General features: G+C 44.4%; 1 protein-coding gene across 2 annotated transcripts; it reads right to left on the reverse strand.

The window, feature by feature from the left end:
• Positions 1 to 4,305: 4,305 nt before the first annotated feature.
• FOXP4 (forkhead box P4) lies at positions 4,306 to 100,773 on the reverse strand. 2 transcript variants are annotated; one of them, XM_073542471.1, is made up of 18 exons: positions 100,467 to 100,773; positions 55,503 to 55,688; positions 54,795 to 54,884; positions 54,587 to 54,709; positions 38,574 to 38,660; positions 36,218 to 36,368; positions 35,689 to 35,881; positions 35,447 to 35,554; positions 32,381 to 32,468; positions 32,171 to 32,254; positions 31,883 to 32,084; positions 30,935 to 31,012; positions 26,854 to 26,930; positions 26,650 to 26,751; positions 24,642 to 24,763; positions 11,091 to 11,157; positions 7,167 to 7,321; positions 4,306 to 7,055 (listed from the first exon to the last, which is right to left on the reverse strand). In XM_073542471.1, exons 2-18 carry the CDS (start codon positions 55,671 to 55,673, stop codon positions 6,920 to 6,922), a joined length of 2,034 nt encoding a protein of 677 aa, XP_073398572.1. In that variant the 5' UTR covers positions 55,674 to 55,688; positions 100,467 to 100,773; the 3' UTR covers positions 4,306 to 6,919. The 2 variants fall into 2 exon arrangements, with proteins under 2 accessions (XP_073398572.1, XP_073398573.1); XM_073542472.1 differs by lacking the exon at positions 30,935 to 31,012 and having other exon boundaries at positions 100,467 to 100,772.
• Positions 100,774 to 144,179: the final 43,406 nt, after the last annotated feature.

Consider the following 144,179-nt stretch of genomic DNA (forward strand, 5'->3'; position numbering starts at 1 on the left):
TAGTGACCCCGTGCCATTGGAAGCCATGCATGCACATGCTATCACACTGCCTCCACCATGTTTATCATAGGATGTGGTGTGCTTTTATGACCCGCTCCAAGCCTTCTCCTTATGTTCTTCTTCCTATCATTCAGGTACAGGTTTATCTAAATAATAATCTCTTTTTTTATATAGTGCTAACATATTCTGCTTTACAGGTTTTGTACACATTATCATTTCTGTACCCGATGGGGCTCACAATCTAAATTCACTTTTTTTGGAATGTGGGAGGAAACCGGAGTACCCACACGCAAACACGGGGAAAACATACAAACTCCTTGTAGATGTTGTCCTTGATGGGATTTGAACCCACGACTCCAGCGCTGCAAGACTGCAGTGCTAACCACTGAGCCACCGTACAGTAGTTTTCTCCCACATATGGGGTATCGGTGTACTCAGGACAAATTGGACAACTTTCGGGGTCCGTTTTCTCCTGGTACCCTTGGGAAAATAAAAAAATTGGGGACTAAATGATCATATTTGTGGTAAAAAAAGATTTTTTTATTTTCATGCCTGGGCGTTATAAACTTCTGTGAAGCACTGGGGGGTTCAAAGTGCTCACCACACATCTAGATAAGTTCACTAGGGGGTCTAGTTTCCAAAATGGGGTCACTTGTGGGGGGATTCCACTGTTTAGGTACATCAGGGGCTTTCCAAACGCAACATGGTGTCCGATCTCAATTCCACCCAAAAATGTCAAATGGCGCTGCTTCCCTTCCGAGCCCTGCCATGCGCCCAAATAGTCATTTACATCCACATATGGGGTATCAGCGTACTCGGGACAAATTACACAATAACTTTTAGGTCCTGTTACCCTTGGAAAAGTATGAATTGAGGGTGAAAATATCATTTTTGTGGAAAAAATATTTTTTAATTGAACGGCTGTTCGTTATAAACTTCTGTTAAGCCCTTGGGGGTTCAAAGTTCTCACCACACATCTAGATAAGTTCCTTGAGGGGTCTAGTTTCCAAAATGGTGTCATTTGTGGGGGGTTTCCACTGTTTTGGTAAATCAGGGGCTTTCCAAAAGCGACATGGTGTCCGATCTCAATTCCAGCCAAAAAAGTCAAATGGCGCTGCTTCCCTTCCGAGCTCTGCCATGCGCCCAAATAGTTATTTACACCCACATATGGGGTATCAGCGTACTCAAGACAAATTGCACAATAACTTTTAGGGTCCTGTTACCCTTGGGAAAATAAAAATTGGGGGGTGAAAAGATCATTTTTGTAGAAAAAATGATTTTTTAATTGTACCGCTGTACGTTATTAACTTCTGTGAAGCCCTTGTGGGTTCAAAGTTCTCACCACATATCTAGATAAGTTCCATGGAGGGTCTAGTTTCCCAAATGCGGTCACTTGTGGGGGGTTTCCACTGTTTAGGTACATCGGGGCTCTCCATACGTGACATGGCATCCGATCTGAATTCCAGCCAATTTTGCATTGGAAAAGTCAAACGGTGCTCTTCCCTTCTGAGCTCTGCCGTGCGCCGAAACAGTGGTTCCCTCCCACATATCAGGTATCACCGTACTCAGGACAAATTGCACAATAACTTTTCCAGTCCAATTTCTCCTTTTATACTTGGCAAAATAAAAAAAATTGAACCTGAAGTATTTTTTTTGTGAGAAAGTTAAATGTTCATTTTTTTTTAAATATTCAAAAAATTCCTGTGAAGCACCTGAAGGGTTAATAAACTTCTTGAATGTGGTTTTGAGCACCTTAAGGGGTGCAGTTTTTAGACTGGTGTCACTTTTGGGTATTTTCTATCATATAGACCCCTCATAGTGTGATGTGGTCCGTAAAAATAAAATGGTGTTGCAAAAATGAGAAATCGCTGGTCAACTTTTAACCCTTATAACTTCCTAATAAAAAAAAATTTTGGTTCCAAAATTGTGCTGATGTAAATATGTGGGAAATGTTACTTATTAAGTTTTTGTGTGCCGTATCTCTGTGATTTAAGGGCATAAAAATTCAAAGTTGGAAAATTGCGAAATTTTAAAAATTTTCGCCAAATTTCTGTTTTTTTCACAAATAAACGCAAGTTATTTGAATGAAATTTTACCACTACCATGAAGTACAATATGTCACGAGAAAACAATGTCAGAATCACTGGGATCCATGGAAGCGTTTCAGAGTTATTACCTCATAAAGGGACAGTGGTCAGAATTGTAAAAATTGGCCTGGTCAAGAACGTGCAAACCACCCTTGGGGGTTAAAGAGCTTTTGAGATAATAGTCTAATTAGTTTTGGTACCTTTAAAAAGAGGCAGCTAAAATTAAAACTAAAGCCCCCGTTACACACTGCGATATCGCTAGCAATATCGCTGTAAAGTCACCGATTTTGTGACGTAGCAGCGATATTGCTAACGAGATCGCTACATGTGATACTTACCTCCGACCGGCTCCCCCGCTGGTTATCGCTGGTCGCGCAAGAAGGTCCTGGACCATTTCTCGTCGTCAGCTTCCTGCTGTGACGAGCGACGCGTGGACGCGGGCGGGAGGACGTCAGGATCGCCGCGTCTGACAGGTAAGTAGCGACCCCCGACCCCTGCGATGTCACTGGTGAGATCTGCCTGTGTGGCAGCTCACTAGCGACCACTTAGCGATGCACCAGCGATCCATATCGTTGTCGGGATCGCTGGTGCATCGCTATGTGTAACGGTACCCTAAGAGTCGGCACTTGATAACCGTATATAGATGTATACTGAATATGTGTTGGTGAACGGCTAAAATGCCAAAACTTGTGTCACTGTACAACTATATCTGGACCTAACTGTATACACCTGAAGAAGCAGTTTTGAAACTCGGCAATGGTTTTTACTTTCATGCATCTTATTTTTACCCAATGAAAACCTGTTGCAACCATTGAAGTTATTCTTGCTTCTTATTTCATAGCAGGTACAGACAAATATCCATATCCGCATTGCCCTCAAAGCAGTTTTTTTTATTGAGGGTATTGATAGAGCCAGAAAAGGGCGGAAATAGAAACAGATAAGTGGGAACGTTCACTTTAAAGAGTTATATGGACTTTCTGCCATGACAGTCTTAGGCTGATAGGAGGATTGCATAAAACTATAAAAACAACAAAAAGGAAGTGTGAACAGGTGCAAGCTGCCATGACTGTGTAATATACCAGCAATAGATAAATATATTCTGTATAGCAGTAATGAAGCTCAAATCTATTCAATGTTTGCCTACATCTTAGCACTAACATAGCTGTATTCACCTGTTAGTGTTATGCAGTCATGGTAGCTTATTCCTGTTCACACTTGCTTTCTTCTGTTTGGAGGTGGTGAGCTTTTTTTGTATTCTACTATTGGAGGTTGTGACTGACTTCTTTTCTAACTGTGCACTCCTACCATCAGCCTAAGGCTGATGCTATGCTAATGAATGCTGTGTCCTACTAAGCTACTCCGTTCCTATGGATAGGAGATAACTTTATTTTCTAGGAATTAAACCTCAGAAACGTGGTTAATAATGGAGCAACAAATTTGACTATGTAAACTTGGCTTTGCAGTATTAAACTGGGAGTGCAACTGGGGAACAAAGAACGCACCAGGATACACTATTGGAAAAGGGCAAGCTTAGAGGCAGTGTGATGCTCTGGATAATGTTCTCCTAAGAAACATTGGCTGCTAGCATCCTCGTAGAGGTTACAGCGACACGTATCGCCTTCACATTGTTGCAAACCAAGAACACACCTATATGGCAATGGCATTACTCCTTCAGCAGACTATTGCACTCAGCCAAACGGCAAAAACTGTTTAGCAGTATCTGGAGGAACTGGACAGACTGGTTAAAAGTGTTGACTTGAACTTTAAATTCCCAAGATCATATTCCAACTGAGTATTTGTGAGTGTGAGATGTGATGAAAAATGTCTAATCCATGGAGGCCCAACCTTGTAACATTTATAAATCAAAATGATCTACTACTATAGTCTCGATACTATTAAGACACCTCAAACGATCTATGCCGCAATCGGTCACAAGGCAACTGGTTTTATGTGATGGCTAACTGGTGAATAAACAATGAAATAATAACCTGAAAATGTCAAATAGCTAGATTTCCAAAATATACTCGGCTATAAAAACAAATCTGAGTGATTGTCATTTCCCATGTGGTCATCTAAATTTGGATATGGTGACTTGAGTGACTGTGGATTTGCATGTACCCTTGTTTATTCATGGACTGTGGAAAGCCTTTGCCACATTGAGAAACTTCAAGAGGATTTGAAATGTGTCATGTTTCTTTGCTCACTCAAGTAACAGATCTGTGACAGAATTATATTTATTGCATTTTATATGCCAATGTCCATACATATTTGTTTCATGCACCTAGAACCTATTGTACACGAGGATTCTGTACCAGGCGCACACGTGATGCCGGCACAGTGTTGGATCCTTTATACAGAGACCTCTGCACTGTTGAGGTAACAATTCCTGCCTTTTCTCTCCTCTTCCTCCTCCCACCGCCAGCAGCATAGTGACACAATATATGGGCACTTCCATGGGGAAGGACACAAGGAATGGACTGTAGTGTGTAGACATCCTCTCACCCATGGCGGGGGACACACAATGCCAATTACATCTTTAAACACTGAACAGAAATACTTTTTCAATGTAAAAAAAAAAAATGCATTCAACAACTTGCACACATAGTGTATCTGGGCACAACATTATCAGTGTGTAACACACATTCCAGCTACAATATGACTTCTATAGGATTAAAATTAGTACTTCTTCTAGTCTGTCTACAAACATACACAATCAACAAATGTTACCACAATCAACAAATGTCTGCACAAAGTGCAGGATAGCCGCAACTAATGCGACACCAGGCCTCACAATGTGTGAATGCAGGTCGATGACATAAAGCGCAAGGTGAGCTTGGGCTCCAACATTGGGTGTGTGGGGGCTCGATGAAGAGTCAGTCTCGTTATCGGTTATTGATACACAAGTACCTTTGGCTTAGGGTAACCTCCATACTTGTACCAGGACCATAAAAGCCAAAGTAAGAGGTGGTTTTGGTTTATTTGGCATGAAGAGGTATCTTTGGTCAGGGAGGCAAAGGAGGATGCAGCACACATGAGGAAGGGTCCAACTAGCCCTTCGCTTATATCGGAGCTGTGGGAAATTTTGCCACATGCACATAAAAGGAAGAAATTTTTTTTCAGAAGTCGACAGGGATGAAAAATATCAGGGATTTCATATGTACATGTACTGCATGTGTGAGTCAACAGAAAAAAATAATGAATAGTAGAGTTGGGTTCACCATACGCAACAGAATTGGTCCCAAATAAAGTAAACTTCTTTGTATGAAGATAGATCATCTGATGTTCCTAAATGTATCATGACAATTATATTCATTTAAAAGGGAATCGGTTACCAGATTATGGCACCTTATCTGAGAGCAGCATAATGTAGATGCAGGGACCCCGATTTCAGCAATGTGTCATTTACGGGGCTACTTGCTGTAATTTGGATAAAATCACTGTTTTATCAACAGGAGCTTATCACTAGAGGACTAGAAAACATGCTGCCATGTAGTCCTCCACATTCCTAAACACTGTGTGACCGCACCCCACCACTGATTGGCAGCTTTCTGCCCATGTACACAGAAAGCTGCCAATCAGTGGTGTGGGCGGGGTTATACAGAGCTCAGCATTCAGCGAACAGGTATATCTGCATCTGAGAACAGTGATTTTATCAAAACAGCAGCAAGCAGCCCAGATGGGCACATCGTTGGGATCAGAGTCTCTTTCCTATATTATGCTGCTCTCAAATTTGGGGCAAAAACCTGGTGACAAATTCCCTTTAAGAATTCTGTACTATGTAGGCCAATCCAAACTGTATGAGGCTAGATACCTTTGTGCCATAAATGTCACCAATGCCATTTTTCTAGTCAGCTAACAAAGAAACCATCGGTATACAAAAGTAACTAGCACCATACTCCACTTATCACAGACAGCGATGTAGACCTTTAAGTGCTGCGGGTGCTGCCTATGAATGGAGACCATGGGTTGTATTGTTAAAGAGGATTATCAGCTGTTTTCCAGCAGAAGTGATGTAATCACCTTTATGACTTTTTGCACCAATCTTGGAGAATTATGTTTAAGTAGTATAAAAAAATATTTGAAATGGTTTTGAAGAGATGGCAAGTCCAGGAATTCATGAGTTATTTTGTAGACAGAAGAAACATTTATCTTACTTTATGGTGCACATGTTCCTTTAAAGGCACAAGCAGCACTGCCTCTGACAGTCCTCCACATGTGCATTTGTCTACAAGTGAATTCGATATGCATACTGTTGGTATTTTGGATGCGTCTGGACTTATTTTAGTGTACGTACCATATGCTCACATGTTTGTGTGAAGAATGCCAGGAGTAACATTGATCCAAAAGAAGCACAGAAAATAAATAACAAAGTCTGGGTTTTTGGTACCTTTAGAAGTGACCAGACAAAAGCGCTAGAAAGGGAAATTGGATTAAGGACACCCAGTCCTAAATGCTCAGTGGGACGGAGAAAGAAGTCCAAGCATGCTCCTCAGAGACATTTTTAAAAGGTGTCCAAACTTCCCATAATGTGCAGAAGAGATAAGAAAACAGGAGTGTCCCTTGGTTATAATATCTGGCCAATCTGGCCATCTAGTGTCAGTGCCCATTCCATGTCTGCTTGATGAGAAAAGGATTGTGGGATATCCCTCTTCTGTCCATAAGTCACTGAAGTGCTGCCAGACTGAGGAAGACCCTGGGGGTTTGAAATAGTCAAGTTCAAGTCTCATTCAGTTTTAACTGAAAAATTTTTTTGGGGAAAAAGGGTCAACTTGGTCTCTGATGGAAGTGCTGGACTTTGGGGCAAGGGAGGTAACACATGGGCACTAAAGCTATTAGGACAAATCTTCCATAGCTGTCTCTGGTTCCAAGTCATGGTCTTCTGGTAGCACTGTGTTCTGGTTAGTAGCAGAGAGAGAGGCCGGTCTGACATCCTCTTCAGTCGGCTCTTCTTTGACGTGAACAGACTGACTACAATGGCAAAAGGTAAACATTTAGTAAGACATAAATTGTGATGCACCACTATTACAATTTCCTAAAATTCCAAGGTGATGGGGAATACCACAGCCTGAGCGGAATTACCTGTACTGAGGAGAAAGGCGCGGGCTACTCCCATTACTGTTCCCAGGTTCCCCGGTGCTGGTGACGTCATCATGTCCACCATGGATTCCACTGCCTGAACTGTTGTGCAGTGGGGGGCTGTTCAGCAGAGGGAAACTACTTTCTGCTAGGGCAGCCTGGGTTGGAACAAAGACAGATATGTGTACGGGTAGAAATGTAACAGCGCTTACAATAACTGACTTTTTACACTATTTGTTCACATCCATATTCAGTATTGAAGTAGAGAGTACTGGAAGTCTTGTGTTTGTGTAGCCATGCTGTTAGGGTTTATGCTATATTACTGACCAGCATTGTATGGGACTCAGACTGTTATGAGCCCATATTGTACCTCTAATGTTATTCACCATTTGGCGGGTTTTTACTGATATATACTCCAGTGTCCTCACACTGAACTGTCAGATTTACTGGTCTTTTTATCTGAGATGTAATAGTGCTTGAAAACATAGGTTTTAAGTAGAGATAGGCGAACCCGAACAGTAAAGTTTGTGGTCAGTATCAAACATGGGCTTTTCCATGAAGTTTCTGTTATTGTTTGGGTTCAGCAGCCCGAACATTGGGTGTTTCCCCGGTGTTCAGTTCATTAGGCATAATAGATGCACCTTTTCTGGGGTGGCTGCGGGCTGCTATTTTTAGGCTGGGAGGGGTGGGCAATTTCCATAGCCCATTACCAGTCTGAAAATACCAGCGCACAGCTGTTTGCTTTAGCTTGGCTTGCTGTTAAAAATGGGGGACTCCACGCTTGTTTTTAGAAATTAGTTATTTAAATAATTTTTAAAAATGGCACGGGACCCCTCTATTCTTGATGACCAACCATGTTAAAACCTGACAGCTGAGGATTGCAGCCCAAAGTTGTCAACTTTGCCTGCACTGGTTACAGAAAAACAGAGAAGACCCCAAGTCATTTTTTTTTTTATATATTTATAACAAAAGCGCCAGCTGATGAATACTTCCATCAGCGGTGCCTGCTCTCGCTATTATCAGTGTCTGCAGGCGTAGGCTTATGGGAATAGTACTCTGTCATCAGCCGACACCTCTGTGACTGGAGGTAACCTTTCTGCCACTGGTCTCAGCTACTGGCTCACACTGTCATCTGACAGCATGGGAACCGCAGCTGGCTGTAATGATCTTACTGCCGTTCAGAGCCCGTGTCATGTAGATGACAGCATGGCAAACAGCGGATGTGCGAGCGCCTCATATATCTGAATGGTGTCTGGGATTGGTTCATGTACTAGACGGGTACCCAAACTTTTTTTTTTTAGATGTTCAGCAGAACCCACATGACCCGAACATCCACGGGTTCGCTCATCACTTGTTTTAGCAAATCAAATTCAAAGAAAATAAACTTGTATTCCCTGTAATTAAAATGTAAAAAAATACCACAATATTACAAGATACAGAAAGAAATTGAATGAAGCGAGCGAGTGTTAACCCCTTCGCGCTGGAGCCCATTTTCGTTTTTGCGCTTCTGTTTTTCGCTCCTTTTCTTCCCAGAGCCATAACTTTTTTATTTTTTGGTCAATATGGCCATGTGTGGGCTTGCTTTTTTGTGGGACAAGTTGTACTTTTGAATTGGTTTTACCACATCATGTACTCAAAAATGGGAAAAAAATTCCAAGTGCAATGAAATTGCAAAAAAGTGAAATCACACACTGGATTTTTTTTTCACCATGTTCACTAAATGCTAAAACTGACCTGCCATACGGTTTTAATGATACTATTTTGGTGCAGATACAATCATTTAATATCCCGTTATTGCATTTTAATGCAATGTCACGGCGACTAAAAAAACGTAATTCTGGCGCTTTGACTTTTTTTCTCGCTACGCCGTTCAGCGATCGGGTTAATTCTTTTTTTATTGATAGATCGGGCGATTCTAAACACGGCGATAATAAATATATATCTAGGCTTCATTTTTTTTCCTTGATTTATTTTGAATGGGGCGAAGGGGGGTGATTTGAAGTTTTGTGTTTTTTAAATATTTTTAAAAACTTTTTTTTTTTTACTTTTGGTATGCTTCAATAGATTCCATGGGAGACTAGAAGCTCCTATAACCTGATCCGTTCTGCTACATCTAGGTGATGATCAGATCGCCTATATGTAGCTGAATTACTCACTTGCTATGAGCGCTGACCACCAGGCGGCGCTCACAGCGAGCCGGCAGTGACAACCATAGAGATCTTCAGGAGACCTCCAGTTGTCATGCCAACCCACCAGTGACCTGCAATCACGTGACGGGGGTCAATGGTGGGCGAATTTCTGGCCCGATGGCCGGAAGCGCATGTTAAATGCCGCTGTCAAGAGTTTGACAGTGGCATTTAAAGGGTTAATAGCTGCAGGTGGATCGCGATTCCACCCGCGGCTATTCTTGCACATGTCGGCTGTTCAAAACAGCTGACATGTCTCGAGAAAGATGTGAGCTCACCGACGGAGCCCATATCAATGGGAGAAAAGTGACATGCGCCGTACTAGTAACTGATGGTAGCTTAAAATTAATATGCGGCTGACCACTGATATTTACTGACAAGGTGATTGGCCGTAATGGATTTTTAGCATTTGCCTGTGTTTCGTGATGGTGGATGATCATATCCAATCAGTTGTCACTTTTTTCTCTTTTTTAATAATTTTAGAAGCTAAAAAAGTCTGTGAACGCTTGATGTATCAAAATCTAAATTTAATGAATCTGTAAGAAATAAGCACCGTAAAGAGAAAAAAAAATCTAAACACCAGAGAGATGGTTTTTTGGTTGCTATACCTCCCTAAAAAATGCAATTATAAGCAATTAAACCATTGTATGTACCATAAAATGGTATCACCAATAATGTCAGATACCACACAAAAAAACAAGCCCTCGTAAAGCTCCTTGAAAAGAAAAATGAAATGACGGGTTTTAGGAAATGGTGACACAAACAAGTTTTTAAAATAATGTTTTTAATAAATTTCTCATTACTTTTTTTTACCACGATGTGAATAAAAAAAAAACATACACAACTGTGGCATCATAGTAATGGTGCTGACCTGAAGATTCATATCAGTTTTTTCCACCATTTCGCTGAAATTAATTTATTCCTTGCATTTCAGAACATTATATTGTAAAGTGAAGGTTATCACTTGAACCTACGACTCATCCAACAAACCCTCATACGGTCATGTCAATGGAATAATAAGGGTATCTTAGGCGTTCAAAGGCGGGCTACTAAAATGATAAATGGAGTTGGTTCACTACAATACCCAGAAAGGTTATCAAAATTAGGTCTATTTACTCTAGAAAAGAGAAGACTTAGGGGAGACCTAATATATATGTATAAGTATATCAGAGGGCAATACAGAGATCTCTCCAATGAACTGTTTGTACCAAGGACTGTGACAAGAACAAGGGGGCATTCTCTTCGTTTGGAGGAAAGACAATTTCTGCACCAGCATAGAAGAGGGTTCTTCACGGTAAGAGCAGTGAGGCTCTGGAATTCTCTTCCTGAGGAAGTGGTGATGGCCAACTCACTGAATGAATCTAAGAAAGGAATGGATGCTTTTCTTGTGAGTAACAGTATAGAAGGTTACGAATAACCTAATATTATAGGCAGATGGTTGACCCAGCTTAGGGGAAGGAATTTTTTTCCCTATGGAGAAAATTGGCTTCTACTCTGTGGGTTTTTTGCCTTCCCCAGGATCAACAATGCAGAACAGCTGCACTAAAAATAGGCTGAACTAGATGGACATAAGGTCTTCCTTCAGCCTTCAAAACTATGTTACTATGTAGAATAAGCGTAGGAAAAAAAGCACAAAAACGAAAATTAGCAGTGGCAGGGAAGGGGTAAAATCACTGCTTCGATCACTGCAAAATCAACAGGATCAGAAAGCTGGAACTTCATCACAAAGGTTTCATCTCACCTGGTAGCTTGCATTGAGGGCTCCATAGCCAAGGCCTGAAATCATATTCTTTACAAGGGTTGGGCTCCTGCAATTATTCAAAATAGGAAAAGCAAAATGAGTATTTGAGAAACAATGCTTGTTGTAAAAACTAAGACAATCAGTATAAACTATATAGATTAGAATCCAGGGTATAGTGATACAGTAGCGACTTTCCCAAGCCTAGTACTTTGTGCAAGTTTGAAAAAGTTATGCATCTCTACTGCCATCTGCTGGGAATGGCTGGTGCTACACCTTAACGCTGATTTCCTCTGAAGTATTTGTTTTAGTAAATTAAATGGAAGTATTCCCCAAATTAGGACCACACACAGCTGGCATCGATACATCATTAAAACCGATTTTCGACTGATTCTTTTTTGTTTTGTTAATGACTATAGATTTTTGTGAGTAAACCTGCGAAACAACATAGCAATCACTTAAAACACACTTATTGAAGCACTTTCTGTATGAACTCTGAGGCAGGTAGTTAATAAAAGATTATTTAAAAAAAAAAAAATGGCGTGGGCTCACGCGCAATTTTCGTAATCAGCAGAGGGTAAGCTGACGGCTGGGGGCAGATGTTTATAGTGTAGGAAGGGGGTAAAGATGTTTATAGTGTAGGAAGGGGGTAATACCCATGGAGCATCCCAGGCTATTAATATCAGCTCACAGCTGTACACTTAGCCTTTACTGGCTACTAAATGGAGGATCCCAAAAAAAATGGCTATGCAGACAGCTGCAGGTTAATATTAATATAATATAAAAACCTCAGTGGCGCTCAAGTATATATAGGGACTCCAGCAGCAAAAGTAGAAAGACACCAGTCACCATAGATGTCAAAGGGAAAGTCTGTATAGATAAATGAAATACTACTGCGCTTAGAGTCACTGGTATCTATTGTCTTACTCAAATGGATTTGAAGAGAAAAAAAAAAAAAAATCAAAGTCCAGAGCACATCCAAAGGGATATATATGACTTTTTTAGTGTTACTTATTGTTGTTTTCTGTCCAAACCTGGTTCTTTTATTGTGCTCTGGACTTTGATTTTTTTTTTTTTCTCTTCAAATCCATTTGAGTAAGACAATAGATACCAGTGACTCTAAAGGGCATGTCACACTAAGAGATATCGCTAGCAATATCGCTATAACTAGTGACGTTATAGCGATATTGCTAGCGATATCGCTGTGTCTGATACTTACCTACGACCGGCTCCCCCGCTGGTTATCGCTGATCGCGCGAGAACGTTCAGGACTGTTTCTCGTCGTCAGCTTCCTGTGGCGCTTCCTGCTGTGAGGACGAGCGACGCGTGGAGCCGGGCGGGAGGACGCAGGATCGCCTAGTGTGACAGGTAAGTAGCGATCCCCGTCCCCAGCGATGTCGCTAGTGAGATCTGCCTATGTGGCAGCTCACTAGCGACCACTTAGCGATGTACCAGCGATCCTGACCGCATCATATCGCTGGTCGGGATCGCTGGTACATCGCTAAGTGTGACAGTACCTTAAGCGCAGTAGTAATTCATTTATCTATACAGGTTGATATTAATAGCCTAGGAAGGTGCCATGGATACTGGCTCCCCCCCCCCGGTTAAAACATCAGCTCTCAGCCGCCCCAGAAAAGGCGCATCTCTAAGATTAATACATCAGTCTGACTGTCCTTATCAATCTTCATACATGTTTTGTATACTGCTAGAATAGTATATAAAAGTTGGAAGTGTCAGGCAAAGCGCCAGAAAGACTCATTGCCAGAAAACTGGCAATGAGTCTTTTACAAAGCTCTGGAGGAATTTTGGCCCACTCATCTTTGCAGAATTGTTGTAATTCAGTCACATTGGAGGGTTTCTAAGTAGGAACCGCCATTTTAAGGACATGCCACAGCATCTCAATCAGAGGATCTTGACTAAGCCACTCCAAAGTTTAATTTTGTTTTTCTGAAGCCATTCAGAGGTGGACTTGCTGATGTGTTTTGGATCATTTTCCTACTGACCCAAGTGGGCTTCAGCTTGAGATCATGAGCACATGGCCAGACATTCTTCTTCAGAATTTTTGATAGACAGCAGAATTCATGGTTCCATTTACCTCAGCAATTGTTCCAGGTCATGACGCAGCAATACAGCCCCAGACCATCACACTACCACCACATTTTACTGTTGGTATGATGATCCTTTTCTGATATGCTGTAACTTCTATGACAGATGTAATGGGGAAAACACCTTCCAAAACATTCAACCTTTGTCTCATCAGTCCACAGAGTATTCTTCCAAAAGTCTTAGGGATCATCAAGATGTTTGCTGGCAAAACTGAAAGGAGCCTTTATGCTCTTATTGCTCAGCAGTGGTTTTCGTTTTGGAAGTCTGCCATTCAGGCCATTTTTGCCCAGTCTCTTTCTTATGGTGGCGTCATTAACAAAGACAAACTGTTGCAAGTGAGGCCTACAATTCTTTGGATATTGCTGTGGCGTCTTTTGTAACCTCTTGGATGAGTCGTCACCACACTCTTGGTGTAATTTTGGTTGCCTGCCACTCCTAGGAAGATTCACCACTGTTCCATGTTTTCGCTATTTGTGGATAATGACTCTCAATGTGGTTCGTTGGAGTCCTAAAGCTTGAGAAACGACTTTATAACATTTTCCAGACTGATAGATCTCAATTACTTTGTTTCTCACTTATTCCAGAATTTCTTTGGATTGTGGCATGATGTATAGCGTTTGCGGATCTTTTGGTCTACTTCACTTTGTCAGACAGGTCCTATTTAAGTGATTTCTTAACTGAGAACAGGTGTGGTAGTAATCAGGCCTGTGTGTAGCTAGGGAATTTGAACTCAGCTTCCCAAAGATATGATAAACCACAGTTCATTTATGCTTTAAAGGGTGCGGTGGCAATCACTTTTCCACACAGGAGCCTATAGCTTTGGAAATCTTTTACCCTTAATAATAAAGACTGCATTTAAAAACTGCAAACTGCCTGCCTTCCCTCAGCTGGGTATTAAAAATAAGGGTGAACCCACACCATTTTTTTCATGTCTTTGTTTATTATATAAATACATGTATACTGTGAATTTACAGTACTTGAGTGATGAAATGTCAGATTTTCTATGAGATGCGCTCGTCAGAGCAGCCAGATTCACTCGCTACTGTAAGCGTGATCCGGCAACTGTGCTGAGTGGTCACATTACTGAATTCACTGCTCAGCATTGCATCCAGATGTAGCAGAACTGGGGATAGTTGTGTGACATGGTGTCACGCCGCTGCAATGCAGGTAAATGCAAGCTCCACTAGATAGCAATAGAGTGGAGGGAGGACTGCACACAGCAAGACCAGACCTGCAATGCAGCGGCGAGGCCACAGCCAGGTGGCAGAATAGTCAAAACAAGCCAGGTCGATATAAGACTGTAGCGCAGTACAAAAGGAATAAGCAAACAGAGTCAACAACAAGCCAAATGGGTCAGTACCGGTCAGGAACAGATATGCCAAACACAAGAGACAAAACAACAGGTCAGGGTCCAAGCCAAGCCAAAACCAGAGATTCAATACACGAAAAGGGAACACAGAGTCAGGAAGGGAAGAGGGGATAAACAGACACAAGTTCAGTAAGCAAGCAGCAGGACAAATCAGGGCAAACCGAGTCAGCTACACACGCCGTAGACAGAAATGGTCTGCAGGACACAGCGGAGATAAATAGAAAACCTGAGACCAAACTGAGGCTGAGAAAGTTAACCCCTGGCATGATCAGACCGAAAAAAGGGGAAGACAGGACTCAAAACCCGGTCTGGATCACGATGCGTGGGATTGATTTACGGCAGACCCCTTTGGATTATTTAATTGTTTAAAGGTAACAAATAGAGTTCTTTTTGCAATTAAAGGACGTTTCTCTGTGTATTTATTGCTATTAACTACGGGGTTAGTAATGGGGGTGTCCGATACACTTCTCCATTATTAACCCCTGGGCTTGATGTTTCTGGACACAACACAGCTGACATCAACCCCAAAACTATTGCCCCACTTGCCAACAAGTTAGGGCAAGCGGGAAGAACTGAAACTAAGCGCCGAATTAGTGCATCTAATGGATACGCCATTTCTGGGGCAGATGAGGGCTGGTGTTATAAGTCTGGGAGTCAATATCCATGGCAGCTTCCTACTCTATTAATATCAGCCCACATCTGTCTGCTTAGCCTTTGCTGGGTCTTAAAAAATAGGGGGGACCCACGTCATTTTTAATTTGGGTCCCCGCTTTTTAATAGCCTGTAAAGGCTACGCAGACAACTGTGAGCTGATATAGATAGCATGCGAGGCCATATCATCACTTCCAGGACTCCTTGTTCTATACACTGAAGGTAGTTCTTAATGAGATTGGCTGTATGTTTTGCAGTTATGTTGAATACATGTGTAGCCAATCAAGAGGCCTCCCTAATGGTATTGCATGATGGATATGTATCTCTCTGCATTTCTCAGCATTGAAGACACTTTTAAACCTGACCAATCCCCAACTCTATTTGCTGAAATGCAGCCTGGAACACTTATTATTGTACCAATCTCCAACACTTCAGCGAACAAGCTGTCTTCTGTTCCAGACCAATATTTCACATTCTGTCTCCTCAGTTCAGAGCACCTGCTGACATTCTTTTACACATTCTTCTGTTCCTTTGTTTTTGTGCATAGTTGTGTCACTTGGCCTTGTTTCCATGTTGAAGGTATGGCTTTTTGGCAGCAGTCCTTCCATGAAGACCACTCTAGCCAGACTTCTCCAAATAGCAGATGCTTGTAGTTGGGCTCTACCAGTTCTTGCCATTTCATAGCTGATGACATTACTAGACATCTTCTGATTTAGAAGGGAAGTAACCATGTTGTTTCTTTCATCTGCAGCCCAATGTTTTCTTGGCCAACCACTACTTCTACAATCCTCAATGTTGTCCATTTATTTGTGCTTATTCAACAGCTTGAACACGCCATCTTGAAACCCAAGTCTGCTTTGAAATCTTTGATTGGGAAAGACCTTGCTTAAGCAGTGTAAAAACCTTGTGTCTTGTTGATGTGCTCAGTCTTATCATGGTGTATCAACCTGTCCTCCACAACCTCTCCTTTGTAGCAGAGATTGTATGTTCCTCCCCCAATGTTAAGCCTTCTACACAACAGTTTCTGTTTCAGTTAATGACAGTGTTTCAACCTACATATCAAAATAATGATCATTATCACCTATTTGATATAAATACTACTACTTATAAACCTGACTATAATTCTACCAAATCCCAGACTTTGTGTGCATGTGAACCATGAAGAACTGATGCTGTTCTAAACACAAACGATAGTCGTATCAAATATAGGTTTGATTTAGATTTTTCTTTTGTTCATTCACTTTGCATTTTGTTAATTGATATACGGTAAATTAACTACACTTCTATTTTTCTAACCATTCGAACTTAGCAGAATTTATATGTGCCTGATTAAAACAATTCCACAGTTCTGTGGATCTTATCCACTCTTTTCTGTATTATCTATAATATTCTCTTCCATCTACAATATATGAACTACTTTTTTCACACTAAAAGTTTAAAAAAGTAATCACTATTCAACAAATTTTTTATATGCTAAAGGCGCTGCCATGTGCTTCTGATCAGTGGGAGGTCCGAGTCCTGAGATACCAACCAAATTAATCAAAACACTTCCCTGAAAAGGGCAGCTACAAGTACAGAATGTTGAATGGTTGCAATAGTAATTCCATGGCCACGGTCACACGTTCAGTATTTGGTCAGTATTTTACATCAGTATTTGTAAGCCAAAACCAGGAGTGGGACAATTAGAAGAAAAGTATAATAGAAACACGTCACCATTTCTGAATTTATCAGCCACTCCTGGTTTTGGCTTACACATACTGATTTCAAATACTCACCAAATACTGATTGTGTGAATGTGGCCTATGGGTCCATATACCTCTCTCAAAACAAAGCTCTGTCTGGACCCATAGACTTACTATTGAACTCATACACTGCTCTGTGCACCAGCAAGGATCTGTACCCTTCATTGCAGTGTTGTGACTGATTGGTGCAGGTCTCAGGACCCGGATCAGCAGCATATTGAAATCCCAAGAACATTTTAAAAAAATTACTTAAAGGGATTTTCCTACGAACAAAAGTTAATTTTCATCAATAGATTTTGGAATAATAAGTTCCACAATTGGAGGTGTTTAACCCCTTCCTGACATCAGACGTACTATCCCGTCCATGGGACCCAGGCCCCTATGCCCATGGACGGGATAGTACGTCTCAGAGATAAGCGGCGCCCATGTGGTGAGCGCCGCTGATCGCGGCCGGGTGTCAGCTAATTATCACAGCTGACACCAGGCACAATGTGTCAGGGTCGGTCACGGACCGCCCCCGACACGTTAACCCCTTGCACACCGCGATCATGTTTGATCGCGGTGTACCGGGGGTTAAAGGGAAGCATCGGCAGGGAGGGGGCTCCCTCCGTGCTTCCCTGAGCCCCCCACGGCAGCGCAATGTGTAGCGCTGCTGCAGGGGGCTCCTTCCCTGCAGGCCCCCGAATCCAAGATGGTGACGGGGGCCTTCGGGGGCCTGCAGGGAGCCGGCTTCCTCAGTGCCTGCAAAGCGCAGGCATGAGGAAGTCTGCAGCAGTGCCTGTGACAGATCGCTGATCTGTCACAGTGATCTGTGATGTGACAGATCAGCGATCTGTCACAGGACAGTGATGTCCCACCTGGTACTATGTAATAAAGTAAAGAAAAAAAAAAAAAGTGTTAAAATAATTTAAAAAAAATAAATCGCCAAATAAATTAAAAAAAAAAAAAAAAAATATTCCCCCAATAAATCCATTTTTTGGAAATAAAAAACCCAAAACAATAAAAGTACACATATTAGGTATCGCCGCATCTGTAACGACCTGCCCTATAAAACTGTCCCATTAATTAACCTCTTTAGAGAACCCCTTAAAAAATAAAAAATGAAGCAAAAAATAATGTGCAATAACGCGCGATCAAAAAGACGCATATAAATATCCATGGTACCGCTGAAAACGTCATCTTGTTCCGCAAAAAACGAGCCGCCACACAGCATCATCAGAGAAAAAATAAAAAAGTTATAGCTCGCAGAATAAAGCGATGCAAAAATAATTATTTTTTATATAAAATAGTTTTCATTGCATAAAAGCGCCAAAACATAAAAAAAAGACCTAAATGAGGTATCGCTGTAACCGTACTGACCCGAAGAATAAAACCGCTTTATCAATTTTACCGCACGCAGAACGGTGTAAACGCACCCCGCCCAAAAGAAATTCATGAAACGCTGGTTTTTGTTCATTATGTGTCCCAAAAATCAGAATAAAAAGCGATCAAAAAATGTCACATGCCCGAAAATGGTACCAATAAAAATGTCAACTCGTCCCGCAAAAAATAAGACCTCACATGAATCGGTGGGTCAAAATACGGAAAAATTATAGCTCTCAATATGTGGTGATGCAAAAACTATTTTTACAATAAAAAGCGTCTTTTAGCGTATGACAGCTGCCAAATATAAAAACTGCCATAAATAGTAAATCAAACCCCCTGTTATCACCCCCTTAGGGGTGTGTTGGCGTTAGGGTTGGAGTCAGAATTGGGGGTTTCCACTGTTTGGGCACATCAGGTGCTCTCCAAATGCATCATGGCGTCTGATCTCAATTACAGCCAATTATGAGTTGAAAAAGAAAAATGGTGCTCCTTCCCTTCCAAGCTCTGCCATGCGCCCAAACAGTGTTTTACCCCCACATGTAGGGTATCAGCCTACTCAGGACAAATTGCAAAACAACTTTTGGGGTCCAATTTCTCCTTTTACCGCTAGGAAAATAAAAAATTGGGGGCAAAAATATTTTTGTGGAAAAAAAATGATTTTTTTAATTTTCATGCTTGGGCGTTATAAACTTCTGTGAAGCACTTGGGGGTTCAAAGTGCTCACCACACATCTAGATAAGTTCCGTAGGGGGTCTAGTGTCCAAAATGGGGTCACTTGTGGGGAGTTTCAATTGTTTAGGTACATCAGGGGCTCTCCAAACGCACATGACACCCGCAGACCATTCCATCAAAGTCTGCATTCCAAAACGTCACTACTTCCCTTCCGAGCCCCAACGTGTGCCCATACAGTAGTTTTCTCCCACATATGGGGGGTATCAGCGTGCTCAGGACAAATTGGACAACAACTTTTGGGGTCCAATTTCTCCTGGTACCCTTGGGAAAATAACAAAATTGGTGACTAAAAGATCATGTTTGTGGAAAAAATAAGAATTTTTTATTTTCACGCCCGGGCGTTATAAACTTCTGTGAAGCACTGGAGGGGTCAAAGTGCCCACCACACATCTAGATAAGTTCCTTGGGGGGGTCTAGTCTCCAAAATGGTGTCATTTGTGGGGGTTTCCACTGTTTTGGCACATCAGGGGCTTTCCAAACGCGACATGGTTTCAAATCTCAATTCCAGCCAAAAACCTTAAATAGGGCTGCGTCCCTTCCGAGCTCTGCCATGTGCCCAAATAGTGGTTTACCCCCACATATAGGGTATCAGCGTACTCAGGACAAATTGCACAATAACTTTTAGGGTCCTGTTACCCTTGGGAAAATAAAAATTGGGGGTGAAAAGATCATTTTTTTTGACAAAATATGATTTTTTAATTGTACCGCTGTACGTTATAAACTTCTGTGAAGCCCTTGTGGGTTCAAAGTTCTCACCACATATCTAGATAAGTTCCTTGGGGGGTCTAGTTTCCAAAATGGGGTCACTTGTGGGGGGTTTCCACTGTTTAGGTACATCAGGGGCTCTCCAAACGTGACATGGCGTCCGATTTGAATTCCAGCCAATTTTGCATTGAAAAAGTCAAACGGTGCTCCTTCCCTTCTGAGCTCTGCCATGCGCCGAAACAGTGGTTCCCCCCCACATATCCTGATCACCGTAACTCAGGACAAATTGCACAATAACCTTTGCAGTCCAATTTCTCCTGTTACCCTTGGTAAAATAAAAAAAATTGAAACTGAAGTATTTTTTTTGTGAAAATAAGTTAGATGTTCATTTTTTTTTTAAATATTCAAAAAATTCCTATGACGCACCTAAAGGGTTAATAAACTTCTTGAATGTGGTTTTAAGCACCTTAAGGGGTGCAGTTTTTAGAATGGTGTCACTTTCGGGTATTTTCTATCATATAGACCCCTCAAAGTGGCTTCAAATGTGATGTGGTCCGTAAAAATAAAATGGTGCTGCAAAAATGAGAAATCGCTGGTCAATTTTTAACCCTTATAACTTCCTAACAAAAAAAAATTTTGGTTCCAACATTGTGCTTATGTAAAGTAAACATGTGGGAAATGTTACTTATCAAGTTTTTTGTGTGCCGTATCTCTGTGATTTAAGGGCATAAAAATTCAAAGTTGTAAAATTGCGAAATTTTTAAAATTTTCGCCAAATTTCCGTTTTTTTCACAAATAAACGCAAGTTATTTGAATGAAATTTTACCACTAACATGAAGTACAATATGTCACGAGAAAACAATGTCAGAATCACCGTGATCCATGGAAGCGTTTCAGAGTTATTACCTCATAAAGGGACAGTGGTCAGAATAGTAAAAATTGGCCCGGTCATGAACGTGCAAACCATCCTTGGGGGTGAAGGGGTTAAAGTAAATGTTCCTGTGCTGAGATAATCTTATAAATGTGCCCCTGCTGTGTACTGTGTAATGGACGCGTTTCACCGTACAGGAACATAGTCTGATCATACCGCAGCTCCTGGGCAGAGGAGGAAGCAAAAGAGAGTATATAGACATTACAGCACGGGATCACAGCCGATTCTTTTTGTGAGATAAAACATTTCCATGCCTGTTTTTAAACAATATTTTTCTTCAAAGAAAGAATCATTAGCGATCCTGTGCTGTAATATCTGTATACTTTTCCCCCCTCACCTTACCAGGAACTGTGGCATGATCAGACGATGTCCCTGCACTGTCAGACACAGCCATTACACAGTACACAGCAGGGGCACATATATAAGATTATCTCAGCACAGGAACATTTTATTTAAACACATCCAATTGTGGAAGTTATTATTATTCCAAGATCTACTGATTAAAATGAACTGTTCTTTGTGGGAAAAGATAATTTACTCTTTAGACTGGATACAGATGTAGCATTTAGGTGTGTCTTCCTGAAGTAGCAGACAAGGAAATATGCAATGAATACAACTGGGTATTGTTAGGCGTCAGGTTTCTGCGTCTGCTCTGCTGGAATCCAGACCCTTACATTTTGCGGTCTCTTGCTGTTAATCTACCGCAGAGGAGATTGCCTTGCAGCAAATCTCTCCAGGGGCTAAGTCTCTCTGTCCTCCTACTGAGCATGCTCATGAGACGATTTCCCATTGGAGATTGGGAGTCATGTGCTCAGGTCCTGCTCCAGATCTCATTGGTCCATCTCGGAGATCTGGAAGCTTCCGGAAGGTCCCGGCTGCTATAAAAAGCACGCATGGCCGTTCCGCCATGTGCTAGTATAGTCTCTAGTTGCTACTGTGTGAATGATGATGGATGTAGGATTCTGGTGAATGACTCATTTGAAACCCCTTCCCTCTGATATTATGTATGTGGACAGGGACTAAGCTTAGAGTCAGCGCCAGCGCACCACTACTACATCATCCACAGTTGCTAGCGTCCGACATTGCGCTTGCGTACTAGCTTTGTCGTCTAGCGGCAGTGTCCTACGCCGCGCTGCAGTTGCAGCTCTCCTTGGCGTCCGCAGTTGCGACATCGCACGCACGGCAGATCTAGACGGACGCAGTTCCGCTGTCTTTGGCTCTGCTCCTGTGACCAGATACAGTGTGTGCATTTACTCTGAGTACTGTGACTCCAACAGGCTCAGCCTTATTGTATTTGTCTTTGTTGGCATCTCTGTGACTTAACAGAGATTGCTCTGCGCACCAGGGTGACGTTTAACCCACATGCGCATTTCCGCCATATTGCTTGCCTGCCACCACTTAGCAGCAGTCATATCATCTACTGCACGGTGGACCCCGAGCGCGAACGCACTTTATTATTATTTTTATTTAGTGCATTCCGCCGTTCCTAACATTATACTAGCGCCAGGGTCTGGCTAGTGATGGCAGAAGAGCAGCAACTCTTACAGTATATTCGGCAGCTGGAGGGTCGGTTGGCTACTCTTAAGAGTGCTATCTCAGCTGCGAAATCCACTGAAGCTGCTGTACAGGCAATCACATACACGGTTTCACGTATGTCCACGTCCTCCCACGCGCTGACAGTTACCCGCCTCCCTTTGCCAGATAAATTTTCTGGCGATGGCGCCTCCTGTAGGGGTTTCGTCAGTCAGTGCTCTATCCAGTTGGAGTTACTGGCTGCGCGATTCCCTACGGAACGGGCCAAGGTGGGGTTTATTGTTTCCCTTCTGTCGGGCAAGGAGTTGGAGTGGCCTACGCCACTATGGGAGTGTGGTGACCCAGAGGTTCGGACCGCTGCTCAGTTTTTAACAGCTATTAAGCAGGTCTTCCTGGGACCACGGGTCACGCATGATACCTCTCTTCAGCTACTTGCTTTGACTCAGGGATCCCTCTCAGTTAGTCAGTATGCCGTTCGTTTTCGGACACTGGCTTCCGAGCTGGAGTGGTCTGACAAAGCCCTCATCCCTGTGTTTTGGTGAGGTTTGGCGGAGCATGTTAAGGATTATCTCTCTACCAGAGAGGTTCCTGCAAGTTTGGAAGAGCTGATTGCCATTTCCACCCGCACTGATCTCCGTTTTTCGTAGCACGGCCTGGAGCGTGCTCAATCCAAATGGAAGGTTCCCTCGGCTCCCTACTTTTTTGAGCCTCTGGAACCACCCGAGCCAGAGACTCCATTCCCAGAGCCCATGGAGGTGTCTCGCGCCGTTCTCGAGGCGCGTCCGGCACAAAACTCCATTTGCGGTTACCATTGTCAACACGCTATTTCTCAGGACAACAGTGCCCCGCAATGGCCAAACTCTGTGCCGCCGGGCAAGACCTTTGTCCCTCCCCGCCTTTGGCCGAGGGATCTTGCGTGGGCACACGCCTCCAGGAGGGGTGGTCACTGTGGCTACATGCAGATCACAAAACTCCTGGTGGGGTCGTATTGGTGGCCGCACAGGGCTCGGGACATTAAAAAGTATATTCGGGCCTACGACTTTTGTGCTCGGAATAGCTTCCTTAAACAGAGAGTGGAAACGCCAGCCAACACACTGCGGCGTTCCACTTTAGCTTCTGCTCCTGGCAATTTTGCGCCCCCGGTGTCTCCCATGCGTCCCTTCTCAAACCTGGCGACCTTGCCGCCTTTGATGCCTTCCACGTGTCCCGGTTTTCCTTGTCACCTACCGGGACATCAGACTCGCATTCGCACGGGTCTGAGGCCAATGCCCCTGATGGGCACAAGGTGGTGGATCGGGAGGCTCAGGGAGGAGGGGTCCCTAGGAGGGGGGGTAATGTTAGGCGTCAGGTTTCTGCGTCTGCTCTGCAGGAATCCAGACCCTTACATTCTGCGGTCTCTTGCTGTTATCTACCGCAGAGGAGATTGCCTTGCAGCAAATCTCTCCAGGGGCTAAGTCCCTCTGTCCTCCTACTGAGCATGCTCATGAGACGATTTCCCATTGGAGATCGGGAGTCATGTGCTCAGGTCCTGCTCCAGATCTCATTGGTCCATCTCAGAGATCTGTAAGCTTCCGAAAGGTCCAGGCTGCTATGAAAAGCGCGCATGGCCGTTCCACCATGCGCCAGTATAGTCTCTAGTTGCTACTGTGTGAATGATGATGAATGTATGATTCTGGTGAATGACTCATTTGAAACCCCTTCCCTCTGATATTACGTATGTGGACAGGGACTAAGCTTAGAGTCAGCGCCAGCGCACCACTACATCATCCACAGTTGCTAGCGTCCGACATTGCGCTTGCGTACTAGCTTTGTCATTTAGCGGCAGTGTCCTACGCCGCGCTGCAGCCCTCCTTTTCATCCGCAGTTGCTACATCGCACGCACGGTAGGTCTAGACGGACGCAGTTCCGCTGTCTTTGGCTCTGCTCCTGTGACCAGATACCGTGTGTGCATTTACTCTGAGTACTGTGACTCCAACAGGCTCAGCCTTATTGTATTTGTCTTTGTTGGCATCTCTGTGACTTAACAGAGATTGCTCTGCGCACCTGGGTGACGTTTAACCCACGTGCGCATTTCCGCCATATTGCTTGCCTGCCACCACTTAGCACGGTGGACTTCGAGCGGCGAACGCACTTTATTATTATTTTTATTTAGTGCTTCCGCCGTTCCTAACAGGGTATTATTTGTTGTGAGCACCATGGCTAAGACAACCATCACATTCACAGAAAATAATTTACAATATGTGTCAGAAAGAAGGTGTAATGCAAAGGTAAGATCAAAGCAAAACCACATAACTCCCTTCACCCAGAGGTCGCCCTCCTTAGATGGCTGCAATGCCACACAGGCCATCGGCAAGCTCTAGTCTTGTAGTAGAACCTTTTATGTCATATTTACCAACTTGTATTGCTTTTCAATAACTTACCCTGTCATCTTTGGTGGTCTCCTCTTTTGGTATTCCAGCTCATCTACGGTCCACACGGCCCCTTTCACGTTCTCCACACGCACAAAGCACTTATGCAAGCTGAGGTTGTGTCGAACGGCATTCTGCAGAAACGTGAAACAATGTGACAAATGTAGCATCTACTTGTCATTTATACACAAGATATACAACCATGTGATTCTAATATTGCTATATTGGTATGTGACTTAATGGGGCTCCAAAATAATTACTATTTTTCAAACACAAAAAGACATACAAAAAATATCCTAGAAATCCTATCTGCATGTGCCTGAAGTTCGGCAAAAATGTATTGTGTGCTGTTCAAAAAGTCAAAACCTTAGACATGATTGTACAGCTCGGCAGCCATGGGTTAATGGAGCAAGTGGCAGATATGAAAGATTCTGCTTTCTTTTTGCTCAAACTAATTTGCTTCTAATCAACACAGTCCATTTTTAAGAGTTTCATAAGCTGCCATTACTGATTACCAAGGAGTTAATAGCAGGGCAAAGATGGCAACACGTGCATATCACCACCCTTTCCTGACACTCCCACACTCAAATGATATGACCCCAATTTCAAAGCAGCGCCCCTTCTCTCATTCTAAGCCCTGGCTGGAGATGAGAGACTAATTCGTTAGGCTAAAACATTAACAGCAATTTGAGAGGTCAGAAAGGGGTCAGGCAACCAGAGCGCAGACAGACGGGAGGGAGTGGGCTATAGGAAGAATGAGAACCAGGAGGAAAGAGAAGGGAGGAACATGAAGACACGGCAGAGATAAGGACAATAGAAGAAATCTAGTGCTAGAAAATAGAACACTGCTACAAAAGAGTCACTAACACGTATACACCCAGGCCCGGACTGGCCCACCGGAGAAGAGGTGAACTCCCAGGTGGCCCACTGTGCACAAGTTGGCTTCTCAGCCCTCTATATGAACAGTAGAAGGCAAAATATATTTGAGGGCAGCATCTTCTTATGGATTCCACTAGTCAGCTTAATATTAGATAGAAGTGAATGAGGGTAATTTATAATTTGCAGGGGCGGACACAGACACAACAAGGCCCCTGTGCAAGAACAGTATACTTTTCAGTCCAATAATGTCTGTGTAACAGAAGTTGCTTGCTGCTTTGAGTTAGAAGAGGATCCCCTTACCTTTTGGGCCCCTGTGCAGCTGTACCAATGCTATATTTGAATATCTGCATGTAGATGAACATTGGGCCATCAGAGTCTATGTTACTGGTGGGCCCTTGGCACCTCAGACCGACACTGTATAAAACTATGACAAGCCTCAGCCACTTCTGAGCTGTAGAAACTAAAGGCCCCGTCACACATAACGATTCACCAGCGATCCCGACAACGATATCAACGCGTCAGGATCGCTGGTGAGTCGCTACATGATCGCTGGTGAGCTGTCAAACAGACAGCTTCACCAGCGATCAGCACAGCGGCGTCGAGCGCGCGGCGTCGCTGTGTTCGTTAGTTACCAGCTCCCTGCATCAGCGCGCTGGTAACTAACGTACACATCGGGTTTCTAAGGGACGCACGTCCCTTGGATACCCGATGTGTACGTTAGTTACCAGCTCATCGCTGGTCTCCCGCCTGTCACACACAGCGATGCGTGCTGGCCAGCGGGAGACCAGCGACCAAAGAAAAGTCCAGGGCTTTCCTACAGCGATCAGCGATACCGGCAGGGGGGCCGGTCGCTGATCGCTGTCACACACAGTGATCTCGCTGGTGAGATCGCTGTTGTGTCACAAAACTTTTGGTTGCTTCCACATCAGGGTATAATTACAAGGCAGACCTCTTGTACGTTGTAGAAAAATACTGAGGTTGCATCAATAATGCGATTTCACTACAATTCACAAACTACAAGCAAAGAATTTATTAGCAGCAGTTATTAAAAAGGGGCAAACAATTGTTTAATATACAAAAATGTACATAAATTATACATAAACTTCATGCATACACATATAAGCTTGACTTTCTCAATTACCTTCCACGTGGCTGTGTTTCTTCTGAAATAGGCAAACATGCGAGTGAACCAATTATAGATCTCATTCAAAGTCAGCTGCCGGTCCGGTGTATCTAGAATAGCCTGTTAAAAAGCGTGAAAGAAGAGATAAGTATTTCAAGTATGCTTACAGGCGTTAGCGTCCAAATCCCCCGTTAGCTGCACTAACGTTTTCCATGTTCTTACCTGTCGGATAAGAGAGGCATATGTGAAGGGTGGCCGAACTTCAGCATTTTTATAAAACTCATGATTCTGAGCAAGCTCTAAAAAGAAAAAGGAAAACACCTTTGTAACTGTCGATACTGAAAGCATTCCTAATGAATAATAGGAGTAGGATACGTACAACAAAGGATCTCTACCGGATATCATTTTCTTATTAGCACATTTTCAGTCAACCTTAAAGGGGTTATCGAGCACCTCTCAGTCCACATGAGATGAGAGGCGCTGCTGACATGGTGTCCCGAGGATCACTTACCAGGTCTCATACACGCACACCCCATATTCTAATTAATAAGAGAGGTGCGTGATACCTGTTGGGTGTGTATGAGACATGGCCGTCACGATGTGACCGAAGCGGTGTGACACGACCCCACAATTGGTCGGTCACCAGATGGCACAACACACCAGGGAACACCAGGGAAATTTTAACAACGGTGGGCCCTGTTGATAGGGGATGGGGGAATGGACGCCTCCTACACTCACCTGAGGAAGTGCCCTGATCTCACTAGCGTCTCTATATGGGTTCTTTCACCTTGTCGCCGAGCAGGATACCTAGTCCCTCACTTGCCCTGCTCCTATCCCTAAGTAGGGAACTGGCAGGTGAGAGAACTGGTCCCACTGCTGCACTAATCCAACAAAAGGTAAGGACAGACAGACACCAAAAGGGACAGGGTAAACAAAAAAGCAATACTTTGCTGTGCTGTGCTTTGCAGCAGAAGGAGCTGAGTAAGGCACCTGACAAGCGAACTCAGCAAAGCACACCAGCACCCAGAGAGCTCCTTCCTGCAGCTTGCTCGCTGTAGAATGAACTAACACCGACAGTTACCTGATGCATCAGGTGACTTTTTAAGATGTGGAAGTGGTCACCACCCACATCAGCTGACCCAGCAGGCCAGAGGGGGGAAAAACTGACATTAACCCCCAATGGCCTGAAAGGAAAAAAGTTTTAAACTGAGAGGAACCAGAGCTGCCACAAATCTAAACATGGATCGTACCCCCCTTTCAATGAGGGGCCTCTGGACCCTCAACACTGGACCTCACCAGAAAATGACATATGGTGAGGACACCTCGATTCACCAGAGTTCTCCACTGCAGTCACCTGACCCTCAGGTTTACGGCAAACACAGCACGATGGAGATGACAATAACATAGGCTCCGAAGGCGCCACAAATCTCCAGAGCGCCGACCTCTGGAATGAGTTGTGTACGGGCATTACTGGGGGTAACTCCAGCTGAAGAGTCCCCAGGCCAGAAAGGCCGACACCCGATACTGCCCGATCACCCGAGAACTCCAGGTCCCAGAACCACACTTCCACCTGATGTTTTTGGCAGACACCCATACATACTCGTTCACACACAGGTCCGTTCCTGAACGTTTATTGCCACGCACACGTTTGCCACGAGATGGTGAACTCTTTGAGGCGTCCCCCAGTGTCGCCACACTCACACCCCCACAATGCTCCGAGGGAACCACCGCCACCCTCCCCTGACCCCTCCTCCTAAGAGGACTCCGACACTCAGGGTTAGCTTGTGGTGGGGTTTGAGACTTGCCCCTACTCCCTGGCAGCACCACTGCTTCCCCCCACCAAAGAAGAAAGGGACGGTTGTAGAAAGACGGCAGAGACAGTAGCTCCCGGGCAGCAGCCCTCACACGATTGATCCCAGCTGACTACTTCTCTGGACCGCCAATCTATGACCCGGTTGTGACTTTTCAATCAAGGGAGGCCTAAACGATGGATGTTGGCATTCCCCCCAAGACGTAGCACGACAGGGACTCTTCATGATGAGTCCCTATACGCAGGTGTATATCATATACGACTTGAGTCATCTTCCCCTGGCTGAGTGGGACAGAGTCAATGGCCTGGACGCTTAGTGGTCCTACACTTCAGGCCATGGGCCTGGACGAAGTGAGCACCCACCAGATTGACACCTGCTCCACTATCCACAAGCACCGGTATACTCTCCGTTACCCCGCCAACCATCACTTCAGCAGACAAGGTACAATGAGTGGAAAATATGGAGGAAATATACACTACCTGGTTGCCTCCCTCCACACGACCAGGGGGATGCGGCTTCTTAGCTGGTACTGGTATTTTGGCGTGAGCTGGGCAGACACCGATGAAATGACCAGTCTGCCCACAGAATAAACATGTCCCCACACCACGGCGAACCGCAGGCAACCCCGTTTGGGAACCAACTCCTCCCACCTGCATGGGTTCGTCCGCCTGCTCAGGTGTGTCGTCCTTCCTAGCAACGACAACAAGGGGCACATTTGGTGTATACCTCTACCTCAAGCGTCTATCCACCTGGATGGCAAAGGATATGGCAGCCTCCAACGGCCTGGGGGTGGCATACTGCACAAGAGTATCCAGCAACCTTGGAAACAGACGCTGCATAAAATGGCTCCTAAGGGCAGGGTCATTCCACTCCTGAACTCCGAGCAGTACTCCTTAGCTGGCTGGCCCCCCTGCTTGATTTTACGGAGTCGGGATTCCGCCAGGGAGACGCCATCAGGATCACCATACACCAGCGCCAGAGCCGCAAAAAACTCGCCCAATGACCGTAGAGATGGAGAACCGGTCGGAAGGGAGAAGGCCCAGGACTGGGGATCACCCTTAAGAAGGGAAACGATGATTCCCACCCGTTGTTCCTCACTCCCTGAAGAATGAAGGCGGAGCCTGAAGTATTGCTTGCAGGCCTACTGAAAAAACAAAAATGTATCTCTCCCTCCAGAGAACCTGTCAGGGAGAGATATCTTGGGTTCAGGTTGAGCCTGCACCTGAGCTGAGGCCCAGAACCCCAACAACTGCTGGAGCTGCTGCACCACCTCACCACATAGCTCTTTAAGCTCATTGGTAAGAGTCTGGAGCAGTTGGGCAAAGACCTGCATTTGGGCCATGGCTCACCAGAAAAAATGTGACAGTCGGTGTTAATGTCACGATGTGACCGAAGCTGTGTGACACAACCCCACAATTGGTTGGTCACCAGACGGCACAACACACCTGGAAACACCAGGGAAACTTTAACAACGGTGGTCCCTGTTGATAGGGAACAGGGAAATGGACACCTCCTGCACTCACCCGAGGAAGTGCCCTGACCTTACTACTAGCGTCCCTATACAGGTTCTTTCATCCCGTCGCCGGGTAGGATACCTAATCCCTCACTTGCCCCGCTCCTATCCCTAAGGCTTCTTTTATACTTACCGGGTTTTTTGTGGCCCGTTTTTGCGGGCCGTATTGCCGTGATTTGTGCGGTCTCCTGCAAAAAAAGGGCCGCAAAAAACCTTCTTAAATTGCTGTTTTTCCCTGTTGTAACAAATTGGTGGGGAAAAATACGGCGATCCGCAAATACGGTGTACCGCAAAAACAAGATACCGTTGATTTTGCGGTACCATTGAAATATATTGCGGCCGTGTCCGTAAGCCGTGAAAAATATCGGGCAAGCTCAATATTTTTTCACGGCCGTATATATGGCCCTCACGGCCATACGGCGCTCCAATGATTTTTTCGGGCCGTTTTTGCGGCCCCATAGAAATCTATTGGGGTCGCAAAAACATGGCGAGTGTAAAAGAACCCTAAGTAGGGAACTGGCAGGTGAGAGCACTGGTCCCATCGCTGCACTAATCCAACAAAAGGTAAGGACAGACAGACACCAAAAGGGACAGGGTAAACAAAAAATGCAACACTTAGCTCCTTCTCCTGCAAAGCACCGCACAGCAGAGTAGGGCACCTGACAAGCGAACTCAGCAAAGCACCACTGCACCCAGAGAGCTCCTTCCTGCAGCTTGGTCGCTGTAGAATGAACTAACACCGATAGTCAACTGATACATCAGGTGACCTTTTAAAGGATGTGGGAGTCACCACCCACATCAGCTGACCCAGCATGAATGCAATTACACCAGCAGGCCAGCGGGGGCAAGCGATCCTCGGTCGCCACGTCAGCAGCGCCTCTCATCTCCCAATGTGGAAGTGGACGGTGCTTTATAACCTCTTTAAAATTCCAGTACAACTGTAGTCAATGTTCATATCCCACACCCATGTCATACTTACCGGGGTCCAGAATGCTGTGGAATGTGGAGATGTATGCGGGGGTCCTCACACTGTACAGCTGTTTCTGTGCCTGCAGAACTGACATGGATGGAACAAGCTAGTCCCAGTGAATTTTATTTCTATCAAAATGCTGACTCTGATGTTGGAGCTCTAAGAATAAAAGCTAATGGTAGCAGTCTATTTCTAACTACACAGCCCTGCAGAGTCACTTATAGTCAGGGAAATAAATTCACTGGTGACTACTATTTCCCTCCATGTAACAGGGAGGCTCAAATACAGACAAAGCAGCCCTTACATGCAAATACCCTTCATACAACAGCTCAGATTTCAGCTTCTGAGGGGTCTCAATACTCATTAAACTAACGTTGGCCATTCCAACCATATTAGCAGGCTCGGCCAACAGTCTAATGTGCGTGGGGTCATCTTGACTCTCCCCCCGACAGAGAGAGAAGGATTTCGCATGCCTAATTCTGAACTTCAAATCCTTTTGTTCTCGGTGAGATAAGCCGCTGCCCGAGGAGTCAAGTAGCGTCTGTCTCATAAAGAACACTGGAGCAGAGTGAGCGCTCTGTCTATGGAGGAGTCAGGACAGATAGATGTCCGCTGAAGGTGGTATTGGAGGTGTAAGAGATTGGGGTCAGCTACAATTGAAACTGAAATCTTAGCTTTTGTGGTTGGAAGTGTGCTTTAAGTATTATTATGAAACCTTCCATCTTCTATTTGCAGATTCAGAAGGCTGTTTTGTGGGGGTTCATAGAGTTCACACATCAAAGCAAACATAAATGAGTCTATGAGTATGATATACTAATTATAAGGAAGACATAAACAAGCTTTCTGAATGCTCGACAAACAGCAGACAATATACAACTTAGAGCATGCAGAGCAAAAAAAAGGAATGTGAATGCTAAAAAACTGTGACAGTGAAGGCATCAAGTAAGCGGCATTCACCTGAAGATATTGGCGTACAGAACTTATCCACTATCCTTCTCCGTACAGGACCCATGCTAGGTAGACTTGACGAGCTGATCACCGAAGTACCTGCTCTCATGGGAGTGATGGGGGCGGTTGCAGAGGTTGGAGGTTGAGGTAAGCCATCTGGGTAGTTGTCTGGAGACATTTTGGTGTGTGTTGCACTGGAGACCAAATTGAGCTAGAAAAAAAACATCGGAAATTTAAAGACGTGAGCACCTTGCGAGAAGAGGAGAGGGAATGGGACAATGGTTCAGACTGACTTACTGGTTGATTGAAGGGCTTTGGTTCTGATGGTCTCATGTGCAGATGTGTCATCATGGCTTGTAATCGTTCACTCTCTTTTGCCAACTAACATAAAAGCGATATATAATCGTAAAAAATGTGACAATAAGGCTACAGAGAAAATGACTGTTAAACATTCTTGGAGCAAAAAACTGATACACTAGAGGACACTGGGATTTCTCTGCCATTTACCTGTATCTCCAGCTGCTGGACCACCTGCATCTGTACCCGGCACTGGGCTGTGCTGCGATCATCCAGCGCATGTTCTGTGTTAAGATGCCTTTATACAACACAAAAGATGATATCATAAGAGATGCCAATTAGAAGTGGTGCACTTCAATGTAAAGTTTTACACTTCAGAATGCAGTTTACAATTGCCAAAGATTAAAACTACACACCTGTACTCTGTGTACACGTTTTGTGGCCTGAACTTACAGCATCATATAATTCTATGATACAGATAGTTTGGGTAATGAAACCCATGTTTGCGACAGGACTTGGAGCCGTAATATGGATGAGAAAACATGACCGATGTTCTTAGATTTCACAATGTAGCTTCATGTTCCCAAGACTTCCCAAATGAGAATCTACTTCTCTCATTTGCTCCTTAGCAACAGAATTCAAGCTGCAACATGCTTAGTTATAGTCCATGGTGACAACATGTTTGTAGTCTGTTGCTAAGGAGCAAATTACAGAATTTTCATTACACATAGAAAAATGCCATGTCGATGTGTATCTGAAAGAAAGCTTTTATCTTATATAGTGTACATGTTGCAAAGGAGATCAGCCACCAGAGCCTGGCTGCGTATGGGCAGTAGCTGCATTCCAGGCTGAGGAGATACATGATGAGATCCCAGTCATTTCTCTCCAGTGCATCGATTTTTCATCTCCTGACCTGTTATCAGTCCTGCAAAACCAAAATCACAATGCACACCCCTTCTGCAGTTTTCACTTGAATTCCGCACTTGTTCACCTGTTGCCTCTCTATGCAAATACAGTGATAACAGTCTAGTATTCAGAAGACGTAAAACAAAACACCGTGAGCACAACTAGAGGGTGGTGCTAAAGTTAGGTTCCCAAATCGTATGGATAATAGATACAGTGGGGCAAAAAAGTATTTAGTCAGTCAGCAATAGTGCAAGTTCCACCACTTAAAAAGATGAGAGGCGTCTGTAATTTACATCATAGGTAGACCTCAACTATGGGAGACAAACTGAGAAAAAAAAATCCAGAAAATCACATTGTCTGTTTTTTTTTCATTTTATTTGCATATTATGGTGGAAAATAAGTATTTGGTCAGAAACAAGCAATCAAGATTTCTGGCTCTCACAGACCTGTAACTTCTTCTTTAAGAGTCTCCTCTTTCCTCCACTCATTACCTGTAGTAATGGCACCTGTTTAAACTTGTTATCAGTATAAAAAGACACCTGTGCACACCCTCAAACAGTCTGACTCCAAACTCCACTATGGTGAAGACCAAAGAGCTGTCAAAGGACACCAGAAACAAAATTGTAGCCCTGCACCAGGCTGGGAAGACTGAATCTGCAATAGCCAACCAGCTTGGAGTGAAGAAATCAACTGTGGGAGCAATAATTAGAAAATGGAAGACATACAAGACCACTGATAATCTCCTTCGATCTGGTGCTCCACGCAAAATCCCACCCCGTGGGGTCAGAATGATCACAAGAACGGTGAGCAAAAATCCCAGAACCACGCGGGGGGACCTAGTGAATGAACTGCAGAGAGCTGGGACCAATGTAACAAGGCCTACCATAAGTAACACACTACGCCACCATGGACTCAGATCCTGCAGTGCCAGACGTGTCCCACTGCTTAAGCCTGTACATGTCCGGGCCCGTCTGAAGTTTGCTAGAGAGCATTTGGATGATCCAGAGGAGTTTTGGGAGAATGTCCTATGGTCTGATGAAACCAAACTGGAACTGTTTGGTAGAAACACAACTTGTCGTGTTTGGAGGAAAAAGAATACTGAGTTGCATCCATCAAACACCATACCTACTGTAAAGCATGGTGGTGGAAACATCATGCTTTGGGGCTGTTTCTCTGCAAAGGGGCCAGGACGACTGATCCGGGTACATGAAAGAATGAATGGGGCCATGTATCGTGAGATTTTGAGTGCAAACCTCCTTCCATCAGCAAGGGCATTGATGAAGAAACGTGGCTGGGTCTTTCATCATGACAATGATCCAAAGCACACCGCCAGGGCAACGAAGGAGTGGCTTCGTAAGAAGCATTTCAAGGTCCTGGAGTGGCCTAGCCAGTCTCCAGATCTCAACCCTATAGAAAACCTTTGGAGGGAGTTGAAAGTCCGTGTTGCCAAGCGAAAAGCCAAAAACATCACTGCTCTAGAGGAGATCTGCATGGAGGAATGGGCCAACATACCAACAACAGTGTGTGGCAACCTTGTGAAGACTTACAGAAAACGTTTGACCTCTGTCATTGCCAACAAAGGATATATCACAAAGTATTGAGATGAAATTTTGTTTCTGACCAAATACTTATTTTCCACCATAATATGCAAATAAAATGAAAAAAAAACAGACAATGTGATTTTCTGGATTTTTTTTTCTCAGTTTGTCTCCCATAGTTGAGGTCTACCTATGATGTAAATTACAGACGCCTCTCATCTTTTTAAGTGGTGGAACTTGCACTATTGCTGACTGACTAAATACTTTTTTGCCCCACTGTATAAACCTACTGCTGAGCTTATGCTAATGTGACATACAAATAGTCTGTCTGTGCTTCTTCTGAATTCTAATAATAAATATAAACCTAGCACACAACTTAAGTCTAATCAGAAGGAGATTTATAGTAGTACAAAGGCAAAACGTTTCAGTCAATTGATGACCTTCTTCAGTTACGTGTTTGTACTAGATTTCTTGCAATAGGATGTGCACCTATTGAAAACCTACGGTGGATCCCGCGTCTGGAGGCATGTATGCCCCATCATACTCTATATTAAGCTCACCAGCCATACTTGAGGACAGTGTATCCCAATCCTGAGCACATCCAGCTTTTCAATAGGTGCACATCCTATTGCAAGAAATCTAGGCCAAAGCTACGGCACCAAACCAGACCTGTCACTCAAAAGAAGAGTGTCCTTCACCCCAGCAACAAGGAATTTAGGAGACTGGAAAGCTGTGTGCTGCTCAAGACACAACTTGAGAATAACCCTTTAACAATATAATCAAGCATGAATGTTAGGAAATCCTCATTAAATAAGTAACTTGTCATACTAACTTGATAAACTGTCCCATATCTTCACATAAGGCCTCACAGCCGGGCCACCGACATTCACCATGTCCATATAGTGGGTGTGAACTGGGAGGCACCTCATATTGTGAAGAGCTGTGGGTACGAATAAGATATACAATAATAATTATACATAAACATAACGTATGAAAATTTACAAAGACATATCAGAAAACAGTGGCCATAGACATACTGCTTTAGCTGCTATTTAATTGGCAGGTTGCAATTACCTGTCCCGCCGTGGATTCTGCATGGCACTTTGACCATTAGGTAGAGAAGGATGAATTATGGGAGGAGACATCTTGTTGCTTGAGAATGAGGTAGAGATTGTGCTGCTCAGTTCGGCAGGATCTTGTTTGTTGGAATCCTCTTGGTTGTTACTCATCTCCTTCAACAGCTGCTGGAGATCTGACGGAGACACCGCTGGTGGAGATTCCAAAATCATGTGTTAGGAAACACTCAAGGCCAAGGCTTCCTATCTTTGGGTCGCTTTCATATGGTAGCATTTTGTGCTTGTATGTGAAGACTAAAAACAGGATTTGAACTTATGGAAAGATTCACACTTCTGTGTTTTGGATCCACTCTTAATTTTGCTTAGAAATATCGATGCCAACATACTGACCAAGTGCTATGTGAATGATGTTACACATACTCCTTTCCTGCTATGGATATTGTAGGCGTTTGTGTTCACAAGAGTGTAAAAATATACTGCCAAATACAATAGCCATTTTTTCTATTCATCCAGGTATTACTACTAACCTTGTGGCAGGCCTGACAATGTCACTTGTCCTTGGCCTGGCTGCAGTCCTACCAGACTCTGTCTCTGTAGATTTAACAAGTGCTGCTGTTGTAGCTGCTGCATCTGTAATAGCTGTTGCTGGAATGCTAGCTGTTTATTCCCCAGTGGTGCCTGGAAATCAGATATCTCATGAAGAATTACATGAGCAATAACAAGGGTTTATACAGTACAATGCTATGCCAACACATGGGAAACAGGCAAGGATTCAGAGAGCTGTGCACAGAGCAGGCAGTCCTTCGTACAGTGAGAAATACGTGAGATTCATGGCTTCCTTTGAGTTAAACGTAGTACATTCAGAGAAGACGATCAGAAGAATGATCTATAGAACAATGACTCAAAATCTACATAGAAGGTCAGTGCACATAGTCTGACATATGGACATGGTGTTTGGGAAACGCAAAGCACTTTGCTTTCCATATGATATACTGTAGCTAAAAGGATTGAACGGATGCTGCAAAAATATGAACACTACCTCTGCTTTATACTAAGCGTCAGTAGCTCACCATTGCCTCCATACATCAGAATATGTGGTAGAACATTAATACAGAGCACCTATCACTGTGAACACTTTTGCTCCTTAGAACATAACAGAATAAAGGGTTAATTGCAAATAAATGACAGGTGGCTAACCAGACTGATAGCCAAAGCATTCCTGGAGTGTTCAACTCAGTACATCTGTTTAACCAGTTCAAGAACAAGCCATTTAACCCCGTAAATTAGCTCACCGTCATATTTTTTTGGTGGCGTAATACAGGGTGAATCACTTATTTTTCATGACACTGGACCACTAAAATACATTTGAAAATGTACTTACATATACAGTATTTTTATATATTGGACTTTTTTTTGCAGATCTGTCTGGGTCCCCTATGACCCTGCAGCTCTTGCTCCCTCCCTATACACAGCGATCACATGACAGCTGTGTATGGAGGAGGACGCACCGTCAGCGCTTCCCGTTACTGAATATACAGCGCTTGTTTGGCATGGTGTATACAGCTAAAGAAAGGGCAGAGACGGTAATAAACTAACTCTGCCTTCTCGGTAGGAATTCTGTCTCTGACAGCCAAAACCCAACTTCCCATAGCTAAATGATCATGTATAGTTGCGATCTTATGCAGTGACATTTTAGAATGTCACTAAAGAGTGCTGCCCGGATGATTAAAGTCTATGGATAGTCCAGAATAGGTTAAAAAAGCAGTAATCCACTAGCAGTCTTTTTACCCAAATGCATCCATAGTGTATACCTCATCTCTGAGGAAGGGCAATAGTCACGATTTGTCTTCTCACCGTCACCCTGGGTGATACTATGTTGCTTGAGACACTTTTGTAAGCTTGTGCTTATAAGGAGTCGTTACACAGAATGGTGAAGATCAGATTATTAACTGGCTTTCTTTGAGGAATTGACCTTGAGTTTACTGAAGCAACAGTCAGTAAAGACACCTTATATTATTCTACATTCAGCAGGAAAAGAGTTAATGCTGATAGGTAATATTGACCATCAAACGGTCTAATGTATAGAGGGGATAGTGAGCCATGGCTGTATTATTGGCCTATAGGAACGCTGTGGTGCTAATATGTTTATATTTGGAAGAAATAATGGATGTTGTTAACTGCCAGCAGCCCCAAAACAATTGTTTAGAAAAAAGTTGTTTTCCAGGAATGATGGAAAAACAGGTGAGAGAGAGAGGCTGCGACCACTAGACGAGTTCTGCCCGGAAGTATGCATATCTTATACTTGACCTCTATTTCCGGGGCGAACAATGGGGAATCCTTCGCTTAGAGTATTCACAAATCTGCAGCCACACAGAGTGACTGCAAACTTTTCAGTTTAGACTGGACATGCCCTTTAAGGATATGCGCATACACCTCCCAAAGTGGAGACGGCACAGGGGTAAATTCCTAGTTGCAAAATGGTGTGACTATTAAACTGCACATTTTAGTGTCTGGATTGCATTAAAAGGGATGTCCATGACTTGGACAATCACATCTTAAATGCCCATGAAAAAAATAAAATAAATAAAACAGATACCTCCGACACTTTTACAGTGATCACTGCGTTGGGTCTCCAGCGCTAAAGGGACTTCGCTATGCGGCTGATAATGGGCTGCAGCACGTACACCTTCCCCAGATGTGCAACTTTCCTCCGAGGAAAGAGTGACTGGGAGAGGTTTGAGCACTGTAATCCATCAGCAGCAGTTGATTGGCTACAGCTATTGTCATCTGTACTTGGGGAAAAATAAGTCATTCGGAATAACAGACAGATCAGGATTGTCATCTCAGAGAATTAGGAACACAAAGGACTTGGCTGCTGCTCACCTCTTTAGGCTGCTGTTTCCCTGCCTGTTGCTGGGAAATTAACTGGAGGTGTAGCTGTTCTTGCTGCTTCTTGTAATATTCCTGAAGCTGCCAAAAGAAAAAGAAAGCAGAATAACTACTAGGAAGCAGTGACTGGAAACTTCTTATCCCCACGCTAAGTATTAAAATGTATTTGGCAATCAAATCATAACCCACTGATGTTACTTCTAGTTGTCCATTTAACCCCTCACCACCAAATCCAGATCTACAACTTCGCACTGATGAGGAGTAAACACCCCGAAACACATGTCAGCAACAGAGTGTCTGGTTTAAATGGTCATGTTTCAATTCTTGTTAAGGGGTCGACATTAACTTTTAGGGTTGCTATATGTGGCAGTAGACTTCCTGTCCTCTTCATCTTTGAAGAATCTATTTACATATTTAATTTCCCAGAGTAGCATTGTATGGCCTATAAGTCTGTATATGCCAGCTTGTCACTCTTCCCAATTTGAGGCATTCCACTCTCGAATACTTCTCTCAATCCCAGGGATTCACAGATTTTTTTGGTAAATTTAGGTCAATAGGATTCACATTTATTCATGAAAATATCATAAAATTTGGCAAAAAAAATTGAAAAAAAATATTATTTTCAATCTTGTAATTAAAAAAATCCCTATACTTACTTCTCCAGCCCCCTTCCTTCGCTACTCACCGCCACCCGCCTGGTCCTCTTCTGATCCCCCGCTGATGGAAATCTTCCAGCTTTCCTGAAGCTCAGAAGGGTTCTGTGCAAGCACATGAAAGATCACGGTGTCATACATTCTGCACCGTCACATTCTGTGCGCACAGGGATTCCAATGTGAACAGCGGGGGATCAGAAGATGCAACGAGGCCTGGATACGTGACAGTAAAGAGTCAGGACAGTGAAGTGAGTATAAAGATTTTATGTTGATAGATTGGACTTTTCTGAACATAAGTTTTCAGACCCTTTGCTCAGACACTGATATTTAAGTCACATGCTGTCCATTTCCTTGTGATCCTCCTTGAGATGGTTCAACTCCTTCACTGGAGTCCAGCTGTGTTTAATTAAACAGATAGGGCTTGATTTATAAAGGCACACACCTGTCAATATAAGACCTCATAGCTCACAGTGCATGTCAGACGAAATGAGAATCATGAGGTCAAAGGAACTGGCCAAGGAGCTCAGAGACAGAATTGTGGCAAAGCACACATTTGGCCAAGGTTACAAAAGAATTTCTGCTGTACTCAAGGTTCCCAAGAGCACAGTGGCCTCCATAATCCTTAAATGGAAGAAGTAGGGACCACCAGAAGTCTTCCTAGACCTGGCCATCCAGCCAAACTGAGCAATCGTGGGAGAGGAGCCTTGGTGAGAGGTGTAAAGAAGAACCCCAAGATCACTGTGGTCAAGCTCCACAGATGCAGTAGGGAAATTGGAGAAAATTCCAAAAAGTTAACTATCACTGCAGCCCTCAACCAGTCAGGCTTTTATGACAGAGTGGCCCGACTGAAGCCTCTCCTCAGTGCCAGACATATGAAAGCCCGCATAGAGTTTGCTAAAAAACACATGAAGGACTCCCAGACAATGAGAAATAAGATTCTCTGGTCTGATGAGACTCAGATAGAACTTTTTGGTGATAATTCTAAGCGTATGTGTGGAGAAAACCAGGCACTGTTCATCACCTGCCCAATACAATCCCAACAGTGAAACATGGTGGTGGCAGCATCATGCTATGAGGGTGTCTTTCAGCTGCAGAGACAGGACGACTGGATGCAATTGAAGGAAACATGAATGCGGCCAAGTACAGAGATATCCTGGATGAAAACCTCTTCCAGAGTGCTCTGGACCTCAGACTTGGCCATAGGTTCACCTTCCAACAAGACAATGACCCTGAGAACACAGCTAAAATAACAAAGTAACAAAGGAGTGGCTTCAGAACAACTCTGACCTAAACCCAATTGAGCTTCTCCGAGAGACCTGAAAATGGCTGTCCACCAACGTTCACATCTAACCTGACGAAACTGGAGAGGATCTGCAAGGAAGAATGGCAGAGGATCCCCAAATCCAGGTGTGAAAAACTTGTTGCATCATTCCCAAGAAGGTTCATGGATGTACTAGCTCATGGCTGTACTTATGACCATGTGATATTTCAGTTTTTCTTTTTTAATAAATTTGCAAAAATTTCTACATTTCTGTTTTTTTTCAGTCAAGATGGGGTGCAGAGTGTACATTAATGAGAATTTTTTTTTAACTTTTGTGAATTTACCAAATGGCTGCAATGAAACAGAGTGAAAAATTTAAATGGGTCTGAATACTTTCCAAACCAACGGCATGTATAATTTTATTATCTTTATATTTAATGGGGGGGAAAGGTGGGTATTTTGAACTTATTTTAGGCTATGCTCACATGTTTTTGATGTGTTTTTTTTCCTAAGACTAAACCTATTTACTCGGCAGCAAGAAATTTTCTGCAAAAAAGCAGGTTTTGCTTCATTTTTGTTGCAAGAAAAACTAAGCAAAACTTGCTTTTTTGTTGCGCTATTGGTGCGTTTTTTGCAGAGTTTTTTTCATAATACATTTGTCTCTTGTGCATGATGATGAAGTTAGTACAAAAATAAATTATTCTACTTCATCAAATTTTGGCCAAAAAACCTCATACCTGCTTTTTTGAAGCTCTTTGCACCACCCAAGAAGTAACATGCTCAATTCTGCAAAACCCAAGGTTTTTCACAAAATACTGAGGACAAAAAAGCAAGCAGTCTGTGTGTATGAAATTTCTAAAATCTCATAGACTTTGCTGGTACTGTAAAATGCAGCTAAAATTTGCATAAAAAAGCATGAAAAACACAGAAAAACACAGTGTATGAATACAGCCTTAAGGTACTGTCACACTTAGCGATGTACCAGCGATCCCGACCAGCGATATGAACCGGTCAGGATCGCTGGTACATCGCTAAGTAGTCGCTAGTGAGCTGCCACACAGGCAGATCTCACCAGCGACATCGCTGGGGATGGGGGTCGCTACTTACCTGTCAGACGGGGCGATCCTGCGTCCTCCCGCCCGGCTCCACGCTCGTCGCTCGTCTCTCCACAGGAAGCGCTGCAGGAAGCTGACGACGAGAAACAGTCCGGGACGTTCTCGCGCGATCAGCGATAACCAGCGGGGGAGCGGGTTGTAGGTAAGTATCAGACACAGTGATATCGCTAGCAATATCGCTATAACGCTTTGAGTGACAGGCCCATTACACTTACAGCAAAGTACATGGAATTTATAGAAATCTAAAGCACGCTGTTCTTTTATTAAATGTATTTTATTTTATTTTTTACATGCAGAGTAAAATAACAGGCAGTGTGAATTTATCGAATATGCTTAATTTGAGGATTTTCACATAGAATTGCATGTGTTTTAGTGTGTTTCCACTGCGGAAACTGCATGCAGTCTGCACATGAATGTATCAATAAGTTATATCAAAGCTACTGTAAATACCTGGACGTATCAAAAACAAAGAAGCTTTATTTAAAACATGACATACCAAAAAGAGACAAAAACTGCAATGTCAAAAACTATATAAAACTACTTGTAAAAATCTGCACTCAAACATCAAAACCTCACCAAATACTGTGCTCATCATGGGAACATAGCCTTAGGTGTTGCAGGGTCAACAAAAACCAGCAATTCGTGAATTGTTGTTTTTTGTGCCTTTCCCCATGCAGTAAAAGTGATGACTGCTTTAGGGTATGTGCACACGTTGCAGATTCGTCTATGGATCCGCAGCAGTTTTCCATGGGATGTACAGTACCATGCTATCCTATGGAAAACAAAAACCGCTGTGCACATGCTGCAGAAAAATCCACGCAGAAACGCAGCGTTTTTTTTCCCCCGCAGCATGTCAATTCTTTATGCGGATTCCACAGCATTTTTACACCTATTCCATTATAGGAATCCGCAGGTGTAAAAACACAGGCGAAATCCGCTAGAAATCTGCAGGTAAAACGCATCCATTTTGACCTGTGGATTCTGCAGATTCCGCACAGAAAAATCTGCAGCCAAATCCGCAACGTGGGCACATACCCTTATTTTTCGGATCAGTACAATTACAGTGATAACTCATTTATGTAGATTTTTTTAAGTTTTGCTACTATTATTTTGATTATAAGAGACATTTTTTCTTTAGAAAAAAAGATGTTTTTTTGCCATATTCTGAACTTTTTTATGGTTTGCTGACAGAGCCATATAAGGAAACAAAAACCTAAAGAGATGAACTGGAATATTAAGTAGACGCATGTTCACACTGGCCACTAAACAGACAAAACCTAAGATAAAAACAAAGTGAGCAAATACCCTGCAGTAAATAAATAAATAAATAGCAATTGTGCATGAAAATTATATAGGGTGCTTTGTTAATGTAATTTTGAGCAAAAACGTAAAAGCCATCCTACCACGTCACGGTGACCCTATTTGGGACGGTTCTAACCTCTAGTAATAAAAACTTACCAAATGTCAGGTTACGAAGATGTGAATAAGGGCTGAATATATATATATATATATATATATATACACACACATATATATATAGCTGAGCGTGCATGTGTGTTGGGAAGCTACATGCTGTAGAGAAACACTAATAGATCTGTAGCCTCCCCATTCTACCCTAGTGCATTAGAATTAGTGGTACTGACCCCTCCAGTTCTTTACACTGCCAGGGATGTTTTAAGTAGTAGGAAATAGGATTTTACCATTTTCTGCTGTCTAAACTTGGTGTGTATCCTATAGTCCAAAAAATGTGTATATAGTAAAGTATTGCAGGGTATTAGTCCTGTCAGTTTTAAGCCTTAGGCCGGGGTCACACTAGCGATTAAATTGGACGAATGCAATGCGATAAGAAATCGCACTGCATTCGTCCCAATGTTATTCTATGGGGCAGCTCCCATCATCCGATTTTGATCGGATCCGATCCTCGGACCGAGACAATCGCAGCATGCTGCGATTGTCACCAATTTTCGGATCGGATTCGACAATGCAAGTCTATGGGGGCGAGAAAAAATGGGATTACAAACGGACCCGATGTGTGAGTTGCGATAAAATCGCACCCGGTGTCCTTTAGCAAAAGCCGGCAATTCTTCCAATACAGTAAAATCACACTGACCGGTTAAATAAAGAAAGAATGATTAGATCTAGACAAATATATATACACTGTTCCAAATTATTATGCAAATGATATTTTTCTCTGATTTTCCTAAATAGTCGGTACAAATGACAGTCAGTCTAATAAAAGTCATCACTCGTTAGAGTATACATCGAATTTTATTGAAGAAACCTCCCAATGATAACAGTATAATCTCCAAAATGAATAAAAACTCAAATTGCACTGTTCCAAATTATTAGGCACAGTAGAATTTCTAAACATTTGATATGTTTTAAAGAACTGAAAATGCTCATTTGTGGAATTTGCAGCATTAGGAGGTCAGATTCACTGAACAAAAAAGCTATTTAACTCCAAAACATCCTAACAGGCCCAGTTACATGTTAACACCTTCTTTGATGTCACCTTCACAATTCTTGCATTCATTGAACTTGTGAGTTTTTGGAGAGTTTCTGCTTGTATTTCTTTGCATGAAGTCAGAATAGCCTCCCAGAGCTGCTGTTTGGATGTGAACTGCCTCCCACCCTCATAGATCTTTTGCTTGATGATACTCCAAAGGTTCTCTATAGGGTTGAGGTCAGGGGAAGATGGTGGCCACACCATGAGTTTATCTCCTTTTATGCCCATAGCAGTCAATGACTCAGAGGTATTCTTTGCAGCATGAGATGATGCATTGTCATGCATGTAGAGGATTTTGCTCCTGAAGGCACATTTCTGCTTTTTATACCATGGAAGACAGCTGTCAGTCAGAAACTCTATATACTTTGCAGAGATCATTTTCACACCTTCGGGAATCTTAAAGAGCCTTACCAGCTGTTTCCCCATGATTCCGGCCCAAAACATGACTCCTCCACCTGCTTGCAGACGTCGCAGCCTTGTTGGGACATAGTGGCCATCCACCAACCATCCACTACTCCAGCCATCTGGACCATCCAGGGTTGCTCGACACTCATCAGTAAACAAGACTGTTTGAAAATTAGTCTTCATGTGTGTCTGGGCCCACTGCAACCATTTCTGCTTGTGAACACTGTTTAGGGGTGGCCAAATAGTAGGTTTATGCACCACTGCAGCCTTTGCAGGATCCTAGACCTTGAGGTTCGAGGAACTCCAGAGGCACCAGCAGCTTTAAATATCTGTTTGCTGGTTTGTAATGGCTTTTTAGCAGCTGCTCTCTTAATCCAATGAACTTGCCTGGCAGAAACCTTCCTCATTCTGCCTTTATCAGCACAAACATGTCTGTGCTCAGAATCAGCCACAAATCTCTTAACAGTACGATGATCACATTTAAGTTTTTGGGAAATATCTAATGTTTTCATGTCTTGACCGAGGTATTGCACTATTTGATGCTTTTCAGCAGCAGAGAGATCCTTTATCTTTCCTAAATTCCTTGAAACCTGTGACCTGCTTAATAATGTGGAACATCATTCTTAAGTAGTTTTCCTTTAATTGGGCTCACCTGGTAAACTAATTATCACAGGTGTTTGAGATTGATTTTAGTGATCCAAAGAGAACTGATACACAATACCTTCTATGAGTTTATTTGAAAAACAAAAAAATTACATCTTTATGACACTTAAATCCAATTTGCATAATAATTTGGAACGCAGTGTATATATATATATATATATTTTATACATGTCATAGAGACACATTTATATATATATATTTCAAATTCATACAGTTCATCATAGCAGAATAGCCGCAGAAACATTTGTCGGCTTTTGTATAATTATTCTCCTGCCCGACATGAAATGACACATGGTTTACATATAGTATATATGGTATATGGTATACATTTTATTTCATGTTTTTTTTGTTATGTCTATCACTATTAATTAGATGAGGGCTTGTGGGTAAAATTTTGGACTTGTAGGGGTTAATTCGTTGTATTAAATTACGGGGACTCCCTGCAGCCTCAGTGACGTCAGCAGGAGTCCCCGCTTTTGCAGTGTCAAATAGAAGTGTCTTAGGCCACATGCACACACTGAGCACTTTGGTGAGTATTTGTAAGTTAACCCCTTTACCCCCAAGGGTGGTTTGCACGTTCATGACCGGGCCAATTTTTACAATTCTGACCACTGTCCCTTTATGAGGTCATAACTCTGAAACGCTTCCATGGATCCCGATGATTCTGACATTGTTTTCTCGTGACATATTGTACTTCATGTTAGTGGTAAAATTTCATTCAAATAACTTGCATTTATTTGTGAAAAGAACGGAAATTTGGCAAAAATTTCGCAATTTTCCAACTTTGAATTTTTATGCTTTTAAATCACAGAGATACGGCACACAAAAAACTTAATAAATAACATTTTCCACATGTTTACTTTACATCAGCACAATTTTGGAACCAAAATTTTTTTTTGTTAGGAAGTTATAAGGGTTAAATTTGACCAGCGATTTCTCATTTTTGCAACACCATTTTATTTTTACGGACCACATCACATTTGAAGTCACTTTTGGGTATTTTCTATTATATAGACCCCTCAAAGTGACACCATTCTAACAAATGCACCCCTCAAGGTGCTCAAAACCACATTCAAGAAGTTTATTAACCCTTCAGGTGCTTCACAGGAATTTTTTGAATGCTTAGCCTATGTGCACACGGTGCGCTTCTACTGCATATACGCAGCAGATTTGGCCCTGCGTATACGCAGCAGAACTGCATGTGATGTACAGCATTATAGGCTATGTAAAACAAAATCCGCTGTGCACATGTCACTTCTTTTGCGCGCTTTTGGTGCAGTTTTCCACCTGCTCCATTCTAGAAATCCGCAGGTGGAAAACCGCAGGGGAAAACTGCACAAAACATGCAGTGAAACCACGCAAATAAAGCACTAAATACGCAGGAGATATGCAGGTCATTTGACCTGCAGATTTAGTGAAACCTGCACAGAAAATTCCAAAGCAGAATACGCACCGTGTGCACATACCCTTAAAAAAAAAAATGAACATTTAACTTTTTTTTCACAAAAAAAATTACTTCAGGTCCAATTTTTTTTATTTTACCAAGGGTAACAGGAGAAATTGGACTGCAAAAGTTATTGTGCAATTTGTCCTGAGTACGCTGATACCTGATATGTGGGGGGAACCACTGTCGCCATGTCGCGTTTGGAAAGCCCCTGATGTGCCAAAACAGTGGAAACCCCCCAAAAATGACACCACGTTCGAAACTAGACCCCCCAAGGAACTTATCTAGATGTGTGGTGAGAACTTTTAACCCCCAAGGGCTTCACAAAAAATCATATTTTTTACACAAAAATTATCTTTTCACCCTCAATTTTTATTTTTCCAAGGGTAACATGACCCCAAAAGTTATTGTGCAATTTGTTCGGAGTACGCTGATACCCCATATGTGGGAGAAAACTACTGTTTGGGCACACGTCGGGGCTCGGAAGGGAAGTAGTGACGTTTTGGAATGCAGACTTTGATGGAATGGTCTGCGGGTGTCATGTTGCCTTTGGAGAGCCCCTGATGTACCTAAACTGTGGAAACCCCCCACAAGTGACCCCATTTTGGAAACTAGACCCCCAAGGAACTTATCTAGATTTGTGGTGAGCACTTTGAACCCCCCCAGCGCTTCACAGAAGTTTATAACTCCCGGGCGTGAAAATAAAAAAATCATTTTTTCCACAAACATGATCTTTTAGTCCCCAATTTTTTTTATTTTGCCAAGGGTAACGGGAAAAATTGGACCCCAAAAGTTGTTTTGAAATTTGTCTTGAGTAGGCCGATACCCCATATGTAGGGGTAAAACACTGTTTGTGCGCATGGCAGAGCTTGGAAGGGAAGGAGCACCATTTGACTTTTTCAACGCAGAATTCGCTGGAATTGAGATCAGACGCCATGTCGTGTTTGGAGAGCACCTGATGTGCCTAAACAGTGGAAACCCCCCCAATTCTAACTCCAACCCTAACCCCAACACACCCTTAACCCTAATCTCAGCCCTAGCCCTAATGGGAAAATGGAAACAAATACATTTTTTAAATTTTTTTATTATTTTTGCCTAACTAAGGGGGTGATAAAGGAGGGTTTGATTTACTATATATGGCGGGTTTTTATATTTGGCAGCTGTCATACGCTAAAAGACGCTTTTTATTGTAAAAATAGTTTTTGCATCACCACATTTTGAGAGCTATAATTTTTCCATATTTTGACCCACCGAGTCATGTGAGGTCTTATTTTTTGCGGGACGAGTTGATGTTTTTATTGGTACCATTTTCGGGTACGTGACATTTTTTGATTGCTTTTTATTCCGATTTTTGGGACGCAGAATGAACAAAAACCAGTGTTTCATGAATTTCTTTTGGGGGGTGCGTTTACACCGTTCCGCGTATGGTAAAATTGATAAAGCGGTTTTATTCTTCGGGTCAGTATGATTACAGCGATACCTCATTTATGTTTTTTTATGTTTTGGCGGTTTTATGCAATGAAAACAATTTTATATAAAAAATAATTTTTGCATCACTTTATTCTGCGAGTTATAACTTTTTTGTTTTTTCGTTAATGATGCTGTGTGGCGGCTTGTTTTTTGCGGGACAAGATGACGTTTTCAGCGGTACCATGGTTAGTTATATCTATCTTTTTGATCGTGCGTTATTGCACTTTTTGTTCGGCGGTATGATAATAAAGGTTTGATTTTTGCTTTGTTTTTTATTTTTACTTTTTAAGGGGTTCGCTAAAGGGGTTAACTAATGGAACAGTTTTATAGGGCGGGCCGTTACAGACGCGGCGATACTAAATATGTGTACTTTTATTGTTTTTTTATTTCCAAAAAATGAATTTATTTGGGAATATTTTTTTTTTATTTAGCGATTTTTTTATAAATTATTTTTACCCTTTTTTTTTTTTTTTTAACTTTATTACATTGTCCCAGGGCGGGACATCACTGTAATATGTCAGATCGCTGATCTGACAGGTTGCACAGCACTCTGTCAGATCAGCGATGTGACAGGCGCTGCTGCAGGCTTTCTCAGAGCTTGCTCTCAGCAGGCACTGAGAAAGAAGCCTCCCTGCAGGCCCCCGCCGACATATTGGATCCGGGGACCTGCAGGGAAGGAGGCCCCCGCAGCAGCGCTGCACATCGCGCTGCTGCGGGGGTCTCAGGGAAGCACGGAGGGAGACCCCTCCCTGCCGATGCTTCCCTAAACCCACGGTACACTGCGATCGTGTTTGATTGCAGTGTGCCAGGGGTTAACGTGCCGGGGGCGGTCCGTGACCGCCCCTGACACATAGTGGCGGGTGTTAGCTGTGATAATCTTGCAGTGAAGGTCCCAGCAGCGAACCACTGTATTATTGTGGGGTCTGGCGGTGATCCCCTCCACCCCAACGCACGTTTCGTATAATGTTCCTCAGGGGGCGTGTATAAAGAAGGGGGAAGCTGGGTCGTTTATATATATATATATATTCATATTAATAAAATACTGGATTTTTTTCATGGACATTTTTGTTTAAGGCCTCTTTCACACTTCAGTCTTTTGACATCAGTCAAAGTTCGTTGAAGTGTGAAAAAAAGGATCCGTCACAGATTGCAAACAACTGATGCACCAGATGAGAGAGAGAAGAGAGAAAAAGCGAAATCCGTCACTGGATTCCGTCATGTGGCGGACGGCGACGGATCCGCCGCCCATAGACGTCCATTCTAGCAGAGGACGGACGGCAACGGTTCCGTCACCGTCCGCCTTTTCAACACAGACAAAAAACGTTCCAAGGTCCGTTGTATCAAGACAACGGACACCACAATTCTGACGGATCCGTCAAAAGGAGGATACAACGGACGACCGTCCGTCGCAAACCGCCACTAATGCAAGTCTATGGGAAAAAACGGATTCCGCAAAAAAAGGTGGATCCGTTTTTTTCTCAAAAGGGCGGATTTTGACTGAGGCCAAAAGACTGACGTGTGAAAGAGGCCTAAGTGGTTATCTTTATGTGATCCAGACAGTGAAATATTTGTGGGTCACAATGTTGGATTTTCACCTAAAAACATGCAAGATTTCTGGCTCTCACAGACCTGTAACTTCTTCTTTAAGAGGCTCCTCTGTCATCCGCTCATTACCTGTAGTAATGGCACCTGTTTGAACTTCTTATCAGTATAAAAGTCCACAACCTCAGTCACAATCCAAACCCCACTATGGTGAAGACCAAAGAGCAGTCGAAGGACACCAGAAACAAAATTGTAGCCTTGCACCAGGCAGGGAAGACTGAATCTGCAATAGGCAAGCAGCTTGGTGTGATGAAATCAACTATGGGAGCAATAATAAGAAAATGGAAGACATACAAGACCACAGATAATCTCCCTCGATCTGAGGCTCCACGCAAAAGCCCCAGATCGAGGGATGACCTGCAAAGAGCTGGGACCACCGTAACAAAGGCTACAATCAGTAACACACTATGCCGCCAGGGACTCAGATCCTTAAGTGTCAGACATGTCCCACTGCTTAAGCCAGTACATGTCAAGGGCCGTCTGAAGTTTGCTAGAGAGCATTTGGATTATCCAGAAGAGTATTGGGAGAATGTCATATGGTCTGATGAAACCAAAGTAGAACTGTTTGGTAGAAACAAAACTTGACATGTTTGGAGGAGACAATGCTGAGTTGCATCCAAAGAACACCATACCTATTGTGAAGCATGGGGGTGGCAACATCATGCTTTGGGGCGGTTTCTCTGCAAAGGGACCAGGACAACTCATCCATGTACATGAAAGAATGAATGGAGCCATGTATCGTGAGATTCTGAGTGCAAACCTCCTTACATCAGCAAGGGTATTGAAGATGAAACGTGGATGGGTCTTTCAGCATGATAATGATCCCAAGCACATCTTCAGGGCAACGATGGAGTGGCTTAGTAAATAGCATATGAAGGTCATGGAGTGGCCTAGCCAGTCTCCAGATATCAACCCCATAGAAAACCTTTGGAGGGATTTGAAAGTCTGTGTTGTCCAGCGACAGGCCCAAAACCTCACTGCTCTAGAGAAGATCTGCATGGAGGAATGGGCCAACATACCACCAACAGTGTGTGTCAACCTTGTGAAGACTTACAGAAAACGTTTCACCTGTCATTGCCAACAAAGGATATACAGTATACATGTGTGTTTTGAAGAATATTTCCTGTGAAAACGATGTGTAAATGACAGAGAATTTCTCTATGTAAAAGCTCATGTTAAAATTGCATTGCAGTAGGATAGCAATCACACTGCATTCTGATGTAAATTGGATACTAGGTGTGAAAAATCGGATTATACTCGCATGTAAAACGCATGACACTTGCATTACACTCGTCTGACTTTGCAAGAACAAAATTTTAAAATCGCCAGTGTGACTCCAGCCATATACTTTTCCTCTGACTGTTCCACTCCTGGTTTTGGCTTACATATACTGATATATAATACTGACGTGTGCATGTGGCCTTACAATTCTAGCAAAATGGATGGGATTTACAGAAATCTCATGCCCACTGTGCTGACCTGCCATATATATTTCAAATCCACAACATGCCAATTTCTTTTGCCATAAACTTGCACTAAATGAGGAAAACCCGCAGGTAAAAAACGCATTTGTGTTTTTAGTGTGTTTCTGTGGTGGAGACGCATCAAAATAGCATGAAACAGCACCTAAGTATGTGGCCAGAGACACACTAGCGTTTTAAAAAAATCGGTCCGATGTGGATCCAGAAAAGTTGGATGCGAGTACAATTCTCACCTAGAATCCGTCTGACATGCGTACGCAATCTGTATGTAATGCAATTTTAACATGAGCTTTTAGATTGAGAATTACTGTATTGCTGTATGTATTTTCAAAGTAAATACTCTTCAATAGATAGAAATATGTGAGTGACATATATAATTAGTACAGTGAATTGAGTAGCTTACTGTACATGTTTTTAATTAATAAATCAATAAATTAAAAGAAAATAAATGTGTGTAGTCCCCCGAAATTTTACTAACCAGCAAAGGCAAAGCGGACAGCTGGGGGCTGATGTTTATAGCCTAGGAAGGAGATAATACATGTGGCGCTTCCCAGGTTATTAATATCAGCTGTATACTTAGCCTTTACTAGTCATTAAAATGGGGGACCCTAAAAAAAATAAAAAAATAACGTAAGGTCCCCCTATAATAACCAGTAAAGGTTATTCAGTCAACTGCGGGCTGATATTAACAGGCAAGGAAGAGGCCATGGATATTGGCCCCCTCACAGACTAAAATAATAAGTTCTCAGCCATCCCAGAAATGGTGCATCCATCAGATGCACCAATTCTAGAGCTTAGCCTCCACTCTCCCCACTTGCCTGGTGCGATGGCAAGTGGGATATGAGATTGGGGTTATTGGCAGCTTTGTATTGGCAGCTGATATCAAGCCCAGGGGTTAGTAATGAAGAGGCATTTATAAGACGCCCCCATTACTATCCCTACAGTCATATTGTAAATAAAAACATCCTGAATAAAGTCCTTTAACTGAAATAAATACACTGACACCTTTATTTTAATGAAAAATAAAAGTCACAGAGCAGCATTGGGGTCTCGCGATGACGTGAATGTGAGCGGAGTTCTTAGCCGATGAACTTTGTTCACCTTTCTAACGTCACAGCTAGGGTGTGAGAACGTTGATGTGTACGGAGTTCATTGGCTAAGAACTCCCCTCACCTTTCTCATGACACTGCGAGGCACTGATGTTGCACTAGCACGTTCAGCTCAGTTTCTCTTGTGGCTGCCAAGCTGAATGCTCGCATCATGCCAGAGTTCAGCCTGGCAACTACGGTAGATGTAGCAGAGCAAGACTCGTCAAGGGTCAAATTAAATACCCTCTCGTTGGACAGGTGAGGAACATGGTTGTTTATTATTTTAATTCTTTTACAGGGGGCATCACAGGATTATCTTCACATTGGACAGATGATGGATATGGTTGTTTATTATTCTTATTCTTTTACAGGGGATATTTTTATTCAGTGGATAAAGGGGTGTATAAATTTGCTATTTTTTTTCCATTAAAATAAAGGTATCAGGGTCTTTATTTCAATTAAAGGAAATCTTTCACCCTCTGGGATGTACATACAGTACAGACCAAAAGTCACCAGTCACCAGACCTGAACCCAATTGAGATGGTTTGGGGTGAGCTGGACCGCAGAGTGAAGGCAAAAGGGCCAACAAGTGCTAAGCATCTCTGGGAACTCCTTCAAGACTGTTGGAAGCCCATTTCCGGTGACTACCTCTTGAAGCTCATCAAGAGAATGCCAAGAGAGTGCAAAGCAAAAGTGGCTACTTTGAAGAACCTAGAATATAAGACATACAGTATTTTCAGTTGTGTCACACTTTTTTGTTAATTATATAATTACACACGTGTTAATTCATTGTTTTGATGCCTTCAAAGTGAATCTACAATTTTCATAGTCATGAAAATAAAGAAAACTCTTTGAATGAGAAGGTGTGTCCAAACTTTTGGTCTGTACTGTATATAACCTATTAATATGGGCATACAGGTGGTAGAAATGTTAAACTAGCCCTACCTGAAATTGTATTTTATCTCTGTATGCTAATGATTTCTTCCAGGCTCCAGGGCATGCTATGCCTGGAAGAAATCTTTGCCTCCACTGTCATACTACCCCCCTCCCATCAGCATCACAGATCCCTGTGATGCCTAATGGTGGCCCTGGAATCCTGTGCCTAGAATAGCAATTCTAAGGCTGGGTTCATATTGCGTTATGGCGCTGCGTCTAACGCATCCGTTACATATGGGCATTAACGCTATATAACGGATGCGTTAACGCACCCATAGGCTGCCATAATGTATCGCATTGCTAACGCATGTCATAATTGGCATGCGTTAGCGATGTGCAGTCATTCTGTGACGGACCCTCAGACGCGGTCTGTAGCGTTTCGAGGGTCTGTCACCGCTAGCGCAGATGGAGCAACTGCACTAGCGCAATCGCATAATGCAATCAAAAATAAGGAGTTGCTTTAGCGCAGTCCATTTAACGCATGCGTTGAGCGGACTGCTCTAACGCAATATGAACCCAGCCTAAGGGAATTGGCTTCAGTGTTCATTTTTTTAGGGTCCCCCATTTTAATAACCAGTAAAAGCTAATTGTGCAGCTGTGAGCTGATATTAATAGCTTTGGGAACTCCATATTTATTGTCCACTTCCCAGGGCAGCACAGTGGCTCAGTGATCCAAACTCGATTAGAGCTGAAAAAAAATTGCAGATGAGCAGGCAGGGTCATTCCATGGTAACTTACGTTACAACACAATTAGTAACTTGCATTACAATAAGTTTACTTCTCATATGAAGTAATGGTATTGTAACATAAGTTACCAAGTAATAACACTGTATTTTGCATTTAATTTGTATTCTCGAAAAATCAAACTGTGTTGAAATCTATTGAGAATAGTGTAATGTACAATATACGTTCACTCATTTTTGTGCCTGTCTTCAAAGAACAGTCTGTAGCCATTATTAGCTCAGTTTTTGTCTTGTAAATGGAATGACCCCACACAGAATCATTGAATGATATTGGTCCGAATGCAATCCAATTTTTAAGTGTGAGTGAGCCCTATCAGTTAAGTTTTGTCAAAGCCAAATACCATGAAGTATCCAAAACAAAGCAGCTTTATTTGAAGCTTGTCACACCAACAAGAGACAAAAAAACCGCAAAGTTATGAATGCAGTACAAATGCATAATAGGTGCAGAAAATCAGCAAGGTGGGAACGTAGCCTTACGAAAGTGAAAAGTAAGATCAAGCATTTGTAGTGTTCCCACCATGATCATTACACTGGCTTTTATGTGCATACATGTTATTATTTATATATTCTGCCTGTTAACAAGATGCCTCTGATGTAAAAATAAGGCAGATCAAGCTATAATTCCTACTTCCTACCTTACCTGCTGTAACATAAGAGCTTGCTGCTGTTGCATGACAGCCTGAAGTTGGGCCGGAGACAATATCTGCTGCATCTGTTGCTGTGTGATCATCTGCGGAGACATCATAGCGACTGAAACTGGGACCTGTGGTAGCGAAACACAAAAGAGAAGATCGTTCTACCCTTATCAAAAGACACTGCTTCTCCACGCACCTGTGCTATGGTCTCACCTGCACTGAAGGTTGCTTGTTCTCTGTACTGCTAGGAGTGCTCAGTCCCGTCGCCTGCTGGAGCAAAAGCTGCCGCGCCATCTGTAGAGCCTAGAGGAAGAACGATAGACAGAAGAACATAGAAGACAAGTATTCGGAAAACATGCAGTTTAGCCTCGGTTCACAAAGGGCTTCTGCTCCTCCCAAAGTGGGCACTCAAGGAGAAGTCCCAACTTATACATGAAATATATTCCATTAGGTTTCATTGCCAAGTGGAGTATTTGATCGGTATATATCATTTCTCCAAGTACCTCCTTTTCAAAAGGTCATTCAAAAATGTAACATAAAGAATTGCTCACTTATTCGAACGCTTGGACTCATGGATCCTCCAGCAATTAAGTCACATCCATCATTTATGTGACTACTGCATCTAGTCATTGTCCGCAGCAGTCTAGTTGGCGTTTATGGCCCGTGACTACGGAGTCCTATGATTGGCTGCAGTGGTCACGTGAATTAATGATGTGACTTAATCACTACAGGAGCAGCACTGAAATTGGGAGGATTTGAGTATTTAAAGGGACCCTGTCAGCACTGGATCGGTGCCTCCACCTGCTTGTTTTCCATCTATCTCCACCCCAGTTATGTAAGTCAGTTTTCCCCATGCAAAAAAGAAACAAAACACAAAATTATCCATTTTTTTTTTTTAAAAATTGTCTTATTTAAATTTACCTGTTGCTGCTGGAAATGCAAGAGCTCTGCTGTGCTCAACTCTCCATTAGTCTCCCCACTGGCGCTGCCTTCCCTTGCTCCACCTCCATCTGACTGGTTAGGAATACTGCCAACTCCGTTTTGACTGGTTGGAGTTGATCGAATCGATTCAGACGCAGATTCCACCATCATGACGTTTTCCACAGCCTGTGTATGACAGCGAGATATAAGCCATGTGTACAGTATACGAATATTAACTGTTTTCTGCAAATATTTACATGACAAGGGAGGACATAAAACGCTACTTTAATACTGAGATTTACTCTCGATTGAATAACTAGTCTTTATTAATACCAAAATGATCCAATTTTAATCTGCTAGGAATGAGAAATGCAAGTGAGTGGAAAAACGTGATTATTCATTTTCCAAGCCGTCTTTTTCACATGTGATTTTTCAACCCTTTTGCTGCAGTTTTCTTTATACAATAGCAGTTTGCCACATTAAAGGTCTGTTCTCACAGGCGGATTTGTTCTAGAACTTTCTATGCATAAATATATGTTCCACACATGTGAATGATATTGTTTTGGGAGAAATTGACCAACTTAACTAAATAGGATATTTTGTTAAACAAATCTATTGTATGTGTGAACATACCCCAACACTAACAACTGTGATTCTCAAAGAGTGTTTCATAACTTTATATGTGGTTACTAGTGATGAGCGAACATGCTGGGATAAGGTGTCATCTGAGCATGCTCGTGTTCTAATCAAGAGTCTTCAGTGTGCTCGAAAAATATGTTTGAGTCGCTGTGGTGGCATGTCTCTCGGCTGTTAGGTAATCCTGGCATGTCTCTCGTATGTTAGGTAATACCTGCATGTCTCTCGGCTGTTAGGTAATACCGGCATGTCTCTCGGCTGTTAGGTAATACCGGCATGTCTCTCGGCTGTTAGGTAATACCGGCATGTCTCTCGGCTGTTAGGTAATACCGGCATGTCTCTTGGCTGTTAGGTAATACCGGCATGTCTCTTGGCTGTTAGGTTATCCCGGCATGTCTCTCGGCTGTTAGGTAATACCGGCATGTCTCTTGGCTGTTAGGTAATACCGGCATGTCTCTCGGCTGTTAGGTAATACCGGCATGTCTCTCGGCTGTTAGGTAATACCGGCATGTCTCTCGGCTGTTAGGTAATACCGGCATGTCTCTCGGCTGTTAGGTAATACCAGCATGTCTCTTGGCTGTTAGGTTATCCCGGCATGTCTCTTGGCTGTTAGGTTATCCCGGCATGTCTCTCGGCTGTTAGGTAATACCGGCATGTCTCTTGGCTGTTAGGTAATACCGGAATGTCTCTTGGCTGTTAGGTAATACCGGCATGTCTCTTGGCTGTTAGGTAATACCGGCATGTCTCTCGGCTGTTAGGTAATTCCTGCATGTGCTGGGGTTGTCGAACAGCCGAGAGACCTGCAGGCGCGGGGACTCAAATACATTTTTTCAGCACGCCGAAGACAATCGGTTAGCACATGACCATGCTCGGATAACACCTTATCCCAGCACGTTCGCCCATCACTAGTAGCTACAACAAACCACACTTTTTACATTTCATGCAATAAATGGGGCATTTGCTCACCCAAGAATTTTAAAAACAAAACATTTTTTCAGGGCCTTAAAACACATGAAAAAAATATTACAAGACTGTTTTACAAGTATTTTCAGTCCCTTATTTATTTTGCAACGTTTGGTACAGCACATATATTGTTTTAGTGTTTTTCAAGTCCTATAGCTAATAAGATGGGAATACTCCATACTTCAAGCATTCTGCATTTTGGAGAAAAAAAAACATAGCAGTGTGCACAAAGAATATTTTTGCAACGTTTTCAGAGCAGAAATGTCCAAGTTTTTGAGGAGTTTTGAGATTTGAAGAATTTCTTGGCCAGTGGTAGTTTTCGCTGCCTCTTTACATGTTACTTTTTCTAAAAATACAGAAGTGGTGACGGGTTTCTATTATACTTTTCCTCTGATTGTCCCTCTCCTGGTTTTGGCTTATAAACAATGATGTAAAAAACTCAATTTTTTTTAACATCTACAATTTTATTAGTTTTTCTTAAAAACTGATACTTTTTTTTAATGACATGGGGTAGAATCTCAGATCACGTGACTTGTTTTCTGGGAAAAAAAAAAGTAACACATGAAATAAAGGAAGAACAAGCAAATGTATGACAATATATTTGCATCCATCTTCCATAGACTGCAATGTTATAAAGATGGATCAGTTTTTCCATAGGATGATAAAGTATAGTACACTGTGTTATTTGCATCCTGTAAAAAAAAAAAAGGACAGAAATGGTGATGTGTAAATTTGGATACCAACGCGACATACGTTCTTTTTCCCATTATACTCTATGAAAATAGAAATGTATCCATATACATACTACTATTTTTTATAATAGAAATGATACATCAAGAACATCACAAAAAATGTGATGCAAGTAGAGGGTCGGACTAGGGTGCCAAGGGCCCACCAGTAACCATCTCCAGGGCCCCACTTTTCAGCTACATGTGATATTATCCTCAATCACAAATGTATATAAAAATGAACTGGTAGATTGGTAAATGAACAAGATGCCGCCTTTATCTGTACGTAGTGATTCTAGTGTATTGTGCCAAGTACTGCTCATATAAGAGGGTGGTGGCCCACCGGAGCATTCTCCTGTTCTCCTGCGGGCCAGTCCAAGCCCGAGTGTTCTGAAGCAGATCTAAGCTTTCTGAATAGTCGTATGTAAATCATAGTTTATATAGCGCCTCTGCTGCGGAGTACAGCTCTGTACAGATGTTTATAGATTGTATTATTAATACGCCGCTCTCATCTATTATTACACAACTAGCATTGACTCACATCTGTCTATTAAAAACTGTAATGATATATTCCTCACAATTATGGGCTTCTATTCATCTACATAGTATCAGAGATTCTACTGCCCGGCACTGTAATAATCTGAGCAGTCCGTGCTTAGGAACATATTGGCAAATGTATTGTGTAAAGCTGCCATAAAACCTCTGCAAGCCACATGTAGGCCATTACCGAGGCAGCCAGACGTGCTGCAATAGTCAAGACGATTTTACAAGATCCCATTCACACCTTATGCTGATTTTAGAGTTTTTCCAACCACTGCCTGACTTATCTGGGAAATCACTTGCCCTTACTAGGGTTTACAGATGGAGGAACATTTTCGAGAAAAACAACAGCATTGCCGATGCATTATAACCTCTGCAACCTCAAATGTGAATTAGGCCGGGACCACACATGTGAGAAACACGCCAGAGCCTCACGTTAATACCGGGCACTGCCACAGGCACTCGGGAGCGGAGCGTGCGGCTGCATGTATTGCTATGCGGCCGCACGCTCCAATCCGAGTGCCGGGTATTCACACGCGAGTCTCGGCCGTGTTTCTCGCATGTGTGATCCCGGCCTTAGGCCTAAAGAAGAAAGGCTGTTATGCAAGTAGCCTTATTGGACAGGTCAATACAAAGAGTTAAACTTCTTCCAGAATTAAATGATAATTCTTGAGAATTGGCACAACTTGTAATACTAAGTTACTCACACGTGGAGAGCAAACCCTGGAATCGTAAGCAAACAGCAGGTCCGAAATAAGGAATCCATGTCAGCTCATTGCTCAGGTAGGCACCGGTGGAACTGGTGGGGACAGCTCACGGGATCAGTGCCCCTCGGAGCAAGTAAACATTACAGGGCGTTAGTTTACAGCCGACACTCAAAAGTGGCCAATCCACATTCTGCCGCACAGGTCGGACTCTGCAGGGAGGGGATGTTTGTGATGATAAGAAAAGGACAAGGAGGAGGCGCACTTATTGTTTTACCTGTATACCTCACAAAAGTAGCCGGGCGAAGGGTCTTGGACTCTGCCCTCCCACACCCCGCTCAGATAGGAAAAACTTGCTCAACCCATAACTTGTGTTAACAACCTCACAACACCTTACAAGCAAAGACTACGGAAAACAAAAAACATGTACACGTATATACACACGCTAGGCATGTATGTGTATATAAGGCTTGCGAAAGGCTCGGCTGCATAAGCTAATTACTACGTTTTTTTATCATCTGACTTCATATTTTGGAGATATATAATATGCGTAATAAGTTTAATGTGTGAGGCCAAAGCAGGGCTAATAGAGCCTGCGGTATATTTGTAGAAATGTTTCCCCGGTGGGAAGTCCGTATCACTTGACAAGCTGCTGCTTATTTGTCTATGCTGACTACAGTGTAGAATCCTATTAGTCTTTGATATATGTAGTCTGTATACAGTAAAGAGAGCCCGACCCAATATATTTACATGACCACAGAGCAGGAATCAATAGAAATGAGGCATTACATGCCGTGTCTTGAAAAAACATTCATACCTTGTGAACTTTGCCACGTCTTTTCGCGTTACACTTGCAAACTTATGTATTTTTGGGGAATTTTATGTGGTATACAAACACATACAGTAGTAAGTATTTGTGAAGTGTAAGGCTGGTTTCACATTAGCGCTTTTTAAGCGCACGCACGGCCAGGGGTAGCTCCGCCCCCGAGCCGGCTCTCTGCCCGGCGTGCCCGCCCCTTGCTTGTAGCGCCGCCTCCTAGCGCACCGGCGCACCCTATCTTTAGCATAGGGTGCGCAGATTGTGCGCAGGCCGTGCGCTAGTTGCGCTTTGACCTGCGCTGCGCACTATTGACGGTGCGCCGTGCGCGCCAAAATCAAACTTTTCGGATTTCGGCGTGCTCGGCGCACCGTCAAAAGTGCGCAGCGCAGGTCAAAGCGCAACTAGCGCACGGCCTGCGCACGATCTGCGCACCCTATGCTAAAGATAGGGTGCGCCGATCGCAGGCGCCGCTGTGCGCTAGGAGGCGGCGCTACAAGCAAGGGGCGGGCACGCCGGGCAGAGAGCCGGCTCGGGGGCGGAGCTACCCCCGGCCGTGCGTGCGCTTAAAAAGCGCTAATGTGAAACCAGCCTAAAGGAAATTATACATGATTTTCTAATTATTAAAAAAATATATAAATGAAAATCGGGACGTGCATTTGTATTCAGCCCCCACGAGTCAATACTTTATAGGACCACCTTTTGCTGCAAGTCTTTTGGCACATCTAGAAGCTGCAGTTTTTGCCCATTCTGCTTTACAAACTAACTAGCTCAGTGAGATTGGATGTTGGGCGTCTGTGAGCCGCAATTTTCAAGTCTTGTCACAGATTCTGAATGGGAAGGTGAACCTACACCTCAGGTGCAAGTCTTTTTCAGCCTCTAAGGCTACATTCCCAGCTTTTGGTGGGTTTTTGATGTTGCAGAATTTCTACACCTATTATTTAAATTGGGTAACTTGCATCTAATGTAAATGTATGGAGAAAATCTGCACAAAAAACTCGGTGTACCCGCAAGAGAAATTGACATGCTGCAGATCTGGAAAAAAAGCATCACAGTTGAGTTTATGTAGCACAAATAAGAAGCCCAGAGGGTATGAGATTCCTAGAAATCCCATCCACTTCGGTGGGACTGGAACTGTGTTTTTGATGCAGAGAAAACAGGCGGCATTAAAAACATGATAAAAGCTCATCTTGGAGACTTAGCCTAACAGGCTTTCCTCCAGGATTGCCATGTATTTAGCTCTATCCATCTTACCATCAACTATGACCGGTTTGCCTGTCCCTGCTGCAGAAAAGCATCCCCAGAGCATGATACTGCCACCACCATGTATGACAGTGCACATGGTGTTTTCAGGGTAATGGTGAAGTGTTAGTTTTCCGCCACACATAGGGCTTTGCATTTAGCTCATATGCTAGCTGTGTAGCTTGCATGTTTTTTTCTTTTTGCAAACATGGCTTCTTATTGCTTGCTTTCAAAAATGGCTTTCTTCTTGCCACTCTTACATAAAGTCAGTTTAGGTAGACGAACATGTCTTGGTAGGTTTACAGTTGTGCCATGCTCTTCCATTTTCGGATGATGAACAGTGCTCCATCAGATGATCAGAACTTGGGTTATTATTTTTTTTTTTTTTATAACCGAACCCAGGTTTACTCTTCTCCACAACTTTACAACTTTATTCTTGACCTGTCTGGTGTGTTCCTTGGTTTCCATGATGCTGCTTGATCCCTAATGTTCTCAAACATATCTCTGAGGCCTTCACAGAACAGCTGCATTTATACTGAGAAAAAATTACACACAGGTGGACTCAAGTTACTAACTATGTGACTTCTGAAGGCAATTGGTCAATCAGGATTTTATTTAGGTGTATCAGGGGGTTGATCACAAATGCATGTGACAATTTTCAGATTTATATGTTAAAAAATGTTTTATATTTTTAAAATAATTACAAACTATGCATCATTTCCTTTACATGTCACAACTACAAACAGTCATGGCCGAAAGTGTTGGCACCCTTGAAATTGTTCCAGAAAATTAAATATTTGTTCCAGAAAATTATTGGAATTACACATGTTTTGTTATAAACATGTTTATTTTCTTTGTTTGTATTTTAATGTGTGTATTGGAGAAACACAAAAAAGCAAAGAAAAAAAAGGCAAACAGAGCATACTGTAATTTCACAGAAACCCCCAAAAATGGGCCGGACAAAATTGTTGGCACCTTTTCAAAATTGTTGATAAACAACTTTGTTTCAAGCATGTGATGCTCATTCAAACTCACCTGTGGCAAGTAACAGGTGTGGGCAATATGAAAATCACACTTGAAACCAAATAGGTGAGAAGTTGACTCAATCTTTACATTGTGTATCTGTGTGTGTGTGCCACACTAAGCATGAAAAACAGAAAGGGAAATACTGCCTGAGGACTTAAGAGACAAAATTGTTAAAAAAATATCAACAATATCAAGGTTACAAGTCCATCTCCAGAGATCTTGATGTTCCTTTGTCCACGATGCACAAAATAATCAAGAAGTTTACAACCCATGGCACTGTAGCTAATCTCCCTGAATGTGGATGGCAGAGAGAAATTGATGAAAGGTTGCAACGCAGGATGTCTGGATGGTGGATAAACAAAATTCATTAAGTGCCCAAAAATTCAAGCTGTCATGCAGGCTCAGAGTGCATCAGTGTCAGAGTGAACTACCACCGACATTTGAATGAAATTAAACGCTATGTCAGAAGACCATGGAAGACCCGACTGCTAACACAGATATAAAAAAGCTAGACGGCAGTTTGTAAAAATCCTTCTGGGAAACCATCTTTTTGGTAAAGCACATCATTATACTGTTTCCTGAAAACAGAGAAAACAAAAAGCAAAAAACACAAATATTTGCAGTTTATTTTTTAATTTAGGATATTTGTGTTTTTTGCTTTTTGTGTTCTCTGGTTAATGGTCATGTGTTAATATGCACTTACATTGTGCATACACATTAACTTACTTTCTCAGTTCAGACTCTCAGTTTTTAATTTGTTTCCTGAAAACAGAATCAGGCCTACACAGAAAGTAACACAGTACCTACAGTCAAATATAATGGAGATTTAAATATGTTTTGGGGGTAGTTTTGCTGCCTCTGGCACTGGGTGCCCTGCCTTGACAGCAGGACAATGACCCCAAACATGCTTCAAGAATCACCCAGAAATGGATGAAAACAAAATGCTGGAGAGTTCTGAAGTGGTCAGCAATGTGTCCGGATCGAAATCCCCTTGAACCTGTGGAGCGATCTTAAAATTGCTGTTAGGGAGAAGGTAGCCTTCAAATATGAGAGACCTGGACCAGTTTGCAAAAGAAGAGTGGACCAAAATTCCAGTTGAAAGGTGTAGGAAACTCCTTGATGGTTATAAGAAGCGAAAGATTAGTTATTTATTCCAAAGGGGGTGCAACCAAATATTAAGGTAAGGGTGCCAAAAATTTTCTCTGGCCCATTTTTGGGGTTTTGTGTGAAATTGTGTACAATTTGCCTTTTTTCTATGTTTTTTTGTGTTGTTCCAATACACACAAAAGAAAGAAATGTGTATAATGTTCTCGAAGAAATACTTAAATACCTCATGTTCTAGAACAATATCAAGGGTGCCAACACGTTGGGCCAAGATATATATATATACACACACACACACACATTGACGGTGTCTTGAAAAACTAGTCATGAACTTTTCTGCGTCCGATTACGTGAAACCCACAAATATTGCAATGGCGCTGTCCTTTGGTACAGGAAGGAATTCACCGATGCAAATTATGTCATACGGGTGTACAATCCGGACATACAGGTGTACAAAAAGAACACATAAATAGCATACAAAAGTAAAATGGGCAATTTTGCATATGCTCACCTCAACCTGGCTTAGGTTATCTACTACATTATAAAGCTGGGGGCAGATAACATAGAATAGCACCACTGACAAAAGGTAGTAGACACAACTCAGCTCATCATTCCTCTGTGCACATCTCACAACACTTTAAAACAAAAATTAAAATGAGTTTTCCTACAACCAGGTGCCGGCCGTGAAGCAACTCTGCAGCTGCTATTGCACTTTGACTTCTATCAGACAAATGGCCATCATCGTACTGTACTGTGCCAATAGTGTGTACAAAAGACGTGAAAGAAATCAGAGTACATGAAAGAGCTGTAAATGCTTTAACAATCATCTTGCAGTCAAAAAAAATGGGAAAACGGTGGGAAAAAAAATCAGGAGCAATAAAAAGTAAAAAGCATAATCATAGCTTTTAGCGGATCTGATAGAAACTTCTTTAAAAAAAAAGTCTGCGAGTCAAAGTACAACCAAAGTAGTAGAGATATAAATTTAAGGTGTTTGTTCAGTCTTGGTGAGATTTGCCACGTGCCATTATAAATTGGGTCAGTTGCTCCTTTTAGCAGCCATCTATAATTTGTATGTTTTATGTAGTAAAGAACAATGAAAAATGTTTTCTATTTGGGAGCAACTGACAGAATTTAAAGAGAACCTGTCGTCAGGATCATCCACGTTAAACTAAAGGTATGGGCAGAATGGCGCTGTCATACTGACTTAATACATACCTTTAGTGTAAAAATCTGCAGCTTGGTTTTCGATAAATCATCATGATAAGTTTCTTCGTGCTTTGGGGTGGGACGAGTCTTCTGCTCAGACACGGCCCATCCACTATCTCTGTTGTATTCATCATCATGCATTCATTTAAATTTGGGGCCGTCTTAGCTATAGGCGATGCTGTCGCTGGTGGCGGTCTTCATGAAAATGGGGCTGGCGCATGCGCAGATCGACCTCCGGCGACCTTCATGAAAATGAGGTGACACATGAGCAGAATGAGATATCTGCTTTTCATTGAGCCACAAGTCCCACCCCGAAGCATCGAGGAACCCGAAATTTATCATTAACGAAAACCAGGCTGCTGATATTGATACTAAAGGTATGGAATAAATCAGTATGACAGCGCCATTCTGCCCATACCTTTAGTTTAACATGAATGATCCTGATGACAGGTTCTCTTTAAGATGGTGTGCCATAGGGGGCTTGATTATAGGTGTGAATAATAGTCCAGCCTTCATTTTTTAAGGCACATTCAATTGGTGCTTATAGAATGCCACAGTTTGCCACTTTAGGTGTACTTCACCTAAAAACAATGACCAGCATTCTTTTGACAAGTGGGTTTAAAGCAGGGCTGTGGAGTCGGAGTCGTGGAGTCGGAGTTAGTTTTGGTTGGAGTCGGAGTTGGTAGAAATGTACCGACTCCGACTCCAGCTTTAAAAAAAATGTATTAATATTTCATAATTGAACTTTCATATGAATTTTATAAATGTTACTCAAATATATATGTTCTATCAAACTATGAACAACAGTGATAAGCAGTTCTGCTGGAGATAGAGACATTTCTTACTTCTTGTGTGTCACTGTTCTCCACTGCCCTTATCTAATCTTATACTTGGTTAACCTCATGCTGCCCCAACCCCCCTACTTACAATGTATGAAACTGAAAGTGAAAATGTGTTGCAAATTCTTAGTAGTAAAGCTCCTCCTCTAGACTAGATCATACTAAGTGTGCGTCTTCCAAGCATCTCACAGCTGCCTGCTACTCAGAAGAGGAAGACTGTAAGAAGTATTATCCTTTCAACAAACTTTGCATCAGTTAACTGTGAGTACATGAGGAATAATAACAGTATTACTGACCACTATATCAGTTGTACGACCTGGCAATAATTTTGTACAATTGTTTTTAGGAAAAACAATTGTCATTTGGATTGTGAATGCAGAATTAAAAACCTGAGAATGTCAAAGAAGCATCACATTAAATCAGCTGTATTTGAACATTTCACCATCACTCAAGATAGAAAACATTATGTCTGTCAGTGTATGACAAATGATCCAGACGAAAACAAATGCTGTGAAGCCAAGATGAGTGCATATTCAGGCAAAGATAAAAATGCTCCTACCAGAGCTTCTAATCTAAAGAGACATTTACAGTGCTTTCATCCAGAAGTACTGAAAGCAGTGGATGAGAAAGACTGCATCCAAACCAATGAACCAGTGCCCAGCTCTTCCAGCCAAACAAAGGAGCAGAGAACTTTGCAGCCATCAGTTGCAAGATATTTTGTCAGTGACAAAGTTACTGTGACAATGACAGTAGATACATTTAAAAAACAGATCATAGAGCTTGTTGTAAAGGATAGTGTGCCTATTTCATTATTTTCACGACCAGCTTTTATGTGTCTGAATGGGGAAATGGCCCGCAAGCTTGGTGTTTCTCTGGAGAGAGAGAGTATTAGAAAATTAGTAATCGAAGAAGCTTTTAAACAAAAGGAAGAACTTAAAAAACTCTCAAGGGACGCTTTCTGTTTCTTAAAATGGATGCCTGCACACGTCACAGAGTGAACTATTTTGCCATCAATGTCCGATTTGTTTGTGACAAAAATGAAATAGTTACCAAGACATTGGCAGTAAAAGACACCAAAGCTCATCACACCAGTGAGTTTCTCCAGGTCTTGGTGGAAAAGGTTCTGCAAGACTATGAACTTAAAAAAGAGCAAGTTCTTTCTGTCGTAACTGACAATGCTTCAAATATGATAAGTACTATTAAGCTAATGAATGAGAGTAATGATGGTGACCAGCAGCTAGAAGAACATTCTGGGTCCACAGACACAGAAATGTTTGAAATAGAGGAACACAGTATTGTAACTGAGGAGCAAACTGAAGTTGCTTCAGATGAACAGCAACATGATAGTTTAGATGATCTTGTTGAAACTGTGTCAATATGTTCTTTCATTCATCACATGCGCTGTGTTGTGCATACGCTACAGCTGGCTATAAGAGACAGTCTGCAAGAAGGACATGCTGCTGCACTGATTGGCAAGGTGAGAAAATTGTCTACTGTTGCCAGAACCCCTAAAGTTCTCTCAATTTTGAAGAGACGTGCTGGAAAAGGGGCAATTATTGATCAAGCCACACGATGGGGCAGTACTTACTTAATGATTCAGCGCTTGGTTGAACTGAAAACCTTTCTTGTAGACATGGCTAACCCTCAACTGACGCTAATTGAAAGTCAGTGGAATCAGGTGACTGAGCTGGAAAAATTGCTAGAGCACCCATTTACAGTGACTAAAAAATTACAAGCAGAGGACTTAACTCCAGGTATTTTCTTAAAGGAGTGGAAGAACCTGATGTTTCGCCTGTCCCAAAGAGGAGGGTTAATTGCAAGTGGCATTGCTACATCAATGAAACGGAGAGAGGAGCTACTATTACAAAATAACATTCTTTTGGCAGCTGTTTATGTAGACCCAATGCATTGGATTCTTCTAGATGATCAACAGCTAAGTAAAGGAAAAGAAGCTCTGTTTGAAATAGCAGTAAGGATGAAAGGGTTGCAGAACAGTCAGGAGGAACAAGAAGAATTTGGTCGTTCTGCCACATCTTCACCCTCATCATCAACTGATGAAGAATTTAATTTCGAAAAATATTTGGATCACAAGGACCGTGCAAAGCGTTCCCGCATAGAAGAAGAGTCATCCCCATCAAGGAACACAGCCAGTACATTTCAGCAGAATTTTTCATGTGCACTAAAAGAAATTGAGAAATTTGACCGTTCATCAAAAATAACAGTGCAACAAGCGATTCCTCTGTATCCTGACATTGTCAGAGATGTTGCCCGAGTGGTTACTGCTTTGCCACCAACACTAGTGTAGAGAGGTTGTTCTCTGCTCTCAAAATAATTAGATCAGATTTGAGGGCATCCATGAAGGAGGATCTGACAGAGGCAATACTTTTTCTGAGGACAAATTTATAGATTTCTTCTTATTAACTGCATAAAAGTGTTTATTGCATATTTACTTACAGTTTAGAAAAGTTTATAAAAGTTATTTGCTATATTCTAATTGTATTCTAATAAATGTAGTTTTTGCTCTAAGTGGTCTGATTACTTATATGATGGTGAGAAACTGAATAAGCACGATGTTTAATATTTTACAACAATAAATTTGTTGTTATGAATTGGCCATTTATGAAGGAGTCGGAGTCGGAGCCGGAGCCTGATAAAATCCAGGAGTCGGAGTCGCAACTGTGGCTTACCGACTCCACAGCCCTGGTTTAAAGGGACCAGGTTTTGCCACTTAATCGGAAAGTAGCACACAGAGACCCTGATTCCAGCAATGTGTCACTATTTTATCAGCAGGTGATTATCACAAGAGGACTACTACACCTGCTGTCATGTAGTCCTCAATATTCATGAGCACTGTATAACTCCACCCCCCTCCACTGATTGGCAGCTAATCAGTGGTGTGTGGTTATACAGAGCTCTGAATTCAGAGAACTGGTAGGTCTGCAGTTAATAAAAGTGATTTTATTAAAGCAGCAGCAAGAAGTCCAGTAAGTGATACATAGCTGGGAATCAGGGTCTCTGCCCCTGCATCACGCTACTCTCAGGTGGAACAACAAAAACATGGTGACAAATTTAGGGGTGTATTCACATGTAGCTTTTGCTTTGTGTGGAGGATTCGATTGTAGATGTTGACGGATCTATACAAGAATACGGCAATAAGTGCTCAGAAGAGGTTTTTGTGGAAACTTCACTTGGTGGCCAAATGCTGGAAGACAAAATGTGGCTGCAGAAGAAGAAAACTTTGCACTTTATCAAAGGAAAACCCATAATAATGAGCTTAAGGTAATTCACTATGAGGTTGGCTCTAATTGTTTCAATCTCTGATCCTGGTTTCTCCAGAAATACGGTACTATACATCACCTGTAGCAGATGTGTTAGGTCGGGGTCACACTAGAGAGGAATACGGACGAGTGAGAGGCGTTAAAAAAACGCATTGCACACGGACCAATAATTCTCTATGGGGCAGCTCCCATCAGCCGTATTTTTCTTGCGTATATTTTACGGTCCGTGCCAATCGCAGCATGCTGTGATTGTCAGCGTACTACGGCAGTAGTACGCCAATGCAAGTCTATGGGTGCGCAAAAAATACGGATTACACATGGACCACATTAAACCTGTCAGTCTGATTTTACTGTATAGTGCACTGAATTGCCGGCTTTTCTAAAAGACACCGGGTGCACCGGTCCTCATTGTAAACTATTTAACCCCTTCTGATAGATTGCAGCGTAGGACATGAACGGCGGAGAGGTAAGGATATTGGTGATTTTTTATGTTATTTTTGTTGCAGGTCATGGTTTTATTTTGGATTACCAGACTAATAAAAATTTGTCAAAAACTTTGTGCATTTATTTCATTAAAAGACTTTTTAATTAATGTGTGTGTGTGTGGTTTTTAACCCTTTCTTAGTATAGGGTTAATAATGGATCGGTGTCTTATTGACACCTCTCCATTATTAATCAGCTTAATGTCACCTCAGAATCGAATGGTGACATTAACCCTTTGTTATATTAACCCATTCGCCACCACTACAGGGCAATGGGAATAGAGAGGATAAGTGCCAGATTTTTGTAGCCAGGGGGCGGCCAAAAACAATGGTCCCTCTCATGGCTATTAAAATCTGCCCTCACTCACCCGCTTTACCTCTCTGGTTGACAAATTACATTTTTTACAACGAATTAACCCCTTAAATTAACACCTACACCTCCCAAATTTTGCACACAAACCCTCATCTAATTATTAGTCAGGGACATATAAAAAAAAACATGAAATGAAATGCTTTACTGAATGTAAACCATGTGTCATTTCATGTCGGGTTGGGGAATGATTTGATAGAAGCCGGCAATTGAATTAGCGGCTATTCTGCTATGAAGAACTCTATGAAATATAAATATATATATATATATATACATACATATATATTTGTCTCAATGACTTGTGTGTGTATATATATATATATATGCATTCTATGTGTCTATATCTATTCTTTGGTTTCTGTTAGAAACCCTGTCATAGGACTCCATTATATGTCCATTTTGCAAGCCTGCGAGAAAATCTCACCATACGGATTACATACGGATGCTTACATGCGCAAAATACGCGACCACACCTTGCTTACGGATGACATACGGAGCACTGTTTAGGGGCCATTCATCCGTATTACGCATGTAAGCTACGGACCGTATTTTGCGTCGGTTAGTGTGACCCCGGTCTTACAGAGATTTCTGCACCAAAAAAAAAAAAAATTCCTCCTATATATCTGAATAGCAGCAAACATATTTCTTTCTTCAAGTCTTATTCAATGGCAGAATTTCTGATGTGTGAATTCCCCCTAACAGACCGGTTTCGTGGCCTTAGTTCTGTATTATGGATACCTGCAGGAAGAGATGACTATTTATCACACTTGGCCTGTGCCCTGCCACATTGCAGCCGGGTCACTTTTTTTGTGGCAATTTTCTGTTATTATCACAAAACTGCAGTGGCGTTGTCAGGATTGTAGACAATTTGGAGCACACAAAAAACATGTGAAAACAATCCTATCTAAATAATTGGTGTGGGGAAGAACTGAATAAAAAGTGCACACATAAGGCTTTATTCTTGTAAAAAATAGCTAACTATTACTGTTGTCTCCATTCTATCCTGATCTTGATCCGCTTTGACCTGTCTGTCACACATATACGGCACTAATACTACACACCGCTATTACAAAAGTACCGTAATTGAGAAAATACAAAAATAATCTTTCAATTATCTCACTAGTTAGCAAAGTATTGTGCCTGGAGTCCATCCTGAAAGGTGAAGAAGCCTGTGGGATACTCTGCCAGTCAAATACCTCCATAGTCGTATAGTCCTTGCCTTGTGTCTAATCAATGGCCGGCATAGCCCTACACCACTAGATCTTGATAGTTAAGTAATGCTGTACTAGATGAGGAAGCTTCTCTTCTCCATCTCATTAAAAAGGTAAACATAAGAGCCAGCTAAGTGTCTAATTAAGCTTCTAATTAGTCCCTGCTTGTTACTAATGCAAATTAGATTACGCCGCTTAACTACAGCATGTCCACAACACCCTTGTTAATTGTGGCCTTTGAAATTAAATTACTCCCTAATTAGCATATCAAAGCCATTGATTCTGAGCCAGAGAAGACAAGGGCAGGAGAGAGGCGAGTGCCAAGTTTTGTTAATTAGGGTCGCCTAATTAAATTGTGACGTGTGACTGCATGGTGAGGTCTTGAGTACTATAACGGCACGTGTTTGCAGAGTGCCAGCTTATGGGTCTAACAATCTCCTGGGTCTACAGGTAGGGTATTACACCAAGTCACCTGCCATTAGTAAGGTGACACGCACTATGTTTGGTAGATTAGCTCACCTCCACATCCTGATTACAATGAAGTATTGATTAATTCATACTGGGCGTAAAAGTATGCAATGGGTTAAATAATCAAATGTGGATTGAATAGTTTTTAAACAAGTTCAGATTTTGGATTTTTACAGCATTTCCCAACCAGTATTCCCCGACATCCTGCTATGTATTGGTTCCAGGGTTCTTCTTTATCTTGAGAAGATCGCAACAAGTGTTGTCCCTTTTAGGATAGGGACACATGTTGTGCAACCCTGAAATAGCTACATAAGGATATGTGCACACGTTGCGGATTTGGCTGCGGATCCGCAGCAGTTTTCCATGCGGTGTACAGTACCATGTAAACCTATGGAAAACCAAATCCGCTGTGCACACGCTGCGGAAAATTCTGCACAGATTTGCCGTAGTTTATTTTCCACAGCATGTCAATTCTTTGTGTGGAATCCGCAGCGTTTTTACACCTCTTCCATTATAGGAATCCGCAGGTGTAAAAAGGCAGGCGAAATCCGCACAAAATCTGCAGAAAATCCGCAGTTAGGCTATGTGCACACGTGGCAATTCCGCAACTCCCTGCCATGGGAAATCTGCGGGAAATCCGCATGCGGAATTCCAGCGAAAACTAACGCTTTGCAAGCGTAATTAGCTTGCAGAATTATAGCGTTTTCCAAGTGATCTGTAGCATCGCTTGGAAAACTGATTGACAGGTTGGTCACACTCGTCAAACAAAGTGTGACCAACTTTTTACTATTGAGGCTGCCAATGCAGCGTCAGTATTAAAAGATATAATGTTAAAAATCATTAAAAAAAAATAAAAAATTGTGATAGCCTCACCTTCTGGCGGCCCCTGCAGCGTTCCCAGGTCTCAGCGATGCTCCCGACAAGTCCCGTTCCCAGTGATGCCTTGCAACAATGACCTGTGATGACGTAGCATCACGCGAGACCGCTATGTCATCACAGGTCATTATTGCAAGGCATCACTGGGAACGGGACTTGTCGGGAGCATCACTGAGGCCTGGGAAGGCTGCGGGGGATGCCGAAAGGTTAGAATATCACAATTTTTTTATTTTAGTTCATTTTTTAACAAGGATATGGTACCCAGGGCATGGAGGAGAGTCTCCTCTCCTCCGGGCCGTGGGTACAATCCATACATTTTCCGCTTACTTTGTGCATGGTGGGCACAGCCACATGTGGAAAGTAAGTGGATCAATGCATTCCTATGTGTGCGGAATTCCCGCGATTCCGCACAAAGAATGTGCATGCTGCGTATTTTTCCGCGATGCAATTCCGCCACGGAAAAATACGCAGCATTAGCACAGCATGTGCGGAATGCCATTGAATTCAATGCGTTGCGGATTGTAAGCGTTTTGCACCGCGTTTTCGCACATGTGCACACAGCCTAAATCTGCACTAAATCCGCAGGTAAAACGCGGGTCATTTTACCTGCCGATTCAGCCAAATCCGTGTGGAAAACTCCACAGCCAAATCTGCAACGTGTGCACATGCCCTTACACTGCATGTAATGTTTCCTCTGGTGTCAAGCTTCATCAAAATTTCCAAACGTGTTGGATTTTCTGTTGCTGGTTGCAAATCCCACGACACACTTGCCACAGACTTCAACGCAACTTTCATGTGGCTATTTTATTCACAGCAAAATCACAGTTCTAAAATAGTCGTGCGCCAGTAAGTCACACCGAAGTTCTAGGTCTTATCACGGAACTACTCTTGGCAACACAAGTTGCCTGGCAGCACCAACACAACAGTGCCATGAGGGAGGGCAAAGCAGTTAAAGCAGATCTGTCATCTTCATATGTTGCACTATGTAGTGCAGCCAAAACAACAAGCCCTCCATGAATACAGCGGATTAATATATATATATTAGTAGTGATAAGCGAGTATACTCGTTGCTCAGGTTTTTCCGAGAATGCTCGGGTGTCCTCCGAGTATTTTGGCGTGCTCGGAGATTTAGTTTTCGTCGTCTCATCTGCATGATTTGCGACTGCCAGACAGCTTGAATACATGTGTGGAATGCCTGTTTGTTAGGGAATTCCCACATGTATTCAGCCTGTCTACAAGTCGCAAATCATGCAGATGAGACGACGAAAACTAAATCTCCGAGCACGCCAAAATACTCGGAGGACACCCGAGCATGCTCGGGAAAACCTGAGCAACGAGTATACTCTCTCATCACTATATATTAGGACTTGTCCACATGCCACATTTTTGCCATATTTTTTTCTGCACGTTTTTCATGGGTAAGATGCTGCACTTACAGTGCCAGCAGAGTGAATGAGATTCCTGAAATCTCATGCACATGCTTATTTTATCCATGCATATTTGAACAGTCACAGCAATTTTTTAACTCCTTAGTGACCGAGCCAATTTTGACTTTAATGACCAAGCCAAAATTTGCAATTCTGAACAGTGTCACTTTATGTAATAACTCTGGAACACTTGATACATATTGTACTTCATGATAGTGGTAACAATTCTTCAATTTGACATGCGTTTATCTATGAAAAAAATTGAAATTTGGCAAAAGAAATTTAAATTTTGCAATTTTCAAACTTTTAATTTTTGTTCCCTTGAGGCTATGCAGAAAATTCCTGACTGAAAATCGGACTCCTTCCCAGGAATCTTGGGCATGGGCAGTAGTTTTCTGCGGCTCTCATGCCCAAGATTCCCAGCCCCGCAGTGTGAATAAATCATAAGCGACTGCGGGATCTGTGGCCGCGCGATATGAAGGCTGAGATGTGATATGAGAGCACGGGCACGTCGGGCAGCGCTAACTGCGCATGCCCACGAAACTATAGTACAGCGCAGGCGCCAGCATTTCAAAAGAACACTGAGAAGGCGACGCTAAATACGAAATGACTGATGGATGCGAGGCGTCTGTCAGAGGGGGAAAGACCTGCCCCCCTGTCAAAATTCAGGTATTTTTGAACAATTTTAAAAACGATTATTTCTGCAGTGGAAGGGACGCTAAGTAAAAGAGCCACCTTGACAGAATGCAGCATTAGTGCCGCACAAGATGACTCTTTTACTTAAAACCGCCTGGGGGGTGATAGGTTCCCTTTAAAACTTGACCAGCGATTTCTCATTTTACAAAACCATTTGTTTAGGGACCACCTCACATTTGAAGTGACTTTGGGGGGCCTATATGACAGAAAATATTCAAAGTGACGCTATTATAAAAACTGCACCACTCAAGGTGCTCAAAACCACATTCCAGAAGCTTATTAACCCTTCAGTTGCTTCACGAGAACTGAAGCAATATGGAAGGAAAAAATTAACATTTCACTTTTTTCACAAAACAATTTACTTTAGACCCAAACATTTTTATTTTCACAAGGGTAACAAGAGAACAAGAAACCACAAAATTTGTTGTGCAATTTCTCCCGAGTACACCGATACCCCATATGTGGGGGAAATCCACTGTTTGGGCACATGGCAGGGCTCTGAAGGGAAGGAATAACATTTCAATTTTTGAAGTAAAAATTGTCTGGAATTGAGAGCTGATGCCATGTCACATTTGGAGAACCCCTGATGTGCCTAAACAGAGGAAACCCCAACAAGAGACCCCATTTTGGAAACCACACCCCTCAAGGATTTTATCCAGAGGTCTAGTGAGCATTTTGAACCCACGGGTAAAACACAGAATTAGATAACATTAGGTTGTCATATTGAATATGTCGTCATTAGTGTTGCGTGCAAGGGCTCGCTACTCCAGTTTGCATCGGGTGCTCGGGTATGCACCAAAATTTGCGGGTGCTCGAGTGACATGCTGGAGTCCCTGCATGCATGTTTTGCGGCTATTAGAAACCAAAAAAACGTGAGGATTCGTAATACTCCGTACATACCCGAGCACCCGATGCAAACTCGAGTAGTGAACACTCAAGCCGACATATCGTCATTTTATTTTTGTTTACTTTGGAAAAAAAAACAATTCCAACTCCAACCCTAACAGAACCCTAACCACATCCCTAACCCCAACCCCAATCCTAACCCCTCCCTAACAGAAAAATATATATTTTTATAATTTTTATCTAACTAAAGCCCCCGTCACACACAGCGATCTCGCTAGCGAGATCGCTGCTGAGTCACAAGTTTTGTGACGCAACAGCGATTTCACCAGCGAGATCGCTGTGTGTGACACTTATCAGCGACCGGCCCCCCTGCCGGGTATCGCTGATCGACCAGGAATGGCAAGGACATTTTTTTGATCGCTGGTCTCCCGCTGGACAGCACGCATTGCTGCGTGTGGCAGGCGGGAGACCAGCGAGCTGGTAACCAAGGTAAACATCGGGTTTCTAAGCGCCGCGTGGCGCTTAGAAACCCAAAGTGTACCTTGGTTACCAGCTCCGTGCACCAGCGCGCTGGTAACTAAGGTACACAGTGGGTAACTAAGCGACGTGCGTCGCTTGTTACCCGTGTGTTGCTGTCCTGATCGCTGGTGAAGCTGCCTGGGGGGGGGCGCTATAATCTTATTTCTCAGCGCCTTTAAAAAGCTTGCGCTGAGAAATAAAGGCCCCTTAATTGCAGCCCTTAAAAGGCGTATCGGCAGTCGTTAAGGGGTTAAGTCTGCAGCATGTCAATTTTTTCAGCATTTTTTAAGCGGTTTTCACTAATTCAAATGAATGGGGAAAAACGCAAGAAAAAACACATAAAAACATTTGTAAAACTGTGTCATATATATGCAAATTTTACACAAGAGTATTTCCTGTGAAGGCCACCTTCACACAATCAGTATTTGGTCAGTATTATACCTCAGTATGTGTAAAGGCCCTTTTACATTTAGCGATGCACCAGCGATCCAACCAGCGATCCGACCCGGTCAGGATCGCTGGTGCATCGCTAAATGATCGCTAGTGAGCTTTCATACAGAAAGATCTCACAGCGATGCAGCAGCGACGCAGCGCACGATACTTACCATTCACACACAGCGATCCTGCGTCCTCCCGCCCGCCTCCACGCGTCGCTGGACGTCACAGCAGGAAGCCCAGCAGGAAGCGCCCGACGAGAAATGGAGCCGGACATTCTCGCGCGATCAGCGATGAACAGCGGGGGAGCCGGTCGGAGGTAAGTATCACACATAGCGATATCGCTAGCAATATCGCTATAACGTCACAAAACCGGTGACGTTTTAGCGATATTGCTAGCGATATCGCTTAGTGTAAAACCCCCTTAAGGCAAAATCAGGAGTGGGTGATAAAGTGGTGACGTGTTTCTATTATACCTTTCCTCTGATTGTTCCTCTCCTGGTTTTGGCTTAGAAATATTGAACGTGTGAATGTGGCCTATGGGAACATACCCATATGTGTGAAAAAAAATGTTCCCATATTCTGGACCGAAAAAACGGACGAGTGTCATGCGAGTACAATGCGATTTTGCTCACATAGCATCTATATGACATCCGTATGACAAGTGTATGTAATGCGGTTTTTTCTCTGCAATTATTTTTCTACAATCATCTACAGGACCATTTACAGTGTTATATGCCACAGAGTGGTAAGGTATCAATAAAAATCGGACGACATACGGACGGCCCGAATACTGTGCGTTTTTCTCGCACCCATTGACTTGCGTTGGCAAGTCTCGTCCAAGACATGCAGCAAATAGCAGCATGCTGCGATTTTTTTCTCAGTCCGATTTCATCTGAGAAAAAAAAATCACAGATGAGATGCAACTCATTGATTAACATTGGTCAGAGTGCAATCTGATTTTTTATCCGATTGCACGTCTCCGTTTTTCTCACAAATGAGTATGTACCCTAATACTCAAGAGTTTTTCTGCTGCAAATGTGACACCCCAGAGTCCGGTTGTCACAGTGACATTGCCTCCCTCTAAGAGGTGAAGTCATGCTTGTAGGCAGAAAGGGGCCCCCATGCCAGGTAACATAGATTAAATCACAATTCCTGCTGCAGATCAGAAAAGGGAGCTGCCTTATAAATTCTGTCCAGCAGAGGGGGTTGGGGAGTCAGCTAGAAGTGAGCTGAGGGGGTTGTCATGGAAACGAGAGCAGTTGTGAGCTGTGAGGGAAATGACAAGACAGTTAAACGTGAGGTAAAAAGATCTTTCTGGAAGATCTAGTCAGTTCAAGAGAGGGAGCTGATCTGTGAAGAGGGAAAAGGACAAGATTGAGACAGAGAGGCTCCGGGGAAGCCGAAAGCTGCGTATAGCAGACCCCAGTGCGAAGCGCTAATAGAGAGAAAAGAGACGTCAGAGTCCTTGGTGGTCAGGAGCTGTATGTCCTGATCGCCGAATCTGAAAGTACAGGAGATTGTAAATTCCTGTGCGACATTGCACAACAGAGGGCACGGCAGCAGATAATGAGCCCGGGGCTGACGGTGAAAAGGATGGTACCCGTGGAATAGGCTCACGCTGACAGCCGTACAGTTTAGTGAAACTATCACGCAATAGAGGGTCGCAGCATAGTTATAAACAGCAGGAGACCCACAAACATAGCGCAGAAGGAAGGTCCTAAACCCCCACCTAGCAAGGTGGATCCCCTGAATGCCTCCAGGCGAGCCGGACTCATTCCATCACCTGTATGTGGTACTCCGGACAGCAACCAATTGCCAGTAAAAGATAAAGAAACTGCACCTGTCTGTGTCCTTCTCTCATTTCTCTGCACCCCAACGTTCACAGCCATTTTGACTATTAATTTAGCATCTTTGCCCTGAGACTATTGCTCTACCTGTGGAGAGCTATTTTTACCTCAGCTGCGCCACATCAACAGTCTCAGGGGAACAATACCGCAGCGCTGGTCACCTCTGACCAGAATACCACAGGTGGCGTCACGTATTCATCTATAAACTTTATCTTCATTTTTACCACATCTAACATCACACACAACTTTTCCCCTTTTTCCCCCCTAATTTATTAATTAATGGATGCCCCAGGGCCACGGACCGGATCACCGCCGCCATGACACCGTCCCCCATTGAAGTCGACGGGCCCGGTACCGAGTACCCAACGCCCCTGCCTGCGCCGAGTGCTACGCGCCAAGGGCGCTCCACAAATACTTGAGGTTTGCGCATACCCTTAGTCTGCTGTGGTCTTTCGACCTTTCATCAGTTAAATTCCACAAAAATTTTGAGCTTTTTTTTCTTAACCAACCTTAAAAGTATGGTACAAGTATATTAACCCTTGCAGCGCTGGGGTCGTGGGTTCAAATCCCACCAAGGACAACATCTGCAAAGAGTTTGTATGTTCTCCCCGTGTTTGTGTGGGTTTCCTCCCACATTTCAAAGACATACTGATAGGGAATTTAGAGTGTGAGCCCCATTGGGGACAGCGATGATACTGTCTGTAAAGCGCTGTGGAATTAATGGCACTATAAAAGCAAAGCATAATAATATCAAGGTGTAAACATTCAATTGCCTTTCCCTATAAAAGGTTACCCCTTAGGTGTCATGGACATAACTGTTGGGGTATATGCACACAATCAATATTGCAAAGAATTTAAAAAAATCTGCTACAGGAAAAATGCTGCGTAAAATGTGTGCGCAATATTTTGATATGTTTTCTTTATGCATTTTTTTCCCATTTATTTAAATGGATCAATAACACTGAAATATGGTAATTGACATGCTGCAGATATGAAACTGTTTCAAATCTGCAAGGAAAAAATAAACATCTGCATGAGATTTCAGAAATCGCATTCACTCTGCTGCTAAAGTAACATGCTGCATTTTTTTAGCATGAAAAATGTGGCACAAATGCAACGATAACATACTCTAAGGCCACATGCACATGCTGAGTATTTGGTGAGATTTTTAACTCAGTATTTGTTAGCCAAAACCATGAGTGGAACATTCAGAGGAAAAAAACAGGAGAGGAACAATCAGAGGAAAAGTATAAGGCTATGTGCACACGCTGCGGCTTGGTATGCGGATTTTGCAGGTTTATCTGCGGATTAGCCTGCGGGTTTGCCCTGCGGTTTACCACCTCTACAATGGAGGAGATGGCAAACTGCAGCGGAATCCGCAGAAAAGAATGACATGTCAATTCTTTCTGCGGATTAGAAACCGCCACAAAAACTGCGCGGAAAATTCCACACCGTCTGCACTGCAGTTTTCATAGGATATAATGGTACAGTACAACGCAGCAAATTCTGCTGCGGACCCGCAGGGCCAAATCAGCAGCAGAATCCGCAGCTTGTGCACATACCCTAAGGCCATGTGACCGAGTTGAGTATTTGGTGAGATTTTTACCTCAGTATGTGTAAGCCAAAACCAGGAGTGGGTGATAAATCCAGAAGTGGTGACGTTTTATTCTATTAGGCTGTGTGCACACGATGCAGAATTCCTACGGATCCGCAGCGGATTTTACCGCGCAGAAACGCTGCGGATCCGCAGTGTGATTTACAGTAGCATGTAAATCAATGGAAAAAAAACCCGCTGTGCAGACGCTGCGGATTTTTCCGCGGTACAAAATCTGCAGCATGTCACTTCTTTTGTGCGGTTTTCCACCTCCCCAGTCTCCAAATCCGCTGTGGAAAACCGCACAAAAACCGCATTAAAAATGGAAGAAATCCGCAGGAAAATGCGGATTTCTTCAATTCTGCGCGGAAAAATCCGCAGGGCAAAAAAGTCCGTCTGCACTCAGCCTTATACTCTTCCTATGATAGCTCCACTCCTGATTTTGGTTTACAAACACTGAGGTAAAAAACTCACCAAATACTGAATGTGTGCACATGGCCTGAAAGAAACAAGTCACCACTTCTGCATTTTTTACCCACTCCTGGTTTTGGCTTACAAATAATGTAGTAAAAACCTCACCAAATATTCAACGTGTACACGTGGCCATAGACCCACACCACCTTGAGCAAGATGAGACTAGATTTTATGTTGCTGAAACTGTGCTATTAGGTGAATATGGGCCCTAGATCCATTGCAGCATGCTGTAATTTTTACACATTCACAGAACGCACTTTATGTTGCTACGGGTGACATTTCCACAATGAAAACTGTCAAAAAGTAGATTTTGTTCCACTGCATATCTGCAGCAGAAAAAAAAAACTATTCACTTCTGAACCCTCCCTTTTGCTGCATTTAGACATCTGCTTCTCTGGGTCTGAAGATTTCCGTGATGCACGAACCGGCCATTGGTCGCCTGGCCTGAAGATGAGTCTCATAGCCATGTATGATGCTGTCAAGTACGGATAAGAAGACCCGCAGCCAATCTAGGCATCAAAGTCGGTTTCACACATCCGTGTAACGATCATATGACCAAACTCGGGTGAGAGGACCCAATCCGCCCAAAACCCAGCTATCTGCAGCATTTAGGCTTAGGCTACTTTCATATTATCGCTTTTTAGCGCTGCGCTTCGTGCGCAGTAGAAACGCATGCAAAAAATGCATCATGCGTTTTGCATGCGTTTGGGTTTTTCAGGCGCATGCATTTTAACCAGTTTCTAGCCATGTTAACTCTTAAAATGTATGCGATTTCAAACGCAGGTGTGCGCATGTTCATGCGCACGCCTGCGTTCCCATAGACTGAGGGCCAGGAGGAAGGAGGAGTTAGTTAGTCTGCGGAGGGTGAAGAGAAGCTGGAGGTTGAGCTGCAGAAGGCGAGCTCCCTCAGCTTGACTGGAGCCTGGTCTCCACGGTTGTACGGATACTAACAGTCCTGCAAAAGATACCAGAGGGGTAGGAGGCTGTAAATGCCCTACTCCCATCTAAGACTTGGGACACAACAGCAGCTTGGATAGTGAGCCAGGACTCAGAGCGAGGAGTCCCCAAGAGAGAGGCTACAGCTGTCTGCCGTGCAAGTAAGGTTCTTGGGAACATCTGACAGGAGGAACTTCAGAGTAACTCAGTGCTTGGAGTACTTCATTCAAATAGGCGCTAGGAAGGAGACTGCACAGCCCGTCTGCTGAGAGAGAATCCCTGAACTGCTTCCAGGCTAGCCTGGTCCGTTACCATCTGTAATCAGGACCCTGGACTGCAGTTATCAAGTAAAGGTACAGAAATTGCACCCCGCTGTGTCTTGTCTGCTTCCTACGTTTCCGGCACTGCTATATCCCCGTGCCAGCCACATCTACACTGCCCTGGGACTATAGCTTCACCTGTGGGGAGCTATTACATCTTTGCTGCACCATACCATCAGTCCCAGCAGATCTGTCTGCAGCGTCGGCTGCACATCTCACTTGCCGAACACCACAGGTGGCGTCACGAACTATTCCATTCCATTAACTACATCCCCCATTACTTGGGCGCCCAGGGCCACAGACCGGGTCACCGCTGCTGTGACACATTCCCCTGACACCGGCCCGGTACCGAGTACCCCACAGCCCTGGGAGGGCGACCCATATGAAGTCAGCCTAAGGCTAGGGTCATAAGACAGTATAAAAAATAGATTTTCATCCAAAAAGTGGGAGCATTTTTTTCCACTTGTCATCTCATTTCCAAGACCACTTACAATTTCCTATGTTACAGAATTGCAATATAGCCGTAAAAATTGGATGCTCCGCTGTGGCTCTATATGGCATCCAATTTGTTTATCAAGCCCATAGACTTCGACTTGGTGAGTCTTATCCAATATCAAGCTGCAATTTTTTTTTTCATACGAAGTCAGTGAAAAAAATCAGGCATCTGCACTGACCCATTGACTAACATTTGTCCGAAAATATGGTTGTGTGCACGAGCCCTTAGTGAGGTGCAAATGGTAAAAACATAATTGTTAGTACAGGAGACCTTTATGAAGTTGGAGTTATACTCAAATTCTCATAGATTGGACTTGTTGATTTTTTGTTGCTAGCTCCATTTAGAAAGTACATTCAGACAGTGAGGTTTTTTTTTTTTGACCCACAGCATGATATAGGTCCTGACTGTGTGGTGTTCTTGAAATCTAAAAGGATTTGGCAGTCACCCATCTCCTTAGTGTCGGACCACAGTAATTTGTGCTTCTCAAAGATAATAGCAATTCAGAGTGGCCACCTTTCATTTATACTGGAGGGGTATATATCACCTTTGTAAATTGTATCATAAAATCAGCCAGTGTTACTGCAGACATAAGTCACATTGTGAAAAGAACTACTGTAATAGTTAACACTGATGAGCAAGCGTGCTGAGATAAGGTGTTATGCTTGGGTGCTAACCAGGTGACTTCAGTGAGCTTGAATAATACCTGCGGCTGCATGTATCACGGCTGTTCAACAGCAGCAACACATCCATGGATTCCCTAACAAACAGGCAATCCCTGCATGTGCTGCAGCTTTCTAACAGCCGCAGGGACTCAAACATCATTTTCAAGCGCGCCGAAGACACTCTGTTAGGCCTCTTTCACACATCTGTATATTTCTGGTACCAGAAAAAATGGTACCGGAGATATCCATGTCCATGTGTGTACTACGTGTGGCAACCATGTGCTACCCTTGTGCCGCATCAGTACCACACGGACAGCCACCGGGGAAGAAGTGCTACTGTAAGCGCTGTTCCCCGGTGGCTGGTGCTGAAGCCGGCTGTCTTCATTCTCCCCTGCTCTGCCGGCGAGCAGAGGTGAATGATGAGCGTTATATTAAAGTCCGAGTGGCAGCAGGTGGGGGCTGTGCAATATCCCGATCATCCGCACCTACTGTCACTGTTCTTAGCGGCAGCAGGTGTCGGATGATGGGGGAAACAGTCCCAAAAGCCCCCACCTGCTGTCGTTCGGACTTTAATATAGCGCTCATCATTCTCCTCTGCTCACTGGCAGAGCAGGCGAGAATGACAGCCATCTTCAGAATCTGCCACCGGTGAACAGCGCTTACAGTAGCGCTTCTTCCCCGGCAGCTGTCACATGGATGACATCAATGTGTGTTCTCCGTGTGCGGGACGTTTTGCCGTCCGTGCTGAAGGTAAAAATTGGACATGTCAGCGTGTTTTGTCCATGGACACACGGCCCGTGGAAACAGACTGACATGTGCACAGATCCATTCATCTGAATGGGTTTACGTGTGTACATGTCTCCTGTACGTGTAAAACTGTTACCACGTGTACCGGAGACACGGACGTGTGAAAGGGGCCTTAGCACCCGAGCATGCTCGGATTACACCTTATCCCAGCACATTTGCTCATCACTAATAGTTAATGCAATAACAATAAAAAAAAACATTTCTGTGGCTGAAAATTCTTTCCATACATCAAAATGTGGTTATTTTGCTAGCAAGTAAACAGATTCCTGCAAGCCTCAATCAGATGAATAGAAAAGATTCCGAAATTTCTGCCGCGTGTGAATTTACAATAAAATTACAGTGCCTTCCCATCCCGATTCCAATGGACAGCATGAAAAGCTGGTAGCACCTTTATTTTTAGGAAGTTATAGTGTACCCTTCTAATAAATATAAACCAGAAAGAGACATCTAAGAAATAATCTTCTGCAGTCAGGTAGGACTGGGTACAAATATTACTGGACTTAGATCGTCTCCTTAATATTCGGTGGCCTTATGGCCACCTCAGAAACTACAGGACTTTTCTTTGCCTAAAGCTTGGAAGACAAGAGGAACAATCCTTCTTCATCTTGTATTCTAGTGAAAATGTGTAAAAATGGGAAAATAAAAGGAAGGTTTCATAATGTTGCAGTGTTTGAAATAAGAAAGGGAAAAGAAAGCCCGGAGAGAGGCCGCTTTTAATCACCCTCCACACAAACCTCGTCCCTGAGCTGATTCAATTAACTGATAACAGAAGCATCAAATTAATTTTTCAAGGATGTTAGATTTTGATGAAGAAAATCTTTCTGATTTTAATCGGCATGGTGTTTAAAAGGCATAAATGAATATCCTTTTTGAATCATCAGGGGCACGAAAGGACACTGGCGCCTCGCTTAACGTGCACATTCCAACCGTTTAATTGGGGAGGGGGTGAGAAACAAGTCTGAAGAAATTAAAGAGAAAAAATCACGCCCATTTAATTATTAAACACTGGATGGCGAAACTTCTCTCAGGGCTTAGGGGGGAAAAGCTTATGGGATGGTTTCCTTAAACAATAAGTCATTTTCTTATTAAGCATTTCCGAAAGGCTCTTAGAACATTGGTGGAAATGTTCCATCCCTCTATGACAGATTTTTGGCATTAAAAAAAATTCAAAATTTGGGGTAATGGGTATCTGCACAAAAATTGCAACTTTTTGCCCTTTTAATCCATCTCTGTAACTAGATTCCATTTTGTGGTGCTCAGAAAGCAGGAGGAGACATGTACTGACCTTACTCAACTGGGCACTTAGTTGAAAAGATAAGTGTAAAACGCAACATTTGATAAATTGCCTCTATTGTCTGTATTTTTCTTAAGCCCCCGTCACACACAGCGATCTCGCTAGCGAGATCGCTGCTAAAGGCCCTTTTACATTTAGCGATGCACCAGCGATCCGACCCGGTCAGGATCGCTGGTGCATCGCTAAATGATCGCTAGTGAGCTTTCACACAGAAAGATCTCACAGCGATGCAGCAGCGACGCAGCGCACGATACTCACCTTTCACACACAGCGATCCTGACGTCCTCCCGCCCGCCTCCAACGTCGCTCGTCGTCACAGCAGGAAGCCCAGCAGGAAGCTGACGACGAGAAATGGAGCCGCCCAATCTTGCGCGATCAGCGATAACCAGCGGGGGAGCCAGTCGTTGGTAAGTATCACACATAGCGATATCGCTAGCAATATCGCTATAACGTCACAAAACCGGTGACTTTTTAGCGATATTGCTAGCGATATCGATTAGTGTAAAACCCCCTTAAGTCACAAGTTTTGTGATGCAACAGCAAACTCACGAGCGAGATCGCTGTGTGTGATATCTGTCAGCGACCGCCCCCCCTGCCGGGTATCGCTGATCGTTCTTGAAAGCTCTGGACATTTTTTGGGTCGTTGGTCTCCCACTGTCCAGCATGCATTGATGCGTGTGGCAGGCAGAAGAGCAATGACCAGCGAGCTCCCAGCTCGTATCCAAGGTAAACAGCGGGTTTCTAAGCGTCGCGCGGCGCTTAGAAACCCTTTGTGTACCTTAGTTACCAGCGCGCTGGTGCAGGGAGCTGGTAACCAAGGTAAACAGCGGGTTTCTAAGTGCGGCACGGCGCTTAGAAACCGCTGTTTACCTTGGTTACCAGCTCCCTGCATCAGCGCGCTGGTAACTAAGGTACACAGCGACGCGCCCGCTTGTCGTCGCTGGTGCTGATCGCTGGTGAAATCTGCCTGGTTGACAGCTCAACAGAGATCATGTAGCAACACACCAGCGATCCTGACAAGTTCATATCGTTGTCGGGATCGCTGGTGAGTCGCTATGTGTGACGGGGCCCTTAGAGTGTCACATTTCAGGCAGTCTTGGAACAAAATGAATGGGCCTCTTCTAAAGCCTTAAAGGGGTTGTCCACTACTAGGACAATCCCTTCATGATCTAAATGTTTTGGCGCCGATAAAATAAAAAGCTTAAACTCACCTCCTGTGCTGGCGCCTTTCCAGCGGTGTCAACACTCACGTTCCCAGGCTTCTCGTGCTGTTGTTATAACCCGTGAGAATGGAGTCCAATCAGCGCTGGAGTCACTGTCTCCACCTACGGAAAAATCGAACTTCATGATGAAGTGAGAAAGCAGCCGCAGCCCTGGCTTCCGCTTGATGAACGATTTGTGAAAAGGCCGGGACAGTGACACGAGTGCTGATTGGGCATCAGGCTCACGTGCCATAACACCTGCACAAGAGAGCAATGCGAACACAAGTGCTGACACCGCTGGGACGGCACAGGCACAGGAGGCGAGTATAAGCTTTTTTATTTTTGGAGGGTCAAGCGTGGGGTATGAGAAAGGGTTGTCCAAGTAGTGGACAACTTCTTTAAGTACCTGAGGGCCCTGTCACACACAGCGATCTCCCTAGCGAGATCGCCGATTTTGTGACGCCACAGCGATCTCGCCAGCGAGATCGCTCTGTGTGACGGGGATCAGCGACCGGCCCCCCTGCTGGGTATCGCTGATCGCGTTCGATCGTCCTGGGCCATTTTTGGATCATTGGTCTCCCGCAGGCCAGCGCGCTTCGCTGCGAGAGATCAGCGACGCTGGTTTCCAATGTAAACAGCGGGTATCCAAGAGCCGCGTAGATCTTGGATACCCGCTGTTTACATTGGAAACCAGCTTGCTCGCTGGTCCTGATCGCTGGAAGGGCTGTCTATGTGACAGCTCACTAGCGATCAGCCTAACGAAGTCCCAGCGATCCCATCCATGTCGGATCATTGGTGGGATTGCTGGGACATCGTTATGTGTAACGGGGCCCTAAGACACCATCACCAGTCTAGGATGCTCTTTTTATTCAATAGAAGAGTGGGCAACTTCAGACTGGTGATTTTTCTAAATATCACCTATTAAAAAAGTGGCGAAAAGTAGATCATGTCCACCAAAATAACACAACTTTTGCTAGAAAGGGCCTGGCTTTTGGGTTAGGAGATCCCAGCCCCACAAGCCTCCACGATACCACTTACAGTGAAAGATCAAGATCTTGCTCTTTGCACTAATGATACTTTACTAACCGTTATCAACTGGGATATGGAGTCGGTAATCCAAACCTCTGACTCCTCAATCAAACTAGACAGCACCGCCTCACTACTGAGCATGTGCATAAAGTGCAGCATAGATTCATGTCAACTGAAAGTCGAGATCCTTAGATCAGGAACAGAACACTTCATAACTTTCTCAAAGGGCATTTTAAATGTCAGCTAGTAGGTGAGGGCACTGTTAAAGTGAACCTGACAGCAGATAAATGCTGCCCGATCAAAGAACAGCATGTATCAGTCACTGGTTGTATGATTTCAGCCAGGTACCTTTGCCTGTGATACACTGGGGCGCTGAGTGTGCATATAAGGAGAGACCTGTCACTCCAGGGGAGCAGTCGCCAGGGACCCACCAGTCCGACTAGTCTCCCATATGGCTCAGTCCCTATTGGCTTTTAAAGTGTATTTTTCTCGCAAATACCACAGCATTATTCCTGGCTGAGATTAAAGAAGCAGTGCCTGATACATGCTGCCCGTGGATTGGGCAGCTGTTGGGTTCCCTTTAAGGTCTGTCTGTACAGCCTTGTGTAAACTATGTCATAAATTTACAAAAGTGCTGATGGCACAGCAAGAATACAGAGCTTTCACTAGGGAAACAGATTATTTATATAGGCACCAAATTCATATAGAAGCAACAATCGTAGAACCAAGCATGGTCTGTTCTGCTGCGTCAACCTGTCAGCACGATTTTGTAATGTAAAGAAACTGCTTTAATGACAGGTCACTGCTGAGGCTTCAAACAGAGGAGGCAGGTCATTCAGATACCGGTGGTGGCGGAGAGGCCGGGGAATCACAGACAGGGAGGAGAAGACACAGTGCACTGTCCGGCCCCCGTGCGCTGAAATCTAACTAGCCAAAAACTTCAAGTGATTAAGGAAGAAGCATAAACTTGATTTATTTACTAAATGTGTCAATTTAATCTTTATACCAGCTCCATTACGGCCATGGCTTTAGTTTAACTTGGAAAGTTTTGCCGACAGGTTCTCTTTAACACTGTCTCTTCATGGAAAGCCCTTAATCTGCTTGTATGGTTTCGTCTCTCATCAGCTTGCTTTACCACCACATGCTTAGGATACAGAAAGCGAAAGACATACTAAAAGCGCTAACCCAAGATGGATATTTACACACTGAAACAGTGAAGTTAAATCAATGCATAAGTTAGTAATACATAATTAAATAGGGAACATGGGGTGGATTACCACAAGTCCCAGCAAAAAAAAATATGCGTAATCATATGCAGGAAAACTAAGAATTGACACTGGAACACTGAAGTACAATGCGTTCCAGCATTACCTAAAATGTACTGAATACAGAGTTGCCGAACTAACGGATCTGTTGCCCATTGACTTTAATATTAAAAAAAATAGATCCGGCACAGATCAGTTAGTGAATAACGGGCTAAAAAGGTGTTTCAGAACACGGATTTCTGCTGGATCATTACTGGACATGTGATCATATAGCCTTACCTAAATGACACAGACGGTCTTACCTATGCAGTCAGTCCAGATCAGTGGAAAACATCATAAAGGCACTTTATTTGCCGTGGGTTCCGCTTGGCTGCCCAAACCGCCCACATAAACATTCCCATCGGTTATTTCTTGCAAAAGGAGATTTTGGAGGAGTGATCAGGCTGTCTCATTACTCCTTATTATCGTGGGATCCCATAAATAGCTGATGAATTAGCCAATAAATATCTGGTGTGTATGGTGTGCCTGACAATCTAATGAACAGCATTACTATAGGTCCCTGCCATTCTGTCTGATCAATAACTTTCATTCAACGCTCACGTAAAAATTGTATCACAATCAGTATTGGTAATAACATAATCGTTTTTTTTTTGTTTTGCTTTCAGTACAAGATATGTTATATGGTCTTTTATCTTACCCTAGAGGCCCCTCATAAAGCCATCTCAGACTACATAGGCCATGTTGGATTTTTTTTGCCTGCTAACGATCAAGAACATTTGTTGGTCGATTACTTGTTTCACTATAGCAGCCTACAATCATTCATTACAGTCAAAGACGGCCATTTCTGACGACTTTTATCTATCTCTATAAATGTCATACGGTTTTAGTTGATATGTTTCCTTTGATTACGATTTACTTATAGCTGTAGCTAACAAAAATGAAAATATTGTAAAGTTGTTTTCCATTAACAAAGATATTGATGACTGATCCATAGGATAGGTTACCAATAACAGAACGGTGAGGGTCCGACATAAGAGCATCCCCTCCGATCTGCTGTTATCAGCTCCCGCAGCATCTAGATGTTAACAGTGTGATGAGTGGATTCCTGCAGCTCCTTCACACTGTTTCGTGGCTGCAGCCGGCACTCCGGATCACCTTAGTTGTGTAAGAGCTTATCTGTAGTACCTGCCAGTGGTCACTAAACTGTGTCAAGGAGCATGCACTGTTACATCCGGTTCCGGTAGCAGCTGATCGGTGGGGATGCCCACTGTGACACCTCCACCGATCTGGTAAGGATAGGTCCTAAATATCATACTGATGGAAAACTCTATAAGCATCACACCAAAACTGAACAACACCTAACACATAATGGTCGTACATGTTGCCATAATCAGATGTTGAGTAAATAAATACATTTGTAGTCTAGAATCATAATAAAAAAAATAAGAAATTGAAATCACTGACATATATCAGTACTGATATAATAATACTGCTCCAAGAACAGTATTCAATAAAATAATTAAGCAATGGTTTCAACATGCACTTTGATTGCGTTCACAAGCAACGTGTATTTTTGCAGCGTTTTTCCACAAATTTGTAACATTGTGGCAAACAGATGCGGTTTTAACGCTAATGCAGAAAAAAAAAAACCCACAAAACACTGTGGCAGCATCATGTGAACGCGGTCTTACAATCAATGTCATAAGTCTCTGACATTGTATCCATGTGAATTCGCCCTACACATGGTAGGAGCTTTTGCTTTGGCTTCTCCCTGCAAAATGAATAGTTTGAAAGGGGTACCAATTTTAGGGTTTTTTTTAATAAAGAAAAACACGACCAGAGGTCCGGTGTTACATCTTCGGCAACCTTTTTTAAGAAATACAACATATTATAGTGCATGATACTTCTTTATTAGTAGAAATTTATTTTTCTAAATTGATTTTTGATGTGTTGTCTCATTAACAATTGAGCATAGGGTTAAAATAGGATTTTTTTTTGCAACAATCACTTTAGTCACAAAACATAATAAACATCTCATTATCATCATAGGAATGATAATAATGGAAGAAGTCACCTGTAAAAAGATATCACAGGTTCCACCACGGGATACAAGGAAAGGTCACAGCTCACCTCTTCTTCCTCCCTGAACAACGACTTCTGCATAGTTCACAGAGCATGGACAGAAAACTCTCACATAGGGCAGTTTCACACGTCAGTGTCTCCGGTACGTGTAGTGACAGTTTTCTCACGTACCGGAGACACTGACACACGTAGACACATTCTCATGAATGTGTCTATGCAGATGTCAGCGTGTTTTCACGGACCGTGTGTCCGTGTGCAAAACACGCTGACATGTCCGTTTTTGTGCAACAGCGCGGATCACACGGACCCATACAAGTCAATGGGTCCGTGTAAACACGTACCGCACACGGATGCTGTCCGTGTGCGTTTTTAAAAGTCAAAGGGTTAACATTAAAAATCATTTTTCAAAAACACGGACACACGGACAGCACACGGATGGTACACACGGACATACGGATAGCACACGGATGTCACACGGATGACCTCCGTATGCACACGGACACGGATAGCTCCGGTACCGGAACTATCTTGACGTGTGAAACTGCTCATAGTCTCCAACATACACCAATTCTCTACGTTCTATGTGGCTGCTGTAAAGTACATATCTAACTACTGTTAACAACAGAGCAGCAAATCTGTTTAGGCACGATGACTGACCCCAAAGAAGTACGCAAATAAATATACGGTATATGTGATTTTGAAAAAACATAGTAAGTAATATTTTTTAGTATCTGGTTTTGATTAGTAAAATATAGGTGATACATTCCCTTTAAGTAGAGATAAGCTGGTAAAATGCAGAAATTCCTGGAATGGGTGTCCTAAGAGGGAAGCAAACAGAGCAGAGAGAACATTCTCCATCTACTCTTTTTCCCCCCTCCCCACTTACCAATCTTCCCTACGTGAGTCTTGAAAAATGAGTTCGCTCGCAAATGACGGCTTTGTAGAAAGATGGAATTTAGCCAGCAAAATTATCTCATTTGACCTGCTTAGCATCTATAAAATTCGGGAAAAAACAAGCAACTCTTCCACCTCCACCTAATACTATTTTTCAGGAAAATACACATTGCCGACAGAGCGTAGCCTCTTCATGTAGTCCGACTTCACTTCTCTCGCTTTGTTTTCCAAATACTGCAGGCAGTGATACATTTCTTTAAAGTATTAGAAAAGTAGAAGGATATCTTTTATATCTTATTGCACAGATAATGGGGTACAGTCACTGCCTTAAACCTCTATTTAGGAAACTAAACACTAGGTTAGTAAATCAAGGCTGATAGGAGAACTATAAGGCTGTGTTCACACTTAGCTGAAATGCAACATTTTTTCTGCTGCTTTTTATCCACTTTTTCAGCGGGTGTCAAAAAACCCCTAACATTCTTCTCTGATTGTTGCAATTTTGCTGCTTTATTTTTTAAAATATTTTTTTCTTAACTTAATACTTTTTGATGCAGCATTTAGTTTCGTACAAAAAGTTTTGCTTCCATAGTTTTTTAAAGGCCGCCATAGAGGACAAGTGCACGCAAAAATGCCCAATTTAACAAGGTCTTTAAATGCGCGTGGGCATGAGCTTCCACTTTGCTTGGACAGTTAAACGTAGATTTTCTGGTGAAAAGAAAAAATCTAGCAGAAGTGTTTGCGCTACTTGGGAACATGAGCTAAAGACAGAAAGCCTGCAACCTCGGATTTCTAGGACTCTGAATTGGGTTCCAACATCCAAGGATCCCTTTCCTTTTCTCAATTTATTATAATCATTATTATCCTGGAAAATCAGATTGAGAGGAGGCTGAACAAGAAGATGAGACGCATTAGAGAATCACTTTTGCAAAAATGCATTATCCGAGAGGTGCAGAGCGCCCTAGCCGGAAACAAGGTGCTAGAAATGATAGAGAAGAAGGTCGCCTTGCGGTAGTAGGCAGGTGAATGGTTAGACTCGTATTCTTGCCAGGAAAGGTGTGCGGTGACAGTGCCTCGCTGTGTTACTATAGGAGGAAGCGAATCCATGCCATATAAAGCCTATACTCGCCACATTACCTGGACCTTTTTGGTGGAACTACCCAGTTTTCATCAGTTTGGTAGGGGGTCACTATTTCTCCAGCTGTTTGTCTATGGCTGACCGCACTTGTTTTCTGGAACGCAAATTGATCTTGATCAGGTAAGCAAGTGGTGAAACGTCTGCATCTTCTGGAGGCGATTGTTACCTTCACTGCTGGGACATTTACGGTACGAGGACGAATTATTGTCACAAAGAATACGGCTATATTTCAGCTAATTTTAGGGCCTGTGTTATGAACGTAGGACTAGGACTTAAATAAGTAGAACTGATAAGCGGTCCGGATGATGAAGGTGCAATATGGACGCCAAACTGTGGCTTCCACCAAATACATTTCCATTTTATCTTTTTTAACATCCTTTATTTTATTTTTGTTAGCCACTAAGGTAGGTGTCATAACTACAAGATTATTATTTTGTTTCTCTCACTGAGAACAATCAATTTTTTTTTCAACTGGCCAACAAGGTATCAAAAACTTATTTTTTTTCCCTTTAATCTTTTTTCCCTGTATCAGACAAACCACTACTTTTGGATTTTCACATACATATCCTACCCTATATGCAGGGAGAGACCTGGGAGGGAAGGGGTTAGAGGGGAACCCCTTAGTGGACACTTTTTTCCATGCCATGTCCTTTTTTGCCAACTTTTCCAAGATGCTGCAGCGTTTCAGAGTAAGGCCTCATTCAGACATCCGTGTTGCACACACGTGTTCTATCAGTGTTTTTCATGGATAGAACACATACCCATCATAATCTATGGTGCTATTCAAATATCCATGTTTTTTCATGGACTATGTGTCCATGCAAAACTTATGAAGTCCATTTTTGTCCGGTAATAGAGCCAATACAAGTCTATGGAATAAGACGTACAGCACACAGATGGCATCCATGTGCTGTCCATATTTAACAGAGCAAAAGCTAGGGGAGGCTTTGTCATTTATTTATCCATCCGTGAAAAACACTGATGACAGAATGATGGTAGAAACGGACACACGGACCGTACACTGATGAGACACTGATGGTAAAAATGGACACATGGACCATTCACTGATAACACACTAATGGTAAAAACGGAAACACAGACCATACAATGATGACAATGTGATGGTAAAAACAGACACACGGACCGTACACTGATGGCAAATTGATGGTAAAAACAGACACACGGGACCGTACACTGATGGCAAATTGATGGTAAAAACAGACACACGGACTGTACACTGATGGCAAATTGATGGTAAAAACAGACACACGGACCGTACACTGATGGCAAATTGATGGTAAAAACAGACACACGGACCGTACACTGATGGCAAATTGATGGTAAAAACAGACACACGGACCGTACACTGATGGCAAATTGATGGTAAAAACAGACACACGGACCTTACACTGATGGCAAATTGATGGTAAAAACAGACACACGGACCGTACACTGATGGCAAATTGATGGTAAAAACAGACACACGGACTGTACACTGATGGCAAATTGATGGTAAAAACAGACACAAGGACCGTACACTGATGGCAAATTGATGGTAAAAACAGACACACGGACCGTACACTGATGGCAAATTGATGGTAAAAACAGACACACGGACCGTACACTGATGGCAAATTGATGGTAAAAACAGACACACGGACCTTACACTGATGACAAATTGATGGTAAAAACAGACACACGGACCGTACACTGATGGCAAATTGATGGTAAAAACAGGCACACGGACCGTACACTGATGACAAAGTGATGGTAAAAACGGACACACAAACCATACATTGATGACACACTGATGGTAAAAATGGACACACGGACCGTACATTCATGACATATTGATGGTAAGAACGTACAAACGGACCATACACTGATGACAAAGTGATGGTAAAAACGGACACATGGACCGTACATTCATGACATATTGATGGTAAGAACATACACACAGACCGTACACTGATGAGACACTGATGATAAAAACGGACACACAGACTGTTCACTGATGACAAAGTGATGGTAAAAATGGATCCACGGACTGTACACAGATGAGACACTGATGGTAAAAACAGACACACGGACTGTACACTGATGACACACTGATGGTTAAAATGGACACACGTTCACTGACGATACACTGATCCATGACACCGGTACCATTTGTTATGTGTTAATGAGGCCTGAAACATTTGACTGCAATGAGGTACTGTAGTCTTTTGCCACTTCTTACTGCATTTCTGTATGTACCAACCAAGTCTAAGTGTCCAAGGCAGTAACAAACAGCCATGCTCTTCATCCTCAGCATTGTTTCATTTGTTAGAAAGTAACGGACTACATATTTTCTAGATTAATTCCTCCTGCATATTATAAAGGCTCCATTGATCCCATCACTTTAAAGGCACGTGTATTAATCATATAACCTGATCCCCAGCTCAGACCTTACTGTTCATCGAATGCACAAAAAACAGACAGTATATGAAGTGAAGAGTGATACAGATTATACGAGGTATGTTAGGTATCTGCGCCAGAGCAGCCTTATGTATTTATGAGGCAAAGACAAGTTCTAAAAGTAGACAAGACAGGGATGTACAGACACAACATACAGATATAATAGGCACATGCATAATACACAGAGGGATGATGTACAAGGACAGTCCAGAATGCGGAGACGAGAAACAGATGTGCAGCCGGCATACACAGACAAAATACAACACGTAGCGATAACAGCGAGATGTATAGATACTATATGGAAAGAAATGAGACATGGGACATTAACACTTCAGATACTGTTGCAGGGCAGGCTTCCTTCACATGTGCAATAAAGTACTGACTCCACTCCAGAGGGACTAAATGGCAACTTCAGCCAAGAAAAAAAGAAACTCCAAATCAAAGTTTTTCACATTACTAAAATATTTGAAAAATCGGGGAGATAATCTCAAAAGAGGGCCTTAAAGTGCCACATTGTTCAAGTGTGTGTTTGTTCTTTTGCCGGATGCCTGATGGTTGTTGATATCTGTTATCAGCCGGTTCAGGTGCGAGAGTTCAGCTGTCTGTGGTTTCTGATAAACATTAAAAAGATTATTTTTTTAAACATTGTAATATTTTTATCTAAGGATTTTTATCTTTTTTTCTAACACATTGGGCGTCCACCGTAGAGAAGACATGCCCATAGATGCCCTGTTTATTAAGGTGACATGTGCCATGGGGCAGAGAAGTGCACTGACATGGGTGACAACATGTCAGTACTACACACAGCTGATCACTCCACTGAGCAGCACTTACCTAGGACTGCCAATGCTCCTTCCTCCCTGCACTCCAGAGACACACTGACACTGCAAACACATGGCAACTTCTGGGACTGATAGAGCGCTCGATTCACATCTGTGAAGCAGACTGTCACACAACTAGACAGCCCTAAAAATAAAAGGCTGCGACCCAAAAATATAGCTGCAATTGGGGGAGGGGGGGGTTAGGGGGTCTGCAATTTCACTGCAACGGTTGTCTTCTGACACAGTGCAAAGTCATTTACTCTATGAAATCCTTTAAAGTCAGCATCATTGTTGATCCATTATTAGGCTCTGTGCACACGGTGCGGATTTGGCCCTGCGGATCCGCAGAAGAACTACACGTTTTGTACAGCACCATTATTAGCTATCTAAAAAAAAAACGCTGTGCACATGCTGTGGATTTTTCCGCGCGGATTTCGTGCGGAATAAAAAAAAGCAGCATGTCACTTCTTTTGTGCGGTTTTGCTGCAGTTTTCCACCTGCTCCATTCTACAAATCCGCAGGTGGAAAACCGCACAAAAACGGCAATAAAACCGCACAAAAAATGCACTAAATCCGCAGGAGAAATGCAGGTCATTTGACCTGTGGATTTAGTAAAATCCGAGCGGAAAAATCCGCGGGAGGATCCGCACCGTGTGCACATAGCCTTAGTGTTCTCACCACTAGAGTACCAAATGACTGACTCTAATAAAAGGGAAAGAATAGGCAAACAAGTCAGAACAGTGACAAATAGAACAAGGCCTGTCTAAAACGAGCACAGCATGAAGCAATACCTCAGTATTTGGTCAGTATTTTACCTCTGTATGTAAAAGCCAAAACCAGGAGTGGGTGATAAATCCAGAAGTGGTGACGTGTCTCTATTAGACTTTTCCTCTGATTGTCCCACTCTTGGTTTTGGATTACAAATACTGAAGTAAAAAATTCACCAAATACCGAAAGTGTGAATGTGACCTTACCTGCGCGTGAAAAACACTGACACTGAAAAAGATACGGACATAGATTCACAACTAGATCCACCTATAAAGTATTGTCTCACTACCATACCTTCACCTGAATGGTGTCTACGCAACTGCTGCGAACATCGTATAGAGAAGATCGGTAGTCAAAATCTCCCCAAAAATCCAATTCTCTTCAGCCTGCACCTTGACCCTACAAGTACCATTTTGTACCTTTGTCCGCCAAACCCCACAACCGAGACAGGTGATAACTTGGGTGGAATGGTGCTCTTATTTTACATGACTTGGTTTAAGGTTGTATTACTGGAAAAGGGACCATTTCCTTCCATTTCCGATCACTACAGCACATAAACTAAAAAGCCGACTGTTTGTTTAGGTTGACCGGTGGCAAAAATATCAAAGGTGTTCCCTTTTACCTTGAGATGGCGCAAAAGTATATAATAAACGGAGAGAACATTGTGGGCAGGACGACGCTACTATCCATGCACGAGACCATCTAGCAGGACCCTAGTTAGGAAAGGAAATATGATGTCACACTCTTCCTTAGGGGCACTCGCAGTGTGTTAACTCCGCACACAATGTGCCACACAGTAGTACAAAACAAGCAGTGTCGCCCAGCCTTGCAGGAAACATTATATGTTGGACAGACAAGATCACCCGCACAATTTCATACAGAACAGCAGAAGACACAACTGTGGTGGCCTCCCTGCACACGCCTGGATTTTAATGGCACATTTCCTGCTTCATTACACACCAAAGTTATGGGGTCTGTAGGGTGACTGTGCAGTATCATGGCCCCCTCCCTGTCGCCCTACTGATCTCAGCTGTGTAAACATCTCATCCTCACCCCCTAAAATTCCTCCAGGTCCGAAAGGGACATGGAGCCGATCACTTTGGCCTCTATGAAGCTTTACCGGTGTCGGGTACAGAGATCCATGTTATAAATATGTATCATTGTAAGATGCATAGATGACTATTGATGATCGAAAAAAACCACTGAAAATGAAGGTAATCATTTGAGACGAAAGAGAAAAACACGTGCCAGTGATCTGCAACAAATATCAACTCACTTCATAGAAAAATGATTCCTCATACACAGTGGTAAGGACCACGAATCATCTCGGCGCTCACTTTACAGCTGTAATCCACTTTTGGGCAAACTTTCAGACAAAGCCCCTGCTACGCTACATAAAGTGGAGCATTACTCAACAGGTGTTATTTATTTTCCCCACATAAAAAATATTTATCCGCGCAACTAAACAGGTGGCTCGTATATACACGCGGCGTGCACTTATGCCATACAACGTACTGACAAAACAAACTCGGCAAAAAACAAGTGCTAACAATAAATTCCATGCGGCTTCTTGATGCCCCCCCCTTCAATAAAACAGTTAACTCTTTAAATGTCAACGTCGCCGAGGCAATTTTATATTTCAAATGCTTAATGCCATAAAATTAGATGCGCCTATAGGTTTGGGAAAAATTAGGAAATACACAAATCAGCAAAAGTCTTCCTCTTTTTTTTAAAGAAAAAATGGCTTTTCTGCGGGCACAAAGAAGGGAACCAAAATCCGTAACGCTACTGTAAAAATATAGAAAGTGATTGATTACAAACACATAAGGAAAAATTTAAGAAAACCGAAATAGTGAGCAATGGAGGTCAACTGTATCACAGCCAGGGGAACTAGTGTTAAAGCTTGATATGAGAGAATAAAACATGAATGACATGGTGGAAATATATATCTTGTATGATATTGGGAATTTTTACGGCATATGATACATGTGTGTGTGTATATATATATATATACACACACACACACATATATATATGTACAAAACTAGCAAAAGTGATTTAAACATGCTGTGATTTTCACATTTGTATAAAAAAAGCAACAAAGAACACCTGTGCTCTTTATAACAAAGAAAAAAGAAAAAAATACCAGGTTACATATTCAATTGCACTTTACGCCTATAAAAGTAACAAACACTAACGTCCTGTAATTAACACAACTTGTAAAGAAAATATTTTCCTCATTTAATATATTGTGTATATATTATAAATATCTTATTTTGTTGTATACAAATAAGCAAAAAGATCTAATGGCCTAACAACATAAGTAAGTAACCGCTGGAGAGCAGGCAAAAAAAATACTCCATCCATACATGTGTGTACTGATACTATACACGGTGGATGCTCTCAGCCCTGAGAAAGATTGTGAGATAAAGGGAATACCAGACAGATAACTTTCCAGGATCATTATACTTGACTTCCAGAGAACATGACCGTCCTGAAAAGGAGATATATAAAATATTGGTCTACATAGTAATTTGGCGAAACTCAGGATTCAGACCTAAGCTGGAATTTTAGATTCCTCGCCACATGATATCCCAACAACACAAGTTTGTAAAGCAACCACGTGAGCTAAGTAATCAAAGTTGCAAGTAATAATTGAAACTAGCACAAAACAAATGAAATTAAATACAAAAATAATATTAATAACTTGAATAAAAATATACAAAGTTTGGATTTTTGTTCAAAATGAAACCACTGTGTGGAACAAAAAAGGCTCAACAAGTTCTAGAGTTTTCCTGATACGATAGAGGGTTAAGTCGACTAAATTCGGCGCACAAAGCTCAGCATTGTTATACATGGAAACAAGTGCATGGAGGAAAATCTAAGGAATACAGTCATATGTTCAGGGCTAAAAAGGAAGACCTCCACCTGCACGCTGCCCATCCCGATACCGGACTCTGTGACCTCTGCTCTTCCACTTCTGTATGCATTTATACCTTTGGTCACCCCAGTTTTGCTCTCTAGAAGCTTCACACACATATATATGTCCATCTGTAGATCTATATATAGTCTATATATTTCTATTTTTGACAAGACGCAATCATGTATTTTATTTTTTTGTAAGTAGTAATATTAATAAACTCTGGCACTCATTTATACTGTTGTCGAATCTTAAGATAGAATGTCTACAGTACATTTTAGCCAATGTTTATGGGTTACCCGATTTCGTATTCTATTTCCACATATAGGAAAAATAATTAAAAAGCCTTTATTAGCCATGAAAGGGTCTCTCTGGTGCTGTTTTCCACTTTCAGTGTCATTTTCTATCTCACTTATACATGTAATCATTAACCTATATACAAACAGAGGTGCGCATACTAGCCATCCTGACGACAGTACACAAACAAGAACCCCACACAAGAGGCTTTCTAGGAAGGAACAGTCACTTTAGCTCCAGGATCATAAACCTAGGGTGAGTCCTTAGAGGTCACGCAGAGGTGGCCAAGAAAAAAAATGTCCCACTCGGGTGCCTCTTTTCCCTCTAGAAATGGATCATTTACAATTATTTTGGAATAATGTTGGGTACAAATACCCTTTAAATCCCACATGTGTATAGAAAAGTTCAGAAGATGCCACTCCCAAGACAGCGCTCACTATCACAGAAGTTCTGTCTGAGGAGCACAACACAAAAGAGCCATGTGGGAAAGAAGATCCTTCAAAGCCGCCCTCCGATTAGGGCCCTGAAAGACGCACTAGCGACGGCGATCGCAGGAAAACCAGAATTCGACATCACAAAATTGTGTGTATTACTGCGAATGATGTTGGCACTTGGACTAATAACCAAGTAGATTTTGGCATCTATATTCCCAATATATCTCCATATATTTCCATAGCAAGCACACACTCCGAAACACCCACACAGATAATGGAAGCAATCATTTCTTGATTACTGTCACCTCGTTAGCATGTTGGGAATCTGACAGGCAAGTGATTCGCACCCGTGTCGCCATAGTCAAGAACGACGACCCATCGTACATCCGCCAGATACAATTATGACCCTGAAATCATTAGCAGATTGGAGCACGGAGGCGACCGACCAGCCACAACCTATATATATTTCTAGAAATGTAGGGGAACTAAACCTGAAAACTTCCACGAGTGGGGAAATAAAGTCTGCCACCAGAACAATCACACGTGCCATCTGTGCCAGGCTGGGCTCCCAGCATATGGCAGCTTCAGCCACACATCACAGGCAAGTTACCACCTAAAGGGTTTAGTAAACTTCTTCCAGATTACTAGAAAGCTGCCCATACATGGAGCCAAGATGTCAGATCCCCACCATCGGGGTCAATGGCAGCAATGCGATCTGCCGATCGGCTGGGCTGCACGGGAGATCGGGGCTAGCTTCTGTACAGTGGATCTGCACCAGGGCTAGGGGATCGGGAAGGAAAGTGGATGAACTCACCTCTAGATACGTCCAGAGTGCCTTTCCACGCGTGATCCGCCACGATCCATGCAGATAAAAGAAGGATCAGCAGAAGTTTATGGAGAAGTTTTGGTGCAAGTCACAGTCCTGGCTGATCCGCCGCCAGAGCAGCTCCGGATATCTGTCCCACGAGAAGGAGCAGGTGGAAGAGACACTGTGGGAGGAAACGAGGGAAGAAGAAAACAATATCACCGAGAGGAGGAAAACTTGAGAAGAACGAGAGCCTGTCCCTGCCTCTTCCCAGGCGCACACTGACTGGACTGAGGAACAGGGAAAAAAAAAAAAAAAAAAAAACTCCTTCCTCGCCCCCCCACTGTGACACTACAAAGACAAGAGCGGAGCTGCACCTCTGTGGATCTGCTCCCCTCCCAAATCCCACTCAGACAATCCAGTGCCGGCCCCTCCTCCCCCTGCTCCCCTCCCGCCTGCTCTGCAAGACACCAGCTCAGAGGCTGAGAGCAAAGAAAGCACGAGAAAGCCCGGCGCTGGTGTGCAGGCCCGAGATCCGGCCGCCTCGTCTTCACAGGTCGCTGCTCCGCACAAGCCTCACACTCTGCCCCTCACAGGTCCCACACTCTGCCCCTCACTGGTCCCACACTCTGCCCCTCACAGGTCCTACACTCTGCCCCTCATATGTCCCACACTCTGCCCCTCACAGGTCTCACACTCTGCCCCTCACAGGTCCCACACTCTGCCCCTCACAGGTCCTACACTCTGCCCCTCACAGGTCCTACACTCTGCCCCTCATATGTCCCACACTCTGCCCCTCACAGGTCTCACACTCTGCCCCTCACAGGTCTCACACTCTGCCCCTCACAGGTCCCACACTCTGCCCCTCACAGGTCCTACACTCTGCCCCTCATATGTCCCACACTCTGCCCCTCACAGGTCTCACACTCTGCCCCTCACAGGTCTCACACTCTGCCCCTCACAGGTCCCACACTCTGCCCCTCACAGGTCCCACACTCTGCCCCTCACAGGTCCTACACTCTGCCCCTCATATGTCCCACACTCTGCCCCTCACAGGTCTCACACTCTGCCCCTCACAGGTCCCACACTCTGCCCCTCACAGGTCCTACACTCTGCCCCTCATATGTCCCACACTCTGCCCCTCACAGGTCTCACTCTCTGCCCCTCACAGGTCCCACACTCTGCCCCTCACAGGTCCCACACTCTGCCCCTCACAGGTCCCACACTCTGCCCCTCACAGGTCCCACACTCTGCCCCTCGCAACTCTCACACTCTACCCCTCACAGGTCCCACACTGCCCCTCACAGGTCCCACACTCTGCCCCTCACAGGTCCCACACTCTGCCCCTCACAGGTCCCACACTCTGCCCCTCACAGGTCCCACACTCTGCCCCTCACAGGTCCCACACTCTGCCCCTCGCAACTCTCACACTCTGCCCCTCACAGGTCCCACACTCTGCCCCTCACAGGTCCTACACTCTGCCCCTCATATGTCCCACACTCTGCCCCTCACAGGTCCCACACTCTGCCCCTCACAGGTCCCACACTCTGCCCCTCACAGGTCCTACACTCTGCCCCTCATATGTCCCACACTCTGCCCCTCACAGGTCCCACACTCTGGCCCTCACAGGTCCCACACTCTGGCCCTCACAGGTCCCACACTCTGCCCCTCGCAGGTCCCACACTCTGCCCCTCGCAGGTCCCGCACTCTGCCCCTCGCAGGTCCCGCACTCTGCCCCTCGCAGGTCTCGCACTGTGCCCCTCGCAACTCTCACACTCTGCCCCTCACAGGTCCCACACTCTACCCCTCATATGTCCCACACTCTGCCCCTCACAGGTCCCACACTCTGCCCCTCACAGGTCCCACACTCTGCCCCTCACAGGTCCCACACTCTGCCCCTCACAGGTCCCACACTCTGCACCGTACAGGTCCCACACTCTGCCCCTCATAGGTCTCACACTGCCCCTCACAAGTCCCACACTCTGCCCTATACAGGTCTCACACTCTGCCCCTCACAGGTCTCACACTCTGCACCGTACAAGTCCCACACTCTGCCCCTCACAGGTCCCACACTCTGCCCCTCACAGGTCCTACACTCTGCCCCTCACAGGTCCCACTCTCTGCACCATACAGGTCCCACACTCTGCCCCTCATAGGTCTCACACTGACCCTCACAAGTCCCACACTCTGCCCTATACAGGTCCCACACTCTGCCCCTCACAGGTCTCACACTCTGCCCCTCACAGGTCTCACACTCTGCCCCTCACTGGTCTCACACTGTGCCCCTCACAGGTCCCGCACTCTGCCCCTCACAGGTCCCGCACTCTGCCCCTCACAGGTCCCGCACTCTGCCCCTCACAGGTCCCGCACTCTGCCCCTCACAGGTCCCGCACTCTGCCCCTCACAGGTCTCGCACTCTGCCCCTCACAGGTCTCGCACTCTGCCCCGTACAGGTCTCGCACTCTGCCCCGTACAGGTCCCGCACTCTGCCCCATACAGGTCCCACACTCTGCCCCTCACAGGTCTCACACAGGTCTCACACTGCCCCTCACAGGTCTCACACTCTGCCCCTCACAGGTCTCACACTCTGCCCCTCACAGGTCTCACACTCTGTCCCTCACAGGTCTCACACTCTGTCCCTCACAGGTCTCACACTCTGTCCCTCACAGGTCTCACACTCTGCCCCTCGCAGGTCTCACACAGGTCTCACACTCTGCCCCTCACAGGTCTCACACTCTGCCCCTCATAGGTCTCTCACAGGTCTCACACTCTGCCCCTCACTGGTCTCACACTGTGCCCCTCACAGGTCCCACACTGCACCGTACAAGTCCCACACTCTGCCCCTCACAGGTCTCACACTCTGCCCCTCGCAGGTCTCACACTCTGCCCCTCACAAGTCTCACACTCTGCCCCTCATAGGTCTCTCACAGGTCTCACACTGCCCCTCACAAGTCCCACACTCTGCACCGTACAAGTCCCACACTCTGCACCGTACAAGTCCCACACTCTGCACCGTACAAGTCCCACACTCTGCACCGTACAAGTCCCACACTCTGCACCGTACAAGTCCCACACTCTGCACCGTACAAGTCCCACACTCTGCACCGTACAAGTCCCACACTCTGCACCGTACAAGTCCCACACTCTGCACCGTACAAGTCCCACACTCTGCACCGTACAAGTCCCACACTCTGCACCGTACAAGTCCCACACTCTGCACCGTACAAGTCCCACACTCTGCACCGTACAAGTCCCGCACTCTGCCCCTCGCAGGTCCCGCACTCTGCCCCTCACAGGTCTCGCACTCTGCCCCGTACAGGTCTCGCACTCTGCCCCGTACAGGTCCCGCACTCTGCCCCATACAGGTCCCACACTCTGCCCCTCACAGGTCTCACACAGGTCTCACACTGCCCCTCACAGGTCTCACACTCTGCCCCTCACAGGTCTCATACTCTGCCCCTCACAGGTCTCACACTCTGTCCCTCACAGGTCTCACACTCTGTCCCTCACAGGTCTCACACTCTGTCCCTCACAGGTCTCACACTCTGCCCCTCGCAGGTCTCACACAGGTCTCACACTCTGCCCCTCACAGGTCTCACACTCTGCCCCTCACTGGTCTCACACTGTGCCCCTCACAGGTCCCACACTGCACCGTACAAGTCCCACACTCTGCCCCTCACAGGTCTCACACTCTGCCCCTCGCAGGTCTCACACTCTGCCCCTCACAAGTCTCACACTCTGCCCCTCATAGGTCTCTCACAGGTCTCACACTGCCCCTCACAAGTCCCACACTCTGCACCGTACAAGTCCCACACTCTGCACCGTACAAGTCCCACACTCTGCACCGTACAAGTCCCACACTCTGCACCGTACAAGTCCCACACTCTGCACCGTACAAGTCCCACACTCTGCACCGTACAAGTCCCACACTCTGCACCGTACAAGTCCCACACTCTGCACCGTACAAGTCCCACACTCTGCACCGTACAAGTCCCACACTCTGCACCGTACAAGTCCCACACTCTGCACCGTACAAGTCCCGCACTCTGCCCCTCGCAGGTCTCGCACTCTGCCCCTCGCAGGTCTCGCACTCTGCCCCTCGCAGGTCTCGCACTGTGCCCCTCTCAGGTCTCGCACTGTGCCCCTCTCAGGTCTCGCACTGTGCCCCTCGCAGGTCCCGCACTCTGCCCCTCGCAGGTCCCGCACTCTGCCCCTCGCAGGTCCCGCACTCTGCCCCTCGCAGGTCCCGCACTCTGCCCCTCGCAGGTCCCGCACTCTGCCCCTCATAGGTCTCTCACAGGTCTCACACTGCCCCTCACAAGTCCCACACTCTGCACCGTACAAGTCCCACACTCTGCCCCTCACAGGTCCCGCACTCTGCCCCTCACAGGTCCCGCACTCTGCCCCTCACAGGTCCCGCACTGTGCCCCTCGCAGGTCCCGCACTGTGCCCCTCGCAGGTCCCGCGCTGTGCCCCTCGCAGGTCCCGCACTGTGCCCCTCGCAGGTCCCGCACTTTGCCCCTCGCAGGTCCCGCACTCTGCCCCTCGCAGGTCCCGCACTCTGCCCCTCGCAGGTCCCGCACTCTGCCCCTCGCAGGTCTCGCACTCTGCCCCTCGCAGGTCTCGCACTCTGCCCCTCGCAGGTCTCGCACTCTGCCCCTCGCAGGTCTCGCACTCTGCCCCTCGCAGGTCTCGCACTGTGCCCCTCGCAGGTCCCGCACTGTGCCCCTCGCAGGTCCCGCACTGTGCCCCTCGCAGGTCCCGCACTGTGCCCCTCGCAGGTCTCCCACTCTGCCCCTCGCAGGTCTCCCACTCTGCCCCTCGCAGGTCTCCCACTCTGCCCCTCGCAGGTCTCCCACTCTGCCCCTCGCAGGTCTCCCACTCTGCCCCTCGCAGGTCTCACACTCTGCCCCTCGCAGGTCTCACACTCTGCCCCTCGCAGGTCTCACACTCTGCCCCTCGCAGGTCTCACACTCTGCCCCTCGCAGGTCTCTCACAGGTCTCACACTGCCCCGTACAAGTCCCACACTCTGCACCGTACAAGTCCCACACTCTGCCCCTCACAGGTCTCGCACTCTGCCCCTCACAGGTCTCGCACTCTGCCCCTCACAGGTCTCGCACTCTGCCCCTCACAGGTCCCGCACTCTGCCCCTCACAGGTCTCGCACTCTGCCCCTCACAGGTCCCGCACTCTGCCCCTCACAGGTCCCGCACTCTGCCCCTCACAGGTCCCGCACTCTGCCCCTCACAGGTCCCGCACTCTGCCCCTCACAGGTCCCGCACTCTGCCCCTCACAGGTCCCGCACTCTGCCCCTCATAGGTCTCTCACAGGTCTCACACTGCCCCTCACAGGTCCCGCACTGTGCCCCTCACAGGTCCCGCACTGTGCCCCTCACAGGTCTTGCACTCTGCCCCTCACAGGTCCCGCACTCTGCCCCTGCCTATGCAGCATCAATAGTAAAAGAATGTTAAAAATAATAAAAAAAAAAAAAATAGGGATATACTCACCTTCTGGCGGCCCGTGGAGCCCTCCAGGTCGTCATTGTCGCTGACAGCAATTTTCGTTCCCAGGGATTCCTTGCGACAATGACCTCTGATGATGACCGGGAGGGCTTCGGGGGGGCCGCCTGAAGGTGAGTATATCCCTATTTTTTTTTTTTTTCTATTTTTTACAGGGATATGGTACCCAGGGCATGAAGGACAGTCTCCCCTCCTCCAGACCCTGGGTACCATCCGCACATGAAGCACTCACTTCATGCATGGTGGGCATAGCCACATGTGTAAAGTGAGCGTTTCAATGTAATCCTATGGCGGCATGTTATCTTTTCCCTGAGGAAGCCACCTGTGTGTGGCGATACGCGTGGGAGCTCATCTTGCACTTGGGTTCTCTCCATCCTTTGGTGCTGCTGGCCTGATTTGTTCACTCTGGGGCATATAATGATCCTAGAGTATACATAGATTCATATGAACTTATTTTGTTCATATACCATAGCTGTTGGGCATCCATAATTGCTGAGTCTCTTATATGTGACCTATGTAGCTAAAATCCCTGCTTAGGGATAATCTTCCTTTATTCCCTTTGCAAGAAAAAATCAGTTTATTATCAGAGAAACTGTTTGTTTTCTGCCCATTACAAATGCTGTTGGACCCCTCTCCTTTGGTATTGTATGCACACTTTTTTCTGGTTGTTCACATCTTTTTGCATATGTATTGATGTTGTGCATATATGTGATCCTTGTTAACTTGAAGTGTGTTACTTCTCATATTTATCGTGAAGTTGTATATATTTAAGCCAGTTATTTTTCTGGTTGTACACATCTTCTTGCATATGTATTGATTTTGTACATATATGTGATCCATGTCAACTTGAAGTGTGTTATGTCACATATTTATTGTGAAGTTGTATATATTTAAGCCAGCCTTTTTCTCCACATAGTGCCTTTTGTGAGAACCTTGTATGGTTTGCCACAGCCTTTATATTAAGGTGTGGCACTGTGTTGTGTTTCTTTGCATATATTATATGCAATTTTAATTGTTTTTATATGTATTTCGGTTTTGTCATGTATGATTATTAATAAAATTTGATCTTTATGTATCACTACATTTTTGTGCAATTGAGGTGTTCCCTTGTTATGGGTATGATCTCTGCTTTCCATTTTTACCTATTGTCTTTTACATACCCTGGTGAACCCTCTTGTTCCTCAAGATAAACTCATGGTGTGTTAGTGGTGCCCTCCATTTTTTTCTATACATTTCAAGAAACAAGCAAATGTCATAGCTAACCCCTGGCATAAAATTGACACCAAACTGGCTCCTGGAAATTCTGGATGAATGGCTTTAGTCCAGTGACCTCACATACTAAGGACACATAGGAGGGCGCTTGGAGTTCAGCTTACCCACAGTAGGTCCCGTGAAATGAACTGGCATGGCTTGTAAGATTATTTTCACATGATCGTGGACATTTATAGCATATCCACAGGCTAGGAGGAGCTTTCAGAGACTTTGATTACCTTCAACTTGACTTTCTGCATAGTGTTGGCATTGAAGTGGGCAGAGAGACCATTTAAACTCTTGCAGAGGTTGGATGGTTTTTGAGTCATGATTTGACACACAGAATGTATTTCAGTATAAATTAAAGTGATTGTGGTCTATTAGGCTGCATTCACATGTAGAAGCAACAGTGAGGTCAAAAACCGCATCAAGCCGTGTGGCACTGGGTGCTTTTAACTGTTCCTCCACAAACCTCAAGTCTATTATTGCCAGCTGTGCAGTCTTAGGATATGTGCACATGTGGATTTGCCTGTAGAATTTTTTGCGTAGATTCTTCCTCTTTTGGCAGAAAATGAAGGTAAAAATCTGCGCTCTTTTTATGCAGATTTTCATGTTTTTTCACGAGGATTTGTATGCGTTTTTGTAAGCTAAATAAAGATCTATTATTTAACAAAAAAAAAAGAATTGTGATGTCATTTCTTTGTCCAACCTCTTATTTTACATACTCTATTGAATACCATAATATCATTACATATCATGTTCACATATAATGTACACAAAGCAAATATAAGTGAATATCTATAGATCTATCTACAGTTGTGGCCAAAAGTATTGACACCCCTGCAATTCTGTCAGATAACACTCAGTTTCTTCCTGAAAATGATTGCAAACACAAATTCTTTGGTATTACTATCTTCATTTAATTTGTCTTAAATGAAAAAACACAAAAGAGAATGAAGAAAAACATTGATAATTTCACACAAAACTCCAAAAATGGGCCAGACAAAAGTATTGTCACCCTCAGCCTAATACTTGGTTACACAACCTTTAGCCAAAATAACTGCGACCAACCGCTTCTGGTAACCGTCAATGAGTTTCTTACAATGCTCTGCTGGAATTTTAGACCATTCTTCTTTGGCTAGACCATTCTTCTTTGGCAAACTGCTCCTGGTCCCTGATGTTTGAAGGGTGCCTTCTCCAAACTGCCATTTTTAGATCTCTCCACAGGTGTTCTATGGGATTCAGGTCTGGACTCATTGCTGGCCTCCTTAGAAGTCTCCAGTGCTTTCTCTCAAACCATTTTCTAGTGCTTTTTGAAGTGTGTTTTGGGTCATTGTCCTGCTGGAAGACCCATGACCTCTGAGGGAGACCCAGCTTTCTCACACTGAGCCATACATTATGCTGCAAAATTTGTTGGTAGTCTTCAGACTTCATAATGCCATGCACACGGTCAAGCAGTCCAGTGCCAGAGGCAGCAAAGCAACCCCAAAACATCAGGGAACCTCTGCCATGTTTGACTGTAGGGGCCGTGTTCTTTTCTTTGAATGCCTCTTTTTTTTCTCCTGTAAAATCTATGTTGATGCCTTTGCCCAAAAAGCTCTACTTTTGTCTCATCTGACCAGAGAACATTCTTCCAAAACATTTAGGCTTTTTCAGGTAAGTTTTGGCAAACTCCAGCCTGGCTTTTTTATGTCTCGGGGTAAGAAGTGGGGTCTTCCTGGGTCTCCTACCATACAATCCCTTTTCATTCAGACGCCGACGGATAGTACGGGTTGACACTGTTGTACCCTCGGACTGCAGGGCTGCTTGAACTTGTTTGGATGTTAGTCGAGGTTCTTTATCAAACATCCGCACAATCTTGCGTTGAAATCTCTTGTCAATTTTTCTTTTCCGTCACAGTGCCATGGGCTTTAAACTTCTTGATGACACTGCGCACGGTAGACACAGGAGCATTCAGGTCTTTGGAGATGGATTTGTAGCCTTGAGATTGCTCATGCTTCCTCACAATTTGGTTTCTCAAGTCCTCAGACAGTTTTTTGCTCTTCTTTCTTTTCTCCATGCTCAATGTGGTACACACAAGGACACAGGACAGATGTTGAGTCAACTTTAATCCATGTCAACTGGCTGCAAGTGTGATTTAGTTATTGCCAACACCTGTTAGGTGCCGCAGGTAAGTTACAGATGCTGTTAATTACACAAATTCGAGAAGCATCACATGATTTTTCGATCAGTGCTAATACTTTTGTCCACCCTCTTTTTTATGTTTGGTGTGGAATTATATCCAATTTGGCTTTAGGACAATTCTTTTTTGTGATTGTTTTTTCATTTAAGACAAATTAAATGAAGATAATAATAATAAAGAATTTGTGTTTGCAATAATTTTCAGGAAGAAACTGAGTATTTGACAGAATTGCAGGGGTGTCAATACTTTTGGCCACAACTGTATCTATCTATCTATAGATAGATAGATAATACCAAGGCTGATGTTTAGTAATGAACATAATAAAATGGTACATAAAGAGTTTTAATTAAAGACACAAGCAGACAAAATCTGCATTAAACGCAGTATCTGTTTAATTTAAGAAAAAAAAAAATTGCGTGGGCTCCCGCACAATTTTCAATACCAGAAGAGGGAAAGCAAGCGACTGGGGGCAGATGTTTATAGCCTGGGAAAGGGGTAATACCCATGGATCTTCCCAGGCTATTAATATCAGCTCACAGCTGTATAATTAGCCTTTACTGGATCTTAAAATAGGGGAGCCCCCCAAAAAATGACGTGGGGTCCCCCTATAATTAATAGCTAGAAAAGGCTATGTAGACAGCTGTAGGCTGATATTAATAGCCTAGGAAGGGGCCATGGATATTGTTCCCCCGGCTACAAGCACAAGCTCTTAGCCGCCCCAGAAATGGTGCATCTCTAGGATGCGCCAATTCCGTCACAGCCTCTCCCTTCCCACTGCACTGTAGCAGTGGCATATGGGGTAATAGTTGTGAGGTTGATGTCACCTTTGTATTGTAAGGTGACATCAAGCCCGGCTTAGTAATGGGGAGGCGTCAATAAGATACCTATCCATTACTAATCCTATAGTTGCTAATGGGTTAAATAAAGACACAGCCAGAATAAAGCATTTTAATGAAATAAAACAACACAGTTTGCCATATTTATTATACGCCTAATTCCTGCGACGCTCTCAATCATCTGCAAAAAAAATAATAAACCAACACAAATACTCCCTGTTCCCATGTAATCCATTTAATAACGAGTGTCCCACGATGATCTCCCCTATAAAGCCGTCACATCAGGAGATATGACCTCTCTACAGAGCTTCCGATGATAAACTGACCGGAGATAATACTCCCACAGTGTAGTTCATTGGAGTTCATGCTCTCACTTTACGGCACCACTGCTGTGTGAGAATTTTCTCACGCAGCGGTGCTGCAAGTGACAGGATGAACTCCGGTGACCTCTAGACGGCAGAGTGATCTACAGAGGGAGGATTATCTCTGGTCACTTTACACCGTAACCCCTGTAGAGCAGTCACATCTGATGTGACAGCTCTACACGGGAGGTCGTCGTGGGACAATCGTTATTACATGGATTATGTCGGAACAGGGAGTATACTGTTGGTTTATTTTATTTTTTTTTGCAGGTGATCGGGGGCATCGGGGATTAGCTGTATGGTGAGTGTACTGTATAATAATCTTTATTTATATAGCACCAACATATTCCACAGCACTTTACAGTTAAACAGTTTCAAACACAACAGTCATAAGTAACAACTATAACAATAATATAGTGATTAAAGCAAAATAAAACAACCCTGCTTGTGAGAGCTTTCAATCTGCAATGAGGTGTGGGAGATACAAAGTACAGGTGTATATTTACAATGATGGACCAGCCATCTTGAGGGGTCTGGGGGATAGATAGAGATAGTGAATGTGCTACACACGCACACTTTCACATAAAATGACTGATTAGGGAACGTGATATGCTGCTCTGAACAAATGTGTTTTGAGGGAGCGCCTATAACGGTGCAAGTTGTGGCTGGTCTTAATTTCTTGGGGTAGAGCATTCTAGAGGATTGGTGCAATGCAAGAGAAGTCTTGGAGACAGGAGTGGGAGGTACGGATTAGTGCAGAGGTTAGTCGAAAGTTGTTTGCAGAGTGCAGCGATTGGCTAGGCCGATAGACAGAAATGAGGGAGGAGATGTAAGGGGGTGCCGCACTGTGGAGAGCTTTTTGGGTGAGAACTAGTACGTTGAATTGGATCCTGTAGTGAATGGGCAGCCAGTGTAACGACTGGCGAAGAGTGGACGCGTCCGAGTACCGATTAGCCAGGTTGATGACCCTGTCTGCTGCATTAAGGATGGACTGGAGAGGGGAAAGTCGAGTGAGGGGGAGGCCAATTAATAGTGCTTTACAGTAGCCCAGGCGGGAGTGGATCAGGGTGACAGTGAGGGTTTTTGTTTCCATGGTGAGAAAAGGGCGGATTCTAGAGATGTTCTTTAGGTGTAAGCGGCAAGAACAGGCAAGAGATTGTATATGGGAGGTGAAGGAGAGATTGGTGTCAAAAACATAACACCCAGAAAGTGCGCCTGCTGTCAGGGTGTTATTACAGTGCCATCCACGGAGAGGGAAATGTCAGATTTCGAGATATTAGTAGACGGCGGGAGCAGAAGAAGTTCAGTTTTTGAAAGATTGAGTTTCAGATAGAAAACGGACATGATGTTGGAGACTGCGGACAGACAGTCACTGACGTTCTGTAGTACAATGTGGGTAAGGTCAGGGGATGACGTGTATAGTTGTGTGTCATCAGAATAAAGATGATACTGAAAGTCAAATCTGATGGTCTGTCCAATTGGGGCCGTGTAGAGAGAGAAGGAGGCCAAGGACTGAGCCCTGAGGTACCCTAACAGTGAGAGGAAGAGGAGATGAAGTGGAGCCAGTGAACAGAAGACTGAAGGAGCGGTCAGAAAAGTAGGAAGAGAACCAGGAGAGAGCAGTGCCCTTAATGCCTAGTGACTGGAGCCTAGAGAGTAGAATGTTATGAATGAGTCACTGGAGGAGGAAAAAACAAAAATGCAAGCTAAATTCAGAAAACCGGAGAGGTTGGTAGCTAGCAGATTGCAGACCCCTGATCCTATTCACAACAGCTAACAGTAGCCGTGGAGCGTTCCTACAGTGGTCCTAGATGCCTCTTCACAGACGGAGAACTAAATAAGCCTAAAGAAAGAAAGGGGAAATCTAAACTGCCCCAGAACAGACCCCAAAGCAATAGACAGCCCCCAACATGTATTCTCGGTGAAAACAGATGAAAACACAGACAGAAAGACAGGCAGAGCAAACAATGGGGCCCAACTAACTAGATAGGAAAGGACAGAAAAGATGCTGGCTGCAATCCGCAAAAACCCTACCAAAAATGTCCCAACACGTCTGATAGGAAAAACGGCCCTGAAGTCACTAGACTTCAAAATCCCTATATCAGCACTCCGATATATTCTGAAGACAGAGCAAAAGAGATTTAACCGATCAGGGACAAAAATGGAAATTCAGCAGAGCCCCAGCCGGGGCTGGCAGAACACAAAACTAAGCAAATCAGAAAAAATCTCATGGAACAATAACAGAGAAAAACGTAGCTTTAGAAGACAGGAACTGAACTGGAGGCCAGAGCTCAGAGCAGAGAAATCACCAGCAACCCTACAGGGCGTCAGCTGCCTTATATCCACTCAGAGATTCCGGATGTCCAATCGCAATCCACCTGTTCAGGTGACAGGTTTCTCCCATCCAAATCAGTTTCACCACCTCCTTTCACCAGCAGAGGGAGTTCATCGGGCATCAAAGGTGAACGAGAAAATGAGCTCACAACAGTAGAAGCTGGTGGTCAACGGTGTCAAAAGCTGCAGAAAGGTCGAGAAGAATGAGCAGAGAGTGGTCACCATTACATTTTGCTGTCAGAAGGTCGTTGGTCACTTTGATGAGTGCAGTTTCTGTTGAATGTAGGGGGCAGAAGCCGAACTGTGAAGGGTCTAGGAGAGAGTGAGTGGAGAGGTAATGGCTAATGCAGGAGTAGACCAGGCACTCCAAGAGTTTAGTGATGAAGGGGAGATTGGAGACTTGTCTATAATTGTTTGTGCAAGATGGGTCGAGAGCGGGTTTCCTTAATAATGGAGTAATGATAGAGTGTTTGAAGGAGGAGGGGAAAATGCCTGAGGAGAGGGAGAGATTAAAGATTTTAGTTAAGTGAGTTGTGACGACTTGGAGGATATGTGGGGGAATGGGGTCAGAAGGGCATGTAGTCAGACGAGAAGAAGAGAGGAGCCTGGAGACTTCTTCTGTGATGGGATTGAATGTGGAAAGTGAGCCAGGGGAAATGCAGGGAGGGATGGGAGTCACGGCCCCTGGGGGCTGGGAGCGGATTTCCTGATGGATATTATCTATTTTCTCTATGAAGTGGGAGGCCAGATTGTCAGCACAAATATCTGTGATAGGGGCTTGTGCTTTCCGCCTGAGGAGGGAGTGAAAGGTGTCAAAAAGTTTCTTGGGGTTGTGGGATAGTGAGGAGAATCAGGGTGGTGAAGTGCGTCAGTTTGGCGAGGTTAAGGGCAGAATTATAGGTTCTTAACATAAATTTGAAGTGGATGAAGTCTTTTGGTGTGCGAGTTTTCCTCCATTGGCGTTCAGCACTCCTAGAGCATCGCTGGAGAAATCGAGTTTGCGATGTGAGCCATGGCTGTTTTACTCTGTGCTTGGCGGTTCTGAGGGTGAGGGGCGTTACTTGATCAAGGGTGCTTCAACTGTCATAGTGATGTACAGCCAGATCAGGACAGGAAAAAGAGAAGATTGGGGGCAGTGATGAGTCTAGGGAGTCTGCAAGTGTATGAGGGTTAATGGCATGTAGATTTCTGAATGTGTGATAGGTAAGAGTGTACTGGGATGGGCAAGGATACTGTATGTGTTTTTTGTTTTTTTTTACTATTCAACACAGTACCCGGATGATGGGACTACTACTGTTCCATCATCGGCTAATGCTGTCACTGTAGCAGACATAGCCGGATGGGACTAGTAGTCCCATCGGACTATGCCTGCCTACACACAGACCCACACAAACACACACATAGCCGCACACACACCCGCTCACACACACAGATACACACAGACACCCGCAGACAGACCCGCACATATTCACTGCACACACATAGTCTCCGCCCACACAGTCTTCCTCCTCCCGATCTGCAGCGTGTCTCGCATGCAACTCTGCAGCAAAACCTCAGTTCTTTTTTACACCTGCAGTTTTGCTGTGGATTTGACTGACTCAATGGAAGTCTATGGGTGCAGAAACGCTGCAGATCCGCAAAAAGAATTGACATGCTGCAGAAAATAAAACGCTGCAAATCCGTGCGTATTTTTCCACAGCATGTGCACACAAATTCTGAATTTTCCATTGACTTACATTGGTTGTGCACTACACTGTGGATTTGATGCAAATCCACACGTCCAAAGACGCTGCAGATCCGCATCAAAATTTGCAATGTAGTGATGTGTCGTTCGTGAACGAACCGAGACAAAGAGCTGGCTCTTTCATGTGACCGACGGGAGTCGGCTCACCACTGGGAGCTGAGCCAAATTTTTTTTTTCACCTGCTGTTTGCGTAGCTTCTTCCTGCCTGGCTGGGGGCTGGGAGCAGCTGAGGTGGAGACTTAGAGCAGTGAGTACAGTACAAGTGGGGAGTGACTGGCAAGGCTTTGACTTGCGACTGGGCTCCTCCCACATGAACACATAGCTGTACTGTGCTTGGCTGCTCAGTGTAGTGAGTGCACACACATGATCTGTGATAGATCACAGTGTGCAGTCACACAGACTGTCACTGACATAACAGTGGATGTCTGGCAGCTGCAGGATGAGCAGAGCAGAGGCACTGAGGTCAGGCACTGACAGCCATCTTATCCCTCATTATTTTCTGTAGTTCCTGCTGCTCTACAGTGGGAAAGTGATAATATAAATCTGAGGCAGAGAAACTCTGTGGACATATCCGGGGTATATCTATAATATAACGGGCTAAGCGTCACTCTGTCCAAAGCCTTTATAGACTGCGCACGCGCGACGCACCTGCACAGTCTGGCTCCAGACAGAGTGACGAACCCCCCAGGAGATCGCGGAAGACGCACCCCCCCGGAGATCGCGGTAGACGCAGCCCCTCGCTGGCACGACACCTTACCGATTCGGTGTGGCCGCGGGGTCTTGCGTCTTGCTGTGATGACAGGAGAGGGCGGGTTGTTGGTCCTGAAGCGGCGCATGCACTTTTGGGGAAGACACACTGCAGTGTGTCTTCAAGACAATGGCGCCGGAAAGAGGAATGCGCAGGCGTCGATTCCGGAGCAACAACCCACCCTCTCCTGTCATGACAGCAGGCACAAAAGATTACCGGGGTATTCACCGTGAAGTCTGGAGACGGGTTTTGGCGCCGAAATCGGGCGCCAATTACGGCCGCATAATCCCACACTCCTCAGACCTGGATCGGGGTATGAGGGAGTACCATGCATACCAGGATAGGGGATGAGGGGACCATGCATACCAGGATAGGGGGGTGAGAGGACCATGTATACCAGGATAGGGGGTGAGAGGACCATGCATACCAGGATAGGGGGTGAGAGGACCATGCATACCAGGATTGGAGTTGAGGGCACCATGCATACCAGGATAGGGATGAGGGAGTACCATGCATACCAGGATTGGGGGATGAGAGGTACCATGCATACCAAGATAGGGGGTGAGGGGACCATGCATAACAGGATAGGGATGAGGGAGTACCATGCATACCAGGATTGGGGGGTGCGAGGACCATGCATACCAGGATTGGGGGATGAGGGGTACCATGCATACCAGGATTGGGGGATGAGAGGACCATGCATGCCAGGATAATGGGTGAAGGGACCATGCATACCAGGATAAGGGGTGAAGGGACCATACATAACAGGATAGGGGGTGAGGGGGCCATATATACCAGGATTGGGGGTGAGGGGACCATGCATACCAAGATAGGGGGTGAGGGGACCATGCATAACAGGATAGGGATGAGGGAGTACCATGCATACCAGGATTGGGGGGTGCGAGGACCATGCATACCAGGATTGGGGGATGAGGGGTACCATGCATACCAGTATTGGGGGATGAGAGGACCATGCATACCAGGATAATGGGTGAGGGGGCCATGCATACCAGGATAGGGGGTGAGGGGACCATACATAACAGGATAAGGGGTGAGGGGGCCATACATACCAGGATTTGGGGTGAGGGAGCCATGCATACCAGGATTTTGGGATGAGGTGAGCCATGCATACCAGGATTGGGGGATGAGGGGTACCATGCATACCAGGATTGGGGAGTGACAGGACCATGCATACCAGGATAGGGATGAGGGAGTGCCATGCATACCAGGATTGGGGGGTGAGGAGACCATGCATACCAGGATGAAGAATGGGGTGCCATGCATACCAGGATTGGGGGGGTGAGGGTACCATGCATACCAGGATAGGAATGAGGGCTGACATGCATACCAGGATAGGAGGGTGGCAGCACATACCAGGATTGGAGACCATAGACCAATAAAAACGCTTGCCACCTGGGCGTAGAACGGGTTCATAGCTAGTGTATAATATGACGCTCTAAGCATCATTCTGTCCGAAGCCTTTATAGACTGCGTAAGTGCGACGCACCTGCGCAGTCTGGTTCCAGACAGAGTGGCGCACCCCCACGAGATCACGGTAGACGCACTCCCCCCAGGAGATCACGGTATGCGTAAGCACTGAACGCATACTGCGATCTCCGGCACAACACCTTACCGATTTGATGTTGCCGTGGGGTCTTGCGTCTGGCGGTGATGACAGGAGAGAGCGGGTTGTTGGGCCCGAATAGGCGCATGCGCAGTCCGCGCTTTCCGGCGTCATTTTCTAGAAGACACACTGCAGTGTGTCTTCAAGAAAATGGCGCCAGAAAGAGAGGAATGTGCAGGCGCCAATTCCGGCCCAACAACCCGCCCTTTCCTCACATCACGGCACAAAAGATTACCGATCGGGTATTCACTGTGAAGTCAGTAGAGGGCGGGTTGTGGCGCCATGCATACCTGGATAGGGGGGTTAGAGGACCATGCATACCAGGATTGGGGGGAAAGGGGGCCATACATTCCAGGATGAGGAATGGGGTGCCATGCATACCAGGATTGGGGGGGGGTGAGGGGACCATATATACCAGAATAGGGATGAGAGGGCCATGCATACCATTATAGGGATGAGGGGTACCATGCATACCAGGATAGGGGGGTGAGGGGTGCCATGTATACAAGGATTGGGGATGAGGGGACCATATATCCTACGGTAGGGATGAGGGGGGACCATGCATACCAGGATTGGGGTGTGAGGGGACTATGTATACCATGATTGGGGGGTGAGGTGACCGTGCATACCAGGATTGGGGGTGAGGTGACCACGCATACTAGGATTGGAGGGTGAGGTGACCACGCATACCAGGATTGGGGGTGAGGTGACCACGCATACCAGGATAGGGGGGTGAGAGGACCATGCATACCATGATTGGGGATGAGAGGACCATGCATACCAGAATTGGTAGGTAAGGGGTGCCATGTATGGTGCAGATATCAGAGTTAGGCTGGAGTCACACTAACCTGCGCAAAATACGGTCAGTATTTTACATGCGTAATACGGATCAATGACCACTAAATAGTGGTCCGTAGGTCATCCGTAAGCAAGGTGAGGTCGCGTATTTTGCGCATGTGTGTCTCCGTATGTAATCCGTATGCAATCCGTATGGCGAGATTTTCTCGCAGCCTTGCAAAATGGACATTTAACGGTTTTGAGGCCTGCAAACAATTTAAATCATTAGCCTGCACCCTATTTAGACACTCAGAAACAAGTGGCTGCCTACATTCTGTACATTTCTCACCTTGCTTTCACGAGGTGTGTTGGTGTTCTTTGTGCAGCATGGCAGAGGGTCTGACATTCAATACAACCGAGCAGGTTCTCTTTACCTGGCTTTTGTCACGGCGCTTTGGGCAACCATATCCTGTGATAGTGGATCCGCGGAGGAGGAGACGCATGTGGGTACATCCACTTTTGAGGCAACGACTCACAAGAGGGCATTTTCACCGCCTCTATTCGTCTCTGCGGGAGCATCCGGACAAATTTTACCAGTACTGTCGAATGAGCATTTCCACATTTGATCGCCTCTTGGAGACAGTGTTCATAATGTGTGTGTTAATTTATGTTTTTTGGCCTTCTTGGACAATGTTTAATACCCTCATCTTACTCAAAATATGTTTCACCTGACACAGCAGAATGTTACATCTAATATGTACTGCATATCACTTAGTCATTGTGCCACCACATATGTGTGTGTTGTTATCTCTCATTTCCTACCAAGTTTGATCGGCATGTAACTGATTTTTTTTTACTTTAGCCATTCTAACCTGTACTATTTCTGTTGTTCTACAGCTTCCTGTCCACTGGCCTGTCTTATGCCGCCCTCCACCATGAGTTTCTCATTGGAAAGTCCACCATTTCAGGCATAGTGAGGTCTACATGTGCAGAAATCTGGACAAGACTCCATCAGGTGGTCCTACCCGAGCCCAGGATGGAAGACTGGTTAAGGATTTCAAGGGACTTTGAGGAGGACTGCCAGTTTCCAAATTGTATTGGGGCCCTGGATGGCAAACATATCAGGGTGCGTAAGCCGCCGAACTCAGGGTCCCAATTCTTCAATTATAAGCAATACTTTTCTGTTGTATTGTTGGCTCTGGTAGACCCTCAATACAAGTTTATAATTGTTGACATTGGGGCCTATGGAAGGACGGGAGACTCTAGAGTCTTCAATACTTCCATAATGGGTCGGCGGCTACGCACCAACCAGTTGGATCTACCACCACCACGCCAGCTACCAGGCTCCCCCGAACAATCAGTCCCTTATGTCCTTGTGGCAGATGAGGCCGTATTTTTTGCGCACCCATAGACTTGCATTGGCGTGCTACGGGCGTAGTACGCTGACAATCGCAGCATGCTGCGAGTGGCACGGAGCGTAGGATACGGAGGAGAAATATACGCCTGGTGCGAGTGACCCCATAGAGAATCATTTGTCCGTGTCTAATGCGTGCTTTTTGCGCCTCTCACGCACCCGTATTCCTCGCCAGTGTGACTCCGGCCTACTACGCCCGTAGCACGCCAATGCAAGTCTATGGGTGCGCAAAAAATACGGATTACACACTGAACACACGTGTGACCTGCGAGCAATACGCAGGTCTTTTGGCTGGTGAACAGGAAATGGGCCAATCCATCATCAGGAAGCGTAGACATGCAAATGAGCTCAAAAAGCGCTCCAGACATCCAGGAAGTCAGCCTCCACGGAGTACAGCAGCAAAATGGCGTCCACTTACATAAATGTGGAGATGCTAATTGTGCTGGTGCAGGAGCGTCCAGAAATATGGGACCCACGCGACGCAAACTATGCGAACCGCACAAGAAAGGAGGCGTCATGGAGGCGCATCTGTCGCCAGATGTACCATGACTTCGGTGACAGACCACGTGATGAGCAGCAGAAAATTCGTAAGTGCAACCATAAAAATATAATTAACATTAGCGCGCGCTATAAAATGACTCTACAATCAGCCCCCCCCCCCCTTCCTGGGCATGTAATTTTAGCCTCATGAGGCCGTTACATTAGGATGTGACACGTGGCTTCACACAGCCATAATTAGGGGTTAGGCCACAAGCTCCTCATCCTCCTAGCCACTAAAATTAGTTTCAGGGGAGCTAATGAGACCCTGGGTATCGGCCCAATTACATATGCCACCATGGGTAGAACGCACACCCCATAAGGCCCCATGCCTAGACTACTGTTTGAAAATGTGACCTCTCAAATATGTGATTTTGACAATCTTTCCTGTCCGTGGAAGATGTGATGAAACGGTGGAGAAGCATCCGGGACCAGTACCGCCGGGAACGCCAGCAGCGGTCCAGGAGTGGGGATGCTGGCCATGTAAAGCGGAAATATATATATTATGACCGGCTGAACTTCCTCGCCCCAATTCTGGCTCTGAGACCGTAAGTACATACCTCACACCACATGACACAAAAACATTACACAAATACTTTACAGGGACAAAAATATTGATGTATTTTTGCCTCTGTTCTATTTCATAACAGAACTCAATCCAACCTTACGGATCGAGGAACGGATTATTGATCCTGTAGGGGATGAGGTGGCTGGCCCATCTTCTCCCCCTACAAGAAGGATGTCTGAAGAGGAGGCATCACAAGACCACACAATGGCTGCCCGACACAACACACCACCAGGACGGTCTGCAGCTGCAACCTCACCCATCCTGGAAGAGATGGGCAACTTGAGCAGCAGCCCAACTGCCCAGATCAGGCCCTCCCCACAGGCTGCTCTTGCATCACGGCGAATAAGAAGAAGGCGCCAGGTCGCCATTCAAGAGAGCCGGACCCATGTGGACACTGGGGTGCTGAATTACTTGTCCAGAGTCACTACAGATGATGGTGAGGAGGCCTATGCACGTAGCCTCACCCTTTATCTCCGTGCCCTTACCCGTGAGGTCAGGCTCCATATTAGGGGGTGTATTCAGATCCTGCTTGATGCAAGCACCCCCCCCAATACCCCATATGAGGTGTTTGAATTTCTGGAGAGGTGGCAGCTCTCACCAAGAAATTTAATGCGCATGAGACCATCCACACAGATGCTTGCTCAAGCAGGGTCTGAACAGCCCCTAATACGTGGGCCAACACCTCAACCCCTTCCTCCCCCTACCCATCCTTCTATTCCGCAGCCCCAAATGTCTTCATCAAGCCAACCCCACCAATATGGCCACTTGTACCCACCCAGTGTTGGAGGCTGGTCCCAACCTGGTTGGGGACGATCTGGCTATCTTGGTGGGTATGAGCCACGGGCCTACCAGAGCCAACAAGAAGCCCCTCACCATCATCATTATTACTCTGGGCAGTATCACCAACAGGCCCAGGAGGCTGGACAACAACAGCATCATGGGCAACAGTATGGCCCCACACAGGGCGATGTTGTCCACAATGTCCAGCAGCACCCACAGGCTGTTCCTCCCCGTTCCCCTTCCCCTACATATGAGGATTTATGACTCAAAAATTTGGAGATGTCCAGTGACATGTAACTGGTGCTTCTAATCTAGACAAAAAAACAGGTGTTCTCCTTCACCAACATTTAGAACATAATTTAACACTCACATTTTTAAACAATGTTTTCCAAACATATGAAACAATCCATCATAACAGGCAACGCTACCTAACGCCTTTCACACAGATATTACATGTGTGTATAAAAGAGAATATTTAAATGCGCTATGCTGTTTTACCTGAAAAGTTGAAAATACACTAATCACTTGCTAATGCATAGGAAAGGCGTGCTTGCCTTTAGTTAAGTAGTCAACTTTGTTATTAGCATTCTCTAGGAAACCAATTTGAGGCGACCAGCATTCACAATATCACGCTCTCTCAATGTCTTAACAAGTGATTTTTGTATTTTCATCCTTTCCAGTATAGCATGCTTAAATATTGTCTGTTCTACAGACAGGTAATATCTGTGTGAAAGATGTGAGGTAGCCTTGCCTGTCATGGTGGAATCTTTCTATGATTGGAAAACATTATGAGGAAATGTGAGTGTTATCTTATTCACTTTATTTAGGTGATGGAGCTCACCCTTTGTTGCCTAATCAAGGTTAATGTAGGCATGCATCAATGTTGTAATTGCATAATGTTTGGTGCATTTTTTTTCCGTAATGTTAATGTTACACCAAGTTAAAGAAGGCCCAAAAGGTCATTTTGGCCATTGCCAAATTTGTGTTCTGGCAAAATTATGTTTGCCTTTAAGCAAAACAAACAAAAAAAAGGCAAAACTAAAAATTTGTCTACTCTAGTTAACGTCTCTGTGTGATTTCTCACTATCCATCACAACATACTTACAGACACCAACCAATGCAAAGAAACACTCATAGAATCATAAAAAGGCTTGAGTAATATATATTTAGACACACTTTGAAAAAAAGAAATTATAACATAGACACAGCATTCTCTTGCCAAGACGTTGCCCCCTCAGGTGAGATAAAGTAATTCGTGAATATATCACGCACTTTGAGGCCAGAGAGCGGTCTACGTTGAGGGATGATAGGTGGTCTCACCCTGCGCACATTGTCCGGCCTACGCACAACACCATCAGAGGAGGAACAATCATGGATCCTGGTGAAGTTATGCAGAACAACACAGGCTTTCACAACTTCATTCACATTTTGCTCACTCAACTGAATGGCAGACTGGAGTACCCGCTATTTGGCACAAAGAATCCCAAAGGAACACTCCACCAGTCGCCTAGCACGTGATAGGCGCAAGTTAAAAATTCTGCGCCTGTGGTCAAGGTTGCGCCGGGGATATGGCCTCATGACATTACGTGATAACTGAAAGGCCTCATCTGCCACAAGGACATAAGGGACTGATTGTTCGGGGGAGCCTGGTAGCTGGCGTGGTGGTGGTAGATCCAACTGGTTGGTGCGTAGCCGCCGACCCATTATGGAAGTATTGAAGACTCTAGAGTCTCCCGTCCTTCCATAGGCCCCAATGTCAACAATTATAAACTTGTATTGAGGGTCTACCAGAGCCAACAATACAACAGAAAAGTATTGCTTATAATTGAAGAATTGGGACCCTGAGTTCGGCGGCTTACGCACCCTGATATGTTTGCCATCCAGGGCCCCAATACAATTTGGAAACTGGCAGTCCTCCTCAAAGTCCCTTGAAATCCTTAACCAGTCTTCCATCCTGGGCTCGGGTAGGACCACCTGATGGAGTCTTGTCCAGATTTCTGCACATGTAGACCTCACTATGCCTGAAATGGTGGACTTTCCAATGAGAAACTCATGGTGGAGGGCGGCATAAGACAGGCCAGTGGACAGGAAGCTGTAGAACAACAGAAATAGTACAGGTTAGAATGGCTAAAGTAAAAAAAAATCAGTTACATGCCGACCAAACTTGGTAGGAAATGAGAGATAACAACATACACATATGTGGTGGCACAATGACTAAGTGATATGCAGTACATATTAGATGTAACATTCTGCTGTGTCAGGTGAAACATATTTTGAGTAAGATGAGGGTATTAAACATTGTCCAAGAAGGCCAAAAAACATAAATTAACACACACATTATGAACATAGAGAATGTGGTTGTGGAGTACATACCATATTGTGAGTAGAAGTCGCTCCTCTGCAGATATGGCTTTGCGCATCCTAGTGTCCTGAAAGGTGATCCCAGGGCGCACTGTCTCCAAGAGGCGATCAAATGTGGAAATGCTCATTCGACAGTACTGGTAAAAGTTGTCCGGATGCTCCCGCAGAGACGAATAGAGGCGGTGAAAATGCCCTCTTGTGAGTCGTTGCCTCAAAAGTGGATGTACCCACATGCGTCTCCTCCTCCGCGGATCCACTATCACAGGATATGGTTGCCCAAAGCGCCATGACAAAAGCCAGGTAAAGAGAACCTGCTCGGTTGTATTGAATGTCAGACCCTCTGCCATGCTGCACAAGAACACCAACACACCTCGTGAAAGCAAGGTGAGAAATGTACAGAATGTAGGCAGCCACCTGTTTCTGAGTGTCTAAATAGGGTGCAGGCTAATGATTTAAATTGTTTGCAGGCCTCAAAACCGTTAAATGTCCATTTTGCAAGGCTGCGAGAAAATCTCGCCATACGGATTGCATACGGATTACATACGGAGACACACATGCGCAAAATACGCGACCTCACCTTGCTTACGGATGACCTACGGACCACTATTTAGTGGTCATTGATCCGTATTACGCATGTAAAATACTGACCGTATTTTGCGCAGGTTAGTGTGACTCCAGCCATACGCTGACAATCGCAGCATGCTGCGAGTGGCACGGAGTGTAGGATACGGAGGAGAAATATACGCCTGGTGCGAGTGACCCCATAGAGAATCATTTGTCCGTGTCTAATGCGTGCTTTTTGCGCCTCTCACGCACCCGTATTCCTCGCCAGTGTGACTCCGGCCTTACTCTGTAAGAACCTGGAACATGTCTCCAAGGATTTACTTATAAGGGTATGTGCACATGTTGCGGATTGCTGTGTGGAATTTTCTGTGTGGAATCTGCATCTCTGTGAGGTTTTTATGCAGATTTATTGTGGATTTTGTGTGGATTTCGCGTGTTTTTACACCTGCGGATTCCTATAATGGAATGGGTGTAAAAATGCTGCGGAATCCGCACAAAGTATTGACATGCTGCGGAAACTGCTGCGTTTCCGCTTGGATTTTTCCGCAGCATGTGCACAGCGTTTTTTTTCCCCATAGAATAACATTGTACTGTAAATCACTTGTGGATCCGCAGCAAATCCGCGACGTGTGCACATAGCCTTTAAAATAATCAGTGCCGGCAGATGTCACAGCACTGACTAATGTAGAACACATGGATAAATATCAGATATTAGAGGATAACACAAATCAGAAATACGGACAAGAGTGAGGGCCTGATACCAGGAGCTTACACTCTGAGAAAATGGCTAAAAAGCATTCACTAGACACCTGTACAGCTGTATAATGAGGCCTAGGCTTTATAGTTAAGAGACTGGAGTAATAAAAGTGGGGAAAGTAGCACTTTTTGCAAGAAGAGCCGCTTTTTGAGCCAAAAAGAGTCGACTCTTTTTGGTGAGCGGAGCCGAGTGAGCCAGATCACCAAAAAGAGCCGGACTGCCCATCACTATTGCAATGTGTGCACACAGCCTTACAGCTTTTCTCTGCAAAATTAAGTGATTGTGAAGGGGACAGTAATAATACTCCTGCTGCAAAAGGCCTCAGTGTTTTCATCTGGAGCTTGACCATTGTGTGAATTCAGCCTAAACCGTCTCATAAATTGACAAAGAGGTCGTCGTTTGATTTACAACAGTTTTTGTATAAACTACTGATATCACACTGCTGACAGTGAACCCCTGTATAGTTAGAGTAGATATAGAAAGTCTACACAACCCTGTAAAATTCCTGAGTTTTTTGTCATAGAAAAAATTATACCAAGAAGAAGAATTTCAGAACTTTTTCCATCCTAAATATTACAGATAATTTGTAAAAAGCCATTGAGAAAAAACTGAAATCACTCTGAGGGGAGAATAAAAATGGCAAAACTAAAATAATGTGATGAGAAAAGCAATTGTCCAGGAGGCTTTCAAGATGCCTACAGAGGAGCTGCAGAAATTTCTGTCAAAATACTGCTTATGTACTGCATGTGACAGCAATCTCCCATATTTTTCATGGGGCGGTAAGGAAAAAAACTTTTCTTACAAGAAAAATATCCAAGCCTGACTATGCTTTGCCAAAACTTACATCGTCTTCAAAAAGCATGTATATATCCTTCCAGTGGTTACTAGGTCATCTACAAGCCTCTCAGCCGTCCCGGATACAGCAATTTTCACAGCCTGCCCCATTGTCCCGCTCAGGATTTTACTTTCCTGCACTGCACTGAGCCGCCACGCCCCCCCATGCACCAACCCCATCCATTCCTCGCCCTCCCAGAGAGACCCACCTGTTGTGAGTTCATTTTTCGGTCCACCAGTTGTGAGTTCTCCTTCCAGGCTCCCTCTGGTGGTAACTGGAGGTAGTGAGGCTGATTTAATCAGTAGAGATCTGCCACCTGATAATGAGGATGACGATTGGACCTCAGGAATCTCAGACTGGATTTAAGACAGCCGACGCCCTATTCTGGTGCTGGTGATTCCTTCTGGCTTTTCAGGTCCTGGTTTTCAGCTCTGCTCCAGTCATTTCAAGCTAAGTTTTTCTGCTAATGTTCACACTTGATTTTGTTGGTCTATTCAGTTTTTTGTGTGGTCAGCCAGCCCCGGCTGGGGCTGTTCTGAATTTCCACTCTTATTTATCTGTATTTCCAATTTGCTTTTTTGTCCCTTATTAGATTGGCCTCTTTTTGCTCTGTCTCAGAATATTTCAGAGTGCTGATATAGTGGGAGAAGTCTAGTGACTTCAGGGTTAATTTTGCTATCAGAAGTGTTGGACATTATTTTTGTAGGGTTTTTGGCAGATTGCAGACAGAGTCTTTCCTTTCCTATCCTTTCTAGTTAGTTTGGGCCCCATCATTTGCTCAGCCTATTTTCCTGTCTGTGTTTGTGCTTTCATCTTGTTTCACCGTCAATACATGTGAGGGGGCTGTCTTTCCTTTGGGGTCTGCTCTGGGGCAGTTAGTTTTCCCCTTTTCTTGCTTTAGGCTTATTTAGTCCTCCGGCTGTGACGAAACGTCTAGGACCATCGTAGGTACGCTTCACGGCTGCTGCTAGTTGTGTGGTTAGGATCAGGGATCTGCAATCTGCATAGTTAGCAACCTCTCTGGTTTTCTGTGACTTAGCTTGTTTAGTCTTTTTCTCCTCGGTGACCCATTCATAACACCCACCACAGCCCCTCACTGCTAAATCCCTGCAATGATGTTGCTGGGCTGCTCTGTGTGCACAGGACCTGTGATGAGGTCACAGGAGGGGAGGAGTCAGGCGTCACATGATCTGGGGCCTCAGTGTATGCAGGACTCTGCTGTGCTGGTTGTCATGGTGCTGGATGAGGGGAAGTTTATGTGTGGGGTCAGGAGGGGTTTACAAGGTGTACGGAGCTGAGCCGTGTGTACGAGGTGTACGGAGCGGAGCCATGTGTGTACGAGGTGTACGGAGCGGAGCCGTGTGTATATGAGATGTATGGAGCGGAGCCGTGAGTGTATGAGGTGTATGGGGCGGAGCCGTGTGTGTACGAGGTGTACGGAGCGGAGCCGTGTGTGTACAAGGACCGAGGTGTAGGGAGCAGAGCCATGTGTGTACGAGGTGTGCAGAGTGGAGCCGCTTGTGTACGGGGTGTTTGGAGTGGAGCAGCGTGTGTACGAGGTGTACGGAGCAGAGCCGTATGTGTACGAGGTGTGCGGAGTGGAGCCGCTTGTGTACAGGGTGTACGGAGCGGAGCCGAATGTGTACGAGTTATATGGAGTGGAGCCGTGTGTGTACAAGGACCGAGGTGTACGGAGCGGAGCCATGTGTGTACGAGGTGGGCGGAGTGGAGTCGCTTGTGTACGGGGTGTGCGGAGTGGAGCCGAGTGTGTACGGAGCGGAGCCGTGTGTGTACGATGTGTATGGAGCGGAGCCGTGTTTGTGCGAGGTGTTCAGAGCGGAGCCGTGTGTGTACGAGGTGTACGTAGTGGAGCCGGGTGTGTACGAGGTGTACAGAGTGGAACCGTGTGTGTACAAGTTATACAGAGTGGAGCTGTGTGTGTTCGAGGTGTACGGAGCAGAGCCATGTGTGTACGAGATGTGCGGAGTGGAGCCGCTTGTGTACAGGGTGTGCGAAGTGGAGCTGCATGTGTACGGGGTGTGCGGAGCGGAGCCATGTGTACAAGGTGTACGGAGCGGAGCTATGTGTGTACGAGGTGTACGGAGCGGAGCCGTGTGTACACGAGGTGTACGGAACTGAGCCGTGTGTGTACGAGGTGTATGGAGCAAAGCCGTGTGTGTACGAGGTGTATGGAGTGGAGCCGCTTGTGTACAGGGTGTGCGGAGTGGAACCGCATGTGTACGGGGTGTGCGGAGCGGAGCCATGGGTACAAGGTGTACGGAGCGGAGCTATGTGTGTACGAGGTATACGGAGCGGAGCCGTGTGTACACGAGGTGTACGGAACTGAGCCGTGTGTGTACGAGGTGTACGGAGCGAAGCCGTGTGTGTACGAGGTGTACGGAGTGGAACCGCGTATGTACAGGGTGTGCGGAGCCGTGTGTGTACAGGGTGTGCGGAGCGGAGCCATGTGTGTACAAGGTGTATGGAGCTGAGCAGTGTGTACTTGGTGTACGGAGTGGAGCCGGGTGTGTACGAGGTGTATGGAACGGAGCCTTGTGTGTATGAAGTGTACGGAGCCATGTGTGTGTGTACGGGGTGTACGGAGCGGTGCCGTGTGTGTACAGGGTGTACGAAATGAAGCCCTGCGTGTTCGAAGTGCACGGAGCTGAGCTGTGTGTATGGAGTGGAGCAGAGCCATGTGTGTATGAGGTTTACGGAGTAGAGCCGTGTGTACTGAGTGGAGCCGTGTGTGTGCGAGGTGTACGATGCGGAGCCTTGGGTGTACGAGGCATACAAAGCAGAACAGTGTGTGTATGAGGTGTGCGGAGCCGTGCGTGTTCAAGGTGTATGGCGGGGAGCATTCATACCTCCCAACCATCCCGGATCCAGCGGGACAGTTCCGATTTTGAGAGTTTGCCCCGCTGTCCCAGCCGGGAGATTACTTTTCCCATAGACATAGGAGTACACGGCAGAGCCCCGAGGAGCACTTTAAAACTCGCATGTGACGTTCTACCGGAAGTAATGTGCTGGAAGGTGACCGGAAATGAGGTAATTTCAGCATGAGATTGTGACGGAACCATGGACGCACTTCAGGAAATGTTTCAGATCCATCACCGTGTCTTCCTCCGACTGCGCGGATCACCTTGGAATTGGGGATGTCAGCTATGTGAGTAGATCATTATATGTCCTCCACGGGGAGGCTCAGGTGGGCACTACAATGGGAGCTGGGCTGCTATAGTATCTTTATAGAATCTTTCTTTCTCTGTTTCTTTCTTTCTCTCTGTTCTTTATTTCTTTCTCTCTCTGTTTCATTCTTTCTCTCTCTGTTTCTTTCTCTCTCTCTGTTCTTTCTTTCCCTCGCTAATCTTTCTTTCTCTCTGTTCTTTCTTTCTCTCTAATCTTTCTTTTTTTCTCTCTCTCTGTTCTTTCATTCTCTCTGTTCTTTCTTTCTCTCTCTGTTCTTTCTTTCTCTCTCTCTGTTCTTTCTTTCCCGTACTTCTTTCTTTCTTTCTCTCTGTTATTTTTTCTTTCTCTCTCTCTGTTCTTTCTTTCTTCTCTTTCTTTCTTTTTCTCTCTCGCTCTGTTCTTTCTTTCTTTATCTGTTCTTTCATTCTTTCTCCCTCTGTTCTTTCTTTCTCTCTCTCTGTTCTTTCTTTTGCTCTCTGCTCTTTCTTTCTCTCTCCTATCTTTCTCTGTTTTCTTTTTTCTTTCTCTCTGTCCTTTCTTTCTTTCCCCTCTTTCTTTCTCTCTCTCTGTTCTTTCTCTCTCTCTCCTTTCTTTCTCTCTGTTTTCTTTTTACTCTCTCTATGTTCTTTCTTTTGTCTCTGTTTTACTACTCTTTCTTTCTCTCGCTCTGTTCTTCCTTTCTTTCTCTCTCTTCTTTCTTTCTCTCTCTGTTCGTTCTTTCTCTCTCTGTTCTTTCTTTCTTTCTCTCTGTTCTTTCTTTCTCTCTGTTCTTTCTTTCTCTCCATTCTTTCTTTCTCTCTCTGTTTTCATTTTTCTCTCTCTGTTCTTTCTTTAGTTTCCTCAGTACCAGTGAGTGTGCCCATAGTGCCAGCCACTGTGTCCTCAGTACCAGTCAATGTGATCAGCAGTGCTAAAAGGGTGTGGTTGGGGCGTGGACATGGGTGTGGCTAGTTGTGAAATGGGTGTGACCTAAAATTCACCACGGTGAATTCCCTTCCACTGGATACTAGGTCATCTATTATCTATATACCCTTCCACTGGATACTAGGTCAACTACAGTGAAGGAAATAATTATTTGATCCCTTGCTGATTTTCTAAGTTTGCCCACTGACAAAGACATAAACAGTCTATAATTTTAAGGGTAGGTTAATTTTAACATTAAGAGATAGAATATGTGACAATATATTATATATCTTTTCGCTAGATTATACATATATACTAGATGATACATATAATAATAATTTTATTTATATAGCGCCAACATTTTCCACAGCTTTACTTGTTAGCGCATACAATAAAAGACATTACAGAATAACAATAACTACTGTATTTTTCGGATTATAAGACACACTTTTTTCTCCCAAATTTGGGGGGGAAATGGGGGTGCATCTTATAATGCGCATACAACTTACTGGCCGCAGACTGGGATGAGGGGGTGTTCGGATGTGTAGTGTGGCGCGCTACTGCGGGTGTTCGGTGCTGCAGGAGCTCTGCCGATATCGTGTGAAAGCCCAGAGGCCCCGCAGTTACATGATTTCCTATGCGGTGGACTGGACTCCAGGAAAATGATAAATGGCTGCTGGCCAGTGGCGGCGCATGCGCAAATTGAGAGCTCGGCACCAAGATCTCGGGAGATGAAATCTCAGCGCTCAGCATCCGAACACCCCCTCATCCCAGCCTGCAGCAAAGCTCCACTCTTGCCTCCTCCAGCGGTGACCCTGGAACTCTAATTCACCGTAGCCACCACCACCAGTAAGCAATAAGAGGCATGGATTATAAGAAGCACCACTATTTTATTAAAAAAAAGTTTTTTTCCTATTTTTCTCCTCAAAATTTGGTGTGCGTCTTATAATCCTCAAAATACTGTACATAAATCAACATATATGAAGAGGAGTGAGGGCCCTGCTCACAAGCTTACAATGTGTGGAGGAAATAGGGGAGACTCGAAAGGTGGATGGTAACAATTGCTTTGTTTCTACGGTCCAGCCATCAATGTAATAGAGTGTTCATGTAATGCTGCATGAGCCGGTAACCAACCAGTATGTGTAAAAGTACAGACACAGAGGGCTATTAATTGCATGAAGGTTGTGAGAACAGATGATAACGAGGGTTCTGGTTTTGAAGAAAATTTTATATGGGCAAAACAGACAGTTAGATAAATGTGTTGAGGCGGTAGGCCAGTCTGAAGAAATGCGTTTATAAGGCACGCTTAAAACTGCGGGTATTGGGGATTAATCGAATTGTCCTAAGTAGTGCATTCCAAAGTAGTGCATTACATACAGTATATCCTTCAATGGGAAACCTGATCATCTATACATCCTTCCATTGGATATTAGGTCATCACTATATCTTTATGCTGGACACTAGTTCATCTATGCATCATTCCATTGTATACTAGCTCATCAATATATATTCTCTTGTTGGACACTAGAGCATCCATATGTCTTTCTATTTGACATAAGGTCAGCTATATATTCTGCTGGGCACTAGATTATCCTTCTCCTAGACACTAGGTCACATATATATCCGCTGGAAACTAGATCATCTATATATCCTTCCACTGGATATGATGTCATCTGTATATCCTTCCACTGGATACTATGTCATCTGTATATCCTTCCACTGGATACTATGTCATCTGTATATCCTTCCACTGGATACTAGGTCATCTGTATATCTTTACACTGGATACTAGGTCATCTATATATCTTTACACTGGATACTAGATCATATATGTATATAAATTCAGGCCGCTAGAAGAGCACTAGTGTGAAATGGTCATCGCCTGCACATGTATTGCATTTTTTCCACTTTTTTTCCAGGAAGAGGAAGCGGAGGGCTTGGGGACGAAGTAGGAGGGTTCGGGGGATGACGGAGGTACCAGGGTGGGCTTGCAGGCATCATTTCTTTCTGCTGACTTGTTATTCATGTCAGAAGAGAGAGAAATTATTTTAATAGTGGGCACACTTTTTTTTACTTAATCACCATTATTCATTGAATTACGGCGATCACATGAGTGGGGACCGGAAAATCTGGCCCTGATTGTGTTCTCCAGGGTCTCGGCTACCCCTGGTATACCCTTATTCCCGATTGCCATTTTAAAATGGCAATTAAGGAATAAGGCCCCTTAGCAGTCATTGTTTATATGTATATCGGCGGTCGTTAAGGGGTTAAAGGGAAACGTGTAAATGTTTAGGAGTGGCCTAGTCAAAGATCATACTTTAATCCAATTGAGAATCTGTGGTCAGACTTGCAGATTGCTGTTCACCAGAGGAAACCATTTAACTTAATATAACATAGTTTTGAAGGCTGAAGGAAGACCTTATGTCCATCTAGTTCAGCCTATTTTTAGTGCAGCTGTTCTGCATTGTTGATCCTGGGGAAGGCAAAAAACCCACAGAGTAGAAGCCAATTTTCTCCATAGGGAAAAAAAAATTCCTTCCCCTAAGCTGGGTCAACCATCTACCTATAATATTATGTTATTCGTAACCTTCTATACTGTTACTCACAAGAAAAGCATCCATTCCTTTATTAAATTCATTCAGTGAGTTGGCCATCACCACTTCCTCAGGAAGAGAATTCCAGAGACTCACTGCTCTTACCGTGAAGAACCCTCTTCTATACTGGTGCAGAAATTGTCTTTCCTCCAAATGAAGAGAATGCCCCCTTGTTCTTGTCACAGTCCTTGGTACAAACAGTTCATTGGAGAGATCTCTGTATTGCCCTCTGATATACTTGTACATATATATTAGGTCTCCCCTAAGTCTTCTCTTTTCTAGAGTAAATAGACCTAATTTTGATAACCTTTCTGGGTATTGTAGTGAACCAACTCCATTTATCATTTTAGTAGCCCGCCTTTGAACCCTTTCAAGTTCAGTAATGTCCTTCTTGAGCAGCGGCGTCCAAAATTGTACACAATCCTCCAAGTGTGGTCTGACGAGTGACTTGTACAGAGGGAGAATTATGTTTTCATCTCGTGTCCCCAGACCTCTTCTAATGCACTAATGCATCCCATGACCCCATTTGCTTTGGTGGCAGCTGCCAGACACTGGGCACTCCAATTTAGCTTCTTATTGACTAAGATGCCTAAGTCTTTTTCCATGTCTGATTTCCCCAGCAGTTTCCCATTTAGTAAGTAATTGTAGCATCTGTTTCTCCTTCCCATGTGCATAACCTTACACTTATCTGTGTTAAACCTCATTTGCCATTTTTCAGCCCAATTCTCCAATTTACTCAAATCTGTCTGTAGTTGCAAACTGTCCTCCTTTGTGTTAACTACCTTACATAGTTTTGTATCATCTGCAAATACTGATATTTTACTGTGTAAGCCATCCACTAGATCATTAATAAATATATTAAATAGTAGGGGGCCCAATACAGAACCCTGTGGTACCCCACTAGTAACCCTGGCCCAATCTGAGTATGCACCATTAATAACCACTCTTTGTTTTCTATCACTAAGCCAGCTACCTACCCATCTACACACATTTTCCCCTAGCCCAAGCTTTCTCATCTTACTTACCAATCTTTTATGTGGGACCGTGTCAAATGCTTTAGAGAAGTTGAGATAAATGACATCCAATGATTCTCCTTGGTCCATTTGAGAGCTTACATCCTCATAGAAGCTGATCAGGTTAGTTTGACAGGAGCGATCCATCATAAATCCATGTTCATATTGAGTTAAACATTTATTAACATTGAGATATTCCATAATGGTATCCCTTAGAAACCCTTCAAAAATTTTACCCACAACAGATGTTAAGCTTACTGGCCTATAGTTTCCAGGTTCCCTTTTACACCCCTTTTTGAATATTGGTACCACATTTGCTTGCCGCCAATCAAAAGGAACAGACCCTGTTTCTATAGAGTCTTTAAATATAAGGAATAGAGGCCTGTCTATCACGTTACTTAACTCCCTTAATACCCGAGGGTGAATGCCATCAGGGCCTGGTGATTTGTCAATTTTAATCTTACTAAGGCGGTTCTGCACTTCTTCCTGGGTTAGGCAGGTAATACTTAATGGGGAGTTTACATTATCACTCTGCATTTCCCCTGGCAAATCCTTTTCCTGTGTGAACACTGTTGAGAAAAAAGTATTTAAAACATTTGCTTTTCCCACATCGCTCTCTATGATTTCACCCTCATTGTTCTTTAAAGGGCCGACACCATCAATTTTAATCATTTTACTGTTTATATAATTAAAGAATAGTTTGGGGTTTGTTTTACTTTCCTTAGCAATGAGTCTCTCAGTTTCCACTTTTGCTAAATGTATTTGTTTTTTACACATTTTATTTTTTTCTCTATAACTTTTAATGCTTCTTCATTGAATTCTTGTTTTAGCTTCCTAAATGCCTTGTTCTTGTTATTTACTGCCCTTTTTACATCCTTATTTAGCCACATTGGTGTTCTCCTGTTCCTAGCCCTTTTATTTCTGTATGGTATGGCTAGCTCGCAGAGGGTGTGTAAAACTGATTTAAATATTTCCCATTTATTTTCTGTGCTCCTATTTTTGAGGACATTGTCCCAATCAATTCGGCGAAGGTCCTCTCTAAGCTGATCAAACTTTGCTTTCCTGAAATTCAGCGTTTTTGTAACCCCCTTCCAGGGCACCTCACTGAAGGACGAGTCGAATTGTATTATATTGTGGTCACTGTTCCCTAGGTGCCCATCGACTCGTACTTCTGTTATTCTATCTGGCCTGTTGCTTAAAATTAAGTCCAGAAGGGCTGTCCCTCTAGTTGGGCCCTACACAAGTTGTGACAGATAATTATCCTCGGTCACTGACAGAAATTGGTTTCCTTTCTGAGATACGCAGGTTTCAGTTTCCCAGTCTATGTCGGGGTAGTTGAAATCCCCCATAATAATCACCTCATTGTGATTTGCTGCTTTGTCTATTTGTTTCAATAATACATTTTCAGTGGTTTCTGTTATGGCTTATAACAAACCCCTATGAGGATTTTATTACTTTTCCCTCCTTGTATCTCCACCCATAGAGACTCCACCTCTTCATTTCCCTCTTGTATATCTTCTCTTAGTGTGGGCTTTAAAGTGGACTTTATATATAGACAGACTCCACCCCCTTTCCTTTTTTTTACGATCCCTCCTAAACAAATCATATCCTTGCAAGTTAGCCGCCCAGTCATAGCTGTCGTCTAACCATGTCTCAGTTATTCCTACTATGTCGTATTTTTCCTCATACATTACCAACTCCCAGATCTTCAATCTTATTGGTCAGACTTCTTGCGTTGGTCAGCATGCAGGAAAGAAGTTTTGCTTCGTTTTTCTTAGCTTCCTTCTGAGTACCCTGTCTTGGGTCGTCTTTACCACATCTAGTATCCTTGATTAGTTTGTCCTTCTGCTGCATGTTCTTGTCTGCTGTTTTTCCTCCCATCCCCTCTTCTTCTAGTTTAAAGCCCTCCTGATGAGTGTGGCAAGTCTTCTGGCGAATGTGTGTTTCCCAGGTTTTGTGAGGTGTATCCCATCTCTTGCGAGAAGTCCATCGTAGAGGTAATTCACGCCATGGTCCAAGAATCCAAATCCTTGCTGCCTGCACCACCGTCGTAGCCAGTTGTTCACCTATCCTATTCCATCTTCTGATGCCATGACCATCGACTGGGAGGATTGATGAGAAAACAACCTGTACGTTCCGTTCCTTTATTTTCTTCCCCAGAATTTCAAAGTCTTCGCAAATAGTTGGTAGGTAATTTCTTGTCGTGTCGTTTGTGCCTACATGTATCAGTAGGAAAGGGTAGTCGTCCTTGGATTTGAGGATAGTTGGTATCCTGTTGGCCACATCCTTGATTTTTGCTCCTGGGAGGCAGCATACTAAGGAGCTGGAGCAGTTTTGCCTTGATGAATGGGGGACGAATAGTTATGCACACTGAAGTTTTCAGTTATTTTGACCTGTTTGTTGTTTGCTTCATAAAAAATGTTCACAGTTGCAGTCATGTTCTTTACATGAGATGATGCAAACCCTTGTGAGGTAGCAAAGCATGAAAAATGCCAAGGGAGTGAATATTTTTGCAAGCCACTGTTCTTTCATGACAGGATCAGGTACCTGTATGACTTCTCCACTCGTAATCTAGTAAACTACATATTTTTCTGTACATTGGATATTTGTCATTGGGAACTCAATTACCCATCAAGTGAACACCAATACTACTTTCTACAAGACACTGGGAAATAAAACTAATTTCTCTCTTTCTACTAGATTCAATCCATAAAACCCACCCGATGTTGAAGGAGAACTATCACTTTCCACCAGTTAAACCTAAAGGGCAAAGTCCCACTAGATATACAGTATGACCTTCTCTAATAGGCCAAAAAAATATATAATTTGATTCCAATTGTGATAAAACACTCCGGGATCGCCTTTGCTGGGGTCAAAGGTCACGTGCGTTCAGCGTGAAACTCAGGCGCAGAGCTGGGATTCGTGTATAACTGACCCTGGGTCAGGTTTATTAACGGTGAAAGCAATGCAAAAGGAAATAAAACATAAAACAAATCCTTGCCTGTCCGGCACTAACTAAACAATGGACAACCTAACTACCAACTGGCGGGCTTCCCCCGTCCAGCCAAACCACAGTTGCAGTGGGCACTGCTTCCACTCACGTGTGTCTCTCACACAGACAGGCTCTCTGTGTTCCCAGGCTGAGACACTCACACAACCACCTGGCATCCTTTTATATCTGCCTCCCATTATTCATTAGCAAGCAGGTGCGATACTGACCAGACTAGGCCACATAGGAAAGTAATCTGGGCGAGATATACCTGCCCTCATCCACTATTCCCACATGATTCTCACATATCCCCCCCTCTGCTCAGACCACTCCGGTCGAGCAATGACACCCGCCAAACAGTGCACTCGGGACAGGGCATCTGCGTTTCCCATCTGTACTCCTGGGCGGTGCTCCACCGTAAAAGTGTAGGCCTGCAGGGCAAGGAACCACCGGGTCACCCGGCTATTCCGTTCCTTGTTCAAGTGCATCCACTTGAGAGGGGCATGGTCAGTGATCAGCCTGAACTTTCGGCCCACCAGGTAATATTTGAGGGCCTCTAGAGCCCACTTAATGGCGAGGCACTCTTTTTCTACGACGGCATACCTTTGCTCGTGTTTATTCAGCTTCCTGCTGAGATAGAGGACTGGGTGTTCCACTCCGTCCCTCACTTGTGAGAGTACGGCCCCGATACCGGTATCAGAGGCATCCGTTTGTACCACAAACTCGCTGCGGAAGTCCGGAGTCACCAGTATGGGCTGAGAGCAAAGTGCCCGTTTTAGGCTATGGAAGGCTTCTTCAGCCGCTAAACTCCATTTAATCATGACGGAGTCTTTCCCTTTTGTAAGATCCGTCAGGGGGATAGCGATGGCTGCAAAATTGGGTATGAACCGGCGATAATAGCCAGCGATCCCCAGGAAGGCTTGTACCTGCTTCTTGTTGACAGGTTGCGGCCAGTCCTGAACTGCCTGAATCTTATCAACCTGGGGTTTAACAACACCCCTCCAAATTACATACCCCAAATACCGGGCTTCTTCTAGCCCGATGTGACATTTCTTGGGGTTCGCTGTTAGACCTGCCTCCCACAGGTCGTCAATCACAGCTTGTACTTTCTGGAGATGAGTTTCCCAGTCCAAGCTGTAAATGACAATGTCGTCCAAATAGGCCGAAGTGTACTGCCTATGTGGCCTCAGGACTCGATCCATCAGTCTCTGGAAGGTCGCCGGTGCTCCGTGCAGTCCAAACGGCATATACACATACTGAAATAGACCTTCTGGGGTAGCAAATGCCGTCTTTTCTCTGGCAGCCTCCGCCAGAGGGATCTGCCAATACCCCTTTGTTAGGTCTAGGGTCGTAATATACCGGGCTTTTCCTAACCGATCTATTAACTCGTCGACCCGGGGCATAGGGTAGGCATCAAATTTTGAGACTGCATTCAGTTTCCTGAAGTCATTGCAGAACCGGATGGTGCCGTCCGGTTTAGGAATTAGCACAATCGGGCTGGACCAAGCACTGTGCGATTCCTCAATGACACCTAACTCTGACATTGCCTTCACTTCTCGGGAAACGGCTTCACGGCGCGCTTCCGGGATTCGGTAGGGCTTTACGTGAACTGTGACACCAGGTTCCGTTACAATGTCATGTTTCATTAGCGTAGTCTGCCCGGGTTTTTCTGAGAAAAACTTTTGGTTGTAAAGTAGAAACTGCCTGACCTCAGTCTTTTGCCGCTCCGAGAGAGTCTCTGCAACCCGTACCTCCGGTACGTTATGCGAGCAGACAGGACGGGCCAGCTCCGCTGACAAGGCAGACCGATCCTTCCAGGGCTTTATCAGATTTACATGATAAATCTGTTCAGGTTTCCGTTTACCTGCCTGGTATACTTTGTAGTTTACTTCACCAACTATTTCCTTGATCTCAAAGGGGCCCTGCCACTTTGCCAGGAACTTACTGTCCACCGTGGGGACCAGGATCAACACCCTATCTCCGGGTGCAAACGTACGGATCTTGGCGCCCCTATCATAGATTCTTTTTTGGGCTCCTTGAGCCTGTATCGTGTTCTTTGACGATAGGCATAACAGCCGCAATACGGTCCTGCATTTGTGTGACGTGATCTATCACTGTTTTAAATGGAGTGACCTGACCCTCCCAGGTTTCTTTTGCAACGTCTAACAGTCCGCGAGGACGTCGGGCGTACAATAACTCGAAAGGCGAGAATCCTGTGGAAGACTGGGGTACTTCCCTGATGGCAAAAAGCAAATACGGAAGTAAATAGTCCCAGTTCTTCCCATCCTTGTCTATCACCTTTCTCAGCATCTGCTTCAGAGTTTTATTGAACCGTTCGACCAACCCGTCTGTTTGAGGGTGATACACGGATGTGCGTAACGGTTCGATTTGTAACAATCGGCAGAGCTCCTTCATTATCCTGGACATAAAGGGGGTCCCCTGGTCGGTGAGTATCTGTTTTGGTATACCGACCCGACTAAACACATGCACCAGTTCCTTGGCAATCGTCTTGGTGGCCGTGTAACGCAAAGGGATGGCCTCCGGGTAACGAGTGGCATAATCCAAGATGACCAGGATATGTTGGTGTCCACGTGCAGACCGTGGAAGGGGCCCAACTAAATCCATCCCAATCCTCTCAAACGGGACTTCAATAATAGGTAGGGGTACCAAAGGGCTACAGAACCGGGGCTTAGGTGCAGAGGCTTGGCAGTCAGGACAAGACTCACAATATACATGAATATCGTGATGCATGCCTGGCCAAACAAAACAGTGTAATATCCTTTCGGTGGTTTTCTGGACTCCCAGGTGACCTCCCATAACATGTCCGTGGGCCAGGTCCAGCACCTGCCGCCGGTAGGGTTTTGGCACGACTAATAGTTGCACCGTATCTTCCCCCTTTTTCTCTATCTGATAGAGTAAATCATTCTCCAGAACCATGTAAGGATATGCCAGCCTAGAGCCAGGTTCTACGGGTACCCCATTTATCACTTTTACATTTGTCCTAGCCTGAGAATAGGGTAGGATCCTTTATTTGCTCGCTTTGGAAGTCATCTTTCTGAACTTCTAAATCCGGCAAACGGGGAGGTGAACGGCTGTCGGCCTCCTCCTCTTCCCAGGTCTCCTCCGTATCACCCGCCATGACTGAAAACGGGAACTGCAGGTCATTTCCCGCAGACTCTTCCCCCGAGTCTTCCGGGGAGACATCTTCCAGGGGTTCGAGACCCCCACGCGCCCTGCGAGAAGAATCACGTACTCTATTACCCGAGGGCATTAACTGATTCTCCCACAATTGCCAGAAGTGGGGAAAATCCCGGCCCAGGATAACATCATGCAATAACGCCGGGACGAGTCCCACTTTATGTTGCACAGACCCATAGGAAGTAGTAATGCATATGACCGTGGTGAGGTACGAACAGGTGTCTCCATGCACACACGTTACAGAAAATATGTCTGACGGTCCAGTCGGGGCTGACACCAGACTGGCCTTCACCAGAGTCACCACACTTCCCGAGTCTAACAATGCCACCACATTTTTGCCATCAACAATTAAATCACACAAGTGTTTTTCCACATCCTTTTGACCGGCATTCACACTCACCACCCGTGCAACCATAGACATGCGGTTTTTAGAGTCTGTGAAGTCGCACTGCATGGGTTCAGTAGTGAGCGGACAGTTCGCAGCAATATGTCCCATCTCTTGGCAGCGGAAACACCTAACGGGCCCCTTGCTTAGACCATAGTTCGTTACTCTCGGCCTCGCAGTGCGGGCAGTCCCGTTTTCCTCCCCCACTGTCTTAGGGATTTTTCCATCTCCCCTACTCCCTGGAACAGTCTTACCGGTTCCACGTGGAGATGATGAAGAACGAGGTGGGGTAGCGTCGTCTCGGAGTCCTTCCGCCACGGAGTAACGTTCAACCAGATCCACCAGTTGATCTGCCGTCATAGGATTTCCATGGCTTACCCACTTCCTCAGGGCTGGCGGTAGAGCTCTCAGGTACTTGTCCATGACGACTCTCTGGATTATCTCTGGCGCTGTCAACACATCGGGTTGTAGCCACTTCTTCGTCACGTGGATCAGGTCGAACATCTGGGACCGCGGTGGTTTATCCGGCTGATAAGTCCATTGATGCACTCTCTGTGCACGGACAGCGGTCGTCACTCCCAGCCGGGCCAAGATCTCGGCTTTCAATTTGTCAAAGTCCTGCGCGGCTTCAGGCTCTAAGTCATAATAAGCCTTTTGGGCCTCACCGGAAAGAAATGGGGCAATCAGGCCGGCCCATCGTGCCTTCGGCCATTTTTCTCGCACCGCCGTCCGTTCAAACGTGGTCAGGTATGCCTCGACGTCATCTTCGGTCGTCATTTTCTGCCAGTACCGACTCACGTGAATCACTCTCGACTCGGCTTCCAGGTTAAGCTCAGGTAAGCTTGCCAAGCGCTGCGCCACCTGCTGGAGAAGCGAACGATCGGTAACTGTCATGTCCACCAACTCCTTCAGCTGGGCCATCATCACCCGATTAGCTTCTTGCTGGACGGCGGTGGACTGTACCAGCGCTTTCACCACGTCCTCCATGCTCATGCTTGCAACATGATGCCCGCATTCTCCACCACAATGTGATAAAACACTCCGGGATCGCCTTTGCTGGGGTCAAAGGTCACGTGCGTTCAGCGTGAAACTCAGGCGCAGAGCTGGGATTCGTGTATAACTGACCCTGGGTCAGGTTTATTAACGGTGAAAGCAATGTAAAAGGAAATAAAACATAAAACAAATCCTTGCCTGTCCGGCACTAACTAAACAATGGACAACCTAACTACCAACTGGCGGGCTTCTCCCGTCCAGCCAAACCACAGTTGCAGTGGGCACTGCTTCCACTCACGTGTGTCTCTTACACAGACAGGCTCTCTGTGTTCCCAGGCTGAGACACTCACACAACCACCTGGCATCCTTTTATATCTGCCTCCCATTATTCATTAGCAAGCAGGTGCGATACTGACCAGACTAGGCCACATAGGAAAGGAATCTGGGCGAGATATACCTGCCCTCATCCACTATTCCCACATGATTCTCACACAATCTATTAAATTATTTATTTACACATATTCAGTTCAACGGAGTAGTGAATTAAAATGGTCCATATTTAAAGAGAACCTGTCAGCAGGATTGTGCTGAGTAACCTACAGACACTGTCAGGTCGGCGCTGTTATACTGATTAAAATGATACCTTTGCTGATGAAATCTGTCTTGTGGTTAATAATAATAATATTTTTATTTCTATAGCACCGACATGTTTCACAGCACTTTACATTTTAGAGGGGACTTGTACAGACATTACAGAATAACAATAATCACATAAACAACAGTTACCAAGAGGAATAAGGGCCCTGCTCGCAAGGTTACAATCTATGAGGAAATAAGGAGACACGAAAGGTGGGTGGTAACAATTGCTTTCATTGTTCGGACTAGCCATAATGTAAGAAATAGGTTTTTCATGTAATTCTCCATGAACAGGTTATTAGCGAGAATATGTAACAGTACAGACACAGAGGGCTATTAAATGCATAAAGCGTGTGAGAACATGATACGAGGAACCTGGTTATGAAGAAAATTTTGAATGGGCAACACAAGGATAGTTAAATAAATGTGTTGATGCGGTAGGCCAGTCTGAAGAAATGCATTTTTAGGGCACGCTTAAAACTGTGGGTATTGGGGATTAATCTAATTATCCTGGGTAGTGCATTCCAAAGAATTTGCGAAGCAGGTGAGAAATCTTGGCGACAGGAGTGGGAGGTTCTGATTATTGAGGATGTTAATCTTAGGTCATTAGCAGAACAGAGGACATGGGTAGGGTAGTAGACTGAGACGTGGGAGAAGATGTAGGGTGGAGCTGAGCCGGGAAGAGCTTTGTGGGTGAGAGTGATTGTTGTTTAATCTTTATTTTCAGATGTTGTTATCGGATCGCTGATAGTTGCTACTGTGCAGGCGCCGGCGGCGCCATCTTGCTAAATTTAAAAAAAAATTCAACTAAGATGTTATTGCCTGCACAGTAGCATCTGCTGACGATCCGATAGATGCTATTGCGCATGGGCGGGTGGCATCATCTAGGAAGTGTCAATTTTTTTTTCTCTAGCAAGATGGCGCCGCCTGCGCAGTAGCAGCTATCAATTTCATTTTCAAACTGATTTTTTTTCTTTTAGGAATCTAAAAGGAATCTTTTTCTTTTAAGAATACTTATATGCACATTATACGTGCGATCGTGGTGCAGTGCAGGCGTCTGCCTGCAGGAGGAGATTGAAAAAAAAAAAAATATTCATTATGTAAACTAGGGGGCAGGTTACTGAGGGATCAGGATCCAGCAGTCTACATTATGAATAGCTAATCAGAGCACCACATGAAGACCTCCCCATAAGGCCCACCCGGAGCACGAGAATATCACCAACTCAAAACTGAAAATACAGATTAACCCCTTAACCCCTTACCTACAATTGACGTAATATTCCGTCCATGTGACCATGGACCTAATTACCATAGACGGAATATTACGTCATCGCGATCAGCGGCGCCCACGTGGTGAGCGCCGCTGATAACGGCCGAGTGTCAGCTAATTATCATAGCTGACACCCGGCACAATGTGTCAGGGGCGGTCACAGACCGCCCCCGACACGTTAACCCCTTGCACACCGCGATCAAACACGATCGCGGTGTACCGGGGGTTAAAGGGAAGCATCGGCAGGGAGGGGGCTCCCTCCGTGCTAACCTGAGCCCCCCACGGCAGCGCAATGTGCAGCGCTGCTGCGGGGGACTCCTTTCCTGCAGGTCCCCGGATCCAATATGGCGACGGGGACCTCCGGGGGCCTGCAGGAAGCTGTGAAGCCTGCAGCAAAGTGCAGTGATCTGTGATGTGACAGATCAGCGATCTGTCACAGGACAGTTATGTCCCCCCTGGGACATTGTAATAAAGTAAAAAAAAAATAAAAAAAGTGCAAAAATAATTTAAAAAAAATCGCTAAATAAATTAAAAAAAAAATAAAAATATTCCCCAATAAATTCATTTTTTGGAAATAAAAAAAAACCAATAAAAGTACACATATTTGGTATCACCGCGTCCGTAACGACCCGCCCTATAAAACTTTCCCAATAGTTAACCCCTTAAGCGAACCCCTTAAAAAATAAAAATAAAAAACGAAGCAAAAAATAATGATTTATTATCATACCGCCGAACAAAAAGTGCAATAACGCACGATCAAAAAGACGCATATAAATATCCATGGTACCGCTGAAAACATCATCTTGTCGCGCAAAAAACGAACTGCCATACAGCATCATCAGCGAAAAAATAAAAAAGTTATAGCTCGCAGAATAAAGCAATGCAAAAATAATTATTTTTTATATAAAATTGTTTTCATTGCATAAAAGCGCCAAAACATAAAAAAATGACCTAAATGAGATATCGCTGTAACCGTACTGACCCGAAGAATAAAACCGCCTTATAAATTTTACCGCACCCGGAACGGCGTAAACGCACCACCCAAAAGAAATTCATGAAACGCTGGTTTTTGTAAATTCTGCGTCCCAAAAAACGAAATAAAAAGCGTTCAAAAAATGTCACATGCCCGAACATGATACCAATAAAAGCGTCAACTCGTCCCGCAAAAAATAAGAGCTCACATGACTCGGTGGGTCAAAATATGGAAAAATTATAGCTCTCAGTATGTGGTGATGCAAAAACTATTTTTACAATAAAAAGCGCCTTTTAGCGTGCGACAGCTGCCAAATATAAAAACCGCCATAAATAGTAAATCAAACCCCCGTTATCACCCCCTTAGTTCGGGAAAAATAATAAAATTAA

This window comes from Dendrobates tinctorius, unplaced genomic scaffold (assembly GCF_039654945.1).
Source record: "Dendrobates tinctorius isolate UK_male_01 unplaced genomic scaffold, ASM3965494v1 ptg000127l, whole genome shotgun sequence".
In the NCBI taxonomy this organism is placed as follows: domain Eukaryota; kingdom Metazoa; phylum Chordata; class Amphibia; order Anura; family Dendrobatidae; genus Dendrobates; species Dendrobates tinctorius.

Excerpts from the sequence above, each read along its gene's own strand:
- FOXP4 (XM_073542471.1), bottom strand. The coding sequence starts at position 55,673 with ATGATGGTGGAATCTGCGTCTGAATCGATTCGATCAACTCCAACCAGT. Across the intron at positions 36,369-38,573 it reads GGAAACAGCAGCCTAAAGAG|GCACCACTGGGGAATAAACA; the intron begins GTGAGCAGCAGC and ends TCTGATTTCCAG. Across the intron at positions 32,085-32,170 it reads CAAAGCCCTTCAATCAACCA|CTCAATTTGGTCTCCAGTGC; the intron begins GTAAGTCAGTCT and ends TTTTTTTTCTAG.